The 110,581-nt window shown below is 47.2% G+C and overlaps 2 protein-coding genes across 2 annotated transcripts; both read right to left on the bottom strand.

The window, feature by feature from the left end:
• Positions 1-36,629: 36,629 nt before the first annotated feature.
• Positions 36,630-65,997, bottom strand: LOC147092777 (NACHT, LRR and PYD domains-containing protein 3-like). The gene is made up of 5 exons (XM_085975682.1): positions 65,819-65,997; positions 45,269-45,355; positions 37,766-37,936; positions 37,457-37,624; positions 36,630-37,284 (listed from the first exon to the last, which is right to left on the bottom strand). Exons 1-5 carry the CDS (start codon positions 65,995-65,997, stop codon positions 37,197-37,199), a joined length of 693 nt encoding a protein of 230 aa, XP_085831808.1. The 3' UTR covers positions 36,630-37,196.
• LOC147092776 (uncharacterized) lies at positions 61,176-102,521 on the bottom strand. Its single transcript, XM_085976024.1, has 6 exons — positions 102,422-102,521; positions 101,672-101,899; positions 75,338-75,433; positions 68,186-68,357; positions 68,017-68,082; positions 61,176-66,787 (listed from the first exon to the last, which is right to left on the bottom strand). The coding sequence occupies exons 4-6, from the start codon at positions 68,289-68,291 to the stop codon at positions 66,564-66,566; spliced, it is 396 nt and encodes a 131-aa protein (XP_085832150.1). The 5' UTR covers positions 68,292-68,357; positions 75,338-75,433; positions 101,672-101,899; positions 102,422-102,521; the 3' UTR covers positions 61,176-66,563.
• Between the last annotated feature and the right edge of the window lie 8,060 nt (positions 102,522-110,581).

Below are 110,581 nucleotides of genomic sequence, written 5' to 3'. Positions count from 1 at the left end.
CGTTCAGGGGCCATGCGCAGGGCACATTACCTCTGGGATTACTTTCGTACAATTTCCCCACTGGCAGCCAGGGCGCACTGAAGCGGAAAATTTCCCCTTGTTTGTTACGTGACTGTAACTAACGCCAATTATTACGTAACATGTTTTTTTCTGACGGGGCACCGATTGTTCTATAAATGAGGAGTATTTACTGATCTCAGAAACATTCCAGCCCGAACCTTGAAGCTGGGCAGATTTCGCACAGCTTGTTTAAATGTAACTGACAACAATTGTAGAGATAAAGCACATTTACTACCCTATTCTCGCAACCCTTGGGACTCCCGGTCAGTCAATGTATCCTGTTGCATAATAACTGTTGACTATCTCAGTGTTAATGTAACTGATTCCGGGAATGTCCCCATTTCAGAGTCATTGATCCACCAGGATCAGTCGGTGAATATCAGCGAGAAACTCATAAGTCCGCGCGGCCGCTGAGGCGCTGTTCCGGTCGCTCGATCGTGGCGACCGGATGATCAACCTTCCTCCCTATACTGAGGGAGGGCTAGGCTGATCCCCGGCCCCTCCAATAGTACAGAGATCACTAAAGAATGTGTTGCTTAGTGCCCATGGTAATCATTTCTTCTGTACCATTGTTCCCTGTCTACATTAAATTGATAATTCCTTGTACCGCAGCCACCTCCTCCCATCTGAGGACTGTGAAAGATATTTGAAGCAATAACTTCCGCTCAGGGAGCTGCTCCCCCCCCCCCCCCGCCCCCTCGGCTGCCAAGAACCTTCACGGCTCCAGCAGCTCCCGCTCTGTTACCTAGCAGCTCCCTCGGGGCCCTTAGAAATAGAAAAAGCGCAGAGTTTCGACCTACATCGAATGTTTGTGTCTCAGCTGAATGCATTATTTGAATTCATATCTTTCCCGTAATTGTGTTAAAATATTTTGAATAGAGCTGACATCTGATGCCGCTCCCGAGATCCCCCTCGCCAATTAAACCGATGAGATTAAATGTAAAATTCCATCGATTGTTCCCTGGGGCCGCTGTAGTAACCCATCAAATTAGCTCGGTGCATCACATGGTCCCAGCCTCATGGCGGGATGCTTTCAGCGCTCCACTCTGCAATGGAATGTGTGTTTGGATGTATGTAAGGCAATCCGATTTTTTATTGACTGTGAAAATTAACAAATTATAGAACCATCCAAGGTTTCCCTTTGAGGGACTTTAATCTGTTACTGTACCGTCCCTGCGGGGTACTGCGGCTTGACTTGGACCGCACCGTTAAAGTGTGAAAGGAGCCTCAATGGATTTCTAACGAAAGGCATCAACATGAAACGTTAACTTTGTTTCCCTCTCCATAGATAATGCTTGTCCTGCTGAGTATTTCCAGTATTGCACAGTGAGAACTGCGGCCGCGGTTATAACAACGGTCTCTGTCCTGGTTTATTGAGAGAACATCCCCCATTTGTTTGCCTTTGAACACAAACGAATAATCAACAATGTTCCCTGGGGTTTCCGCCCCAGTGCGGCCTTTTATTCATCGCCTGCAGGTGAAGTCTACTTCTGCTTAGAAAGTGTTTTAATTACATATCTTCCTTTTGTTTTGATATTACTTTTTAATTGTTTGACAGTCCGGCGTATTTTAGTGGCCAGTAGAGCCCGCAGGGGACTCCGGGGTCACAGCAGTGAGAATCAGAGCGATCCAGAGATGGAGAGTCGAAGGAAATGCATCATTTTACTGTTCATTGTATCGGCCAGTTTTATATTGATGCGGCTGACATCTGCCGTGTGTTCTGCAGTTAACCGGAATCAGTTACATTAACACTGAGATAGTCAACAGTTATTAGGCAACAGGATACATTGACTGACCGGGAGTCCCAAAGGTTGCGAGAATAGGGTAGTAAATGTGCTTTATCTCTACAATTGTTGTCAGTTACATTTAAACAAGCTGTGCGAAATCTGCCCAGCTTCAAGGTTCGTGATGCCGTGCATCACCGACCCGATTATACATCTCCTGCATACATCGCCACTGAAACTGGATATCTGCTCATGTATTTGAGTTCCTGTACAAACACATGTATTTATGCAGCTACACAAACTAAATTCAGGGAAGAGCTGAAGAATGTGATGAGATCTCCTTGGACATTGATAATGATATTGGTTAAAGAAATGTAACAATAAACTAAAGCTTTCTTTAACAAGAGTAAAATTACAGCCCGTGTTCCATTTTAGAATGGCTGTCTTACAGTTAGGACGAAAGCCGATTGTTGCTGTGAAAATGAACAGGTATCAGAAAACCTTTCTTCCCTTTTGTGCCGTGTGTTTTGTGTCTGCTGCTTTCCCTGAGTCAGCCGTGCCTCAGCTGGTAGCAACCTCGTGAGAAGTTTGTGGCTTCAAGTCCCACTGCAGAGACTCAATAATCCACCATAATCTAGGCTGACACTCCAGTGCAGTGCTGAGGGAGTGCTGCACTGTCGGAGGTGCCCTCTTTCGAATTAGACGTTAAACTAAGGCTCCGTCTGCCCTCTCAGGTGGACGTAAAAGATCGTTTGCACTATTTCGAAGAAGAGCAGGCAGATATCCAGGGTGCCCCAGCCAATATGTATCCCTCAATTAACATCATTAAAAACAAATGTTCTGGTCATTATTGCATTGCTGTTTGTGGGAGCTTGCTGTGCGCAAATTGGCTGCCGAGTTTCCTATATTAGAACAGTCATTACACCTCAATAAGTTTTTCATTTGCTAAAGGGCCGATGGTCGCTGCAGGAGCTATATAAATATATAATCTTTCCTTTTCTTTCTTTTACCCTAAGTGAATATAATCATTTCCCGCTGTTCAGAATATTCTAACGTCTCCTAATGTGATACTGTATTGGTTTGTCTTTCTATTGTAGCAATGTTAACCTTTAACCTTTCCCTGTTAAGCAGGGAAGTACAAGTCTGTTTAAAGTACCACTGGGCTGTGTTGGGCCAGAGCTGACCCTGCAACAATGGGCAGTTTCATGATGAAGCAATAAACGATTTAATTAAACTCATGATATTGCAAACAGATTCATCAATTTCAGGGAACTTTAATAATTTGGTAACAGTTTGGGAAGAGAGTTAGTTCTGCAAAGGAAAACATCTGGACATCCATCATCAGTTTCAATTAGTACAATAGATACAGAAACTGTCCAGTCTCACTGTTAAAGGTTCAATTGGTACAATTGCAATTATATGGACCAAGAGTGAAACTATCCATCAGATAAATCAATTAAAATATATTTACGTGGAGTTTTATTTTAACTTTGATATAATTATGTAATGCAGAATTGTGAGGATTGTCGAATACAGGGAGTGAGAACAATGTATAAAAATCTATTCGGTTTGTAAAGGCCTAAGATACTGAGCTCAGGACTGTGACATGTTTGGGTCGCCACACCAAACGTCATTAGGTGTGGTTCTAATTTCTACCTTTTAATTTTGTGTTTAAGGACTATTGCATGTATTATGTGCTTAATAAATCTATGACACCTCACTCCAATGTTCAAGAACATTATTGAAAAGCGTATGCTGACAATAGCCTTTGTATTTTAATTGTGAATGGGCTTCAGTTACTAACTGTGATGAAGAGCCCGCTTTACCCGTCACGCTTTAACATTCCACTTGACTCAGACTTTCTCCAAAACCACAATCCTCTTGGTTGCAGGGCCCCGTGGAGCCCGGGCTCTGCCAATCCGGCTTCCAGCTTCTGGGGGAAGTGGTGAACAGTTGCGGGAGGTTTTGTGTAAGAGCCACATTCTCATTTACCTGGATGTGGACAACCAGCAGTATTTAAGGCCCGAGTCAGGCAGCCGGCAGAGGTTTTAGTTCCAGCAGTCAGCGATGTTCTGCACCCAGCTACAATCCCGAGAAGGCGGCCTGCGATTAACCACATCATCCAAACTCCACAGGTAAAATAGAAAGGAAAGGCATTAATAATTAACCGTTACATTACCGGGTCAAATTCAATGTGACGTGGTTGTGATTCCCCGTCCCCTGTTTCAAATTAACCAATTGTTGTATTCCCTTGTGTGTCTCTATTCCTAATTAAACAGTTACTGTGTGTCCCTGACATTCCCGTCTCCTCTATTCCTAAATAAACAGTTACTGCCTCCCCAGTTCCCCACTTTTAAATGAACAGTTATTTACTGTGTTGCCCCATGTTTCCTTTTATTCTATTTCTAATTAGACAGTTAGTTCACTGCCCTGAATTTCCTTGTGCTCTGTTTCTAATTGAACAGTTGCTGTCTTCCCCTGTCCCCTACTTCTAAATGAAATGTTATTGTGTTCCGCTGGTCCCTATTTCTAATATCAATTGCCATATTCCACTGACCTCTATGTCTAATAAAGCCATTACTGTGTTCCCCTATATTCCCTTTATTGTATTTCTAATGAACAGTTCATTGTTTCCACTTATGTTTCCTGTACTCCATTTCTAATTAAACGTTTACTGAGTTCCCCTAAATTCCCCTTCATTCTGTTTCTAATTTTGCTTCTCGTGCTCTGCTGAAATCCCCTGTCCTCTAATTTTAATTCTAAAGATTAGGAGCAATTCTGTTCCATAGATAGACCTTCGCTCATTGAAATAACGGTTCCAGAAATTACTTTTGAATTTACCCCCACCAATCTCAGGCCGTGTCCTCTGGTTTTATAGTTCTGGACCTGTTGAAACAGCTCGTCATGGTGTACATTACCTAGTGGACAAGGTGCAGTGTCTCGCATATATTCAGGTCCCGGATATTCCTGTGCATTTTTTATTTTTGTAATAGGATTGTTAACATGAAAAGGATAATGGAATTTCTGGTGCTGAGGCCAGCTACAATTCAACAGTTTCAGTGGTTTACATGGGGCCATATTTTGCGGAACTACGGGTGCGTCCGACGTGTGCACGAGCCCGAATGGGCTGCGCAAGTTCCGGGTATAGGCATACGAAGCCCATGCACTAAATAATTGGAAATTGCGATCTGGCGCAGATTTGCGCTAATTGTCCAACTACTGGCCAGCAGTTACGGAAGAAACTGCAACGAAAGAAAAAAAAGCAGGTGTACAGCCTGCATTCTATCTAAAGAAACAGCAGGAAGAAGTGGAAACCGGACTGCTTTAGCTTTTAAAGTTATCAAAGTTCTTGGTACAAAGCCTAATTTAAGTTTTTAACAACTTTAATTTGTTAAATATTTCATTGGTTTTAGATCTAGTTCTGAGAAGTGTCGGTGATTAGAAGAGAAACTTTCGCTGTGGACAAGGAAAGTATTCAATTCAAATAGACTTCTTACTTGTAAATTTGAAAATGACTGTTTAAAAGTGATTTTGTTCACATTTACTCATGTTTAAAATAATGCAAAATATATGAATGTTTTAAATGTTAACTTTTTATGCTGTTTACAAATTCATGTACGACTTTGTCAAATGTTTTAAAAGTCTTAGAAATTGGTCTGGGACGGTGATATTGATCAGGCGGGTATGCCAGGCGGCCGATCCAATACCGCCCGCCGTGAATTTCTACCCACTCACTTTATTAACATAACTTTTACACTCTTTCCATTTCTTCCCTACAGTTACTGCATCTATTTAAAGAGGAAGCCTGTGAGGGAGAATCATGCCTCATGAGGAGTTTGCTCCAATATTTTGTGTGATTCTGTCATATAGAATCGAAAACGCCAGGGAACAACAAAGAAGATTGAGGAACTATGACAGCCGCCTGATCAGGGGGAACTACTGCCCACCCAGAGAGTGTACAGGGAGAGGCTGACTTTTGAGATGATGTTGGAGGAGTTGAGTGTGAGGAGGCTGTGCTTTAGTGAGGAGGCAATTGGCCGACTATGTGACATGTTAAAGAATGGCCTTCAAACACGCTCGAAGACCCGCACTGCTTTACCAGTGTCCATGAAGGTAACCACGGAACTGAACTTCTTTGCATGCGGGTCATTTCAGACAGGCACCGGAGACATTTCAAACATCACCCAGAGTGCTGCGAGGGTATGCATTCACCAGGTAACAGATGCCATATTCCGTAGGGCTTCTGAGTTCATAGACTTTGACTTGTCCACTTGGCAGCAAAAGGAGAGGCCCTTGTATTTTATAGGGTTGCTAGCTTCCCCAAAGTGATTGGGGCCATCGATGGAATCCATGTTGCATTGAAGGCACCAATTGATGCACCTGTGACATACATCAACAGGAATGGGTTTCATTCATTAAATGTAATGATCATCTGTGATGCGCAACTCAGGATCCTAAACATGAATGCAGATCACCGGGGAAGTGCTCATGACTCCTTCATCCTTCGTCACTTGGACATACAGAGCGCCTGCAGCACATTGCCTCCAGGATCTGCATGGATATTGGGCGACAAGGGCTACCCACTAAAATCGTGGCAGATGACACCATACCGCAAGTCCAATAATGAGGCTCAGGAAAGATACAACCGGGCACACGTGTCCACACAGCAAGTGGTGGAGAGGACAATCGGGCTTCTGAAATCACGTTTCTGGTGCCTGGACAGGTCAGAGGGGACCTTGGAGCATTCTCCTCTGAAAGCGGCAAGGATTATGGTAGCCTGTTGTGCTTTGCAAACCTTTGCCCTGTGGGAAGGACTGACCCTTAACCCTGCAGAGGAGCTCCCTGCTGAAACGGAGGACATGGTGAATGTCAATGTGCCTGTGGCCAGGTCTGATGGGGGGGATTCAAGTGTTGCCGAAAGCAAGGCTGCTCGGGAACTGCTAGTAGCCAACACCTTCACGAGGTGATGATAGTGTCACCTCCGACCTCCCCCTCCCCCAGCAAGGCAGAGAAAAGAACAGACACAATTTAAAGTGAAACAGTGAACGTTTATTGCAGCATCAAAGATTTTTGATGTACTGTTTTGATGTTCTTCGTGTTTACCTACAAATTGTTCTACTTTGTATACATCTGCAAAGAAAAATTGTTTGATAAAAATGTGAACAGTTTAATGTGACTTTTTGGGTTTCTTAGTGTAATAAAGACTTTTCTTTCAAGATGAAAACCAGCTGTTTTCTAATTTTTTAAACAGTTGTAATGTTCAATTGGTTGTTAAAAAAAAGTTGAAAAAAGAAACAAAGTGACTGGAGGCTTTACATATAAAACGAAATGGTTAAATAAATTATGAATCACAAATATAAATTCAAGAAATAGCACAACGCCAGCATTTAATTAATAGAAAACATTAAAGAATTGACAGATATCCCCCTCGCATCTGTGCCTGAGGGTCAAAAGAGGAGAATTGAGTAAAAGGTGGCAGCTTCTGCTTCCTCCGATTTCCCCTTCCCAGTGACAAGAGCCTCTCAGGCCAAGTAAAAGGCCCCTGTGTACAATATCTGGCCCTTCAGCAGTTGGCCCATGACAGGGTTACTGCTGCTGCTGCTGCTGCTGAAAGGCAACATATACATGGAGAGGAAAACTATCCCAACACTGTCCATCAAACTTTTCCAGCTCAGTTACAGCATTGGGTACATACAGAGTAAAACTACCCCGAAACCGGCCCATCAAAAACTCCCAGGTCAGGTACAGTATGGGGCACATACAGAGTAAAACTACATCTACACCGGCCCACCAAACACTCCCAGCTCATGTGCAGAATGGGGTACATACAGAGAAAAACTACGCCAACACGGCCCATCAAACACTCTCAGCTCAGGTACAGCACAGGGTACATACAAAGTAAAACTACCCCTACACCGGCCCATCAAAAACTCCCAGGTCAGGTACAGCATGGGGTACATACAGAGTAAAACTACCTCTACACCGGCCCATCAAACACTCCCAGCTCATGTGCAGCATGGGGTACATACAGTGTAAACTACCTCTACACCAGCACATCAAACACTAACATCTCAGGTAGAGCATGGGGTACATACAGAGTAAAATTACCTCTACACCGGCCCATCAAACACTACCAGCTCAGGTACAGCATGTGGTACATACAGTGTAAAACTAGCCCTACATCGGCCCACCAAGCAATCTCAGCTCAGGTACAGCATGGGGTACATACAGAGTAAAACTACCCCTACAACGGCCAATCAAGCACTCTCAGCTCAGAAACTGCATGGGGTACATACAGAGTGAAACTACCCCTACATCGGCCCATCAAACACTCCCAGGTCAGGTGCAGCATGGGTTACATACAGTGAAAAACTACCCCTACACCGGCCCATCAAATTCTCCCAGCTCAGGTACAGCATGCGGTACATACAGAGTAAAACTACCCCTACACCGACCCATCAAACACTCCCAGGTTAGGTACAGGAGGGGGTACGTACAAAGTAAAACTACCCCTACACCGGCCCAACAAACACTCCCACCTCACGTACAGCATGGGGTACATACAGAGTAAAACTACCTCTACAATGACCCATCAAACACTCCCAGTTCAGGTACAGCATGGGCTATATTCAGAGTAAAACTACCCCTGCACCGGCCGATGAAACATTCCCAGCTCAGGTACAGCGTGGGTTACATATAGATTATTACTACCACACCGGCCAATCAAACACGTCCAGGTCAGTTACAGCATGGGATACATACAGAGTAAAACTACCCCTACACCGGCCCATCAAACACGCCAAGCTGAGGTACAGCTTTGGGTACATACAGAGTAAATCTACCTCTACACCGGCCCATGAAACACTACCATCTCAGGTACAGCATGGGATACATACAGAGTAATACTACCCCTACACCGGCCTATCAAACACTTGCAGCTCAGGTACAGCAAGGAGTTCATACAGAATAAAACTACCCCTACACCGGCCCATCAGAAACTCCCAGGTCAGGTACAGCATGGGGTACATACAGAGTAAAACTACCCCTACACCGGCACATCAAACGCTCCCAGCTCAGGTACAGCATGGGGTAAATACAGTGTAAAACTACCCCAACACCGGACCATTAAACGCTCCCAGCTCAGGTACAGCATGGGGTAAATACAGTGTAAAACTACCCTTAAACCGGCCCATCAAACACTTCCAGTTCAGGTACAGCATGGGGTACATACAGAGCAAAACTACCTCTATACCGGCCCATCAAACACTCCTAGCTCAGGTACGGCATGGGCTTCATGCAGAGTAAAACTACTCCTACACCGGCCCATCAAACACTCCCAGGTCAGCTACAGCATGGGCTACATACAGAGTAAAACTACCTCTACACCGAGCCATCAAACATTCCCAAGTCAGGTACAGCATGGGTTACATACAGTGTAAAGCATATTTAAACTGCCGACAGGTCCAGCACGGGGTAGATGTAAAGTAAAGCTCCCTCCACACTATCCCATCAAAGACTCCTACGACAGGTTCAGCACGGGGTTGATATAGAGTAAAGCTCCCTCCCACTATCCCAGCAAAGACTCCCTGGTCAGGAATAGCATGGGTTACATACAAAGTAAAGCCCCCTCGACACTATCCCATCAAAGACTCCAAGGTGAGGTACAGCACGGATCGCATACTGAGTGAAGCCACTCGACACTGTTCCATCAAACACTGACAGGGCAGGTAGACAGGAGTTGGATACATTGTAAATCTCACTGTATTATCGTTCATCAAGCACAGTGAACTCAGATACAGCACGTGGTCAAAGTAGCGTACAGCTGCTCTTACACTACCCAATGAGGCACATCTTCTCACGTACAGCATGGTATGAATAGAGGACAGACATTCCTGTACATATAAGCATCACGCATTCAGAGATGAGGTATGGGCGAGCTTTACATACCAGTGAATCCACAGTCAAAATATCGCATCAAATACCGAGCTTTTTGCCAAAAATTAAACGGCGCCCAATAGCTTGTTAGAATCGCACCTTGAAAAAATCCTGTACTGATGGGTTTCTCAGCCTTTCCATTTATTGATGAAGCTTCCTATTATATGCCGTCTTGTCCAATGTGAGTGTTGGTCACACCAGGTCTGTGTGATACCAGAGAACTTTCTCTAGTCCCAGTTACTTCATAAAATGAGCGTCAGTTCTTTATATTATCGGCCTTCACCACATAAAATACTCCTGCGCCCACAAAAGTGCACGAAATCCCCCTTAGAGAGACCGCAATGGGACGGGTGTGGGGATTAAATCCATGTTGTACTGGGAGTCACTCTGAGCCTGTTGCTGAGGTCCATGTGCTGCCTTTGGCCGATACTACAATGGGGCTGGTGTGGGGAATGAAACCATGTTGTACTGGGAGTCTCTCTGAGTCTGTTGCTGAGGCCCATGTGCTGCCTATTTGGCCGATCCTACAATGGGTCTGGTGAGGGGAATGAAACCATGTTGTACTGGGAGTCTCTCTGAGTCTGTTGCTGAAGCCCATGTGCTGCCTTTGGCCGATACTGCAATGGGTCTGGTCTGGGGATTGAAACCATGTTGTACTGGGATTCTCTCTGAGTCTGTTGCTGAGGCCCATGTGCTGCCTTTGGCCGATACTACAATGGGGCTGGTGTGGGGAATGAAACCATGTTGTACTGGGCGTCTCTCTGAGTCTGTTGCTGAAGCCCATGTGCTGCCTTTGGCCGATACTGCAATGGGTCTGGTCTGGGGATTGAAACCATGTTGTACTGGGCGTCTCTCTGAGTCTGTTGCTGAAGCCCCTGTGCTGCCTTTAGCCGATACTACAATGCCGTCCCAGCACAGTGTTCCAGTTTGAAAATGACACCCCGGGAGATGCTGGGTAGATTCAGATTATTGCAGAATGACTGGAACCAAGTGAGCTCAGAAAGTCCACCAGTGGGTGAAAGCTCTTTGATCTGGGCTGTAAAAGCCAACATTCCCCTGTCGGAATCACTGGCCATGGCGGGAGCGGCTCGGCTTTGCTCAGAGTGGCCGGAGATCAGTGAATTCGGCGAAGAGGGTTGGAGAACCATTGATGCTGGGGTGAATTTCCATCAATCGACACTGGTCCTCAAGGTCCCATTCAGTTGTGGACAGACTCCAGGAGCTTGCCATTGTGTGAGGGATTTCTGGGACTATTCCTTTGTGTCAGGAATGGTCTGTGCGGAATGTTTCCTCTCTTTAGTGAGCCTTGAAAGAATCCTTCAATACCTTGCACTCCCTCCATAGCCTGTGGGGTCTACAGCCCGATCCGCTGCTGGGATCCAGTACGTCGTCTCACGGGTGCAGTCACAAGCATCAAGGCCTTACTCACAGTTTTACTCCTGAGCCCTTAGCCCCATAGGTTTAACTCTGTGAAGAGTAAGTTCTGGAAACGAATCCTTTTTAATCAGTAGTATTTCTCTATTTGGAGTTCCAGCTCCTACTCACTCACCTAGTTTACCAGGAGTTCACTGATCAGGTGTCCCCGTATTTCTTTACGATGGTTGTTATTTTTACCTTCCTGTGATCCCCTGGTCTGCAGCAGCGGTCTCGGCATGTGGTTATAATGCTTTGTGTTTCAGCTGAAAGTAATTCATATCTTTCCATTAATTGTTTGTAAATTCTATTGAATAGAGCTGACATCTGATGCCGCTCCCGAGATCCCCCTCGCCAATTAAACCGATGAAATTAAATGTAAAATTCCACCGATTGCTCTCTGGGGCCGCTGTAGTAACTCATCAAATTGGCTCGGTGCATCACATGTTCCCAGACCATGGTGGGATGGTTTCAGCGCTCCACACTGCAATGGATTGTGTGTTTGGATGTATGTAAGGCAATCCGCTTCTTTATTGTCTCTCGAATATGAGCAAGTTACAGAACCATCCAAGGTTTCGCTTTAAGGGTCTGTTATCTGTAACTGCACCGTCCCTGCGAGGTACTCCGGCGTGGCCTGGACTGCACAGTTAGAGTGTGAATGCAGGCTCAGTCTAGTGTCAGGGGCGATAGTGATTGAAATGACAATCAGGAGAGATGTATGTCGCCGGTTTTACATTATCGCACAAAGTTAATATCCTCCTATATCAGTGCCTGGGTGTCTGTGGTGGTGGGGATCGCTCTCCGTGTCCATTCCCGATACTGAATCCGAGCGAGTCTCCTCCCCCCGCCGCCTTGACAACGACTGACTGAGGTATGCTGGAAGGATGGTCATTCTCAGTCCCTAGATAGTGATTGTAGAATGATGCATTTCTTTTAAACAAAATGTCGACAACGCTCACCTATATATAAAATAATAGGAACACATCACAACATTTCCCCACAATAAGCTGTGAGATTTATCTGAGTGTGCCCGCTACTGACCTCTTGTCGATCTTTCATACAGCGAACCCACTGACAATGGTGATTCTCTCCAGAGGAAACTGCGGCCTTTCCAAAAGTATCTCTGTCTACATGGTGACCATGGCAACAGCAGATCCACTGGTCATGATCCTCAATGTGTATCATATTTGTACAAATCACTTTCCACAATCCTTCCTGTCCTACACTGCCGTTTGTAAGATCATTTTTACATCAATTCTACCAGCCTGGATATGTCGGTGTGGTTTACAATCTTGTTCACATTTGATCGATTTCTAGCCTTATGTTGTCAGAGGTTCAAAACAAGTTATTGCAGAGTGAAACTGCGGCTGTGGCCATAACAACGGTCTCTGTCCTGATCTATTTACAAAGCATTCCAGATTTAATTGCCTATCGAAAAATTAACAATGTTCAGTGGGGTTGTTACAGCGGACTGGGCTATTTTCCATCGCCTGCAGGTGTCGTGTTCTCCTGGTTACAAGGTATTTTAACGATTTGGATTCCTTTAGTTTTGATATAACTCTTTAATTGTTTGAGAATCAGACGTATTTTACTGGCCAGTAGAGACCGCAGAGGCCTCAAGAGTCGCAGCAGTGAGAATCAGAGGGCTCCAGAGATGGAGAGCCGGAGCAAATCCATCATTTTACTGTTCAGTGTATCGGGCAGTTTAATATTGTTGTGGCTGACATCTGCCGGAAGTTTTTTACTGACAAACCCCGCTCATCAGCCACCCGATTATACATCTCCTGCATACATCGCCACAGAAAGCGGGTTTATGCTCATGTATTTGAGTTCTTGTACAAACACGTGTATTTATGCAGCTACAGAAACTAAATTCAGGGAAGAGCTGAAGAAGATGGCGAAATCACCTTGAACATTGATTTTGATTTTGGTTAAATTAATGTAACATTAAAGCATAGCTTCCTGTCCTAACTAGAGTTAAATTACAGCCCGTGTTCCATTTTGGAATGACAGTCTTTCTGTTAGGACCCAAGCCAATTTTTATTGTGAAAATGAGCAGGAATCAGAAAACATTTCTTCCACTTTGTGCCGGGTGTTTGATGTCTGCTGCTTTCCCCGGGTGAACATAATCGATTCCCACTAAAACAGCGCACTTCCCGCTCAAGATTCAAAACGATTTCATATAAATCCAAGTTGTTGTTGTAATCTAATTGATAAGAGATTGTTTGATGAGCTCAGTCAATAGCTCCATTATCAACAATAACAAGACTCACAAATGATACAGGTTAATAAGCCTATAAAAGCAAACCAAGCACTAGCGGTTATTTCTAGAGGAATAGGGTTGCAAAGCAGTTACATTATGTTAAACTTGTATTGAACCTTCGTTAAACCACACTTGGAGAACTGCGCACATTCCTGGTCTCCATTTTATTAACAAGAATATAAAGACAATGGAGACGGTATAAATAAAGACTTACTGGGATGATACGAGAACTGAGAGTGTATACCCATCAGGAAAGATTGGACAGGTTGGCGCTCTTTTCCCTAGACAAGAAAAAGCTGAGGGGAGACCTAATAGAGGTCTGTTAGATTATGAAGGGTTTCATTGGCAGACGTAGGGAGGCAATTTTTAAGAGCCGAAGATACTGAGCTCAGAACCGAATACTTTTGACTCGATAATCAAAACCATCAACAGGTGTGGCTGTAATTTGTGCCTTTTATGTGTGTGTTTAAGTACTATTGCATATACTGCGTGCTGAATAAACCAATGACACCCCACTTCCCCCCCCTTGTGTTAAACCAATAAAAATACATTAAAAAAATACACTAACAAAAAACCCAGAAACAAGACTTAACCCATTAAATTAAAGTTTGGTTGTTTAAACCAATTATGCACTCCAGTCCCCGTGGCACCCACCGGTCACGAAAGAGCTCGAGCTCGCCGGCGGACACCGCGTGCTCCATCTCCAGGGCCACCCGGCCGCGAACGTGGCCGCGGAAGAGAGGGAGGCAATCCGGCCGGACGACCCCCTCGACCGCCCGCTGCCTGGACCAATTAATGGCTTTCTTGGCCAGGCCCAGGAGCAGACCCACGAGGAGGTCCTCCGACCTGCCCGCTCCCCTCCGCACCGGGTGACCGTAGATCAAGAGCGTGGGACTGAAGTGCAACCAAAATTTGAGGAGCAGCCCCTTCAAATAATGGAAGAGGGGCTGCAACCTCCCACACCCGACATAAACATGGAACACGGACTCCTCCAGACCGCAGAACAAACAAGCGGCCCGGGAGTCCGTGAACCTACTTAGAAACTTGTTGCGTGGGACTGCTCTGTGCAACACCCTCCAGGCCAAGTCCCCAATAGAACAAGGGAAGACTCCCGCATAGAGAGCCCCCCATTGGGGACCTCCGCCTCTGCCGGAAGGTAAAACGTCACGCCACGGCGTGTCCGGACGGCAGGCGAAGATGGCAAACTGGAAGGTGTGCAAGAGCAGCCCGTACAGGAAACCCCTCCGCGCAGAATGGAAAAGCACGGAGGGCATCTCCTCGAGACGGCTCAAGTTGTGAGGCACCAAACCCCTAGGGGAGCTTTGGGGCAGGGCGCCGATAAGGAATTCCGTCCGAACGGGAGTAAGCCCGGGCGGGATCGCCCCACGTGCTTGAGCCGCCTCGATACACCTCGTGGCGCCGGGGCGCAACTTTGCCTTCACCGCCTCGATGGCATTGACCGCGAGCCGGACGTCGTCCCACGACATGCGCCGCGCCAACTCCTCCGGCGCCATCCAGCCCGCTCCTCCGCCATCGAGTAGGTCCCCGACTCTAGTCACCCTGCCAGGCACAGCCCTCTGCTCTGCCAGCCACCCGAACTCATGGATGCGGAGGTGCGGATTCCTGAACAGCGGCTCTCGAAGGACAGCCGCCATTCCTGACGGGGGAGAGCTCCGCCTGGAGGCGACGGAGTTCCAAACCCATAGCAGTTCCTGGTAAAAGACAGGCAGCTCCTGCAGGCTTGCACGCCTGCTGCCCACTTCCAGAAACAGGAGCTGCATGTCGTAATTGAGGCCGTGCAGCTGGCGGAAGAAATGCGTCGCCAGCGCACACCATCTGGGAGGATTCTCAACGTACAGGTATCTCTGCAGCGTCCGAAGATGGAAAGTCGCAGCCTGGGTGCGAAGGCACACCAGCGCCTGACCGCCCTCCCTAAGCGGGAGACTCAGAACCGCGGCAGCGACCCAGTGTATCCTGTTGTTCCAGAAGAAGTCGACGAGCTTCTTCTGTATCTTGGCGACAAACGCAGGGGGGGGGATCAGAGTAGCCAACCGGTACCACAACATGGCGGCCACCAGTTGGTTTATGACCAACGCCCGACCCCTGTAGGACAACACTCGGAGCAATCCTGTCCAGCGTCCTAAGCGAGCGGTGACTTTGGCCTCCAGCTCGTGCCAATTCACAGGCCAGGCGTCCTCGGCCGGGCTGAGGTAGACCCCCAAGTAGAGGAGGTGTGTGGTACTCCAGGCGAAGGGCCTGAACTCCTCCGGCAGAGAGTCCACCTGCCACTGACCCACCAGGAGTCCAGAACATTTCCCCCAGTTGATCCTGGCGGAGGATGCGTCCGAGTAAATCTGCTGGCATTCCCGCATCCTCCGCAAGTCAACGGGATCCGTGACCACGAGGAGCACGTCATCGGCGTAAGCCGAGAGGACCACCTCCACGCCCGGCCCTTGCAGAGCCAATCCCGCCAACCTCTTCCGCAAGAGGCGCAGGAAAGGCTCCACGCAAATGGCATATAACTGGCCGGACATGGGGCATCCCTGACGCACCCCCCTCCCGAAGCGAAGGGGCGCCGTCAAGGACCCGTTAACTTTAATCAGACACTCCGCGGCAGCGTACAGAAGTCGGATCCGGGCGACAAAATGCGTCCCGAACCCGAAAGCGCGCAGAGTCCCGAAAAGATACTCGTGATCCACCCTGTCGAACGCCTTCTCCTGATCCAGGGAAAGGAAGGCGACCGACAGACCAGCCCTCTGGGAATGGTGGACCAGGTCCCAGACCAGATGGATGTTATCATGAATGGTCCGGCCCGGGACCGTGTAGGACTGGTCGGGATGGATCATGCGGGCCAGCACGGCGCCAAGGCGAACAGACATGGCCCTGGCAAAGATTTTGTAATCCGTGCTGAGGAGGGAGACCGGGCGCCAGTTCTTGAGGAGGCGGAGATCACCCCTCTTAGGCAGCAGGACGATCACCGCCCTGCGCCACGAGAGGGGCATCTCCCCGGTCGCCAGACATTCCCCCAGGACCCGCACGTAGTCACCCCCCAGGACGCCCCAGAACGCCCTGTGGAACTCCACGGTCAGCCCGTCCAGCCCCGGGGACTTCCCCCTAGAGAGCTGGCGGAGGGCGCCGGACAGCTCCTCCAAACTCAGAGGAGCGTCCAGACCCCACTTCAAAGTTCAAGACCTTATTGAAAGCCTCATTCTAACAATAGCCTCAATACTTTAAATATGAATGGGCTTCATTTATTAATTGTGTTTAAGTGTCCCCTTTACTCGTCACGTTCTAATGTCCCGCGTCATCCTGAGGTTCTCCAAATGCCAAACGTCACATGGTTTCATTTCCCCGTGGACCCCAAGCTCTACTAATCAGCTGGCATCCAACTTCTGTGGGAAGTGGTGGTGAGTTCTGGGCTATTCTGTGTAATAGGCACATTCTCATTTAATTGGATTGAGCTGACCAACATTATTTAAGGGAGGAGTCAGAGAGCAGGCCGGGATTTCAATTCTATCAGGCAAGGATACATCTGAACCCAGCTCCCATCGTGAGAAGGCGTTGTGTAATTAACCACATCATCTAATGACAACTTGTAAAATAGGTATGAACAAGTTAACCATTGGTGTCCAGGAAAGACAGGGAAAGAAAGAAAGGAGGTGGGGTGGCAGTATTGATAAAGGAGAATATTAAAATACTGGAGAGCGGATGTCCTGGAAGGGTCAGGTCAGAATCTACTTGGTTATAGTTAAGAAACCATAGAGGTGCCATTACATTACTAGGCGTGTTCTATAGGCCACCAACTAATGGGAAGGATATAGAGGAGCAAATTTGCAGGTAAATTACAGAGTGGTGCAAGAACTATAGATTATTGACAATGGAGACTTCAATTATACTAATATAGACTGAGATAGTAATAGTTTAAAGGGCAGAGAGGGGGAAGAATTTCTGAAGTGTGTTCTTTCTTGATCAGCATGCTTCTGGCTCAACAATGAAGGAGTAATTGCTTCATCTGGTTCTGGGGAATGAGATGGTCAAGTGGAGCAATTGTCATTAGGGGCATATTTAGGGAACAGTGGTCATAGTATCATAAGGTTTAGATTAGATATGGAAAAGGACAGGAAGCAATCTAGAGTGAAAATACTTAATTGGCGGAAGACCAATTTCAGTGGGATGGGAATGGATCTGGCCCGAGTAAATTGGAATCAAATATTGGCAGGCAAAACTGAAATTAAACAATGGATCTTTAAAGAGGAGATGGTTCGGGTATAGACGAGGTACATTCCCACGAGGGGGGGGGGGGAAGTTTAGTAACTACAATCAGAGGTCCATGGATGATGAAACAGATAGAGAGTAAGATGAAGCAGAAAAAGAGTGCATATGGCAGATGTTAGGCTGAGAATACATCTAATAATCAGGCTGAATATACAAAGTTCATAGGGAAAGTGAAAAGGAAATACGAGGGTCAAAGAGAGAGTGTGATAAATAATGGCAGCTAAAATTAAAGGGAATCAAAAGGTCTCCTATAGGCATATAAATAGTAAACGGGTAGTAAGTGGAGCGGTGGGGCGATTAGAGACCAAAAAGGAAACCTACGCATGGAGGCAGCGGGCTATGCTGAAGTACAAAATGAGTACTTTGCATCTGTCTTTACCAAGGAAGAAAATGCTGTCAAAGTCGCAGCAAAAGAGGAGGTAGTTGAGATATTGGATGGGATTTTAAAAATTGATAAAGTGGAGGTGCTAGAAAGGCTGGCTGTACTTAAAGTGGATACGGCACCATGTCTGGATGGGATGCATCCTAGAAGGCTGAGGGAGGTAATTGTGGAAATTGCAGAGGTACTGGCCATAATCTTCCAATCCTCTTTAGATACAGGGGTGATGCCAGATGAAAGGAGAATTGCAAATGTTACACCCTTGTTCAAAAAAAGGCTGTAAGGATAAACCCAGCAACTACAGAGCAGCCAGTTTAACCCCGATAGTGGGGACGCATTTAGAAACGATAGTCCGGGACATAAGTAACAGTCACTTGGACAAGTGTGGATTAACTAAGGAAAGCCAGCACGGATTTGTCAAAGGCAAATCATGTTTAACTAACTTGATTAGTTTTTTGATGAGGTAACAGAGAGGGTTGATGAGGGCAATGCGGTTGATGTGGTGTACATGGACTTCCAAAAAGCCTTTGATAATAGGATTGCCAGAAAAGTTGAAGTTCATGGAATAAAAGGGACAGTGGCAGCATGGATACGAAATTGGCTAAGTGACAGTACACAGAGAGTAGTGGTGAAAGGTTGTTATTCGGACTGGAGGAAAGTATGCATTGGTGTTCCCCAGGGGCCGGTACCAGGACCACTGCTTTATTATTTGATATATAGTAATGACTTGGATTTGGGTATACATGGCACAATTTCAAAATTTGCAGATGACACAAAGCTTGGAAGTATCGTGAACAGTGAAGAGGATAGTAATAGACTGCAAGAGGTCATAGACAGCCTGAGGGAATCGGTGGAAACCTGGCAGATGAAATTTAACGCAGAAACGTGCGAATGATACATTTTGGTAGGAAGAATGAAAAGTGGCAATAAAAACTAAAGGGTACAATTCTAAAGGTGGTGCATGAACAGAGCGACCCTGGGGTATATGTGCACAAATCGTTGAAGGTGTCAGGATAGGTTGAGAAATCAGGATGCTGGGCTTCTTAAATAGAGGCATAGAGTAGAAAAGCATGGAAGTTATGGTGAACCTTTACAAAACATTATTTCGGTCTCAACTGCAGCATTGTGTCCAATTCATGGCACTGCACATTAGGAAGGATGTGAAAGCCTTAGTGATGATGCAGAAAATACTTTACAAGAATGGTTCCAGGTATGAGGGACTTCAGTTACATGGATAGACTGGAGAAGCTGGGGTTGTTCTCCTTAGAGCAGTGAAATTTGCGAGGAGATTAGGTAGAGGTGTTCAAAATCATGAGGTGTATAGTCAGAGTGGATAGAGGAAAACTGTTCCCATTGGCGGAAGGGTCGACAACCAGGGGACACAGATTTCAGGTGATTGGCAGAAGAACCAAAGACGAGATGAGGAAAAAATTGTTATGCAATGAGTGGTTATGATCTGGAATGCCCTGCCTGAAAGGGTGGTGGAGGCATATTCAATTGTGACTTTCAAAAGAGGATTGGATAAGTACGTGAAGGAAAAAATATCAGGGCTATGGGAACAGGGAAGGGGAGTGGGTCTACTTGAAGTTCTCTTGCAGAGAGCTGGCATGGGCTCGACGGGCCGAATGGCCTCCTTCAATGCGATAAATTTCTATGATTTTATTATTGTCCTTTGCAATGGAATAGCACTTTACAATGGAACAGAACTTTGCAATATAATAGTACTTTGCAATGGAACAGAACTTTGCAATATAATAGTCCTTTGCAATGGAATAGCACCTTGCAATGGGATAGTCCTTTGCAATGGAATAGCACATTGCAATATCATTGCGCTTTGCGGGGGACTGTGATTTTAAATGGGCGCCACTTGTGTTGCAGGATGTGGTGCCGCCCCGTTGCTTTCTGACATTGTCTGGAGCCGCTCACAGGCTGTGCTGCTGCTCACACAGAATCACAGAAACCCCACAGTGCAGATAGAGGCCATTTCGGCCCATCGAGCCTGCACCGACACATATCCCACCCGATCCCCGTAACCCCTACACCAACACATATCCCACCCTATCCCCGTAACCCCACGTATTTAATCCCCCTAACACTAAGGGTCAATTTATCATAGCCAATCAACCTAACTCGCACATATGGTGCAGGAAGGAAGGAACGAATGGCGGCTGCAGCTCGCCAGCTCGGCACCTGTGAGTACTTTACTTCTGTAAACAAAATGTCTATCTGTCTGTGATTTGAGTGGAGTGGAATGAAATGATCCCACAGCAGCATTTGCTCTGCAAACACTCCACAAACATTCCTCAGTAAAGCCCAGTCCAAAGTAACATCAAATGGATTATTCAGAAAATAATAATTAAATAAATATAATAAACATTGTTTTTACAAAAGACTTGTCTTGTCTTGGTTGGGTTGGGAATTAAAGAGAGAGTAAGGTCCCACAGCAGGATATGCTCTGACACTTCCCACAAACATTCCCCGATAAAGTCCAGTCCAGAAAAAACTCAAATGGATTGTTGTCTATATGTAGCTTTGATTTTTACAAGTCTTGAAAGAAAGGCAAAGTAAGATCACACAGCAGTGCGGTCAGGAATGAAATCAGTATGATCTAATGGTGTATACTTCCTGTTTTTTCAGAGGTGAGATGCAATACCAATGCACATGGCAGGTAACTTTAACACAGGCAAGCCCTGCATACACAATAGAATTTGCTGTTGCTCTCTCTCTCTCTCTCTCTCTCTCTCACACATACACAGGCCACACTGCAAAATTGGCACACAACACTGTCAGCAATGAAAGAAAGTTGATTTCTCTCATTGATCTTCTGTGTTTGGCAGTTTAAAAGCAAAAAAAACACTTTTCAGTATCTTATCGTTTCATTTTGCAGCCTACAGAATTAGGCTCTCTATTCTGCATCCAAAGCAAAATACTGCGTATGCTGGAAATCTGAAATTAAAACAGAAAATGCTGGAAATACTCAGCAGGTCAAGCAGCATCTGTGGAGACAGAGAGAAACAGAGTTAATGTTTCAGCTCGATGATCTTTCGTGAGTTTATGGCAAGGTTCTGACGACAGGTCATCGACCTGAAATGTTAACTATGTTTCTCTCTCCCTCCACAGATGCTGCCTGACCTGCTGAGTATTTCCAGCTTTTTCTGTTTTTATTTCTATTCTGCCTGTTGTCTTAATTTCATGTGTCTCTCTCATTGCCTACCTGTCTTGTCTTGTTTTGAGTGGAGTGGAATAAAAAGAATGCAAAGATCCCAGAGCAGCTTTAACAATCAGACAGTCCACAAAGACATGTTTCAGTATCTCACTGACTGACTGTCTGTCTGTCTTGAAGTGAAGTGAAGTGAAATAAAGTGCAATAAAGTAATACACAGCAGCATTACATGTGGACCAGGCCAGAATGAAATCAATAGTGTGTGGCATACCGACCACAGAAAGGACACAATCCGCTTTTCGGTCCGTAGACTATAAATCAGGCGTCATGCCTTTAAGAAGGATCACACCTTTAAGAAATTCGATCTGCAACATAGTTAAGCCCAGAGCGGGGGAGGGGCAGTCGAAGCTGTGGACTGATGAAAGGCAGTCAGACTTGGTGTAGGCTCTGACGCCATTTTGTGTTCAACATGCAGTCTCAAGAATTAAACCTTTTCTGTTGAACCTCTCCGAGTTCAGTATTTTTTGCTAGGAGTAGGTAGACTCCTACATTGGTGACCCCGATGCTCAAGACGACTCCTAAGCGTAACCATGGCTGACACAAACGCAGTTTCTGTGAAGCTGCCGGAGTTCTGGGAGAACCTAGCCACCGCCTGGTTCCTTCAAGCCGAATCGCAATTCCGACTCCGCGGCATCACCGCCGACGCAACGATGTATGACTACCTCCTCGCCTCCCTGGGCAACTCGACAATCACGAAAGTCTGGACAACACTACAAAACCCTTCGGAGGAAGGCAAGTACGCACATCTCAAGGCCGCGCTCTTTAAAAAATTCACAGCCTCCCAATTTTTGCGCAACTGCCACCTCCTCGACCTCCCGGGCCTCGGTGACTCCACGCTGTCAGACTTGCTCTCACACATGCTTGCTCTGACCAACGAGAAACCGCCCGGCTCCCTCTTCCGCACGCTCTTTATCCGCCAACTACCTCCAAGCATCTGCCCGGCGATCGTGGCGTCCAGCCTCACAGACCTCGAGGTCCTGGCCGACGAAGCCGATAAGCTCCTGTCCGCCGGCTCCAACCACGCCGTCACCCCCGAGCTGGCCTCTGCAGCATCGGCGCATGCTCCACCCTCTATCGCGCGGCCACACAGCTCGGCCACGAGGCCCCCCAGGTCCCCACGTCCCCCAAGCCCTCCGACCCAGGGCTACTGCTACTTCCATACCCGGATCGGCGCGCGGGCACGCCGCTGCAGCCATCCCTGCACGTTTCCAACCGCCCCCACACCGGCCTACACGATGGCCGTGGGGCAAGCAGGCGCGCTGCTGTATGTTACAGACAGTGCCTCCGGACGCCGTTTCCTAGGCGACACGGACGCGCAGCGCAGCATCATCCCCGCGTCCACCCTCGAGATCCAGTGAGGCGGCCGCGGCCCTGCGCTGGCTGCCACCAACGGCACCGACATCCGGACGTACGGCACCCGCACCATCACCATCGACCTCGCAGGCCGCCGCTACCACTGGGAGTTTATCACTGCCAAGGTGCTCTCCCCGCTCCTCGGTGTGGATTTCCTGTGCGCCCACGGCCTGTTGGTCGACATGCCTCGGCGCCGCCTCGTGGACATGAACACCATGTCACCTATCCCGGGCGCCATGGCCCCCCCCAACCCGCCAAAATGGCGTGGCAGTGCTGCGCCCGCTCAACGGACGACTACTCAGCACTCCTGGCTGAGTTCTCAGCCCTCACCAACCCGACCTTCTCCGCAAAAGTTGCTAAGCATGGGGTAGAAAACTTCATCCCCACCACAGGCCCACCGGTGTATGCCCACGCCCGCAGGCTGGACCCGGCCAAGCTGGAGATCGCGCGGGCCGAGTTCACCACAATGGAACAGCTCAGCATCATCCACTGCTCCAAAAGCCCCTGGGCCACCCCACTCCACATTGTCAACAAACCCCTGACATTCGCGATGGCAAAATCTGCGGACCCGTGGTCAGCCAGGCAACAACGCCAGCTCGCCGCGGTGTCCGAATTCACCACGGACATCCAGCATGTCTCCGGTTGAGACAATGTGGTGGCCGACTGCCTATCCCGCCCCGCCATCCACGGCGCCCACCTGGCAGTGGACTGTGCTCAACTGGCAGCGGAGCAACGCACCGACCCCGATCTGCTCTCCGCGTCCACAACCCTCCCAGGGCTGCGACTGACCGACGTCGCCTCCGGCCCATCCGCCGTCATAGTCAAATGCGACACCTCCTTGGCGCAACTCCGCCCTGTAGTCCCGGCGTCCTGGCGAAAACGGGTGTTCGACATCGTCCATGGCCTCTCACACCCCGGCACCCGTGCATCCATTAGACTGGTGGCCAACCGATTTGTCTGGCGCGGCCTGCGCAAAGATGTGCACGTCTGGTCCAGATTCTGCATAGCTTGCCAGCGTGCCAAAATCCACCAGCACGTCAAAGCCCCACTCGAGGAGTTCACTGTGCCAGAAAGAAGGTTTGACCACGTGCACATCGACCTCGTTGGCCCCCTGCCACCATCACAAGGTCAGACGCACCTGCTGACAATCGTGGACCGTACCACCCGCTGGCCTGAGGCCATTTCATTGACGTCCACCACCACCACCGACATCGCGAGGGCGTTCATCGGTACCTGGGTCGCTCGGTTCAGCGTCCCCTCCGACATGACGTCAGATAGAGGCCCGCAGTTCACCTCTGATCTGTGGGCCACCATCGCCCGAAACCTCGGGGTGGCCGTTCACCGCACCACGGCTTACCACCCCCAAGCCAACGGACTGTGCGAGTGATTCCACAGGTCCATGAAGGTGTCCCTCCGCGCCAGTCTCGTGGATGAGGCTTGGATCGACCGCCTCCCGTGGGTGCTACTTGGCCTACGCTCCGCGGTCAAGGAAGACCTGCAAGCCTCGGCAGCGGAACTCGTGTACGGCCAGCCGCTGCACGTACCCGGAGAGTTCCTGCCCACCGCCACGACCTCCTGGTCAGATGACCAGCAACGCCGAGCTTTCGCCAACCGAGCACAACAGTTCACTCCGGTACCCACCGGCCGGCACGGCGAACCAGCAACCCACGTACCACCTAGCCTGCACATGGCCAAATTTGTTTTCGTGCGCCATGACGCCCACCGAGGACCTCTACGGACCCCATACGATGGACCCTACAAGGTACTCCAGACGGGTAACAAGTTCTTCCTCCTCGAAGTGGGCGGCAGAACTGACAAGGTGTCGGTCGACCGGCTCAAGCTGGCACACCTAGAGCCCGATGAACCCGTTCAAGTGGGCCAACCCCCACTGCGGGGCAGACCGCCTTAGAGCCCGACGCGTCCGACCGCCCCGCTCCCGACACCAATCTCCAAGAGCCGTTCTGGCCGTGCCATCAAGCCGCCATGCCGGTTCGTACACTCCATACTAGCGGATTCTGGGCGGAGCTGTGTGGCGTACCGACCACAGAAAGGACACAATCCGCTTTTCGGTCCGTAGACTATAAATCAGGCGTCATGCCTTTAAGAAGGATCACACCTTTAAGAAACTCGATCTGCAACATAGTTAAGCCCAGAGCGGGGGAGGGGCAGTCGAAGCTGTGGACTGATGAAAGGCAGTCAGACTTGGTGCAGGCTCTGACGCCATTTTGTGTTCAACATGCAGTCTCAAGAATTAAACCTTTTCTGTTGAACCTCTCCGAGTTCAGTATTCTTTGCTAGGAGTACATAGACTCCTACAAGGGTTTAATACAACAGCAGATAATAAGACAGTAGACCACATCTCACACAAGCACCAGCTTTTGCTCTCTCCCTCTCTCTCTCTCTGTCACACACACACACACACCCTGGCCAGCCTGCAGAGGGGTGACTGCCGTGTTGGAAAATTAAAACCAAAAATACTTTTCTGTATCTTATCTTTTCACTTTGTGGCCGACAGAAACAGGCTTTCTATTCTGCGTCTTAACTTTTGATTTCATGTCTCTCTCTCACTGGCTGTCTGTCTGCCTGTCTCTCACTCACACACTCTCACACAGACCCTGCAATTAACAGACACACAGACACCCACGCACATACAGACACACTCACAGAGACCCTGCAATTTGAAGACACACAGACACCCATGCACATACAGACACACTCACACAGACTTTGCAATTTGCAGACACACAGACACCCTCGCACATACAGACACATTCACACAGGCTCTGTCATTTGCAGAAACACACACACACACATATCCATTTTGAAAGTGGTGCAGCCTGGGAGTGTCAATTTTTGATGATGTCCCTTCCTGGCTGTGCAGCCATGTTTGATGAGGGCAATCCAACAGGAAGAAGTGAAGCCGAGGCCCCAGAAATCCGAGTCCCCGAGAGGAAATGAAAGCGCGGAGGGTGAAAAGAAGTAAATGCAATCAGGAATAAATATTAATATATATATTTTACTTTTGTTAACTAAATGTCTGCATGTCTGTGGTTTGCCTGGAGTGTAATAAAATGAATGGAAAGATCGCACAGCAGCTTTTGCTCTGAAAACATCCCAAGAACATTCCCCAATAAAGCCCAGTCTAGAAAAAATCAAACGGATTATTCTGAGAATAATTAAAAAACTAAAATATGCTTGTTTTTTTACAAAGGTCTTGTCTTTTTTGGGTTGGGCTGAAGGTGGGAGTAAGGTCCCACAGCAGCACAGTGTGGAATGAAATCAGTATGATCTAATGGTGTATACTTTCTGTTTTTTCAGACATGAGATGCAGTACCAATGCACACAGCAGATAACTTGAACACAGACAAGCCCTGCATAGCCACCAGCTTTTGCTGTCTGTCTGTCTCTCTCACACACACACACACAGGCCAGCCAGCAAAATTACCAAAAAACACTGTCAGCAATGAAAGAAAGTTGATTTCTATCATTCCTCTGCTGTGTTCGGCAATTTAAAAGCAAACAGACCCTTTTCTGTATTTTATCTTTTCATTTTGCGGCCTATGGAAACAGGCTTTCTATTCTGCATTAAAAGAAAATGCTGTGGATGTGGGAAATCTGAAAGAACACCAGAAAATGCTGGACATACTCAGCAGGTAAAGCAGCATCTGTGGAGAGAGAGAGAAAAAGAGTTAATGTTTCAGCTCGATTACCTTTTGTCAGATTCTGGCAAGGTTCTGATGAAAGGTCATCGAGCTGAATCATTTACTCTGTTTCTCTGTATCTCCACTGATACTGCCTAACCGACTGAGTATTTCCAGCATTATCTGTTCTTATTTCTATTCTGCAGGTTGTCTTGATTTCATGTGTCTCTCTCACTGCCTGCCTGCCTTGTCATGATTTGTGTAGAGAGGAATAAAAAGAATGCAAAAGATCCCAAGGTAGCTTTCGTCACAGTCCACAAAGACACTTTTCAGTCTCTCACTGACAGACTGTCTGTCTTAGAAACATAGAAGCCAATTACTGCTGTAAGGAGGGATGATATATTAGCGGGTTCCTCTAATGAGGCCATATGGGTAGAACTTAAAAACAAAAAGGGGGCAAGCACTTTGCTGGGAGTGTACTATAGGCCCCCAAACAGTCAGGGGGAGATAGAGGAACAGATATGTAGGCAAATCTCAGAAAAGTGCGAAAATAATAGGGTAATAATAGTGGGGGATTTCAACTTCCCCAATATAAATTGGGATAGTCAGAGTGTGAAAGGCTTAGAGGGTGCAGAATTCTTAAAGTGCATCCAGGAGAGCTTTTTGAGCCAACATGTAGAAAGTCCTACAAGAGAGGGGGCGGTACTGGGCCTAATTCTGGGGAATGTAGCCGGGCAAGTGGTGGAAGTGTCAGTAGGAGAGCATTTTGGCGACAGTGACCACAATTCGGTGAGATTTAAGGTGGTCATGGAAAAAGACAAAGACAGCCCGGAAATAAGGGTTCTAAATTGGGGGAAGGCCGATTTTAATATGATAAGGCAGGATCTGGCAAAATTGGACTGGGAGCAGCTACTTATAGGAAAATCCGCATCAAAACAGTGGGAGACTTTCAGAAGGGAAATAGAGAGAGTACAACGCCAACATGTTCCTGTAAAGGTCAAGGGTGGGACCAACAAGCAAAGGGAACCTTGGATGACAAGGGATATACAAAAATGCATTAGAAATAAAAGGGGGGCTTTTGGCAGTTACAAAAGACTAAAGACGGAAGAAGCCCTAGAGGAGTATAAAAAATGCAGGGGCATATTTAAAAAGAAATTAGGAGGGCGAGGAGGGGCCATGAAATAACACTGGCGAGCAAAATAAAGGAAAATCCTAAGATGTTTTATAAGTATATTAAGGGCAAGAGGATAACCAGGGAAAGGGTAGGGCCCATTAGGGACCAAAGTGGCAATCTGTGTGTAGAGCCAGATCACAGAATCACAGAATCACAGAAACCCCACAGTGCAGATAGAGGCCATTTCGGCCCATCGAGCCTGCACCGACACATATTCCACCTGATCCCCGTAACCCCTACACCAACACATATCCCACCCTATCCCTGTAACCCCACGTATTTAATCCCCCTAACACTAAGGGTCAATTTATCATAGCCAATCAACTTAACCCGCACATCTTTGGATGATGTAAGCGGGGTTTTAAATGAATTTTTTGCATCTGTGTTCACTATGGAGAAAGACGATGCAGACATAAAAATCGGGCAAGGGGGCTGTGACATACTTGAACATATTAGCATCGAGAGGGAGGAGGTGCTAGCGGTTTTAGCAGGCCAAAAAGTGGATAAATCCCCAGGCCCGGACGAGATGTATCCCAGGCTGCTGTGGGAGGCAAAGGAGGAGATTGCAGGGGCTCTGACACAAATTTTCAGAACCTCTCTGGCCACAGGGGATGTACCAGAGGACTGGAGAACAGCTAACGTAGTACCATTATTCAAGAAGGGTAGCAGGGATAAACCAGGGAATTACAGGCCAGTGAGCCTAACATCTGTGGTAGGGAAATTATTGGAAAAAATTCTGAGGGACAAAATTAGTCTCCACTTGGAGAGGCAAGGATTAATCGGGGATAGTCAGCATGGCTTTGTCAAGGGTAAATCATGTCTGACAAATCTGATTGAATTTTTCGAGGGGGTGAATGAGGGAAATGCTGTGGATGTGGTTTACATGGACTTCAGTAAAGCTTTTGACAAAGTCCCGCATAGGAGACTGGTCAAGAAGGTAAGAGCCCATGGGATCCAGGGTGCCTTGGCGCGTTGGATCCTAAACTGGCTGAGTGGCAGGAGGCAGAGGGTGATGGTCAAAGGTTGCTTTTGTGACTGGAAGCCTGTGTCCAGTGGGGTACCTCAGGGATCGGTGCTGGGTCCCTTGTTGTTTGTGATCTACATAAATGATTTGGATGAGAATGTAAAAGGTATGATCAGTAAGTTCGCAGATGACACGAAAATTGGTGGGGTGGTAAGTTGTGAGGAGGAAAGCCTCAGGCTACAGGACGATATAAACGGGTTGGTCAGATGGGCGGAAAAGTGGCAAATGGAATTTAACCCTGAAAAGTGTGAGGTGATGCATTTTGGACGGACAAATAAGGCAAGGGAATACACAATGAGTGGTAGGACCCTAGGAAGTACAGAGGGTCAGAGGGACCTTGGTGTACTTGTACATAGATCCATGAAGACAGCGGAACAGGTAGATAAGGTGGTTAAAAAGGCATATGGGATACTTGCCTTCATTAGCCGAGGCATAGAATATAAGAGCAGGGAGGTTATGATGGAGCTGTACAAAATGCTGGTGAGGCCACAGCTGGAGTACTGTGTGCAGTTCTGGTCGCCTCACTATAGGAAGGATGTGATTGCTTTGGAGAGGGTGCAGAGAAGATTCACCAGGATGTTACCTGGGATGGAGCGCCTCAGCTATGAAGAGAGGCTGGACAGGCTGGGGTTGTTTTCCTTGGAGCAAAGAAGGCTGAGGGGGGACCTGATTGAGGTGTACAAAATGATGAGGGGCATAGATAGGGTAGATAAAGAGGAACTTTTCCCCTTAGTAGGGGGGTCAATAACAAGGGGGCATAGATTCAGGGTAAGGGGCAGGAGATTTAGAGGGGATTTGAGGAGGAACTTTTTCACCCAGAGGGTGGTTGGAATGTGGAACTCAATGCCTGAAAGGGTGGTAGAGGCAGGAACCCTCACAACATTCAAGAAGCATTTGGATGAGCACTTGAAATGCCATTGCATACAAGGCTATGGACCAAATGCTGGAAAATGGGATTAGACTGGACAGGGATGGATGGGCGGCGCAGACATGATGGGCCGAAGGGCCTCTTTCTGTGCTGTAAAACTCTATGACTCTATGACTCTAAGATAGGAGCAGGAGTAGGCCATTTGGCCCCTCGAGCCTGCTCCGCCATTCAATGAGATAATGGCTGATCATCCAAATTCAGTACCCTGTCCCTGCCTTCTCCCCATATCCCTCGATCCCTTTAGCCTAAGAAATATATCCAACTCCTTGAATATGCTTAATGAATTCGCCTCCACTGCCTTCTGTGGTAGAGAATTCCACAGGTTCACCACTCTCTGGGTGAAGAAAATCCTCATCTCTGTCCTAAATGGCTTACTCCTTATCCTGCGACTGTGACCCCTGGTTCTGGACTCCCCCGCCATCGGTAACATCATTCCAGCATCCAGTCTGTCCAGTCCTGTTAGAATTTTATAAGTTTCAATTAGATCCCCTCTCATTCTTCTAAATTCCAGCGAGTATAAGCCCAATCAACCCAATCTCTCCTCATACATCATTCCTGCCATCCCAGGTATCAGTCTGGTGAATCTTCACTGCACTCCCTCCATGGCAAGAACATCCTTCCTCAGATAAGGTGACCAAAACTGCACACAATACTCAAGGTGTGGACTGACCAAGGCCCTGTACAACTGCAGCAAGGCATCCTTGTTCTTGTACTCGAACCCTCTCGCTACGAAGGCCAACATACCATTTGCCTTCTTAAACGCCTGCTGCACTTGCATGCTTACCTTCAGTGACTGGTGCACAAGGACACCCAGGTCTCGTTGCACTTCCCCCTTCTCCCAATCTATTGCAGTTCAGATAATAATCTGCCTTCCTGTTTTTGCCAGCAAAGTGGATAACCTCGCATATATCCACATTATACTGCATCTGCCATGATTCTGCCCAATCACCCAACCTGCCCAAATCATACTGGAGTTTCTCGGCATCCTCCTCACAGCACACACGCCCACCCAGCTTTGTGTCGTCTGCAAACTTGGAGCTATTACATCTAGTTCCTGCGTCTGGATCATTTATATATATATTGTGAATAGCTGGGGTCCTAGGACCGATCCCTGCGGTACCCCATGAGTCACTGCCTGCCATTCGGAAAAAGAGCCGTTTATTCCAACTCTTTGCTTCCTTTCTGTCAACCAGTTCTTTATCCAAGTCAGTACCTTGCCTCCAATCGCATGTGCCTTAACTTTACACGCTAATCTCTTATGCGGGACCTTATCGAAAGCCTTCTGAAAGACTAAACACAACGCCACATCCACTGGCTCTCCTTTATCTATTCTACCAGTTACATCCTCAAAAAATTCCAGTAGATTAGTCAAGCACGATTTACCTTTTGTAAATCCATGTTGCCTTTGTCCGATCCTGTCACTGTTTTCCAAGGACTCTGCTATTACATCTTTTATAATGGACTCTGACATTTTCCCCACTACCGATGTCAGGCTTACCGGTCTTTAATTCCCCGTTTTCTCTCTACCACCTTTTTTGAACAGTGGGGTAACATTAGCTACCTTCCAATCCATGGGAACTGTTCCAGAGTCTATCGAATTTTGGAAGATGACCAGCAATGCATCTACTATTTCTAGGGCCACTTCCTTAAGTACCCTAGGATGTAGATTATCAGGCCCTGGGGATTTATCGGCCTTCAATCCCGTCAATTTCAAAAACACCATTTCCCTACAAATACTGATTTCTTTCCGTTTCTCCTTCGCATTAGACCCTATGTTCCCCGACATCTCTGGGAGGTTATTTGTGTCCTCCTTCGTGAAGACAGAACCAAAGTATGTATTTAATTGGTCTGCCATTTCTTTGTTCCCCATTATAAATTCCCCTGATTCTGACTGCAAGGGACCTACGCTTGACTTCACCAATCTTTTTCTCATCACATATCAATAAAAGCTTTTACAGTCAGTTTTTATGTTCCCTGCAAGCTTAGTCTCATACTCTATTTTCCCCCTTAATGAATCCCTTTGTCCTCTTTTGCTGAATCCTAAACTGCTCCCAATCCTCAGGTTTACTGCTTTTTCTGGCCAATTTATATGTCTTCTCTTTGGATCTTATGCTATTCCTAATTTCCCGTGTTAGCCACGGTTGAGTCACCTTTTTTGTTTTATTTTTATGCCAAACAGGGATGAACAAATTCTTTGAATGCGATTGATGTAAGAAAAAGGAGTCTCACACATTAAGTAACATTAATGTAAGCTTTAAGCAACTTATAATCACACTATATACAGGAGAGGTCTTCACCATGTCTCTGGTAGAAGCCCCTTACAATACTGAGCAGTTCAGTATTTATACCAGTCCAACAGGAAGTGATGTATGACAGGAAGTGATGTATGTGCAAAGTTCACAGTTCATAGTTTCACAGTTCACAGTTCACAGGAAGTGACACATAACTTCCCGGAAGTTATCATTATTATCACAGCGATCATTGAATGCTTGCCATTGCCTATCCACCATCAACCCTTTGAGTAACATTCCCCAATCAATCCTACCCAACTCGCGCCTCATACCATCGTACTTTCCTATTTAAATTCAGGACCCTAGTCTCTGAGTCAACTGCTTCACTCTCCATCTTAATGAAGAATTCTATCATATTATGATCGCTCCGACCCAAGGGGCCTCACACAAGATTGCTAATTAATCCTTTCTCATTGCATAATACCCAGTCTAAGATGGCCTGATCTCTAGTTGTTTCCTCGACATATTGGTCCAGGAAACCATCTCGTATACACTCCACGAACTCCTCCTCCACAGCACTGTTACTAATTTGGTTAGCCCAATCTATAGGTAGATTAAAGTCACCCAAGATAACTGCTGTGCCCTTATTGCACGCGTCTCTAATTTCCCGTTTAATGCCATCCCCAACCTTTGCATTACTGTTTGGAGGTCTGTATACCACTCCCACTAACGATTTCTGCCCCTTGGTATGTCTCAATTCTACCCATACAGATTCCACATCATCAGAGCTAATATCCTTCCATTCAATTGTGTTAATCCCCTCTTTAACCAGCAGTGCTACCCCACCTCCTTTTCCTGTTTGCCTATCTTTCCTGAATATTGAATACCCCTAGATGTTGAGTTCCCAGCCTTGGTCACCCTGGAGCCATGTTTCCGTGATCCGAATCATATCATATCCGAAGTCTTGAAGTGAAGTGAAATGAAATAAAGTGCAGTGAAATGAAATAAAGTGCAATTAAGTGATACACAACAGCATTACATGTGGACCAGGCCAGAATGCAATCAATAGGGTTTAATACAACAACGGCAGGTAATAAGACAGCGGACCACATCTCACACAAACACCAGCTTTTGCCCTCTCTCTCTCACACACTCACACCCTGGCCAGCCTGCAGAGGGATGATTGCCATGTTGGAAGATTAAAACCAAAAAGACACTTTTCGGCTTCTTGGCCTAGAAATTCGGTGGGGTTAGTGCCCAATTAGAGGCGTTAGAGGGTCTTGCGCCGGAATTATAGCTGGTAAGGAAATTGCGTTGGGCCCTACCATCGGCGTTAGCCGGTAGCGCTGCGCCGGCACCGATGACGTCATCGGTGCGCGCAGCGTCCCGGTTGCCGTGGTAACCCGGCCCCAAGCCCAAATTCAGTTGCGGCCACCTCGCCCGTGGCAGCCGCAACCAACGAATGTTCAACGGGATGTTACACTCCTTTGTGCCGGCGCATAAAGGTGGAGCGGCGGCCGGCCGCTTTCCCGGCGGCCGCCTGCCCGCACCTCCCTCCCCGGACTCCTCCACCACCCCCCCGCAGCACTGATGCGTGTGGCCCGCGAGCCCGGCTCTTCCCCGAGGTGCCGGGCTCATTTGTCGGGCGAATCGACTGGCCAGCAGTCGGCTGCAGGCAGCTTCTCCTTAACAGAAGGAGGAGGCCTGCAGTACCCCAGCCTGCCGCACCGCCTCGGGTGCCGCAGCGGGGGATTAGCGCCTCAAAACTGCACTGAACGCCCATAGTGAGGCGCTAAAACCCTCCATTAGCGCCCGCCGCCGTCTGGGCCCGGGGCAACCGAATTTTCATCGGGCGCAGCGGCATTAACGCCGGCGCAAAATTTCGGGCGCTAAAGCCCTAGCGGACCCACAACCGAATTTCTAGGCCCTTATCTTTTCACTTTGTGGCCTACAGAAAAAGGCTTTCTATTCTGCAACTTGCCTTTTGATTTCATGGCTCTTTCACTCTCATTGTCTGCCACTCACATAGTCTCCCTTCCAACCACATTGAACTAAAATTTACACTAACATGAAACACTCACAGGCTCCGCAATTTGCAGAAACACAAGACACCCACACACATACATACACACTCAGACTCTGCAATTTGCAGAAACTCACACTCACATACACACATCCATTTTGAAAGGGGTGCAACCTGGGAGTGTCTATTTTTGATGATGTCCCTTTCTGGCTCTTTGTCCATGTTTGATGAGGACAATCCAACAGGAAGAAGTGAAGCCAAGGCCGCAGAAATCCGGTCCCCCATGAGAAAATGAAAGACCGGCAGGGTGAAAACAAGGAAATACGATCAGGGATAAATAATAACATATCTACTTTACTTTTGTTAACTAAATTTCTGCTTGTCTGTGATTTGTGTGGAATAGAATATAATGAATGAAATGATCCCACAGCAGCTTTTGCTCTGAAAACACCCCAAGCACATTCCACAATAAAGCCCAGTCCTGAAAAACATCAAATGGATTATTCTGAAAACATTTTTTTTAAATATATACTTTGTTTTTACAAAAGTCTTGTCTGTTTGGGATTGGCTTAAAGGGAGAGTAAGATCCCACAGCAGGATATGCTCTGAAACACCCCACAAACATTCCCCCAGAATGGCTAGTCCAGATATATCAATTGTCTTGATGTATATATGTAGCCTGACTTTTTACAAAAGTCTTGAAAGAAAGGCAAAGTAGGATCCCACAGCATTGCAGTCTGGGATTAAATCAGTATGGTCGAATGGTGTATACTTTGTTTTTTTCAGACATGAGATGCAATACCAATGCACACAGCAGGTAACTTGAACACAGAAAAGCTCTGCATACACACACACTTACACACTTACTCACTTACACACACACACACGCCAGCCAGCAAAATTGCCACACAACACTGTCAGCAGTGAAATAAATCATTTCTCTCATTGCTCTGCAGCGTTTGGCAGTTTAAAAGCAAAAAGACACTTTTCAGTATCTTATCTTTTCATTTTGCAGCCTACAGATGCAGGTTTTCGATTCTGCATCAAAAGCAAAATACTGCTGATGCTGGAAATGGGAAATAAAAACAGAAAATGCTGTAAATACTCAGCAGGTCAGGCAGCATCTGTGGAGAGGGAAACAGAGTTAACGTTTCATCTCGATGTCCTTTCTTCAGATTCTGTCAATGTTCCGACGACAGTTAATGACCTAAAATGTTAACTCTGTTTCTCGCTCTCCATAGATGCTGCCTGACCTGCTGAGTATTTACAGCATTTTCTGTTTTGATTTTTCTGCATGATGTCTTGATATCACATGTCTCTCTCATACTGATTTAATTCCAGCCTGCAATGCTGTGGGATCTTACTGCCTGCCAACCTATCTTGTCTTGATTTGAGTGCAGTGAATTTAGAAGAATGCAAACATCCCACAGCAGCTTTTACTGTCAGACCTCCTCCCAGGGGACTGACCAAGACCTCGTCCAGAGACCGACCGAGGCCTCCTCCAGAGTGGGAGTTTCTACTTTAGAGAAACCTTTATTTAATATATTACAACAATGAAGCCAGTTATTGAAAATGTCGAGGCGACCAGGTGCGAGCTGAAGTAAGTGGTGGAGTTTTATTAACACAACACAGGGATAACAACAATAGCTTGCATTTATATAGCAGTTTTAATGTAATGAAATGACACAAGGCAGTTAGCAGACAGAATTTGACACTGAGCCAGATAAAGAGATTTTAGGAGAGGTGGCCCAAAGCTCGGTGAAATTGGTAGGTTTTAACAAGCGTTAAAAGGAGGAGGAGAGGTAGAGCTGCAAAGAGGTTCAGGGCGGGAATTCCAGAGTTTAGGGCCTTGGCAGCTGAAGTCATGGCTCCAATGTGGCGCAACGAAAATCGAGGATGTGCAACAAGTCAGAGGAGTGCAGAGATCTTGAAGGGTTGTTGGGACACTTGTTACAGAATCCGACTCCTCACTGGGAGAGACACACACTGTACACAGGAACACTTGTTACAGAGTCCGACTCCTCACTGGGAGAGACACACACTGTACACAGGAACACTTGTTACAGAGTCCGACTCCTCACTGGGAGAGACACACACTGTACACAGGAACACTTGTTACAGAGTCCGACTCCTCACTGGGAGAGACACACACTGTACACAGGAACACTTGTTACAGAGTCCGACTCCTCACTGGGAGAGACACACACAGTACACAGGGACACTTGTTACAGAGTCTGACTCCACACTGGGGGAGACACACACTGTACACAGGGACACTTGTTACAGTGTCTGACTCCTCACTGGGAGAGACACACACTGTACACAGGGACACTTGTTACAGAGTCTGACTCCTCACTGGGAGAGACACACACTGTACACAGGGACACTTGTTACAGAGTCTGACTCCTCACTGGGAGAGACACACACTGTACACAGGGACACTTGTTACAGTGTCTGACTCCTCACTGGGAGAGACACACACTGTACACAGGGACACTTGTTACAGAGTCTGACTCCTCACTGGGAGAGACACACACTGTACACAGGGACACTTGTTACAGAGTCTGACTCCTCACTGGGAGAGACACACACTGTACACAGGGACACTTGTTACAGTGCCTGACTCCTCACTGGGAGAGACACACACTGTACACAGGGACACTTGTTACAGTGTCTGACTCCTCACTGGGAGAAACACACACTGTACACAGGGACACTTGTTACAGAGTCTGACTCCTCACTGGGAGAGACACACACTGTACACAGGGACACTTGTTACAGAGTCTGACTCCTCACTGGGAGAGACACACACTGTACACAGGGGCACTTGTTACAGAGTCTGACTCCTCACTGGGAGAGACACACACTGTACACAGGGACACTTGTTACCGGGTCTGACTCCTCACTGGGAGAGACACACACTGTACACAGGAACACTTGTTACAGATTCTGACTTCTCACTGGGAGAGACACACACTGTACACAGGGACACTTGTTACAGTGTCTGACTCCTCACTGGGAGAGACACACACTGTACACAGGGACACTTGTTACAGAGTCTGACTCCTCACTGGGAGAGACACACACTGTACACAGGGACACTTGTTACAGGGTCTGACTCCTCACTGGGAGAGGCACACACTGTACACAGGAACACTTGTTACAGAGTCTGACTTCTCACTGGGAGAGACACACACTATACACAGGGACACTTATTACAGAGCCCGACTCCACACTGAGACACCCAGTAATACTGAGTGCAATTGTCAGTATCCCACTGCAGCCCAGTCTGAGCCCCACCCTGGGCCCTTCCTGTCTGTCCATTTCCCCAGTGCCCCACTGGGGAACATTCAGCCCTGGATATCCTGCAGAAGCAGCGCTGTGGGGCCGGGCGGCTGAGTGTCGTGGCCCTGTGGCTGGGCCTCTGACCTTACATTGGGAGATGACACTAGCTCAGCTCGAGCTGTAAACCGTTAAATTAAATTAAAATCAAATCAACGGCCAAAAATGGTTAAATAAATGAGAACAGTGACATCCTCAATTGAAATATTCACACATCCACACTCAGTCTGCATCTTGTTCCCTGAAGTGTCTTCAGCTGATTCTTTCTGGTTGAACTGAACTGATTTCCCCTCAGCCTGAAACAGATTAAAGATTAAACAGGAAATAAACATATTGAACAACAGTGTAAATAACAGGGAAACTGGGGTTAATATTTCAATCATAATTACAGACAAATATTACCCATAAAAGTGACTGAATCCCATTTATATTTTATTTATTACATTAAACATTAACATAAACACTCACTTGATCCGCTCCAGACTCCTGAAGGTCAGTATGAGGCGGCAGAGAGCGGGGACAGATCGATCTGTGAAGAAGTTTGATCGCAGGGACAGAACCATCAGTGAGCGGTTTATACTGAGAGCGGAGGTGAGAACCTCGGTACAAGAATCTGTGAGACCAAAATCATCCAGACTGGGGATCAGAGAGAGAAATATCAGGAATCAGAGTAAATCCCCGGTGTTTATTAATAACACTATTACTGATACTAATAATAATGTACAGTGTCAAACATCCTGTTATTATAAAAACAATCTCACACAGTCTGGTACTTACCACAGTTCCTGTATTTTACAGTCTGGGTTCCTCAGAGCCGCAGACAGTAGTTTCACTCCTGAATCTCCCAGTTTATTATAGCTCAGGTCCAGATTCGTCAGTGATCGGTTTGTACCGAGAGCGGAGGCGAGATCCTCGGCACAAGAATCTGTGAGTCCGACAGCACGCAGCCTGGGGATCATAAGAACATAATAAATAGGAGCAGGAGTAAGCCATTTGGCCCTTCGAGCCTTCTCCGCCATTCAATGAGATCATGGCTGATCATCGACCTCAACTCCATTCACCGGCCCTATCGCCATATCCCTTGATGCCCTTACTAGTCAGAAATTTATTGACTTCTGTTTTGAATATACCCAATGACTGAGCCTCCACAGCCCTCTGGGGTAGAGAATTCCAAAGATTCACCACCCTCTGTGTGAAGAAATTTCTTCTCATCTCAGTCCTGAATGGCCTATCCTTTATCCTGAGGCCCCTGGTTCTAGACTCCCCAGCTAAAGGAAACATTCTCCCAGCATCCATCCTATCATGCCCTGTAATAATTTTGTATGCTTCAATGAGATCCTTTCTCATTCTTCTGGATTCAAGAGAATACAGGCCTAGTTTATTCAATCTCCTCTCATACGACAGTCCTGCCATCCCAGGAATCAATCTCGTGAACCTTTGTTGCACTCCCTCTATGGCAAGTATATCCTTCCTTAGGTAAGGAGACCAAAATTGTACACAGCACTCGAGGTGTGGTCTCACCAAGGCCCTATATAATTGGAGTAAGACTTCTTTACTCCTGTACTCAAATCCCCTTGTAATGAAGGCCAGCATACCATTTGCCTTCCTAATGGCTTGCTGCACCTGCACATTCACTTTCAGTGACTCATGTACAAGGTCACCCAGGTCCCTTTGAGCATCTGCATTCCCTAATCTTTCACCATTTAGGAAATACTCTGCCTTTCTGTTTTTTCTACCAAAGTGGATAACTTCACATTTATCCACATTATATTCTATCTGCCATGTTCTCGCTCCCTCACTGAGCCTGTTGAGATCTCCTTGAAGCCGCTTCACATCCTCTTCCCAACTGCCACTGCCACCTAGCTTTGTATCATCAGCAAATTTGGAAATGTTACATTTAGTCCCCTCATCCAAATCATTGATATAGATTGTGAATAGCTGGGGTCCAAGCACCGATTCTTGTGGTACCCCATTAGTCACAACCTGCCATCCTGAAAAAGACCCGTTCATCCCTACTCTTTGTTTTCTGTCTGGTAATCAATTCTCAATCCATGCTAGTGTATTACCCTCGATTCCCTTGTGCCCTAATTTTGTTCAACAATCACTTGTGTGGACCGGACCTTATCGAAGGCCTTCTGAAAATCCAAATACACCACATCTACCGGTTCCCCTTTCTCTACTCCATTAGTTACATCATCAAAGAACTCCAATATGTTTGTCAAACAGGATTTCCCTTTCATAAATCCATGTTGACTCTGCCCAATCTTACTATTAGTTCCTAAGTGCCCAGTTATTGCATCCTTTATAATAGATTCCAGCATTTTCCCAACTACTGATGTGAGGCTAACAGGTCTGTAGTTCCCCGTTTTCTCGTTCCTTCCTTTCCTAAATAGCAGGGTTACATTTGCTATCCTCCGATCTGCAGGAACCATTTCAGAATCTATAGAATTTTGGAAGATGACAACCAATGCGTCCACTATTCCAATGGCCACCTCTTTCAAAACCCTAGGATGTAGGTCATCCGGTCTTTGGGATTTATCGAATTTTAGTCCCATTAATTTTGCTAGTATTGTTTTTATACTAATAATTTCTTTCAGTTCTTCATTCTCGGCACACCTTTGGTTTTCTCGTATTTCTGGGAGGTTTTTGTGGCTTCCTCCGTGAAGACAGAAACAAAGTATTTAATTTCTCTGCCATTTCCTCATTCCACACTGTAAATGGGACGCTTCTGCTGCTCAGAAAGGGAGGAAAAAGAGTGGGAGAGCAATAGTGGTAGGGGATTCTATCGTAAGGGGAACAGATAGGCGTTTCTGTGGCCGCAAACGTGACTCCAGGATGGTTTGTTGCCTCCCTGGGGCCAGGGTCATGGATGTCACTGAGCGGCTACAGGGCATTCTTAAGGGGGAGGGGGAGCAGGCAGAGGTCGTGGTCCACATTGGGACCAACGACATAGGTAGGAAGGGGGATGAGGTCCTGCATCAAGAATTTAGGGAGCTAGGTAGCAGATTAAAAAACAGGATCTCAAAGGTTGTAATCTCTGGATTACTCTCAGTGCCACGTGCTAGTGAGTATAGGAATAGGAGGATAGAACAGATGAATGTGTGGCTAAAGAGTTGGTGCAGGAGGGAGGGCTTTAGTTTCCTGGATTACTGGGCCTGCTTCTGGGAAAGGTGGGACTTGTACAAGTCGGACGGGTTGCACCTGAACCAGAGCGGGACAAATATCCTTGCGGGGAGGTTTGCTAGCACTGTTGGGGGGGGGTTAAATTAACTTGGCAGGGGGATGGGATACAGAGGGGAGCTGAAATAGGGGGTGATGTGCTGCCAAATATAGAGAAAAGAACAAGTCAGCTTGGTAGACAGGGCAAATATACAAGGGCAAGGCTGGATGGCATCTACTTTAATGCAAGGAGTCTTGCAAATAAGGTGGATGAACTGAAGGTGTTGATAAACACATGGGAGTATGATATTGTTGCTATCACGGAGGCATGGTTGAGGGAGGGGCAAGACTGGCAGCTCAATATTCCGGGGTACAGAATCTTCAGGCGAGACAGAGGGGGAGGTATAAGAGGAGGGGGTGTCGCAAATTAATTAAGGAGTCAATTACTGCAGTAAGGAGGGATGACATATTAGCAGGTTCCTCTAATGAGGCCATATGGGTGGAGCTTAAAAACAAAAAGGGGGCAAGCACTTTGCTGGGCGTGTACTATAGGCCTCCAAACAGTCAGGGGGAGATAGAGGAACAGATATGTAGGCAAATCTCAGAGAAATGTGCAAATAATAGGGTAATAATAATGGGGGATTTCAACTTCCCCAATATTAACTGGGATAGTCAGAGTGTGAAAGGCACAGAGGGTGTAGAATTCTTAAAGTGCATCCAGGAGAGCTTTTTGAGCCAGCATGTAGAAGGTCCTACAAGAGAGGGGGCGGTACTGGACCTAATTCTAGGGAATGTGGCCGGCCAAGTGGAAGAAGTGCTAGTAGGTGAGCACTTTGGTGACAGTGACCATAATATGGTGAGATTTAAGGTGGTCATGGAAAAGGACAGGGATGGGCCGGAAATAAAGGTTCTAAATTGGGGGAAGGCTGATTTTAATAGGATAAGGCAGCATCTGGCCAAAATGGACTGGGATCAGCTACTTGTAGGAAAATCCGCATCGGAGCAATGGGAGGCTTTCAGAAGGGAGATTGAGATCATACAATGGCAACATGTTCCCGTAAAGGTCAAGGGTGGTTCCAAAAACCACAGGGAACCTTGGATGTCAGGGGATATACGAGAATGGATTAGGAAAAAAAGGAGGGCTTTTGGCAGATACAAAAGGCTAAAGACGGAGGAAGCCCTAGAGGAGTATAAAAAGTGCAGGGGGATACTTAAAAAAGAAATTAGGAGATCAAGGAGGGGCCATGAAATAACACTGGTGAGCAAAATAAAGGAAAATCCTAAGATGTTTTATAAGTATATTAAGGGTAAGAGGATAACTAGGGAAAAAATAGGGCCCATTAGGGACAAAAGTGGCAATCTGTGTGTGGAGCCGGAAGATGTAGGAGGGGTTCTAAATGAATTTTTTGCATCTGTTTTCACTATGGAGAGGGACGATGTAGACATAGAAATAGGGCGGGGGGGCTGTGATATGCTCGAACATATTAACATCGAGAGGGAGGAGGTATTGGCGGTTTTAGCAGGCCTAAAAATGGATAAATCCCCAGGCCTGGACGAAATGTATCCCAGGCTGCTGTGTGAGGCAAAGGAAGAGATTGCGGGGGCTCTAACACATATATTCAGAACCTCTCTGGCCACAGGGGATGTGCCAGATGACTGGAGAACTGCTAATGTAGTACCATTATTCAAGAAGGGGAGTAGGGAAAAACCGGGGAACTACAGGCCAGTGAGCCTAACATCAGTGGTAGGAAAATTATTGGAAAAAATTCTGAGGGACAAAATTAGTCTCCACTTGGAGAGGCAAGGATTAATCAGGGATAGTCAACATGGCTTTGTTAAGGGAAGATCATGTCTGACTAATTTGATTGAATTTTTTGAGGGGGTGACTAGGTGTGTGGATGAGGGTAACGCAGTGGATGTGGTATACATGGATTTCAGTAAGGCCTTCGATAAAGTCCCGCACAGGAGGCTGGTCAAGAAGGTAAGAGCCCATGGAATCCAGGGTGCCTTGGCACATTGGATACAAAACTGGCTTAGTGGCAGAAGGCAGAGGGTGATGGTCGAAGGTTGTTTTTGTGACTGGAAGCCTGTGGCCAGTGGGGTACCACAGGGATCGGTGCTGGGTCCCTTGCTGTTTGTGGTCTACATTAATGACTTGGATATGAATGTAAAAGGTATGATCAGTAAGTTCGCGGATGATACAAAAATTGGTAGGGTGGTAAATAGCGAGGAGGGTAGTCTCAGTCTGCAGGACGATATAGATGGGTTGGTCAGATGGGCGGAACAGTGGCAAATGGAATTTAACCCGGCAAAGTGCGAGGTGATGCACTTTGGGGGGACTAACAAGGCAAGGGAATACAAAATGAATGGTAAGACCCTAGGCAAGATGGAGGGTCAGAGGGATCTGGGTGTGCAAGTACACAGATCCCTGAAGGCGGCGGAACAGGTGGATAAGGTGGTAAAGAAGGCATATGGGATACTTGCCTTCATTAGCTGAGGCATAGAATATAAGAGCAAGGAGGTTGTGATGGAGCTGTATAAAACACTGGTTAGGCCACAGCTGGAATACTGTGTGCAGTTCTGGTCGCCACACTACAGGAAGGATGTGATAGCTTTGGAGAGGGTGCAGAGGAGATTCACCAGGATGTTACCACGGCTGGAGCGCTTCAGCTATGAAGAGAGACTGGGCAGATTGGGTTTGTTTTCCTTGGAGCAGAGGAGGCTGAGGGGGGACATGATTGAGGTGTACAAAATTATGAGGGGCATAGATAGGATGGATACTAAGGAGCTTTTCCCCTTAGTAGAAGGGTCAATAACTAGGGGGCATAGATTCAAGGTAAAGGGCAGGAGGTATAGAGGGGATTTGAGAAAGAACTTTTTCACCCAGAGGGTGGTTGGAGTCTGGAACTCACTGCCTGAAAGGGTTGTGGAGGCTGGAACCCTCACAACATTCAAGAAGCATTTGGATGAGCACTTGAAATGCCATAGCATACAAGGCTACGGACCAAATGCTGGAATATGGGATTAGATTAGACAGGGCTTGATGGCCGGCGTGGACACGATGGGCCGAAGGGCCTCTATCCGTGCTGTAAAACTGTATGACTCTATGAGCTACATTTGCCTTCGCCAGTCTTTTCCTTTCCACATACCTATAGAAGCTTTTACAATCCATTTTTATATTTTTCGCACGTTTGTGCTCATATTCCATTTTCGCTTTCTTTATCAATTTCTTGGTTCCCCTTTGCGGATTTCTAAAAAGATCCCAATCCTCAGGCTGACTGCATTTTTTGGCAACTTTATAAGCTTCCTCCTTTGACTTAGTACAAGCTTTAATTTATTTTGTTAGCCATGATTGGATCACTTTTCCTTTTGGGCTTTTATGCCCTCGAGGAATATATGTTTGTCGCAAATTATGCATTATTTCCTTGAATGTTAGCCATTGTATGTCCACCTTCATACCTTTTAATGTAGTATCCCAATCTACCATGGCCAACTTGTCCCTCATACCCTTGTAGTTTCTTCTGTTTAGATTGAAGACCTTAGTTTCAGATTGGACTATATCACTCTCAAACTTAATGTAAAATTCAACATCATGGTCACTTGTCCCTAAAGGCCCCTTTACCACAAGATTATTGATTAGCCCTTCCTCATTACGCAGCATCAGATCCAGAATAGCCTGTTCCCTGGTTGGTTGCTCCACATACTGATCCAGGAAACCATCTCGCATGCATTCCAAGAATTTGTCCTCCACACCATAAGTGGTAATTTGATTTGCCCAGTCAATATGTAGATTGAAGTCCCCCATGATTACCGTATTGCCCTTGTTACATGCACTTCTAATCTCTTGATTGATACTGTGCCCTACATTACCACTGCTGTTTGGTGACCTATATACAACGCCCACCAATGTTTTCCGCCCTTTGCTGTTTCTTAGCTCCACCCAAACTGATTCCAGTTCTACATCACGATCTGCCAAGCCAAGATCTTTTATCTCTACCATACCGATCTCATCCATTATTAACAGCACTACGCCACCTCATTTTCCTTTTTGTCTGTCCTTCCTAAATGTTGAGTATCCTGGAACATTCAGTTCCCAGCTTTGGTTACCCTGCAACCAGGTCTCTGTAATGGCAATTACATCAGACCCATTTACTTCTATTAGTGCCATTAATTCATCCACCTTTTTGCGAATGCTACGTGCATTTCGATAAAGTGCCTTCAACTTGGCCTGGTAAATATTTTTCTGCACTTTGACCCTCTTTACTGTTGGCCTTTTTTTCTGCTCCCTCCTAGTTTTGCTGTCTACTTTTCTAACTTGCACTTCCAGCTTTGTTTCTCTCTGTTCTGGGCCCACAGTTAGATGCCCAGCCCCCTGACAAACTAGTTTAAATCCTTCCCAACAGCACTAGCAAACCCCACTGCGAGGATATTGGTCCCGGTTCTGCCGAGGTTTAACCTGTCCAGCTTGTACAGCTCCCACCTTCCCCAGAATCGGTCCCAATGCCTCAGGAATTTAAACTCCTCCCTCCTACACCATCTCTCCAGCCACGGATTCATCTGGTCTATTCTCCTATTTCTGCTCTCGCTAGCACGTGGCACTGGGAGCAATCCTGAGATTACTACCTTTGAGGTCCTGCTTTTTAATTTTTACTAGCTCCCTATATTCTGCTTGCAGGACCTCGTCCCTCTTCCTACCTATGACGTTGGTACCGATATGGACCATGACCTCTGGCTGTTTACCCTCCTTCAGAATGAACTACTGCCGCTCAGTGACATCCTTGAGCCTGGCACCAGGGAGGCAACATACCATCCTGGAGTCACGTCTGTGGCCACAGAAACGTCTATCTGTTCCCCTTACGATAGAATCCCCTATCACTATTGCTCTCCCACTCGTTTTCCTCCCCTCCTGTGCAGCTGAGCCACTCGTAGTGCCACAGACTTGGCTCTTGCTGCATTCCCCTGAGAAACCATCTCCCCCCAGCAGTATCCAAAACAGAGAGAGAAATAACAGGATGAGGGTAAACCCCAGTGTTTATTAAGAACACTATTACTGATAATAATAATGTACAGTGTCAGACATCCAGTTATTATAAACACAATCTCACACGGTCTGGTATTTACCGCAGTTCCTGCATTTTACAGTCTGGGTTCCTCAGAGCCACAGACAGTAGTTTCACTCCTGAATATCCAAGATTATTGTGATTCAGGCTAAACACAAACAGAGAGAGAAACAGACTGAATCAAATCCTGGCTCTGATATATTTTTCTCTCTTCCATATTACAGAAATCACTGAAAGTACTTCAGAACATTAATTACCCGGTTTCCCCCCACAATTTCCCTCCCGGGGCAGGTCGGGTGGGGCCGGGGCTGGTGGCAGGTCAGGTGAAGCCATGGTCGGTGGCGGGTCGGGTGAAGCCAGGGTCGGTGGCAGGTCGGGTGCGGCCAGGGTCGGTGGCGGGTCGGGTGGGGCCGGGGTCTGTGGCGGGTTGGGTGGGGCCATGGTCGGTGGTGGTTCGGGTGTGGCCGGGGTCGGTGGAGGGTCGGGCAGGGCCAGGGTTGGTAGTGGGTCAGGGGGGGCCAGGGTCAGTGGCGGGTCGGCTGCAGCCGAGGTTGGGTGCAGCCAGGGTCGGGTGCGGCCGGGGTCGGTGGCGGGTCGGGTGCGGCCGGGGTCGGTGGCGGGCCGGGTGGTGCTAGGGTCGGTGTCGGGTCGGGTGGGGCTGAGGTCAGTGTCGGGTCGGGTGGGGCTGGGGTCGGGTGCGGTCACGGCCTCACTCTGGAGAATTGGAGGAAGCGGGTTAATGACATCATTTGATGACACGCACATTGAGTTTGACCATTGTGATGTCAGTGTTCTACAGTATTGAGGTGCTGCAAGCACTGACAACCTCTGCACAGAGGAGCACGGCTGCACCCAGGCTCGTCCATAACTCCCTGCATATGCTTATGGAGGGAGCCACAGCACACAGGGAGGTTCTCTGCACTTCCAATGGGCGGAAGAGACCAACACAGCCTGCTTGCACATTGCACAGTGGGGCTCAAGCAGGGATGTTGTCAGGAGGACCAGGCTGCAGTGCCGCAAACCGTTCAATGATCTCAGTAGATCACGAAACGTTACAGCAAAGCCAAACTCAACCGCATCCTGCTGTTCCACTCATCACATCCCCATCACTCTGCCTTCACTACCCTACTCCTGCACATCCTTACTCACACCAACTTACCTTGCACCTCCACCCATTCCTCTCTATCAATATTATCACTTCCCCATCTCACTAGCCACCCCTCAAACTCACCCTCATCCTAGTCCAATCATACCAACTAACAGCACACAAGGGTAGGCAATTGTGCGTTTTAGCCAATGTTCATGAGAAGCTTCTGTTAATGTGGTGTCAAACATCGATATCTTTATTTTCAACACTTTCCATTCTTCAACAGATTTGTGTGCACCTTTGGAAGTGGCTTAGTGAGTTGCAGTGAACGGTGAGAAATATTGATACCCCCCGCAATGCTGATGAGTGTGACAGGAATGGTTTGAGCATTGTTGGGATGATTTATGTTGTTGGTGTGGTCTGGTACCAACTTGGCGCATCATGTGACATCCATGGCATGCAGCGCCAAGTGAAGTAAATCTGGCCATGGTGAGGCCATCCCTGGCATCCCAGTCAGCAATGTGGACTGGTGTTGATGCCCGCTGTGCTGTGCAGCATCAGGAGTTGAGGAACAGGTTGGTGTTGTTGTTGGTGCTGCTGGTGTGCCTGCTGCTGCAGGTGTTGGGGCTGAACATGGTGGGACTCTGAGGCCCAAGGTGAGACAGTATAAACCATACACATGCTGATGTAATAGATGGCAGATGAACTTGAGATGACAGAAGCGATTGGTCAATGGTGAGAGAGGTTGCTCCAATGCGGTGACACTGGATAGAGAGTTTGCTCCAATCACTTGCAACCTGCATAAAGCTCAATCTGTCTTTCAAATGCAGTAAGCAACAGCTTCTGTGCTTGGAAAGTGAACAGCTGTGAGATGGGAGCTTTTATACCACATTTCCAGCTGTCAAGTAATGAGATGATTCCATGGCCATTCAACTCCCGACCTGCTTACCTGACGTGATCCCCAAGCAATGTGGACGACCTGGTAAACTCTGAAGGTGAGCTGAAAATAGTTGCTAATCCTTTGTTAACAAAGGTCATAATGACCCGATATTTGAGAAAGGTGCTTGGCGAGGGGTTGACAGCGGGGTCCCGACCCGCTGGGGAAAAATCCAGTTTCGCACCCAACCCACTGAACCACCACATAATTATCCCCTTCCCGTCACTGGGAATGAATCTCATTCTGTCCAACTCCCCATATATTCAGGGACTGTCAGTAAATGTATTTATTAAATATAGTGCTGTCTGTGTGAAGCCTTTAAAATGTCCCTCAGTCCAGTCTCACTCCCTAAAGATCAGAATTACCCTTCTGGAGCTGAGTGACCCACCGGAGAAATGTTTGGGAAAATTGTCTCATTTCTGCTGCTCATTAAATCCCGTATTTTACGGGAATGGGGTGATTTTCCCCGAATTAAATGATAAAGCGTGATTCCCTGTACTTTATACTCTGTGCATTATATTACAGGAAACTCTCTTTTTACCGGCACCTAAAATCTCTCTTAACCAGCAAAAGGCAGGAGTAGGTTCAGGTAAGTTTTACGTCATATTAGTGGCCGTGTAACCGGGGTTCCTGGATCTGTGGCCGTGTAACCGGGGTTCCTGGATCTGTGGCCGTGTAACCGGGGTTCCTGGATCTGTGGCCGTGTAACCGGGGTTCCTGGATCTGTGGCCGTGTAACCGGGGTTCCTGGATCTGTGGCCGTGTAACCGGGGTTCCTGGATCTGTGGCCGTGTAACCGGGGTTCCTGGATCTGTGGCTGTGTAACCGGGGTTCCTGGATCTGTGGCCGTGTAACCGGGGTTCCTGGATCTGTGGCCGTGTAACCGGGGTTCCTGGATCTGTGGCCGTGTAACCGGGGTTCCTGGATCTGTGGCCGTGTAACCGGGGTTCCTGGATCTGTGGCCGTGTAACCGGGGTTCCTGGATCTGTGGCTGTGTAACCGGGGTTCCTGGATCTGTGGCCGTGTAACCGGGGTTCCTGGATCTGTGGCCGTGTAACCGGGGTTCCTGGATCTGTGGCCGTGTAACCGGGGTTCCTGGATCTGTGGCCGTGTAACCGGGGTTCCTGGATCTGTGGCCATGTAACCGGGGTTCCTGCACCTGTGGCCGTGTAACCGGGGTTCCTGGATCTGTGGCCGTGTAACCGGGGTTCCTGGATCTGTGGCCGTGTAACCGGGGTTCCTGCACCTGTGGCCGTGTAACCGGGGTTCCTGCACCTGTTGCCATGCAACAGGGACACCTGGATCTGTGGCCGTGTACGGGGCTCTCGTGCCTTAGTAAGTATACCTCTCTGTAATCTGGGCTTCTTGATCAACCGGCACCACGCCGGTGCCGGATAAAAAAAGTTTCCTGTAATTTGCATAATATCTCGGGGTGTGTTATATTGTGAAACGTTAACTGCTGCTGTAAAATCCGTCCCCCAGCATTTTATAGAAATACACAGCAGGTCAGGAAGCATCTATAGAGAGAGAAACAGAGTTAATGTTTCAGGTCGAGGACCCTTCGTCAGGACTGGAAAAATTTACAGATGTAACAGATTTTCAAGTGTAGGGGCACGAAAGTGGTTGGGGGGGTGCGGAGGAAAGCACAAAAGGGAACATCTGTGATAGGGTGGAAGATAGGAGAGATTAAAAGACAAAAGGGATGATGGTGCAAGGCAAAAGGAGATGGTAATGGGACAAGTTAAGAATCAAAAGATGAAACTAGATGAAGTGCAAATGACAATGGCAGAATCATCAACAGCTGTCATGCGAGAGAAAAAAAAGGGAAAAGGAAAAAAATTAAAATAGGGGCCGAGTTTATAGTCTGAAATTGTTGAAATCGATCTTGAGTCCAGAAGGCTGTAAAGTACCTAATTGCAAGGTGAGGTGCTGTTCCTCGATCGCATGTTGTCCTTTGTTGGAAGAGCATTACAGGCCGAGAACGGAGAGATCAGAGTGGGAGTGGAGCAGAGAATTAAAGTGATAGGCGACCAGAAGCTCGCGGTCACACTTATTGACTGAGTGGACGTTTTCCACACAGCAGTCACCCAATCTGCATTTGGTCTCTCCAATGTAGAGGTGAACGCATAGTGAGCAGCGAATACAGTATACTAAATTGCAAGAAGTTCAAGTAAATCGCTGTTTCACCTGGAAGGAGTGTTTGGGGCCCTGGACAGTGGAAAGGGAAGAGGTAAAAGGGCAGGTGTTGCATCTCCTGCGCTTGCATGGGAAGGTGCCGTGGGAAGGGGAAGGGGTATTGGGGGTGATTTAGGAGTGGACCAGGGTGTCGTGGAGTGAGCGGTCCCTTCAGAATGCTGAAAGGGGAGGCGAGAGGAAGATGTGTCTGGTAGTGGGATCACGCTGAATGTGGCGGAAATGGCGGATGATTGTGGGGTGAAAGGTGGGGAACCCTATCGTGGTTCTGGGAGAAAGGGGAAGGGGTGAGAGCAGAAGTGCAGGAGATAGAATGGACACGGTCAAGAGCCGTGTCAACCACGATAGAGGGGAATCCTCGGTTGAGGAAAAAGGAAGACATGTCGGAAGCACTAGTATGGAACGTGGCATTGTCAGAGCAGATGCGGGAGAGACATAAAAACTGGGAGAACGGACCAGCATCCTCACAGGAAGTGAGGTGTAAGGAAGTGTATTCCAGATAGCTGTGGGAGTCAGGGGGTGTAAAGTCTGTGGGTTGTTTAGTTAATTAATACACAGGCTCCAAGAGTAACTTAAAACTGGACTTTACTATTCGAAGGTCAGGGCGAATCTGCCCAATAAATCCTGACACAACACTTATATACTGGTGTGGTCACCGTCAGTATTACAGTATACAGAAGCCAAACAAAGTAGTGCCACACCTAAAATAGTTCTCTTAAAGGTGAACGGTTACATACAATAGTTCTCTTAAAGGTAGACGGGTACATACACTACAATCCTCCCTTTTTAGCTTACAACATACTTATTCCCCATTAAACATAACATATAATCAACTTCATGTAAAACAATTCACAGATATAGTCTCTGCGGGAACAGTTCACAGATTCAGTCTCTGGTCTTGACTCGGTCCGAGCAACATCTCTGTGGTATAGCCGGTTCACATTTCTAGCGTGACTCATCCAATAGTCTTTCCCTTGGCTTAACAGCTTGAACTTCCGTCCTGCTGAACCAGCAGTGCTGACTTTTACAAACAGCTGGACTGCCTTGGTAATTTTTCCTACTTTCCAACTGATTTGGCCCCCTTCGTAGGGCCCACGTGCATGATCTGATAGAAGTGATAATGATTTAGATGGTTATCGTCTTCTGCTTCGTCTTTTTCTTTTCTGCTTCTTGGAGACTCTCGGGGCTCCCTTATCCGCTGCCAGCTGTAGCGCCACCATCTCCCTATGTTCCTTAGACTTTTAGTGCTTCATCCTGATTTCTGCACTTTGGGAGTTTTCATCACAAGCTGGGCAGACCAAGTCATCGTAATATTCCGTGTCACTCAACAGGTCATGGTAATATTCGGTGTCGTCCTGAGCTAGTCTAGCGAGAGGGCCTGCTACTTCTTCCTTACCCAACTGGACATTAGCCGACTGTTGTTCCCTCCCTAGACATCTTTCCTGAAGAGACTTCTTCATGCGTTCATATTCATCCCGCTCTTCCTGGGTTTCCTGCCAATCCTTCACTAATGACCTCATTTGTGATTCCAACACTTCCCCTTCCATCGGGGATTGATTGATCGGGCTATTCAATCCTTCTACTGGAGCAGCTGTTTCAACATTCTGTAGTTCACATTGACGTGATTCAGCGTACTTTCGGCAGCCCCGTAAAATCTGTGTTGCAACCTCAACTATTCCCCAAACTTTTGAGAGCTCCGAACCCCTTCCCTTTGAAGATTGAAGCTCGTGTTCAAATGGTTCCCATTGCAGAGTCTTGTCTCTCAGCATATGAAGGAGTTGGCTGACCGTTAACTCTTCCACGGGGACCCTGTGGATCAGAGTCTTCTCCATTTCATCCACCTTTTCCTCCAATGCTTTCACCTTTTTTTCCTCTTGTACTTTGGCTTGAAGCGCTCGGAGAAGTTGCGCCTTGATGCTCTCTAGCTCATGTTCAGGGGCCATTCTTACAGTCTGTGTTTCTTACAGTTGCCTTTTCTTTCACTGAAAGAATTCCCAGCTAAATCTGTTCTTCAAGTTGTTAAACCTCGGTCATTGCCGCCTCATATTTGTCTTGGGTTTCCTTCAATATTTTTATGAGTTCTTGGACATCTTGACTTTCATGTTCTGCCATGTCTTCCACCTCTAATTTCTCATCTATGGATGGAACTTCTACCGATGAGTCTGTCTTGGCCTTGAGCTCATCAAGAATTTCCTGCAGCCTTTGGACTTCTTGCTCATGTTCAACCTTTAGTTGCTCATATGCTTCCACTGAAACTAGCTTTTCGGAGGTTGCTGAGTTAACCCCCTCCAGGATTGTAGCCTGGGCCTGTTCATACTGTTCCTTCAACTTCTCAAACTCTGCTTGTAAGGAGTCGTAGAGAAGAACTGGAATAAAATCCTGGCTTCCTGAAGATTCCTCTTCATTTGCTTCTTTCTGCAAATATTCTAACTCCTGAACATCATAAGGGAGATGTGATCGGTGATTGGTCACGATGGCTCTATGGTCGCTCTGTGCTTGAGCTAGCTGCTTCTGTTGTCTTTCCAGATTCTCCCATTCGGTGTCATAGAACTTTGTCATTGTTTTCATCTCTTGTATGAGACGGTAACTCAATTGTTCTAATTGTTGTCGTAATTTGAAATAAAGTTGAGTCCGAGCTCGGTGTTCTTCCGTCATGGATATGTCCTTAAACTGAACAGACTCAGAATTCTCTGTCAAACTATGTTGTCGTTGTTCGGTGGAGATCTGTTCTGAAACTTTGTTCTTCTCTGGAGCATAAGCCTTTCTGCATGCCTTCGTTTTTCCAACCTTAGTCGGCAAGTCCATTTTAGCCTTGTCTTTCACATTTGGGTTGGTCTTATCGTCATCCGATTCAGAATCTGAGCTGATTGTCTGCACCGAGTCCTCACTCGTTATGGCTTTTAGATAGTGCCATTCCATGTCTATTTTCTTGATCCACTCCCGTCCTAGAAGTGGTGGTTCTCCCTCAGGTAGTACGTATAAGTTCATTCTTGGGTGTTCTTTACCCCATCTCTCAGCTTGACTCTTCTCTTTCCCATGGGGTATACTTTATGCCCCGTGTATGTCTGCAATACGAACTTGGTATCTCTTAAGGGTATATGTGAGAATAGCTGGTGGTAATCCCTTCGATTTATGACAGAGAGCTGATCCAGTGTCCAACTCCATTTTCACTTGGACTCCAGCTATTTTTAGCATGACCCAGATAGTTTGTAGGTCAGCTTCCTTACTCACATTGTGAATTCTCAGACTACCCAGCTCCTGGCCGTTTGGGTCTGAGTCCGAATTCTGTTCGTCTGAACTCTTCTCAGCCACCTTGTGTACCTTGTTGTACTTTTCCTGTGATGGCTTCCTTTGGTTGTTGGTCCTTTGGTTGTTGGTCTTCTTCCCTGACCGGCATACCTTAGCTATGTGACCCAGTTTGCCACATTTCCTACATTCCTGGTTCTTAAACCAGCATTGGTTCTGGTCGTGTGTTGTCTTCCCACAACGATAGCATTTTGTTGTTGTCGAGGTAATTTGATCCACACTGAGTGCCGCTGTCTTTAGCTGCATTTCCGCAGTTCCCTTCGCTGCGGCTTCGTGCGATGCTGCAATAAGGACAGCCCTGTCAAGTGTAAGGTCGTTCTCTTCGAGTAGTCGCTTTTGCGTTCCTTCCTTTGCCAATCCGCACACGAACTTGTCTCGCAATGCCTCTGTCAGATTCCCTCCAAACTGGCAGTATTTCGCTAGTCTACACAGTTCGACCAAATATTCTGCGTTGCTTTCATCTTTCCGTTGCGTTCTCGCATAGAATTTGAATCGTTCCGCCAACATCAACGGTGTGGTGTTCAAGTGATCCTTCAGAACAGCCACAATATCATCGAAAGTCTGATCCGTCGGTTTAGCCGGTGATAGTAGATGCTTCAAGAGCCCGTATGTCTTCGCGCCCATCGAGTTTAGCAAGGTTATAGCTTTGTCATCTTCTTCTATTTTATTGGCCTCACAATAGATCTCAATGCGTTCCACGTACGTGGCCCAGTCTTCTACCTCGGAATTAAAATCGTTGATGTTACCACGCTTAGGCATCTTCCTCTCTTCCTGATAAACACCACGAATTATTTCTTTAAAAATTTTTTTTTTTTTTCCAAGATGGCGTTTCCCGCGAAAATGGCGGTTTCCCGCACTTATGTTCTCTCCCCGCCCACTTCAATGGCGGTTTCCCGCTTCTGTCTTCTTCCCCGCCTAATGGCGGCTTCCCGCGTTTCTTCCCTGGCGGGAGGGGTACACTTTCCCCACGGGCGACGGCCGCTGGCTTTCAGGTTCACAGCCTGCGCGTCGGCTTCAGTGCTTTCCCTTTTCTCGGCAGGGCAACCGGCGCTGGGTACACCCCATTGACGGTGAACAGTTTCAGCCGCTGGGCTGGCTCTCGCTCAGTTCCCCTTGCTCGGGCTCTGTCTCTCTCCCGCTCGCTCGGCTCTACCGGCGCTGGGTACACCCCGTTGACGGAGAACAGTTTCAGCCGCTGGACTGGCTCTCGCTCAGTCTCCCTTGCTCGGGCTCTGTCTCTCTCCCGCTCGCTCGGCTCTACCGGCGCTGGGTACACCCCATTGACGGAGAACAGTTTCAGCCGCTGGACTGGCTCTCGCTCAGTCTCCCTTGGTCGGCTCTGCCTCTCCCGCTCGCTCGGCTCCCAATCACGCCTCCCAGCCCTCTCGCAGTCCGGTGCTTCCCTCCCCGGCTGCGGCTGAGTTTATCTCTTCCCGCGCCGACGTTCCCGGTCGCAGCGCTTTGTGGCTTCGGTCGCTGCCCGGCCTTTTTCGCCGGTCGCGGTCTAGCTGTCTCACGACGCCGTTGTGTCCCCCAGCCTGTCTGTACCGCGGCTTCCTTGCTCCACGCTGCCCCAGTCTCAGCGCCTCTGGACCCGACTTCTGTCTGGCTCCTTTCCCCCTCGACCGTGGTCGAGTGCACCGCCCTTATCCTCCGGTTATTCTTTTTACTTTCCCTTACTCACAGTCACCGTGGCCGCCTTGCTTCTCGTGCTGATCGGCTCACTCCTCACCGTGGCAGAAGGGACAGTCAGTGCCTGTTGCTGATGGAAGTCTTTGTCTCTAAATTCTTCCTCCTTTCTAGTTCTGCAGCCTCGAGATTTCTCCCAGCAGAACGACGAGGGCGGTTGCCTCTTCTCGACGCTCGTTAACTGCTTCGGAAGTATTGTTGCCGCAGGGTACGATCGGACTCGTCGCCACTGTAAAGTCTGTGAGTTGTTTAGTTAATTAATACACAGACTCCAAGAGTAACTTAAAACAGGACTTTACTATTCGAAGGTCAGGGCGAATCTGCCCAATAAATCCTGACACAACACTTATATACTGGTGTGGTCAGTATTACAGTATACAGAAGCCAAACAAAGTAGTGCCACACCTAAAATAGTTCTCTTAAAGGTGAACGGTTACATACAATAGTTCTCTTAAAGGTAGACGGGTACATACACTACAGAGGGCTTATAGTGTATGTTTGTCATTAGCAGCAATAGAGTTTATTCTGTCCCGTTACAAGTTTTAAATTTCCTTGCACACCTAGTTTATAGGGGAGTGGAGTCTCTCACTTTATTCCCATTAAACTGGCTCTACATTTATTTCAGGTGTAACTGGCCCGACAGTTTTTGGGGAATTTTCGGAAGTTCCCTCCCCGAGTGGGGCCTCACACACAGAGGGTGGATTATGGGGAATTCCCGGGTACACTGCACCGGGTTTATCCTAGAGCCGCTTGCTGTGTGCAAGGCCCCACCGCTGGCCTGTACGCCAGGGCAAATACCCCACAACACGTTAGATTGGAACCTTTTTATACCGGCAGATTTAAGATCCTGAATATCAATCTTTACTCAATGATTAGGACTGTGTATAGCTGTAAACTTTCACAGCTGAAAGAATTCCTGATTCCCCATTATTCCCAATCCAGGCAACTTCCCCCTCGAGAAGACACACCCTGCACGGTATTTGAGTAAAAATCGAACTGTTAGTGATTTACACTCGGGTTTCTCTCCTGTTTCCAGTTGAAATGGAGGATATGTAAAATATTTTAAATTAATTTTATCTTCATATTTTATCTTTACCTTCAGCTATCCAGCCTTATTAAATATAATTTATTGTAAATAAATTATCAGGCTCTCAGTGACCTGTATTTGCTGATCTGATAAAGACAGTAAAATCCCTACTTGTTCACAAGGATCCATTTTAGATTCTCCAGTCCTTAGGGAATTATTAACCGATCCTCTTATTATTGGTCATATTTGTGTTGAATCTGCTTCTCTCTGATTTAACTGAACTGTTTGCTTCCCTTCATTACGAAGCAACAACACAATCCGTGACTGTTCTACAATTCGCCCAACAGTTAGAGACAATAAACAGTTACCTCAACACCCGGCATTTGTGCAGTACGGGTCCCAGCCACTGGAGTCCTTCAAAATGTATGGAGCAGAATGCCAGATCGAGATGTTTTATTGTATTACAGAGTCCAATGATGTGAGACTGGACCACACAGTCAATCAGGGTCAATGTCAATCTAGTAAATTAAAATGATTCCACAGATCCCACTGTGGCCCGAGCCAGTGCTTTATTCTGAGACTCAAACAGGTAGTGGCATGTGTTCAGGAGGTTCCTTTTATCAGTTTCAATCTCTGTGTTTCCAATCTGTCCTTCAAGCTTCTCCTTCACCCAGTCAATTGCTCGGCAGGTGGTTTGATGAAGAAAAAGACCCAAAAACTCCTCCAGAGGCCGAGCTGACTGTGGGGCGGAGAGACCAGCAACAAAACGGAGAAACATCTCAAATCGCCCATCTTCCTTGCTGTGGGCTTCACTGAGAAGTTTCAGGATGTCCCCGGGATCTGGAGTCAGGAATTGTGCGAGTGCGGCTTGATGCGCTATCAATTACTCATAAAAGACTGAGAGTTAAGAGAGTAACTAAAGGCTTTTATTAGCAAAGAACAGAGCATGCCTCTCATGGTTGACTGTGTTCCAAGAAGGCAGGGGGCTGCAGGTCAATCACCTTTATACCTGGGCCTGTGGGTGGAGCCAGCCGAGACATGTTGAGGCATGCATAGGTACAACAGTGTGTAACAACAACAACAATAACAGTGGTTTACCACATTCACCCCTTGTTTAAAATTGAGTCCGGCGGGGTGAAGTGTACTAAAGGTTCGTGTAAGTAAGTCTATCAGGTGGCCTTGTATGCCGTCCTGATCGTCGTGGTGGCGGCGGTGATGGTGCAGCATCCAACGTTGAATCTGGCGTCTCATTGAGTGGTTGGGTGGTCAATGACGGGTCCTGGGGCTGCGGCATGCCGTCTAGCGGGGTTGGGTTGTGGGTAGTGGTGGATGGCAATGGTAGTGTTTCAGGGGCACCCAAAGGTGCTAGATCTCGTGTGGGGGCTGTGTCCTCCCGCCCGTCCGGGTACGCTATGTAAGCGTACTGGAGGTAGGCGTGGGTAGTGGTGGGTGGCGAGGGAGGTGTTTCGGGAGCACCCGAAGGTGCGAGGTCTCGTATGGAGACTGTGTCCTCCCGCCCGTCCGGGTACACCATGTAAGCATACTGAGGGTTGGCATGGAGGAGGCTCACCCTCTCGACCAGGGGGTCCGTCTTATGGGACCTCATGTGCTTCCGCAGTAGGACGGGTCCTGGAGAAGTCAGCCATGTCGGTAACGAGATCCCCGATGAGGACTTCCTGGGGAAGGAGAACATTCTCTCATGAGGGGTAGCATTGGTGGCTTTACAGAGCAGTGACTGAATGGAATGGAGCGCCGCAGGGAGGACTTCCTGCCAGCGAGAGGTCGGAAGGCCCTTAGATTTCAAGTTTAAAAGGACTGCCTTCCAGACCGTCGCATTCTCCCTTTCCACCTGGCCATTCCTCCGGGGGTTGTAGCTGGTGGTCCTGCTTGTAGCGATACCTCCCGAGAGCAGGTACTGCCGGAGTTCGTCGCTCATAAAGGATGAGCCCCTGTCGCTATGAATATAGCTAGGGAAACCGAACAAGGCGAAGAGGTCATTCAGACATTTAATGACCGTGGTACTGGTCATGTCTGAGCAAGGGATGGCAAACGGGAAACGGGAGTACTCATCAATTATGTTGAGGAAGTACACATTGCGGTCGGAGGAGGGGAGGGGCCCTTTAAAATCGACGCTCAGCCGTTCAAAGGGGCGCGTGGCTTTGATCAGGCTTGCTCTGTCTGGCCTATAAAAATGCGGTTTGCACTCGGCACAGATTTGGCAGTTCCTGCTCATGGTCCTGACCTCCTCGATGGAGTAGGGCAGGTTACGGGATTTGATGAAGTGAAAAAACCTGGTGACCCCCGGGTGGCAGAGGTCATTGTGGAGGGTCTTCAGTCTATCGACCTGCGCGTTGGCGCATGTACCACGTGATTGGGCATCTGGGGGCTCATTGAGTTTCCCAGGCCGGTACAAGATATCGTAATTGTAGGTGGAGAGTTCGATTCTCCACCTCAAGATCTTGTCGTTCTTGATTTTGCGCCTCTGCTTATTATTAAACATAAAAGCTACTGAACGCTGGTCAGTGAGCAGGGTAAATCGTTTTCCGGCCAGGTAATGCCTCCAATGTCGCACAGCTTCCACAATGGCCTGGGCCTCCTTTTCGACAGAGGAGTGTCGAATCTCGGGGCCCTGGGGGGTCCTTGAGAAAAAGGCCACGGGTCTCCCCGCCTGGTTAAGGGTTGCAGCTAGGGCAAAGTCGGATGCGTCGCTCTCCACTTGGAAAGGGATGGACTCATCCACTGCGTGCATTGTGGCCTTCGCAATATCTCCTTTTATGAGAGTGAAGGCTGCACAGGCCTCTGCTGTCAGGGGGAAGGAGGTGGACTTGATGAGGGATCTGGCTTTGTCCGCATAGTTGGGCACCCACTGAGCATAGTACGAGAAAAACCCTAGGCATCTCTTCAGTGCTTTTTGGCAGTGGGGGAGGGGGAGCTCCATAAGGGGGCGCATCCTGTCGGGGTCGGGGCCGATGACTCCGTTCTCCACTACACAGCCAAGAATGGCAAGGCGCTTGGTACGAAACATACATTTGTCCTTGTTGTATGTTAGGTTCAGCCGCTGGGCCGTACGGAGGAATTTCTCTAGATTAACATCATGGTCCTGCTGGTCGCGGCTGCAGATGGTGACGTTGTCTAGATAGGGGAAAGTGGCCTGGAGCGCGTTCTGATCGACCATCCGGTCCATCTCCCGTTGGAAGACTGAAACCCCATTGGTGACGCCGAAGGGAACTCTGAGGAAGTGGTAGAGACGACCGTCAGCTTCAAAAGCTGTGTACTGGCAGTCCTCAGCCCTGATGGGGAGCTGGTGGTATGCCGACTTCAGATCAATCGTCGAGAACACCCGGTATTGTGCTATCTGATTGACCATGTCAGATATGCGGGGGAGTGGGTATGCATCTAGCTGGGTGTAGCGATTGATCGTCTGGCTGTAGTCAATAACTAGGCGCTATTTTTCGCCAGTCTTCACTACCACCACTTGTGCTCGCCATGGGCTGGTGCTACTTTCAATAATCCCTTCCTTCAGGAGTCTTGCTACCTCGGATTTAATGAAGCTCCAATCCCCGGCACTGTAACGCCTGCTTTTGGTAGCGATGGGCTTACAGTCGCGGGTGAGATTAGCGAACAAGGAGGGGGGGGGACTTTAAGGGTGGAGAGGCTGCAAATGGTGCGCGGCGGGCGGTTTAAAAGCTGCTGGCTGCAGACTGTGAGTGGGGGGAGGGGTCCGTCGTACGCTAATGTGACACTCTTAAGGTTGCACTGAAAATCCAACCCCAGTAGAACGGCAGCGCAAAGATGGGGCAGGACCAGGAGTTTAAAATTTTTGTATTCTGTGCCCCTTACTGAAAGGGTCACTACACAGTAGCCACCGACGTCCGCTGACTGGGCTTTGGAAGCCAAAGAGATCCGATGTCGCGTCGGCAGTACCGGGAGAGAGTAACTGCGCACCGTGTCGGGGTGGATAAAGCTTTCCGTGCTCCCGCTGTCAAAAAGGCAGGTAGTGGCGCGGCCGTTTACCTTAATGTCCATCATGGACCTGGACAGTTGATGAGGGAGAGATTGGTCCAGCGTCACGGAGGCCAGCGTATGGTCGAGCGAGTCGATGTGGTCGTCAGATGAGGCGGTGGTTGAGTCCGGGTCCCCCGTGGTTGAAGTTGGAGTCGTCCGAGATGGCGGACAAAATGGCGGCGCCCATGGTCCCGATCCCCACGCGGCTGGGGGAGCCCAAGATGGCGGACAAGATGGCTGCCCCCACGGTTCGCACGCGGCGCTGCTGGCATTAGCGGTTTTACCTTTGCAGGCACTGACATAGTGTCCTTTCTTCCCGCAGCCGGAGCAGGTAGCGTTTCTCACCGGGCAGCGTGCTCTGGGGTGTTTAGCCTGTCCACAAAAATAACATTTCTGTGCCTTGGACGTCGCAGCAGCAGTTGAAGGTGGCGGTCCCATGACCCAAGGTTGTGGCGTCCATGTTGCGGAGCGGTCAGGGGAGAAGGCGTCCATATTCCTGTGAGCCGCGTCGAGCGAGAGCGCGAGGGACACTGCCTTTCTCAGGTCCATTTCTCCCTTTTCCAACAGTCTCTGCCGGGAGTAGTCGGACCTTAGACCCGCAACGAAAGCATCTCGGATCAGTCCCTCCGTGTGTGCTGCGGCTGATGCTTCTTTGCAAACGCAGTCTCGGCCGAGTATCCGTAGTGCCCGTAGGAAGGCCTCCACTGATTCCCCGGGCTGCTGTCTGCGGGATCTTAAGAGGTGCCGGGCATAGACCGTATTTACCGGGCGTGCGTATTGCCCTTTTAGCAGACCGATAGCCGCCGCATAGGTCGTCGCGTCCTGGATTATTGTATAAACTTGGTGGCTCACCTTTGAGGCCAGGATTTCCAACTTGTTTTTGTCCAGGATCACAGTTGAGGCTTACAGGTAGGCCTCGAAGCAACGCAGCCAATGCGCGAATTTGGTAGCCGAACCCGCTTCTTGGGGGTCTAGGTCCAGGCATGTTGGTCTGAGGGCTCGCAGCAGCTCCTGTTGCTCAGCGTTTGGTGCAGCAGCCTGCTGTTCAGCGTTTGGTGCAGCAGCCTGCTGTTCAGCAAATGTCGACATTTTGTTTTTGCTAATAAAATTGATGCGCTATCAATTACTCATAAAAGACTGAGAGTTAAGAGAGTAACTAAAGGCTTTTATTAGCAAAGAACAGAGCATGCCTCTCGTGGTTGACTGTGTTCCAAGAAGGCAGGGGGCTGCAGGTCAATCACCTTTATACCTGGGCCTGTGGGTGGAGCCAGCCGAGACATGTTGAGGCATGCATAGGTACAACAGTGTGTACCAACAACAACAACAACAATAACAGTGGCTTACCACACGGCTATAAACTCTTGAATGGTGAGATGCGGGAATGTGTACACCACGCTCTGGACAGAATCATCTCTCTCCAAAAGTTCCATCATGAACCCAGACAGGAACTGGGAAGATTGCAGATTGTACTTGATCAAACCTCCATTTCTAAACACAATCTTCTTCATGGAGACTCCTGTGAAGGCCATCTCACCGATCTTCAGTAACACATTGTAAGGATTTCGGGGGCTTCGTTTAAACTGGTTTAAGGTAATCTACCTGGCCAGCAGTCTTTTTGCTGCTGCACTCTAAACCAATTTACAAACAGCGGTTTCTAATCGCTACCCCTCCTTTAGTTCTGAGTGGAGGAACTTATAATTAATGATATTAAAACAGAACACGTGGTTTGGATGAGAGAAAATTATCAAGCTTTATTAACTAAAAGAAACTACAATCACAATATCAAACTATCCCACACGAACACAGTAAAATTGTAAAACTATATATTAAGGGGGTACACACGGCAAAAACGAGGGGTACAATGTCTACAATGTTATTTAAACAATCTTAGCAATTCCCTTAAATCACCATCCCCCCTTAACTCCTGCTAGGTTGCCTTGTTGAGAGTCAGAAAATCTCTGCTCACATGGTCCAGCGAAGAGAGAGAGAGAGAGAGAGGAAGTCAAGAGAAAGAGCTGGCTTCAGCATCTATCTTTATACCTGCCGTTCTGCCTTGCAAGGGCTGTGTGCAAAATTAACCCCAAAGCTGTGATAGGCTAACTCAAAGTGGTTAGATTGAGTTAATGTGATTTTCAGAGCTCCCTTTGCTGAAACAAAAGGGAGATACATCTGCTCCATTGTCCAGTACTGGGTGTCTTAAAAATCCTTTCAAATGTTAACGCTTCCCATTTAAGATACAAAAAGTCACTTCTGCAGTTTAGATGTCCTTTGGATCCACTCGACATACAAACAAATGCTAATAGCATTCAATTGCTTTGTAAACAAAGCATTGTCCTTTGTCTTCATTGAACCTTGCTTCCAGACACAGAAAGCTGCATTCCAAACCTCTTTTGTCCTTCGGCCATGTGGTGTGACAGCCATTTTATCTTTGGAAACTTAAAAGCACCTCGCTCAGAGATCCTTTAATCAAAAAAATGAATCTTCATAACTGTAAATTATTGCGAATTCTTACAGTCCGCCCTTGGATACTTCCAGTTTGCTTGTAGTATCCTCTTGAAGAAATGAGCAATAATTTCTGACCCCCCACAAACAACCATCCCCTGTATTTACCTAATAGCTATCTGCCACTGATCCCCGTCCTGTCTATTCCCCTTAAATTCAAGAAAAAATCCATGGTACGGTAGGCATCTTACAGATACTTCAGTTTTCACTAAGGGGTCTCATACCCCTACACGCTTGTAAAATTATACAGTGTAAACCAAATTTACAATCACCTTTTTTTTTACATCATAAGTTATTACAAAATGTTGCAATCTTAGCTACACAATGTACTCAAATTATCGCAAGCACGGAGAGGGTCCTACACCTCTGCTCAACTTGAAGTTGTCACAAACTGGTCCCAAGCACGGAGAGGATCCGGCGCCTCTGCTCAACTTGGGGCTGCAACACAAAATACAAAAAATCATTAAACAACATGCTTAAATGAACCCCGATCATCACGTGCCGATGATGGGTCACGAAATTCGAGTGGGTATTGCTCCTCCCACTCGGGCAGTAAAAGTACCTTCCACCCCCCTTTGATCAGCTTAAACTTTAAAACAGGCAGAATGGATTTAGCGACCAGGCTGCTCCGACAGCCCTGAGCCGTTCCCTTGTCCTTTTGTGGAGGCGGGGTACCCCTCACGTTTAAAATTACCTTCCACAGACCGAGACCGGGGAGTATGGGCTCTCATGACTCCCAGTCCCTCCCCCTCCCGTCTTCCCTCGACTGGCTGCAGAAAATGATGGGTGCCTGTGTGGCGGCACTCCCTGGCCCCACACTGATCCGGCCACCCACTCATCCTTCCCAGCCACAACTTATCTTCTTTGCCCGTGGGCCCCCGGGTGAGTTCCTCCCTCCCCCGACCGCACCCACGCGGCTCTTGGGTCTCCCCCTCCTCTATACAATCATTCCCGGGCCATCACCACCCACCCCCGGGGAACGCGTCCCTATGACCAGGCGCCCGCGCTTCCCCATCGTGACTCCTCAACAGCGAGGTCTCCTGCACGTGAACTTCAGTCAGGATAGTGCTGGGTTGGGGGCCATGCCCCACCCAGCTGGGGCCATCTCCTCCCCGTAGGAGGAGTAGGCAAGTTCCTCCGGACGCTGTCCGGTTTTTCCCGAAGATCGCTGTGGGGTCTCCTGGATTCGTCCAGTGGCGAGGTGATCCCCAACATTCCGCATCTTCATTCGATGTCCAGCTCGGGCTGGGCGAACATGGCTGCTTCATTTTCCCATCTCCTGCGAAAACATAAAAGGGACATGCAGCCAGGTCTCACTGACCTGCTGCCTTAGGTGGAGACATGGCTGGGTCCCTCGACCTCGGACCAAAATACAAACATTTGGCACACATGTAAACTTAAACTCTTTGAACTTTCTTAACAAACTAGTTAAATCAACAAAACTTAAAATACACCTTGGAGGCAAGCTAATACACACACATAGCTATAATACAAATGCCGCCCATCTCCGGACGGCCCGTCTAATCTCTGGCACTGTCGCAGATTGCTGCTGGCTGCAGCGAAGCTGGACTGCCTCCTGTCTCTGGTTCCCCACAGCTTATGGCTGTTGAGTGGGGGCCTCTGTTCTCTGGCTTCTCTCTGGCTCGGGAAACCCACTACTCCACTGTAAAGTGGGTGACCATGCTTTCTTAGGCTGGGGCACCCGCTGAGACCTTCTGAGGGGTGTCTCTATGGGGGAAACTTTGGCTGGCGGACCCTGAGCTTGGGTCACAGCCCCAGCTGGCTGGGAACCTTCTCCCCCATTCCCAACTAGCCTGCACTGTACCTGGCAGCCTGCCGGTGCAAATCTCTCTCTGGGTTTGTCTGCTTTTCCCTGGAAATAAGTCACAGTTCCTGTTTTTGTAGGCTGTGAACTTGAACTTGCATGGACAGCAAACTCATGTTCCCTCACCCAGGTGGCTTTAACTGGGGAATTTTGGACCTGCCTTTTTCCTGAGGCCAAAACTATCCCCTGCGTGCCTCCCTTGTCCTGGATTTCTGCTACTGGGCCTGCACTACAGGGGTCCGAGAACTCTCCTCTCCTGTTCCCTGGCTTGAACAGGTTATCCTGAATATGAATGGCTTCTCCCCCCCACACAAGCCACAGTGCTTGCCTGTGAACTCGAACTTGCTGTGGGCTGAGGATTCCTATTCTCAGGCTCACTCCTCACGGGCGGACCGTACCTCCGTTGTTGGAGGGGGTACACTGGTCCTGGTCCCCGCCTGCCTAGCGGGACCTGCTGGTGTTCTCCTACCACCCCATTGTCCACCTCTCCTCGCTGCCAGAGCTCCTCAAGACCCGTAGCTGTGGGCTGCTGTCTTGGGATCTCTGATTCCCTAGCCAGCCTTTCCCTGGCTGTTGCCTGTGGGGCGGTTTGATTTGGGCTGCTCGTAAAATCCAGCTGACCTGCCTTCGGGCTGATCAGACAAATCATCCCCCTTGATGCATTTAAAGCCATGTTAAGGCTTTCTATCTCTGCACTACAGGGGCCATGATCTGCTTCCTCATACCTTAGGGCACAGGCCAGCTTATAAGCTGCCTTTGCTTCCCTAAACCTTTCCTCCTGCTCTCTCTTCACAACCTTCCTAACCCAGCCACCTATACCCCGATAGGTCAGCCTACACGCTGCTGCTAACATCCGCAGGGCTACCCACATACTGAAAACAACGAGAGAAACAAGAGCTGATGCTTTCACCAGATCCAGACCACTTATTAAATCAAAAACTGCCTCCAGTCCTACCTGGCTCGCCATTGTAAGGATTTCAGGGGCTTCGTTTAAACTGGTTTAAGGTAATCTACCTGGCCAGCAGTCTTTTTGCTGCTGCACTCTAAACCAATTTACAAACAGCGGTTTCTAATCGCTACCCCTCCTTTAGTCCTGAGTGGAGGAACTTATAATTAATGATACTAAAACGGAACACGTGGTTTGGATGAGAGAAAATTATCAAGCTTTATTAACTAAAAGAAACTACAATCACAATATCAAACTATCCCACACGAACACAGTAAAATTGTAAAACTATATATTAAGGGGGTACACACGGCAAAAACGAGGGGTACAATGTCTACAATGTTATTTAAACAATCTTAGCAATTCCCTTAAATCACCATCCCCCCTTAACTCCTGCTAGGTTGCCTTGTTGCGAGTCAGAAAATCTCTGCTCACATGGTCCAGCGAAGAGAGAGAGAGAGCGAGAGAGAGAGAGAGAGAGAGCTCACCTTATCGTCCCAGGAAGTCAAGAGAAAGAGCTGGCTTCAGCATCTATCTTTATACCTGGTGAGCCCCCCTGCCGTTCTGCCTTGCAAGGGCTGTGTGCAAAATTAACCCCAAAGCTGTGATAGGCTAACTCAAAGTGGTTAGATTGAGTTAATGTGATTTTCAGAGCTCCCTTTGCTGAAACAAAAGGGAGGTACATCTGCTCCATTGTCCAGTACTGGGTGTCTTAAAAATCCTTTCAAATGTTAACGCTTCCCATTTAAGATACAAAAAGTCACTTCTGCAGTTTAGATGTCCTTTGGATCCACTCGACATACAAACAAATGCTAATAGCATTCAATTGCTTTGTAAACAAAGCATTGTCCTTTGTCTTCATTGAACCTTACTTCCAGACACAGAAAGCTGCGTTCCAAACCTCTTTTGTCCTTCGGCCATGTGGTGTGACAGCCATTTTATCTTTGGCAACTTAAAAGCACCTCGCTCAGGGATCCTTTAATCAAAAAAATGAATCTTCATAACTGTAAATTATTGCGAATTCTTACAACATCACGGGGGTTTTCAATCTCTCGGCCATGGTTTTTCAGAATGTTGTAAATATAGGAGGAATACAGTTGGGTGATGGTCTTGGGAACTCGCTGCTGATTCCTGTCACTTGGTGTAAAGGAGGGACCCAGTGACAGCCTGAGGATCCAACAGTAGGAAGGGTTGTAGCACATGGTGTACAGGATCTCGTTCTCCTCCACATGTTTGAAAACAACTGCTGCCACCCTCTGATCTTCAAAAAACATGTTAAAATATTCCTTCCGTTCTTCACCAACAAATCCCAGGATTTTAGCCTAGACACTGATCTCAGCCTTTTCCAATAAACGTACTGTAATGCAGTGGGGCGGCTGGTCACTAGCACTGAACATCCTGGGAGCAGCTTGTGCTGTATTAAACTGTACACAATGTCAGACACTTCAAACCAGCATTCGGGATCAGTGCACATGTACTGAGGTTCTGTATTTCTCCGATTGTCAGCAAAATTGATGCTGTCCTTGAATTCATCCAAACCATTCAATATAAACAGCAATTCCTCTGGGTTCTTCCAGAGCTCTCCCAGAATATTCCCAAAGTAAGGATACAGATCCAGTATCAGATTCCTTAGGTTTATTCTACAGTAAATAGCGTTCAAATCCCGGAATTTAAAGCTGAAAACAAATTGAAAGTGTGGGTATATTTTCCCAGTGGCCCAGTAATGAACAATCTTTTGTACCATTGTTGTTTTTCCAATCCCCCGGAATCCGCTCACTGCTGCTGAACTCCCAGAATAGGATTTTCTCCGGGAAAAACTGCTCTGGATCAATTGATCAGTTCAGATTTTTTCCAGTTCTCTCCAGAGATGTTTCTCTCTCCGGTCTTCATGATCTCGGCCTCTTGCCAGCAGTTCATGTTCTACAAGTGTCCGATCTCGGACCGTTAGCTCAGCGTATCGATCAACCAGCTGGAAAACCTTAACCTTCTCCTGTATTAGGATAGTGTTCACTCTCAGTGTGTCAGTTTGTACCCGGAGTGTTTCCTTGTGTTTCTGTTGAACATCTTCAATCAGAAAGTGGTTCTCAATGTTAGTTGTATTGACAAAAAAACAACTTCTCCATACTATTTAATGTTCAGTAAAATATTGCAAGATTTAATTCACAGCTTCAATAGAGGTGTGAGTAGAAATTAAATTCAGTTAATGGAAACCTCATTTGAAAGTGAACAATGGCTGAGAAAAGTTTCAAATCCTCACTTGATTCTAATATTCACTGAACATGGAGATTTCTATGAAAGTGATATTTGCTCTATAATGGCCATTACTATCCGGCCTGCCCTGTACTCTCGGCAGCTATTATAAATCCACACATCATCCTGTTTATACGGCAGTAGAGGTTCTAGTGGATCAATCTCTGAAACCGTCAGTGGTGCTTCCCTTCTGCCACAGTGGAAAACGGGATTGGTTGCTCACAGAGAGAGACAATGTGCAGATGATCCAGTGTTACTGTATCAGACCTTGAGCATATTATCTGGGTTAGTGTTGGGTACTGGGAGGGGGAGAGACTGTGAATGTACAGAAGTTCCACCGTTAGTGTGTCAGGTCCTGGGCAGGTTATCTGGGGTAGTGTGTACAGTAGGAGAGGGACAGACTGTGAATGGACAGAAGTTCCACTGTTAGTGTGTCAGAACTTCACCGTTTCCTATTTCTCAACGATTTTTCCGAAAGTTTATGCTGAAATAGAAGCACAGGGGCAGAGTAACTTCCACACCATGCTCAAGGTTCTTTCATTCAGTGTATCAGGATCCTGCCAGGTGTGTATGGAGTTACACAGTGTATCGGGATCCTGCCAGGTGTGTATGGGGTTTCACAGTGTATCAGGAACCTGCTAGGTTTGTATGGGATTTCACAGTGTATCAGGGTCCTGCCAGGTGTGTATGGGGATTCAGTGTATCAGGATCCTGCCAGGTGTGTATGGGGTTTCACAGTGTATCAGGATCCTGCCAGGTGTTTGGAAGACTTCACAAGTGATAGATATCAGCAGCTGAATTTAGTGAAATAATGTCACAACCGCATATTTACAGGAAACGTCAGAAATGGCCTGAATTGTAACTTGAACCTAAACAGAATAGATTTGGATTGTTGACAAATCTAAATGATGTCCAATCTCATTTTTCCAGGTTTGAATTTCTGATTCCCAGATTCTGACAACCTCTAAACAATTGGCCACTGTCAAACATTCTGATTCTCAGATGTGAAATAAAAGTTTTTAAATCTTCATTTCCTCACTTACCTTTCAGGTGCCTGGGTATTTCGGATAAACCTCGTGCGATGTTCATGTAATCAAATGGATCAGAACCTGTTTAAATCAATTAACTTTCAGGAAATCTGATCTGTGTAATAGTATAATAAAGTCTTCAGTTTTTAAATTAATATTTGAATTTTGTGTGTTTTTACCATACCAAGTTCCTGTATTTCTTTCAGTATTTTGTTCAACTTTGGTGCCCCATGGCACATTTTCACAAAGGATTCCCACATCACCCTCCGGGCCCGAGAGCCTTTCTCCATCACCAGATTTAGGAGAAGTTTGGAACTGTCCGCCCGGTTTCCCTTCTCCACGAGATCAGTGACTTTCTGTAAAGTATAATAATGAAAATCTTGAGGAGCGAAGCGAAAGATAAACACTGAGAATGAGAAGGAAATGATCTGCACAGTGATGGGATCTCCCAGTTGTTTTGAGCTGAGAAAGCAATCACTGGGCCGGGTACTGACCCATTCTGAACATGGGCTGAATATTCTGTAAACATCTTGATTCACCATTAACGGGAAATAAATGTGATGAATTATAGTTCTTGGAGACTGAGGAATCACTGAGAATCTGCAGCTGTTTTAATGTGATTAGTTTTCTCTCTCCATTCGTGTCCAACATGATATCAGCTTACTGATTGACGATATGATACACTCGTTTCTCACATGTTTTCCTGCTGCCCCACTTTGTGATTTAATTAGAAATAAAGCTGCAGCGAGACTGAACCCCAGTTACAGGGAAGGGACGAATCTTAAGTGAGAGAAGCAGATAGAAAACTGCCTGAGAAATTATCGCTGACTAATTGAAACAATCACTGTTGATGTATAGGGCCGGAGAATCGACCAATTAAAATAAAGATGAAAAATCGAATCATTTGTTCCCTCGGTAATTGAAAAGTTTGACACCCATTATTTGACACATCCGCTGCCAGTATGAACCCTCGGTAACTGGGAACAGATATCCAGCAATGGGGTCGGTGTAGTCAGGACTTTCTTCATCAAAGCTTACATTTATATAACACCTTTAAAGCAGAAATGAAAACGTCAAACGGCACTTCAAAGAGGTGCAAACAGACAATGGACACAGAGACGGCGAGGGGTGGAGAACGAGAGCGTGTTGGTTATATTACTGGACCAGTAACGATATAGAGACGGTGAGGTGTGGAGAACGAGAGCGTGCTGGTTATATTACTGGACCAGTAACGATATAGAGACGGCGAGGCGTGGAGAATGAGAGTGTGTTGGTTATATTACTGGACCAGTAACGATATAGAGACAGCGAGGGGAGAATGAGAGTGTGTTGGTTGTATTACTGGACCAGTAACGATATAGAGACGGCGAGGGGAGAACGAGAGTGTGTTGGTTATATTACTGGACCAGTAACGATAAAGAGACGGCGAGGTGTCGAGAACGAGAGTGTGTTGGTTGTATTACTGGACCAGTAACGATATAGAGACAGCGAGGGGAGAACGAGAGCGTGTTGGTTATATTACTGGACCAGTAATGATATAGAGACGGCGAGGGGAGATCGAGAGCGTGTTGGTTATATTACTGGACCAGTAACGATATAGAGGCGGCGAGGGGAGATCGAGAGCGTGTTGGTTATATTACTGGACCAGTAACGATAGAGATGGCGAGGGGAGAACGAGAGCGCGTTGGTTATATTGCTGGACCAGTAACAATAGAGATGGCAAGGGGAGAACGAGAGCGTGTTGGTTATATTACTGGACCAGTAACGATATAGAGATGGCGAGGTGTGGAGAACGAGAGCGTGTTGGTTATATTACTGGACCAGTAACGATATAGAGATGGCGAGGTGTGGAGAACGAGAGCGCGTTGGTTATATTATTGGACCAGTAACGATATAGAGACGGCGAGGGAGAACGAGAGCGTGTTGGTTATATTACTGGACCAGTAACGATATGCAGATGGCGAGGGGAGAACGACAGCATGTTGGTTATATTACTGGACCAGTAACGATATAGAGACGGCGAGGTGTGGAGAACGAGAGCGTGTTGGTTATATTACTGGACCAGTAACGATATAGAGACAGCGAGGTGTGGAGAACGAGAGCGTGTTGATTATATTACTGGACCAGTAACGATAGAGATGGCGAGGGGAGAACGAGAGCGTGTTGGTTATATTACTGGACCAGTAACGATAGAGATGGCGAGGGGAGAACGAGAGCGTGTTGGTTATATTACTGGGCCAGTAATCCAGAGACAATGGTTCAAATCACATCATGGATGTTTCATGAATTTGAATTTATATTTGAACTTGAAATATTTCAAAATAAATAGCCGATATTAGTAAAGATTGTCGGAAAATCTAATGCCCTTCTACGTCTGGTCTACACGTGACTCCAGTCCTTCACCAATGTGGTGGCCTCTCAAGTGGTGGAGAAAGCCTCTGGAAAGAAAGATATAGAAGAATAAAACCGGGCGGACCGCTCGGCTTCGGCATTGGATTCGGACACGGCGAAGGAACACCCAGCCCAGTCAATCCTGCAAAGCCCTCCTCACTAACACCTGGGGACTGGTGCCAAAGTAGGGAGAAGTGGACCACACATTAGTCAAAGAACAGTGTGATGTAGTGATACTTATAAAATCATAGTTATTAGCCAACGTTTCAGGCTCCTTCATCATCAATCATCGGTATTTCATGTCCCACCGGCAGGACAGACCCACCAGTGGTGGGCCACAGTGATATACCCTCAGATGCAAGTGCCCTGGAAATCATTAACATTGACTCCGGAGCCAATGAAATCTCATGACTTCGGGTCAAACATGTGCAAGGAAACCTCCTGCTGATTACCACCTACCACCCTCCCTCAGCCGATTAATCAGTACTCCTCAATTTTGAACACAACTTGGAGGAAGCATTAAAGCTGACATAAGGTCCAGAATGTACAGCAGGTGGGAGATTTAATGCCTAGTTCCCCCGCATTTTGTTTGTACAGCTCCAACAATAATTAAAATCTGAAGGAATGAGACTCCACACTTGTAAAAGCTAATTTTCTGTGCCAGAGAGGTTGTTTGTCAGTAATTAAGACTGATCACGCCGTTAAACAAATAAATACACTGGAATAGGCAAGACCTGACTTTTCCTGGCAAGTATCTCTTAGTTAAGTACAGCAATGTTAAGCCATTCCATGCATTTCAATGTCGAGTCTCTCTCTGAGATACCGTTCTCGCGCAGCTTTGGGAGCAGCAAGGCAACTCGGACAGGACCTTCCCGATTTTAGTGTTTAACTCCGCATGTGCGGTCGCTGGAAGTTACTGTCCAATTTATACTTTAATAACAGTGAGCACTGTTAGCCCCACCATTATTTCTACCGCAAAATCTAGCCTATTACAAGAATATGAAACTGCCACTATGTCATCCCCCAGTCACTCACTCCGTGAACAAAATGGTACAGAAACCAAACCATTAAAGTGAGTGGATGGAAAATGACAGGCTGAGAAATGTCAATTTCCTCATGTTCCCCCCTAGGGAGTGACGTTCCACACCAAGTGCACAGGGGCAGGTAATTTACCCAGTTGTGTACAGGTTTGGACACTCCATTTATTGGATGTAAAAGAATGGAAAAACTGGCATGCAATTGCACTGGGATGTTAGCATGGATGTGGAGTTACTGGTAGAGAGTGGGATTTGAGAACATTGGGCTCATTCCACTAGAGGTGAGCAGATTAAGTGAGGAGTTGCTGCAATCTTCAGATTCTGAAGAGTTATGATCAAATAAATAGTTACTGATAGTTTCCACTGATTGCCCAGAGGGCACATATTTAGGCTAATTTGAAGAATGGGGTGAACGATGATAAATTTATTTACACACGAGATGGTTAGAAAGCAGAATTCAATCGCACAAACTATTGTAGAAGCAAGTCGACATTTTTTGATAAAATCTATTTCTATTGCTGCGTGGATAGAAAGGAATGCTGGAATATGGGGAGTGAACAGAAGATTACACCTGGACTAATTGGGATACTGACCATAATGTGGTCAGCAGGTTGGGATTAGACTGGGTGGGATATTAACGGTAATGGGTAGTGAGCAGGAGATTGGGATTCGACTAAGTGGGATAGTAACGGTAATGGGTAGTGGACAGGAGGTTGGGATTAGACTAGGTGGGATATTAACGGTAATGGGCAGCGAGCTGGAGGTTGGGATTAGACTAGGTGGGATATTAACGGTAATGAGTAGTCAACAGGAGGTTGAGATTAGATTGATAGGATATTAATGGTGATGGGTAGTGAGCAGGATGTTCGGATCACACTAGTTGAGATATTAACGTAATGGGTAGTGAGCAGGAGATTGGGATTCGACTAGGTGGGATATTAACGGTAATAAGTGGTGAGCAGGAAGTTGGGATTAGACTAGGTGGGATATTAACGTTAATGGGTAGTGAGCAGGCGGTTTGAATTAGACTAGGTGGGATATTAACAGTAACTGGTAGTGAGCAGGATGTTGGAATGAAAGTAAGTTTCCTAGATTATCAACTTGAAAAGTTGGCAGCAGTTCGACCGTCCATTACACACCCTGCCTGATTATCATTTCCATTTAGTTCTATTCCATTAACGGTAACTGACCGTTGGGGGTGCATTCATAGGGTAATTGGGTATAAGACGACCTATTTTGTTCTAGTACAAGACCTTGGTAAAGGTCTCACTTGGAATACTGTGTCCAGTTTTGGTCTCCTCACATGGTGGGTGAAATTGAGGCTTTGAAACTGTTGCAGAGGAGGGACATTAGACTAAATCCCAGTATAAAGCAACTTAGTTATCAAGATAGGCTAACAGTTTGGACTCTACACTTTCGAGAAGCAAAGGCTTAGCGGTGATCTGATTGAGGTTTATAAGATGATGAAGGGAATCGATTGTGTTCCAGCTGACAGTTTGTTAGGGTTAGGTTAGGGAGGGTCAGGGGTCAGAATTTTAAGTCGTGCAAGGCCAGATTTAAGTTTCATGTCAGGAGGTGGTTCTTTTCCCAGAGAATAGTCGACCTCTGGAACAGGATACGTTCTCTTGCAGTGGACGCTGACTCTGTGAATTCCTTCAGGCGAGAGCTGGACCTGTTCCTGTTTGGGGCGGACATCACCTCTTACAACAGGTAGGCACTTCCGGGAATTCGGTGTAAGATTGATCTGCTGGACTAATTTCAATCGCTTAGATGGGTCGGAGAGGAATTTCCCGTATTTTAATCCCCCAAATTGACCTGTTTTTACCTGATTAATTTCACCTCACTCAGGAGAGCACATGGTTTTGTTTGGGATAGGGCGACAAAGTATCGCAATTGCGTGGGAAAGTCTGGATGGACAAAAGGGTCTTTACCTGTCCGTCATTGTTCGTACAATTGTAATATACGACTTTTCTACAGCTAGTCCATTCCAGCCTCCCCTCATCATCCTCTTTGTCACTAAATGCGTGCTAATTCGACCTGGATTTATAGATTTGAGGAGTTTCTACACAATGGTCTCTGGTAACCAGGTTGATCCTCTCTCCACATTATAACAAACATTGTTTGGGCTCCTTCAGTCCAGCTTTATATTTTTGATGTTAAATGTGGGTTGAAATGCTGTGGTCAGTCTCTCCCATCTCCTCTCTGACTTCCTTTAACAGTCTGGGTGCATTATTTCTGAGCCCAGTGACTTCTCCACCTCGGCTATTTTACTCAGATCCAAATCCTTCTCTACAGTGATCTCCAACTATGGACCCACATCCTCCTCTAGTACATCAAAACTTCACTTCCACTTAGAAAGTTAAGGAAATATTTTGTATCTCCCCAAAATTGCATCCTCCACAACTAGTTCCCCAGTCCCACCTCTATCTCACCTCAACTGCTTGCTGGCCTGCAAAACCCACTGAGAATTGTTATATCTCCCTTCCTATTGCTGAACTGTGTACATATGGATTCCATCTTAGCATAGCTCCCTGGAACACCCTTACGTTCTAAACCTCTCCACCCCTCTCTCTCTCTCTCTCTCTGCTCCTTTCAGACGTTCCTTAAACTTTACCTGTCCTAATATCTCCTTATGTGACTCGGTGTCAAATTTTGATTGATAGCACTCCTGTGAAGCACCTCGAGACGTTTTTCAACTTTAAGGCCGCTATATAAACGCCAGTTTGCACTTGCTGCTGTTCTTGTGCTGTCATAGAACACTTTATTAATACTGGCGTCCACAAATGTTTTGCTCTTCCCTGAAAATGTTATCACCAGAAACATCTCCCTCAGTCCTGTGAAAACCCAGGCCCTGTCTTATAGATACTAGATCACATCTCTCATGCTTCTGAATGTTTGGAATGATTTGTGCACTCACATACACTACACTCAATCCTCGCTCCAACTTTTGAAATGTTGACTTGTTCCCGTTTCTTCTTTTTAAAAACACAACTTTTTCTCTCACTACTTCAAATCCTCTTTCGATTTTCTTGCCAATAAGTTTTCACTATATCTTAAATCTTCTATTTCAACGCCAGCATTTTTATTAATTACGCTCTCTCATCTCAGATCCGAATATTTCCCAATCTCCAGTCACATCCCTGGATACGCTCCCACTGCTCCATTCATCTTTTCTGTGAAACCATTATTGTTGGTCGGTCGAGATGGTGACCGTCCCTTCCCTTCCAACTGAACTCACTCTAGCGGCCCAAGAACATGAACGCTTCCCTCCTGCTTCGGCCCTGCCGCCGCAAATTGACCACCTTAAGCAGCCCAGTGCAAAACAATCCAGAGCTCAACAGCTTGAGGTTAGTGCCAAAGTCTTAATAGTCCCTCTATAAACATATTTCTATCCGTGTTACTGGTTCCGAACATGGCTATTTTCTGCTCTCCTTTGCTTCCCAGAGGTGGTCCCACCCGTTCAAAGATGTTATTCCCAATGGCACCAGGGAGGCAACTAACCATTTGGGACATGCTCAGGGATACAGAAGAGGTTGTTTATTCCCCTGACTATACAATCTGCCACCAGTATCGCCCCCCTATTCCTGTGCCCCACCTGCCTCTCACTCTCGTCCCGCTGGGTGGCCACCTGCTCCCTGGAGCCACACTGTTGCTCAGGAAGACCCTCCACTGAGTCACTGCCTCTAACCACCTTACACTCTCCAATACCAGGTATCTGCTGGACAGTTCCAGTACTCAGGGGCTCCCTCCACCTGTGACTGTGGTGTCCCTCTAGATGGTCACTCACTTCCCTCTTTGTACTCAGCCCCTGTCCTGTTCACTCTTCCTTTGTGAGCTGCAGGTTCTTGTACTAGTTCTGGACCTTTTGTCGGGACAGAAATTGTATTTAAAGCACTTTGTGAACCTACCTGTGTCCATTCTCATTCTTTTTGAAGATGTTGGATCTTCTCCCCTGTTTGGACCTTCAGCCATGGTGGTGACAGGCGTTCCCAGGCTCTGATTCTCTGTAACAAATATAATACAAATGGCAGGGTTCGAGGGAAATATTAAAATGAGAAGGAGAACGATGCCTTGTTAAATATGATATCAAATCGCTCCTCCCCCATCAATACAACAGGTGTTAGCTCTGGGATCTCAGAAAACACCATGAATATAAAAGTGGTAGATTTGACTGCTGCTTTACAATCATTATTTCCCATTTGTGTGTGCGTCCACTAAAACTATTAATAAGCGTCCTTTCCTTTCCCCACTGTGGAAATGTAAAAGCGATTCAGTTAATTTATAAACAGTTTGAGAGTTTGTAAAATTCAGCACTTTGCTGTTTCACTAACGCTGCCACTAGTGCAATGAACACACAACAGCAACAACAGAGGGGCAAGGAGAATGTATGAGAAATGATTAGCGGTAACATAATAGGGAACACTAACGCCTTTTATAAACATATAAATCGTGAAAGAATAGTCCAAGGAAAGGTGGGGTTGATTAACGACCAAAATGGCAATCATCTTGTGGAAGCAGAGGACATGGCTGAGGTACTAAATTAACACATTGCATCCGTATTCACTAAAGGAGAGGATGCTTCCAATTGTACAGTAAAGGAGGAGGTGGTAGAGAAATTGGAGAAGATATAAATAGATTAGGACGATGTAGTAAAACGGTTGGCAGGGCTCAAAGTGGAAAAGTCACCCTCTCTGCCACAACCTCCAATCCTTGGATATGGGAAAGGTGCCAGAGGACTGGAGGGTTGCAAATGTTACTTCACTGATCAAAAAAGTGGAGAGTGATGAACCAAATAACTACAGGCGACTCAGCTAAACATTGATTATGAGGAAACTTCTAGGGAGAAAAATCCAAATCAATATTCACTGTCACTTGGAAGAACATGGGTTAATACAAAAGGAAGATGGTTGTTGTGATTGAAGGGCAATCATCACAGCCCAGGACATCGCTGCAGGAGTTCCTCGGGGCAATGTCCTCGGCCCAACCATCTTCAGCTGCTTCATCAATTACCTTCCCTCCAACATAAGGTCAGACATGGGAATGTTCGCTGATGACTGGACAGTGTTCAGTGCCATTCAAAACTCCTCAGATAATGAAGCACTTCATACCCGCATGCAACAAGACCTGGGCGACGTTCAGGCTTGGGCTGATACGGGGCAGATAAAATTAGCGCCACAGAAGTGTCAGGCAATGACTACCTCCAACAAGTGAGAGTCTAACCATCGCCAAATCCCCCTTCATCAACATCCTGGGGGGTCACCATTGACCAGAAACTTAACTGGACATAAATACCCTGGCAACAAGAGCAAGTCACACGCTAGGTATTCTGCGGCAAGTGTCTCACCTCCTGATTCCCCAAAGCCTTTCCACCATCTACAAGGCACAAGTAAGGCGTGTGATGGAATACTCGCCACTTGCCTGGATGAGTGCAGCTCCAACAACACTCAAGAAGCTTGACACCATCCAGGACAATGCAGTCCACTTGATTGGCACCCCATCTAGCACCCCATCTTCACTCCCTCTAACACTGGCGTACCGTGGCTGCAATATGTACCATCTACAAGATGCACTGCAGCAACCCGCCAAGGCTTCTTCGGCAGCACCTCCCAAACATGCAACCTCCACCACCGAGAAGGACAAGGGCAGTAGGTGCATGGGAACACCACCACCTCCACGTTCCCCTCCAAGTAACACACCATCCTGACTTAGAAGCAGATTGCCGATTCTTCATCGTCACTGGGTCAAAATCCTGGAACTCCCCACCTGCTAGCACTGTGGGAGTACCTTCACCACACGGACTGCAGCGGTTCAAGAAGGTGCCTCACCACCACCTTCTCAAGGGCAATTAGGGATGGGCAATAAATGCTGGCGTTGCCAGCGACGCCCACGTCCAATAACCGAATAAAAATAATAGCGACAGCCAAAATGGATTTTTTTCCATGTCAAATCAAATCTGGCTGACTTGAATGAGTTAATCGATGAAATAGGACAGGGTTGATGAATGTAGTGTAGTTGATGTTCTGTATATGGACTTTCAGAAGGCGTTTGATAAATTGCCTCATAATAGACGGGTTACCAAAATTGGAACCAATGACGTTAAAGGAGCAGTGGCAGCGTGGATACTAAATTGGCGAAGGGACAGAAAACAGACAGTAGTTGTGAACCGACATTTTCACACTGGAGGGAAGTATACAGTGGTGTCCCCAGGGGTCGGTATTAGGACCACTGCTCTTTTTGATATATTTTAGTGTCCTGGACCTGGGCATACAGAGCATAATTTAAAAGTTTGTAGATGACTCGAATCTCGGAAAAGTCGTAAACCGTGAGGAGGATAGCAGAAGTTTTCAGGAGGAAATAGACCATCTGGTGAAGTGGACAGATACATGGCAGGTGTAATTTAATGTAGAGAAGTGTGAAGTGATGCATTTTGGAAGGAAGAATGAGGCGATGTAATTTAAAACAACTGGTACAATTTAAAGGGGTTGCAGGAACAGGAAAAGTTGAGGGTATAGATACAGAAATCTTTGACGGTGGCAGGACAGGACAATAAGGTTTTTAGAAAAGTATATGGGAGCATTGGCTTTACAGGAACATAGGAACTTAGGATCATGAGTAGGCCACTCATTCGCTCATACTTGTTCCTCCATTAAATCGATCATGGCTGAGCTGTATCTTAACTCCATCTCCCCGCCTTGGCTCCATAAGCCTAAATACCATTGCCTAAAAACGTCTATCAGTCACAGTTTTGTAATTTTCAATTGACTGAGCCTCAACAGCATTTTGAGGGCGAGTGTTCCAGATTTTCACTACACTGTGTCTGAAGAAGTGCTTTCTAACATCACCCCTCAATGGCCGAGCTCTACAGTTACAGTTATGCCCCCTTTTTCTGGACTGCTCCACCAAAGGAAATAGTTCAACTCTTTCTATCCCAGCAATTCCTTTGATCATCTTAAACACCTCAATTAAATCACCCCTTAATTTTGTATAATCAAGGGAATAAAAGCTTTTTCTATTTAATCTATCCTTTTAATTTAAAGCTTTTAGCCCTGGTACTGGTCTGGTGAATCTGAGCTGCACCACCTCCAAAGCCAAGATATTGTTGCCGAGGTGCGGTGCCCAGAACTAAACCCAGTTCTCTAAATGGGTCTAACCAGAGCTCTGAACAGCTGGAACAGAACTTCTACCCCTTTGTATTCCAGCCCTCGAGATAATGGCCAACATTCCATTAGACTTTTACTTATTTTTGGTACCTATCATCTAGCTTCTAGTGATTTCTGTAATTGAACCCCTAGTTCTCTCTGCTCATCCACACTTCCTAATTCTAACCATTTAGAAAATTCTCTGATCTACCCTTTTTAGGTCCAACGTGAATGAGCTCTTTTTCTGAAGTGAGGGGAGTGCGACAAACTCGCTCAATTCATTCCAGCAGGATTGGATCTCCAGCGTTCTGAATGTTATTTAATATTGGTGTCGCTAGTCTAATGCCCTCGAACGTATCTGTGGATAGGGTGTCAAGATGTAATTAGAGTGGGAGGAGGTTCCCCTGGAATATAGCCACAGCATAGACCACTTGAGCCGAATGGACTATTTCTCTGCTGCAGTTTCTATGTAACTCTAATCTGCCCTGAACAGTCACAAACTACAATCTCCGTGTCTGTGACCATGGCGTGTAACCCTTCCTTGTCCATCATTCACCTTCCCACAACATTGGATATGGTCTCATCTGTCATCTTTTTCCATGTCATGGCCTCCATTGTCCATCCCATAAAACTGATTCTCGTGTGTTTACTATCCTAGCTCTCCGACCGCAGATAGCAAATCTCCAGCAATGGGTTAACTTTCATCCTTCTATCCACACCTATATTGTAGGCCAATATTGAACCGATGATGCTGCTTCTGATGCATAGTAACCGATTACTGTAGCGCCAGAGGCAGATTTGATTGTTTTAATATCCACTTCTTGGGATTTGCCGGTGGATTAAAATCTCTGTGCTGAGATCGCTTCATCATGCACCTTCATTGACTAGGAGAGGCTGCAGCATAGAATCATAGTATGATACAGCTCAGAAGGAGGTCATTCGGCTCGTCGTGCCTGTGTTGACTGTTTGGAAGAGCTATCCCATTATTACTACTGTCCCTCTCTTTCCCTCATAGCCCTGTAAATGTTTTCCCTTCAAGTATTTATCCAATTCTCTTTTCAATGTTACAACAGAATCTGCTTCCACCACCCTTTCGGGCAACGCATTCCAGATCACACCAACTCGCTGTGTAACAGAATGTTTCCTCACAGTGCCTGTGGCTCTTCTTCCACTCACTTTAAATCTGCGTCGTCTGGTTACCGACCCTTCTGCCACAGGAAAGGTTCTCCTCATTTACTGATCAAAAGCATTCATGATTTTGAACAAAATCTTCGTTTAACCATCTCTGCTCTAAAGAGAACAAACCAGTCTCTCCCCATAACTGAAGTCCCTCATCCTTGGTACAATTCTCTCAAATCTCTTCTGCACCACCACCAAGGCCTTAATATCCTTCCTAAAGTGAGGTGCCCAGAATTGAAACCAATGCTCCAGCTGAGGCCTAACCAGTCTTTATAACTGTTTAACATAACTTCCTTGTTTTTATTCTCTATTCCTCTAGTAATAAAGCCGAGGACATCCCTCATGGTGTCAGCACTTGATTAATGAGCACTGTAGGAGGTGAGGGCATTCACCACTGCTCCACTAATATTAAACTAATGTGCAATGTGAGCAGTTGTGTAACTTTAAACAGATTGGTGATGCCCAACTTTTTTGTTTGGAATATCATTACAGATCTTACAATCTGCAGAAATGCCTTAAATACATAACTGGTTTGATCTGACTGCTGTTTTACAATTAAAATTCTCCACTTGTCCGCGTGTCTCGCTGTGTGGGCCCTCGCACGTTCATCCAATCAAACTCAGTCAGCGTCCTTTCCTTTCCCCACTGGGGAAATGTAAAAGTGATTCAGTCTCAGATCAGTAATTTCTACAAACTTTAGTTGATGTTATTCGCCGGCATTAAATTATAGCCAAGTTTGAAACCTTGTAAAATTCAGTTTTCTGCTGTTTCACACTCGCAGACACTGGAATAATAAACACACGACAGCAACAAAAGCACAGTAGGGAATCAAGCTGTATACAGAGAGCAGCGAGGAGAAATCAGAAAGGAACTAAGAGGGGCACAGACAAAATGAGAAAAGATTAGTGGCAATATAATAGGGAACATTAAAATCTTTCTTAAACGTATAAAGCCTAAAAGGACAGTCAATGGAAAGGTGCGACGATTAAGGACCAAAAGGGCAATCATCTTGTGGATGCAGTGGGCATGGCTGAGGTACTAAATGACTACCTTGCCTCTGTGCTCACTGAAGAAGAGGATGCTGCCAATGTTACAGTAAAGGAGAAGGTGGTAGAGAAATTGGACAGGATATAAATAGACCAAGAGGATGTACTAAAACAGTTGACAGTGCTCAAAGTGAAAAAGTCACTGGTCTGGCTGGGATGCATCCTGGGTTACAGAGAAGTAAGGCTCTGGCCACAATCTTTGAATCCTCCTTGGATAAGGGAGTGGTGCCACAGGACTGGAGATTTGCAAATGTTACCCCCTTGTTTAAAAGTGGGGCGTGTGGTAAACCAATTAACTACAGGCGAATCAGTCCAGCGCCGGTGTTCAGGAAACTTCTGGAGATAAATCATTGAGACAGTAGCCAGAGACAGAACTACTTGTCACTTGGAAGAACATGGGTTAAGAAACGACATCCAGAACAGATTGGTTAAAAGCAAATCGAGTCTGACTTGTTTCATTTCTTCGATGAAATGAGGGAGCGGACAGTTGAAGGTTGTACAGTTGATGTAGTGTATATGGAACTATAGAAGACTTTTGACAAAGTACCTCATAATAGACTTGTTGGCAAAATTGAAGCCAATGACATTAAAGATGCAATGTCAGCGTGGATACTAAATTAGGGAAGGGACAGAAAGCAGAAGGTTGTGGTGAAGCGAGGTTTTCAGACTGGAGAGAAGTTATACTGGTATCCCCAGGGGTCAGTATTATGAGCATTGCTCTTTAATATATATTAATGACCTGGACTTGGGTGTACAAGGCATCATTTCATAGTTTGCAGATGACACAAAACTCGGAAAAGTCGTAAACCCTGAGGAGGATAATAGAAGTCGTCAGGAGGACATAAACTGTCTGGTGAAATGGACCGACATATGGCAGGTGAAATTTAATGCAGTGAAGTGTGAAGAAAGAATGAGGAGATGCAATATAAAATAAATAGTACAAGAGTAAAGGGGGTGCAAGAACAGACAAACATGGGGGCATGCATACAGAAATCTTTTACAGTGGCAGGACAAGTTCATAAAGCTTTTAGAAAAGCATATGGGATCACTGGCTTTATAAATAGAGACATAGGAATATAGGAACGTAGGAACAGTAGACTATTCATTGGCTCGAGCCTGTTCTGCCATTCAATTCGATCATGGCTGATCTTTACCTTAACTCCATTTACCCGCCTTGGTTCCATAAGCCTAAATACCATTGCCTAACAAAAATCTATCAATCACAGTTTTGAAAGTTTCAATTGACCCCCAGCCTCAACAGCTGTTGAGGGCGAGTGTTCCAGATTTCCACTACCCGTTGTGTGAAGAAACGCTTTCTAACATCACCACTGAACGGCCCAGCTCTGCTTTTAAGGTTATGCCCCCTTGTACTGGCCTCCTCCATCAGAAGAATCAGGTTATATCTTTTTATCTTATTAATTCCTTTGATCATCTTAAATACCTCAATTAGATCACCCCTTAACACTTTATATTCAAGAGATTACAAGCTTCGTCTATGCAATCAGTCCTCATAATATCTGTTACATCTCCAGCTTTTTCCAGTTCTGATGAAGGGTCCCAGACCTGAAACGTTAACTCTGTTTCTCTCTCTCCACGGATGCTGCCTGGCCTGCTGAGTATTTCCAGCATTTTCTGTTGTTATTTCTCATAATTTAACTCTTTTAACTCTGAGCTGCATCACCACCAAATCCAAGATATCTTTCCTGAGGTGCGGTGCCCAGAATGTAACACAGAACTCTAAATCGGTTCTAACCAGAGCTCTGTACAGCTGTACCATAACTTTTGTATTCCAGCCCTCTGAGATAAAGCCTAACATTCCATTAACCTTTTAACTTATTCCACTAGTTTCTAGTACTGTGTATACATGGACCTCTAATTCTCTCTGCTCCTGTACTGTTCCTAGCTTCTCACTATTTAGAAAATACTCTGATCTCTCTTTTTTAGGTCCAAAGTGAATGACCTCACACTTTCCCACGTTGAACTCTATCTGCCACAGTTTAGCCCATACAGTACAAACGCAATGATATTATGCTCAGCCATTATCACACACTGGTTAGGCCTCAGCTGGAGCATTGTGTCCAATTCTGGGCACCGCACTTTAGGAAGGCTTTCAAGGCCTTGGAGAGGGTGGAGAGGAGATTTACTAGAACGGCAACAGAGATGAGGGACTTCAGCTACATGGAAACACTAGGGGAGCTGGAATTGTTCTACTTGGAGCAGAAAATGTTAATGTGAGATTTAATAGAGGTGTTAAAAATCATGCAGGTTTTACAATAGAGTAAATAAGGAGCAACTGTATCCACTGACAGAAGGGTCAGAAAGCAGAGGACACAGATTTAGTTTAATTGACAAAAGAGCCAGAGGTCAGATGCGGAGATTGTTTTTAGGTATCGAGTTATTGGCCCAGAAATTCAGGTCTCCACGGGTGAGTACGCACGGGGTACTCGCCCGTAGGCCCAATGGAAGTGCCAGTTTCGTGCATGCACTGCGCATGTGCGGGGAACCGAAACTTCCGTTCCCTTAAAGGAAAGGGTTCAGAGGTCGAACGCGTGCACCGGAGAGGCAGCGCATGCGCATGGAACTTACGTTTCTTTTGCAGGTTTCTCCGGGAGGGTAAGTCTCCAGGAGTTACACATGTAAAAAGCAGCCGCAAGGCCTGCTTTTAACAAGGTAAGTGGAGTGGGCCTTTGGTGTAGCGGTAGCATCCCCGCCGCTGGGCCAAAAGGTGTAGGGTTTCGAACCCCGCTCCAGACAGTCCCGGCAAGTGGAGTCAGAACTCCGGCTCTGAATTCTGGGTTGACATCCAGCGGGATACTTGCGTCCGTGGGTGTGGGTGGCCCCCCCCTCATATGGGTTGTGGGAGCCCATAAAACCCTCCCGCCATAGGACTAACCACCCTAATGGCTGGTATGAAGAGGGATACGGTCACGGAAGGAGCGTTTAACACGGCCAGAAATCCTTCCACTACTTCATACTGTTCCCCAAAGGGAACAGTGTGTAGACACGAGAAGAAGAACAAGGTGAATTAATTTAAACTAAAACATTTTTTCCACTGGTTTATTATTTTTAAATACTTTAAACAAATGTAAGTTTATTTTTAGCCCTGTTGGAAAATGTAATTAATTTTTCCAAAAATTTAAATTATTGTTTAAAATAGTTATTTTATGTAATTTATAGTTATTTTAAAAATGTGATTTTTTTTTAATGTATTTGAAGTTTTAGTGATGTTTTGGGGCTTACAGTATTTATAGTTTTGACAGCTCTTCCTGTCAATTTTATGAATGGGCATTTCCCTGCTACCATTGGCTCTCCATGGCCCACGTGATCCCAGGGGATGCATCGAACTAACTGCGCCCCTGGGATATGCAAGCACTGCGCGCCGGCAGTTGGAGGAGGCCCAGGATCGGAATCCCACGTGGGCCCACAGCTCAACGGCCAGCGCGCTAGGTAAGTGCAGGTCGGAGGCTTGCCCGACCTGAATTTCTGGGCCATTATGATCTGGAATGCACTGTCTGAAAGAGTGGTGGGAGCAGAGGCAATAGTAACTTTTAAAACTGAATTAGTTAAATACACGAAGGGGAGAATATTAGCAGTGCTCTGGGGAGAGAGCAGGGGAGTGGGACACATTGGATTGCTCTTTCAGAGAGCGGGTACAGGCACGTTGTGCCGAATGGCCTCATTCTGAGCTGTATGATTCCAAGTTTCTGATGGTATCGACCTCCAACGTTTTGTTCCTAAGCGTGTAATAAACGATAAATGTACTTGAATGCTATTTACAGAAGCAGACCTGTAGCGTCTGAAATTGCATTTGGAAGTTTTATTCTGTTAACCAGCAAAGGATGGCCAAAAATTGTTAAAAAGGGAGAATACAGAATGTGAGTATTCTAGCAAGAAACATAAAAAAACTGCAGGAGCTTCTAAAAGTATCTAAACATGAAGAGAGTAACAAAAGTAAGCATTGGTCCCCTAGAGGCCGAGACAGGAGGAATTATAATGGGAAATAAGGAAATGGCAGAGACTTCAAACAAATATTTTGCATCTGTGTTCACAGTAGAAGACACAAATAGCATACCAAAAATAGCAGGGAACCAAGGGGCTGATGAGAGTCAGGAACTTAAAGTAATTAATATCAGTAGAGAGAAAAAGTACTTGAGAAACTAATGGAACTAAAAGCCGACAAATCCCCTGGGCCTGATGGCCTACATCCTAGGGGTCTAAAAGAGGTGGCTGCAGAGATAGTGGATGCATTGGTTGTGATCGTCCAAAATTCCCTAGATTCTGGAAGAGTCCCAGCAGATTGGAAGGTAGAAAATGTAATCACACTATTCAAGAAAGGGGGAAGAGAGAAAGCAGGGAACTACAGGCCAGTGAGCCTCAGGTCAGGAAAATGCTGGAATCCATTATTAAGGGAGGGGTAAGAGGGCACTTAGAAAATCATAATATGATCAGGCAGAGTCAACATGGTTTTATGAAAGGGAGATCATGCTTAAACAACTTTAGTGTTTTTTGAGGATGCAACTCGTTGGGTAGATAAAGGGGATGTAATATATTTGGATTTCAAAAGGCATTTGATAAGGTGCCACATATAAGTTTGCTACGCAAGATAAGGGCTCATGGGGTTGAGGATAATATATTAGCTACAAGGACAGGTTGGAGAAGCTGGATTTGTTTTCATTCAAGCAAAGGAGGTTGAGGGGTGAAGTGATAGAGGTGTACAAGATTATGACGGGTTTGGATAGGCTAGACGGGGAAAGGCTGTTCCCACTAATGGATGGTACAAGGACAAGGGGACACAGATTTAAGGTTTTGGGCAAGAGATACAAAAATTCGCGGAAATAGTAGAGAACCAAGGGTCTAGCGAGAATGAGGAACTGAAAGAAATTAGTATAAGTAAAAAAATTGTACTGGAGAAATTAATCGGACTGGAAGCCGATAAATCCCCTGGACCTGATGGTCTACATCCTAGGGTTATGAAAGAGGTGTCTATAGAGATAGTAGATGCACTGGTTGTCATTTTCTAAAGTTCCAGATTCTAGAACAATTCCCGTGGATTGGAAGGTAGCAAATGTAACCCCACTATTTAGGAAAGGAGGGAGAGAGAAAACGGGGAATTACAGACCAGTTAACCTGACATCAGAAGCAGGGAAAATGCTAGAATCTATTATTAAGGACATGGTAACAGAGCATTTAGAAAATAATAGGATTGGGCAGAGTCAACACGGATTTCTGAAACGGAATTCGTGTTTTACAAATCTGTTAGTGTTTTGAGGTTGTAACTAACAATAGATAAGGGGGAACCAGTGGATGTGGGGTATTTGGATTTTCAGCAGGCATTCACTAAGGTTCCACACAAGAGGTTATTAAACAAAATTAGGGCTCTGGGGAATGGGGTTAATATACCAGCATGGATTGAGGATTGGTTAACTGACAGAAAACAGAGAGTAGGAATACACGGGACATTTTCTGGTTGGCAGGCTGTAACTAGTGGGGTACTGCAAGGATCAGTGCTTGGGCCTCAGCTATTCACAATCTACATCAATGATTTGGATGAGTCGAACAAAAGTAATATATCCAAATTTGCCGATGATACAAAGCTGGGTGGGAATGTAAGTTGCGAGGAGGATGCAAGGAGGCTTCAAGGTGAAATAGGCAGGTTAAGTGAGTGGGCAAGAACTTGGCAAATGGAATATAACGGGGAGAAATGAAACGTTATCCACTTTGGTAGGAAAAATAGAAAAGCAAAGTTTTTTTAAATGGTGAGAGATTGAGAAATGTTGGTGTTCAGAGGGACCTGGGTGTCTTTGTACACGAATCACTGAAAGTTAACATGTAGGTACAGCAAGCAATTAGGAAGGCAAATGGTATGTTGGCCTTTATCACAAGAGGATTTGATTATAAGAGTAAAGACGTCTTATTACAATTATATAGGGCCCTGGTGAGACTACACCGGGAGTATTGTGTACAGTTTGGGTCTCCTTACCCAAGGAAGGATATACTTGCCACAGAATCATAGAGATTTACAGCACAGAAGGAGGCCATTCGGCCCATCTTGTCCGTGCCGGCCGACAAAGAGCTATCCTCCCTAATCCCACTTTCCAGCACTTGGTCCGTAGTCTTGTAGGTTACGGCACTTCAAATGCATATCCAAGTAATGTTTAAATGTGATGAGGGTCTCTGCCTCTACCACCCTTTCAGGCAGTGAGTTCCAGGCCCCCATCACCCTCTCCTCAAATCCCCTCTAAACTTATGACCAATTACTTTAAATCTATGCCCCCTGATTAATGACCCTTCTGCTAAGGGAAATAGTTCCTTTCTATCCACTCTATCTAGGCCCCTCAAAGAAAACAACCCATACCTCGCCAATCTTTCCACATAGCTAAAATTCTCCAGTCCAGGAAACATCCTCATAAATCTCCTCTGTACCCTCGCTAGCGCAATCACATCTTTCCTGTAATCTGGTGACCAGAACTGCACGCAGTACTCGAGCTGAGGCCTAACTAGCATTTTATACAGATCAAGCATCACCTCCCTGCTCTTATATTCTATGCCTTGGCTAATAAAGGCATATGCTTTCTCAACCACCTTATCTACCTGTCCTGCTACCTTTAGGGATCTGTGGACATGCACTCCAAGGTCCCTCTTTTCCCCTGCACTTATCAGTGTCCTACCATTTATTGTGTATTCTCTTGCCTTGTTAGCCCTCCCCAAATGCATTACCTCGCACTTCTCCAGAATTCCATTTGCCACTGTTCTGCCCACCTGACCAGTCCATTGATATCTTCCTGCAGTCTGCAGCTTTCTTCTTCATTATCCACCGCACTGCCAATTTTTGTACCAGCTGCAAAACTTCTTAATCATACCCTCTATATTCAAGTCTGAATCATTGATATATATCACAAAAAGCAAGGGACCTAGTACGGAGCCCTGCAGAACCCCACTGGAAACAGCATTCCAGTCACAAAAACACCCATCGGCCAGAACCCTTTGCTTCCTACTTCTGAGCCAATTTTGGGTCCAACTTGCCACTTTGCCTTGGATCCCATGGGCTTTTACTTCGTGTCCAGTCTGCCAGGTGGGACCTTATCAAAAGCCTTGCTAAAATCCATATACATTACATCAAACGCATAAATCTTATCAACCCTCCTTGTTACCTCCTCAAAAAATTCAATCAAGTTAGTCAGACACGACCTCCCCTTAACAAATCCATGCCGACAGCCCTTTAGTAATCTGTGTCTTTCTAAATGAAGATTTATCCTGTTCCTCAGAACATTTTCCAATCATTTTCCCACTGCTGAGGTTAGGCTGACTGGCCTAAAATTACACAGTCTATCTCTTTTTAAACAACGGTTCCACATAATAGTTCTCCACTCCTCTGGCACCACACCTGTGGCCACAGAGGATTAGAAAATGGTTGTCAGAGCCTCTGCATTTTCCTCCCTTAAAGGGAGTGGAACGAAGGTTCACCAGACTGGTTCATGAGATGGGGGAAATTGTCGAATCAGGAGAGATTGAGTAGACTAGGCCTATATTCTCTAGAGTTTAGAAGAATGAGAGGTGATCTCATTGAAACCTACACAATTCTTACAGGGCTTGACTGGGTCAATGCAGGGAGAATGTTTCCCCTGGCTGGGGAGAATAGAACCAGGGGTCACAGACTCAGAATAAGGGGTCAGCCATTTAGGACTGAGATGAGGAGACATTTCTTCACAGAGGGTGGAGGAGGCTGTGTCGTTGAGTTTATTCAAGACAGAGATCGAAAGATTTTTGATTATTAAGCAAATCAAGGGATATGGGGATAGTGTAGGAAAATGGAGATGAGGTAATAGAACAGCCATGATCTTATTGAATGACAGAGCAGGCTCCAAGGGCCAAATGGCCTCCTCCTGCTCTTATTTCTTATGCTCTTAAAGAAGTGAGTTTTAGGCTGCTCTCACAGGCAGAGAGGGGGGCAGAGAGGTTTAGGTACGGAATTTCAGAGCTGGGACAGCTAACATCAGGATGAGGAGAGGTTGAAATTCACAAGAGACCAGAATCGGAGGAACAGAGAGATCTTGTAGGTGGGGGAGTGTGGGACTGGAGGAGGTTACAGAGACTGGAAGGGACAAGACCGTGAAGGGATTTAAACGAGGATGAGATTTTAATTTGGAGGTGCTGGGGGACCAGAAGTCAATGTAGGTTCACAAGGACGGGGGTGATCGCTGAGCAGGGTTTTTGATGCATTTAAATTTACGGAGGGTGAAAGGATCAAAGCAGACCCGGAGAGCACTGGAAAATTCAAGTCTCCAGGTGATAAAATTATGGATGAGGGTTTCAGCAGCAGATTGGTTGAAGCAGGGACGAAGATGGCTGATGTTACGGAGGTGGAAGTTGGCGGTCTTTGAGCTGGAGAGAATATCGGGTCGGAAGCTCAGCTTGGCGTCAGATAGAACGCTGCAGTTGCGAACAGTATGTTTAAATCTGAGACAATGATTGGGACGGGGAGGGAATCATTGGCGAGGGAACAGAATTCCTGGCAGCTGCCGAAGACCATGTCTTTGGTCTTCCCAATGTTTAATTGGAGGAATGTGTAGCTCATCTCAGATGGATGTCGTTCAAGCAGCGTGAGAAAGCAGAGGCAGTGGAGGGTTCGAGAGAGGTGGAGGAGAGGCAGAGCAGAATGTTGTCAGGATACATGTGAAAGCTGACCACTTGTCTTCAGATGTCTCCAATTGGCAGCATGTAGATGAGAAATAGGAGGGGGCGAGGGGAGATCAATGGGGGACTCCAGAACTAAGTGCAGGAGAGGGAAGAGAAGCTGTTGATGGAGATTCTCTGGGTACGATTGGATGGGTAAAAGTGGAACCAAGTGAGGACAGTCCCACTGAGCTGGACAATGGAGTCGAAGCGTTGGAGGATGTTGTGCTCAACCGTGTCAAAGACTGCAGAGGTCGAGAAGAATGAGGAGAGATAGTTTACGATGGTCACAGTCTTAGAAATTGTCGATTGGGACTTTGGTTATTGCCATTTCAGGGCTGTGGCAGGAGCGGAAACACAATTGGAGAGATTCAAACATGAAGCTGTGAAAAAGATGGTAGAGATTTGAGAGGTGACAAAACATTGAGGAAAGGGAGGCTGGAAATGGAGATGCACATGTCTAACTCTTCACCCACATGTCAAACTGGGCGAATCTCTGATCAAACCCTCTCCTCTGAAATAGACAAGTCTCATTGAATGTTAAAGGAACAGTTAAACTCATTTCACTTTAACAGAATATTCCACGCGCTCTGGCTGGGCGACTGGAATCTCCCAGTTCCACCGGAGGGGTTTGCTTGTTGCAGGGTACAGAATAAGACCAAAGCTCGCTTTGTACCAAACTGTCTCAGAAAATGTGGTATTGTCACTTCCTGTTTTACATAGAATTAACAGCAGAGAAACAGGCTATTCAGCCTAAGTGGTCTGTGCCGGTGTTTATGGTCCACACGAGCCTGCTGCCACCGCTCTTATTCAACATTTGGACAAAGAAGTAGGTTTTAAGGAGCGTCTTAAAAGGAGCAGAGAGAGGTAGAGACGTTTAAAGAGGGAATTCCAGAGCTTAGGGCCTCTGCAGCTAAAGGCACGACCGCCAATGGTGGAGAGAAGGAAATCGGAGATGTGCCACAGGTCAGAATTGGAGGAGGGCAGGGATTACGGAGGGATGTAGGACTTGGAGATCACAAAGATAGGGAGGGGCAAGGCCATGGAGAGGTTTGAAAACAAGGATGAGAATTATAAAATCAATATAATGCCAGACCCGGAGCCAATACAGGTCAGCGAGCACAGGGATGATGGGTGAACGGGACTTGTTGAGAGTTAGAATACACGGAGCAGATTTTTGGACGAGTTCAAGTTTATGGAGAGTGGAAGGAGGAGGCCGGTCAGGAGAGCCTTGGAACAGTCAAGTCTAGAGGTAACAAAGGAATGGATGAGGGTATCAGCAACAGATGAACTGAGGCAGGATCAGAGACCGGCGCTGTTACAGAGCTGGAAGTAGACGGTGCTGGCTATGGAGTGGATATGTGGTCAGAAGCTCATTGTACGGTCAAATACGACAGCAAGGTTGCGGATGCTCTGATTCAGCCTCAGACAGTGGGCAGGGAGAGAGATTGAGTCGATGACTAGGGAACACAGCTCGAGGCGAGGACCGAAGGCAATGGCTAATGTTACCTTTCTACCTGTCCCACAGCTGCTGCTCACCCATGAGAATCCCTCCCACAGACACATCTGGTTGATGCTTTTCATGTATCTCCACACATCAGCAGGGTGAACGGTCTAGGAAACACTTACAATGGAAAGCCTGGTCACTCTCACAGCCTGAGGGGTTGGGTGTCCAGCGGGCACAGGGGTTACGTCAGTGCGGCGTAGGCAGAGGAAGAGGAAAGAGAGGGGGAGGCAGGGGCAGAGTGGGGACAGGAATTTATTGCACTCTGGACAGTCTTGCCCTGAATATAACAGACATTGTACAAGGGAGGAAACACACATTTCTTCTAATATCAAAATCAACTTCTAATATTACTAACAGCAAAATACTGCAGATGCAGGAAATATAACATAAAATCTGAAAATGATGGGAACACTCAGCAGGTCAGGCAGTGTCTGTGGGGAGGGGACGGTGGGTTAACGGTTCAGGTCAATGACCTTTCCTGAGAACAGGTTCAGGGTCTGAAACATTAACCCCACCTTCCTCTCCCCACAGACACTGCCTGACCCGCTGAGTGTTTCCAGCATTTTCTGCTTTATTTCTAATATTTTTACTCATCCCCATTTCAGACTATATTCTGTGTTTCACTTGGTTTGCGTTCTTACCATTTCAGAATACACTGGGAATCTGAGGCTAGCTGTGTATCTGATGTTGATTTTGGAAGCACATTCCCTGCTTGCTTTGACCGGTGTTGTTCTACTTCTGTATTGCGTGTGTCTGTGACCAATGAAACAGGAGGCAAACACTCACCCAGCATTTAATGTCTTTCACCGTCCCCAGTATTAAACACTGGGGATGTCTAAAGTTAATGAAGATGTACTCAGCAATCACTATCTGACAATACTGTGTACCTGCTGGTCACATGCCCTGCTGATATTTGAGGTTTGTCTCCGAATTGAGTATAATTAGTTTCTCTGTTCAATCTTTCCCCTTGATTAGTCACCAGATCTGAGCTACTTTAACACTGAGGTCTGATTGTGTCGGTGTGAGTTCAGCCCCGCCTAATAAACAGACACGTGTCCATCTGCTGGACTCTGCCCCAGACTGGGGCCACCTCAGATCAAATTCCTTTACTCTAAAATACATAGAAGATTCACTGTGACTGTGTGTTTAGAGAAAGAAACTGACCTCGCTTCACATCCCAGTGCACAGCCTCATGCTGGATAATTGTGCTCAGTGTTCAGACTCTCCCAGTCTCATTCTCACCATTTCCTGCCTTACCTTATAACCATTGTGTACTGTCTACAGGACCAGTGTGTATCTGAGTCAATGGTGTTATGTCTGACATTGGTGATAGGTACTCGATTGCCTTGGCCTGAGCACATGGAGTTTGATAGTGCTGTTATCATTGTATTGTGTATAGGTATTCGATTGCTTGTGCCTGGGAGTGTGTGTGTGTGGCAGCCATTATAAAAGCAGCATGAACTGAACTCTGCGTACAGTCTCTGGATTATCTTTGCAAACGCAACATTTGGCGATGAGGATGGCTGAAATCGCTCTTCCACCACCTCCTCCCTTCCTTGCACTACCAGGTGAGCCCCCGATCCCATGGGTTCGCTGGTTACAGTCCTGTGAAACTTACCTCATTGCTCTTGGACTAGAAACTGTGAGTACGGCTCAGAAAAAGGCACTGTTATCCCATTGCTTGGGAGCGGAGGGCCAGCGTGTTCTTGGGACATTATGCACAGCAGACTCAATTCAAACGTATGATGTGGCTGTGGCTCTGTTAAGCACATACTTCTCTGCCCCACAAAGTGCCCTCCTGCGGCGATTCATTTTTAGACAGCGTCACCAACTCCTCGGCGAGTCGGTGCATCAATACGTGGCTAATTTGAGGGGGTTAGCTAGCTCGTGCAAGTTCGGTGCGCTACAAGATGAGATGGTGCGTGATCAACTAATAGAGCACACCAACAACGTGAGAGTGCGTGAAAGACTGTTACTCGAGTCCGACGATCTGTCGTTGTCACAGGCAGTCAACATTGCCTTTCAAGTGGAGTCTGCAGCCGAATGTGCAGCAAAACTAGCACACACACCCAGTGACAGTGCCCTCGGCCCCAACAGCTCTGACACGGTAATGCTCGCGCGACGGCAGCAACGCGCGCTACCGCGGCAACAGTGTGGAAACTGTGGATCTCATTCACATGCTACCAGAGCGCAGAATTGCCCCGCGCGCGGCCAAGCCTGTCGCAATTGTGGAAAATAAAATCACTTTGCCAAGGTCTGCCACTCTGCCCCTGTTGCTACAGATAAACACTCTCAGTCCTCAAGCAGTTGGCCTATAATTCACAACGTGAGCTCTGGGCCAGTAGTGGCTTTCAAGTCATGCATAATTAACCTGAATGATGTGTGCATCCCGCTGTTATTGGATACCGGTGCCAGCGTCTCACTGCTGAATGTGGACACATTCAAATGCTTTTTCAGCTCCCTGCCACTCTCTGCACCCTCCACTGCCCTTTGCGGGTATGGTAATTCGAAAATTGGACTAGTGGGCTCAGTCAACCTCACTGTACGCTATGGAAGAAAAGTTTTGCCAGATTTTTGTTTTCATGTGGCACGCCAAGGAGCTAACCTGATGGGACTGGATCTTTTCACTGACCTGGGTTTTTCTCTCTTGGACACCGGCGGGTCTGCGATTCTGCACGTCACCTCACCGTGGCGCCAAACATGGCCAGCACTCTTCGAGGGTCTGGGCTGCCTGACTGCCTTCACCCACCAGCCCATGGTTGACTCCACCGTTACCCCTGTCATTCAGCCACTGCGCCGCCTCCCGCTTGCTCTCCGTGACGGGGTCACAGCTGAACTAAAGCAGCTACTGGAAGCTGGCATCATCGAACCAGTTGATGCCTCCCCATGGGTCTCCAACCTGGTGGTCGCAATGAAAAAGTCAGGTGGTCTACGCGTCTGTGTCGATCTTCAAGCAGTGAATAAGGCCGTAATCCCTGAGAAATATCCACTGCCCACGTCAGAGAAACTCACAGCGCAGTTCTATGGTTCCATCCTGTTCTCGAAACTGGACCTTCGACAGGGCTATCTACAGGTTCCCCTCCACCCCAGCAGCAGGGACCTCACTGCTTTTGTGACACATGCTGGCATCTTTTGGTACACCAGGATGCCATTTGGACTTAGCTCTGCACCCAGCTGCTTCCAAAAGGTGATGTCCTCTGTGCTCGCGGGCATTCCTGGGGTGGCCATCTACCTGGATGACATCGTCGTGCATGGGCCCTCGACCTCCACTCACGACGAACGCCTTCGCAGAGTTTTCACGGCTCTAGCAAAACACAAGCTCACACTGAATGGCGAAAAGTGTGTCTTTGCTGTTTCAGAGATCGAATTTGTGGGGTTTCGGTTGTCGGCTGATGGTATATCCCCACTCCAGTCAAACGTGGATGCCATTCACAGTATCCCAGAACCCAGCTCTGCAGCACAGGTTGCCTCCTTCCTTGGCATGACTGGGTACTACCTGAAGTTTTTGCCCCAGTACTAAGCCACCACAGCCCCACAGCGCCAGCTCCTGCGAAAGGATGAGCCCTGGGTGTGGTCACAAGCCTGTACGGAAGCTGTTCGCCTCCTCAAATCGCAGCTCACGTCGCCTCCAGTGTTGGCTCACTTTGACGTCGCCAGCCCCACCCTCGTCACCTGCGACACGTCCGCTGCAGCTGTGGGGGTGGTGTTATTGCAGATACAGAATGGAGTGGAGAAACCAATCGTCTTTGCCTCCCGAGCCCTCAGCCCCACCGAACAGAAGTACTCAGTAGGCGAGCGTGAGGCGCTGGCGTGCGTCTGGGCATGTGAGCGGTGGCACCTGTACATGTATGGCCGTGCCTTCACCCTGCAAACCGATCACCAGGCTCTCACTGCCCTGATGTCGACATCCGGCATGGGCCACAGACCACTGCGTCTACACCGCTGGTCTGACCGCCTCCGCCAATACAATTTCAGTCTCCAGTTCAAACCAGGACGTGACAATGTTGTTGCAGATCTGCTCTCCCGCACTGTCTCTGCCCCAGGCCCACTCGTCGGGTCTGACCATGTGGAACAGGATATCGTCCAGATGCTGCACATGTCTCTCCAAACCACAGTCTCTCTCCAGGAGCTCAAAGAGGCCTCTGAACAGGATCCGGCCCTCTCCCAGCTGTGCACCTTCATCAGAGATGGCTGGCCTCGCAAGGTGCCTGAGGAACTGTCTGCCTACTCCAGAGTTAAAGAGGAGCTCTCCTGCTGGAATGACTCCTGTGTTGCACATGGGCTCTGCACTGTGGTCCCAAGTGCCCTTCATGCGCGTGTTTTATCCATGGCGCATGAGGGCCACTTGGGCATAGTGAAGCTCAAACAACGATGCCGAGACCTAGTGTGGTGGCCGGGTATCGACAGGGAAATCGAGGCCCTGGTCAAGGACTGTGCAGCCTGCCTTGTAAGTGGCAAGACTGGCCACCAAGCTCCTCCACCCCTGCAACCCCTTGGCTGGCCCTCTCAGCCCTGGGAGCACCTGCAGCTGGACGTCTGTGGGGAGATCCACGGTGTCCCCCACCATCAACGGTTCCTAGTGGTGACCTATGACCTGCACTCAAAATGGCCAGAGGTCACTGCCGTGGGCTCCGTCACCTCTCGGGTCATCATTGATATCCTTGAGTCCCTCTTCTCCCGCTGGGGGCATCCAAAGGCCATCACCACAGACAATGGCCCCCAAATGGTCTCTTCGGAACTCTCCTCTTACCTTGAGAGCAAGGGCATCCGTCACATACCACCCCGAGTCAAATGGGGGGGGGTGGAGCGTTTTAACCAGACACTAAAAAATGGCCTCAGAGCACACCTATCCCATGGGTGTGCGTTTGACAAGGCCCTCCTCCACACACTGCTGCACTACAGAGCCTCCCAGCATTCCACTACAGGGGTCTCACCTGCACCCCTCATGCTAGGCCGTGAGCTCATGCTGCCCCTTGGCAGGCTCTGCCCCTCGCTAGCTCACAGCCCTGTTCCACCGGCTCAAGCCACAGTCGCTAGACAGCAGGAGAAGATGAAACTCCGCTTCGACCAGTCAAAGAGGGCCAAGGCGCCCAACATCTCAGTCTCCGATTGGGTCAGAGTCCGCAGGCCTCACCGCAACAATAAGATGGCGTCATTCTGGTCCTCCCCTCTCCAAATCAGCCGCCAACTGGGACCAGCCACTTTCTGCCTCACTGACGGCTCTCGGTGGCATGCCAGCCGCCTTCGGAAGGTGCCAGCACCCCCTGATGCGGGATTATACGGACCTAATCCCCAAGCCTTACCCCCAGAGTGGCGGGATGCACATGTGGCTCAGCCAGCCAACCCCCAAGCAGATGTCGTGCCTCAGCCTGCTCCTCACCAGTCCCCACTTCAGCCTGCTCTTCACCAGTCCGCACCTCGGCCTGTTCGTACACGTTCTCGCCCTGGCCACCTACAGGACTTTGTCACTACATTTTATGTTTGAAATTCTGTGAGGGGAGAGGAAATGTTGTTGTGTATGTGCCTTTAAGAGAAGAACTGATTCTGTACTGCAGTACCGGCAGTGACCACCCCTGTATATAAAGCCATAACAGGCTTCTGTATTTCAGTCTTAAGTTACCCTCTGTTCAAGTAAATACCTGTTTTATTGTTCTCCTGCAGTCCGTGTATTATTTATACTCGGACATTACACTGGCGACGGGCAGGTTCGAACTCACCTGCAGTACTGCATCACCTCACGGGGATCTTTTCCCTGAAGAGAAGCTTCTTGGAGGTCGAAGTCAGAACGGCGGGCGTCGACCGCGGGCAACCGCCCAGGGATCCATCGGAGAGTTGCAGGGGAGGCTGTGGAGAGCTGGGCCTGGCTCCCCAGTCGAGGTGTTCCAGCAAGTCGTGCTGGTAGCAGGTAGTGTGCTGACCCTTCCGGACTGTGGCGGGCTTGGGCTCGATCGAGCAGCTCTGCAAAGGGGCCGTGCAGCGTTGTCGGGAGGAAGAGAGAGAGGGTGGAGCGCACAGGGCGCGGTCGGTGCTCAAGAACAGGGCAGCGTGGAGCGGATAGAACGCGTGGAAGGAAAAGTGATACGCGCCGAAGCCGCGGGTCGTCGCCATTACCCTGTAGAATGCTAGGAGCAGCGTGGCAGCAAGGGGAAGAAGGAAAAGCGTGGGATGCGCCATTTATTACATTGGGGCAGAAGGAAAAGCGCGGGAGGCGCCATTTTATTCCATTGGGGAAGAAGAAAAAGCGCGGGAGGCGCCATTTTAAATCACTCAAGATGCCGAAGAGTGGCAGTATCACTGCTTTCGACAACGAGGTAGAAGACTGGACCACGTATGTGGAAAGAATTGAAGTGTACTGCAAGGCAAATGAGGTGGCCGATGGAAAGAAGGCGTCGGTATTATTAAATTTGATGGGCGCGAGAACGTACAGCCTATTGCGGAATTTAATTACCCCAGCTAAACCAATGGAGAAAAGTTTTGAAGAGATTGTTAATACAGGAACATCTAAACCCTACACCGCTGCTGATAGCAGAAAGATTCAAGTTCCATAAAAGAAACCAGCACAAAGATGAGAGGAATGCTAACTATCTTACGGAACTACGCAAGTTATCGAAGCACTGCCAGTTCGGAGCAGGACTGGCAGACACCTTGTGGGATAAGTTTGTCTGCGGGCTCCAGAGTGAAGGAACCCAGAAACGACTACTTTCGGAAAAGGACCTGACACTAGAACAGGCTTTCAGCGTGGCAGTATCCTACGAAGCAGCAGCACGGGGAGCTACAGGAATACAGCGCTAATGAAATGGCGTATGGAGCAGAAAAGTGCTATCGCTGCGGCAGAACAACCCATGATCAGAAGGGCTGCTGGGTTAAGGACAAAGTATGCAGGCAATGTGGGAAAATGGGACACATAGCAAGAGTCTGCAGGTCGGGAAAGAAAACCAACACTACAAGAACTACTAAGGAAAAGAACAAGAAAGTAAATAAATTGACAGACAGTAGTTCGGAAGATCAGAAGAGTGATAAGGACTCCGGGAGCAGGAGACTAAGTTGTCTAAAGTTACACAACATGATCGCAAAGGAGGATCACCGAACCATTTGGGTCACCCTCATGATAGCAGGGTTCCCAGTAAAGATGGAATTGGACACAGGATCAGCCCTAACTGTCATGAATCGACGAGACTATGAGCGGCTATTCTCACACATACCCTTGAAGGACACGTCCATTGTATTGAAGACATACACGGGGCAAAAAGTCTACCCCAGGGGAAAAATAAGGGTGCCAGTTGAATACAACGGCAAGGAAACACAGAAACTGTATCTATATATACTACCAGATGGAGGACCACCATTATTGGGATGTGAATGGATCCAAAAAATACAATTGGATTGGCATTCCATTCAGGCGCTAACTGTGACTGATAAAAAGGATGATGACATCACACCTGGACGACTGTCAAAAATTCTAACTGATGCGAAAGAGGTGTTCCAACAAGGACTTGGGACTCTAAAAGGAGTAACGGCAACGATAAAAATCGAAGATAATGCAAACCCAAAATGTTTTAAGGCCAGACCTTACGCGATCCGCCCAGCCGTTGAAGCAGAGCTGGAGAGTCTGGAGCGTTCGGGTGTGCTGTCCAAGGTGGACTGGAGCGAGTGGGCCACACCCATCGTTCCTGTAATGAAGAAATCATTGAGCAGCACGCCTGGGGAACCGAAGAAGGTTCGCATCTGTGGGGACTTCAAGGTAACTGTGAACCCAGTCCTGCACACAGTACAATATCCACTTCCACGGATAGAAGATATTTTCGCCTCACTATCTGGAGGGAAACGCTTTAAAAAGATTGATCTGGCCCAAGCGTATCTACAAATGGAGGTGGAAGAAGCGTCTAGGAAATACCTCACGATAAACACTCACAAAGGCCTTTACCAGTACAATCGACTGGTATTAGGGGTAGCATCAGCCCCGGCTATTTGGCAGAGGGCGATGGAACAAGTCCTGCAAGGGATCCCGGGGACCCAGTGTTATTTGGACGACATCCTGGTTACGGGCGAAAATGACAGTGAACACCTTGCCAACCTGGAGCAGGTGCTCACGAGATTACAGGAATATGGGCTACGAGCCAACCGCCCCAAATGCGAGTACTTCAGGAGACAAATCTCATATTGTGGCCACATGATTGATGAGGAAGGGTTGCATAAGTCGCCGGACAAGATTGAGGCTGTAGTCAAGGCTCCAGCACCGGAAAATGTGTCGCAACTGAGGTCGTTCCTCGGGTTGGTGAACTACTACCATAAGTTCTTGCCGAATTTATCCACAATTCTGCACCCACTGAACGCCCTACTGCAAACTGGAGTAACATGGAAATGGAGTGATGAGTGTAAGCATGCCTTTCAGAAATGTAAATGCCTAATCACTTCAAAAGAAGTATTGGCCCACTACAATCCAACACTACCGATTCGGTTAACATGTGCTATGTCTCCCTACGGCATCGGAGCGGTGCTGTCACACAAATTCCCTGACGGTTCAGAGAGGCCAATAGCCTTTGCGTCGCGTTCGTTAACCTCAGCCGAGCGTAACTACACCCAGATTGACAGGGAGGCCCTCAGCCTGGTGTGGGGGGGGGGGGGGTGAAGAAGTTCAATCACTATCTGCACGGGCAGAAATTCACCCTACTGACTGATCATCAGCCCCTGGTCTCCATTTTTAACACAAAGAAGGGCGTTCCGGTGATGACGGTGCAACGGCTGCAAAGATGGTCACTTTTTCTAGGGGCACATCAGTACGACATAGAGTACAAGGGTACGAAACAGCATGGAAACGCTGATGGGCTGTCGCGCCTACCGTTGCCTACGTTAGAGGAAGCACCTGCAGTGGACCCTGTTGAGATATTCCATGCGACCATAGTCGAACGTCTACCTGTTACAAACTCAAGTATAGAGAAGGAAACCCGAAATGACCCGACACTCTCTCGGGTCTATGATTTGACGGTGAAGGGATGACCAGCACATGGCGACTCACTGTTGCCAGCATTCTCGCCAAGGAGAGAACAGCTGTCAGTGTGCCGGGGGACCTTGATGTGTGGATCCCGAGTGGTAATTCCACCCAAGTTAAGAGATAGAGTGCTCAATGAGCTTCATGAGGGTCATCTGGGAGGGGTAAGAATGAAGAGCCTAGCCAGGGCGTTTGTGTGGTGGCCGGGAATCGATAAAGCAATCGAGGATATGACCAAGAGATGCACAGGATGCCAGAAGGTCCAAAACGCTCCACCACAGGCCCTGCTACATCCATGGGAGTGGCCCTCATCTCCATGGCAACGGGTACACATTGATTTTGCTGGTCCATTTATGGACTCAATGTTCCTAATCGCTGTGGACGCCCATTCGAAATGGCCAGAGGTCATCAAAATGTCCTCCACCACCACGGAGAAAACTATTGCAGTCCTACGGACCATCTTCGCCAGGAATGGCTTGCCAGAACAGATTTGCTCCGACAATGGGCCACAGTTTGTGTCAGAGGATTTCCGCAGGTTTCTGAGGAATAATGGGGTGAAGCATTACACATCTGCCCCATATCATCCAGCCACAAATGGATTGGCTCAGAGGTTTGTTCAGACCTTTAAAAAGGCCATAAAGGCAATGCATAATGACGACATACCACTACAACACAAGGTGGATAATTTCTTGTTTGCTTACCGGAATGCGACACATGCAGTCACCAACAAAGCTCCAGCCATAATGTTCTTCAACCGAAGGCTAAGAGGTCGCCTGGATTTGCTCAAACCAAACATAAGACGAGATGTTGAGGATAAGCAATTCCAGCACATAAATGAGAAGCCAACCAGGAGCTTCCAGATAGGGCAACCAGTCTTGGCCTGCGACTACCGAACAGAAAAATGGCAGCCAGGAATGATATGCACACAGCAGGGACTACTAATGTACACAGTGGACGTTGGAGAGAGCATCGTGAGACGCCATGCTGACCAGATTCTGGAGTCACAGGAACAAGCCAAACCCATACCACGAGCAGGTGCACCTGGTAATCAACCTGAAGTACAGATTGCGCCTACCTCAGAAGCAGTGGTATTGGAAGCTGACGAACCAACCAATGACAATGAGCCAGAATCAACTCCGCCACAAGAACAGGATACTCGAGAAAGGCGCTATCCAGTCAGGATCAGGAAGCCTCTTCAAAGACTGAACTTATAAATGATTATTTCAGTTGATGTATATAGTACAGAGAAAATTGTAATTGTAATTAGTTATTATTTAGTTGTTAAATGAATGTTATGTACTGTTTATCTAAAAGGGGAGGAATTGTTGTGTATGTGCCTTTAAGAGAAGAACTGATTCTATACTGCAGTACCGGCAGTGACCACCCCTGTATATAAAGCCATAGCAGGCTTCTGTATTTCAGTCTTAAGTTACCCTCTGTTCAAGTAAATACCTGTTTTATTGTTCTCCTGCAGTCCGTGTATTATTTATACTCGGACATTACAAATGTTATGTCTGACATTGGTAATAGGTACTTGATTGCCTTGGCCTGAGCACATGGAGTTTGATAGTGCTGTTATCACATTGTATTGTGTATAGGTATTCGATTGCTTGTGTGTGTGGCAGCCATTATAAAAGCAGCATGAACTTAACTCTGCTTACGGTCTCTGGATTATCTTTGCAAACGCAACAAATGGGAATCTCTCTGACCTTTCTCCCCAGTCCATCTCCAGGACCAGTGCGTATCTGAGTCAATGGGACTCTCTCTGGCCTTTCTCCCCAGTCATTCTCTGGAAGCTCCTTGAATTGGAAGCGTTCTCTCTGGTTGGTGTTCTCACAATCTGGTGCTGGTTCACCTGCTGTTGTTCCTCAGTCTACAATCCCTGTTTACTTCAAGCTGTGGACCTTCCTCAATCACTCTATCATTCACCGGGTGATCTAATTGTGGCAGAGCAGAAAATGAGAACAATATTGAAAGTTTGAAATAATGTAATGTAGACATTTTATCTGCTTACTAAAAAATACATTTCAAGGCTGAGTATTTGTTTGATTTTGTCCCTTTCCTGAGATTCTCAGTTCCGGAGCTGTGTGTTTAGTTTGGAGATTTTCCTCACAGTAAATTCCGGCCACCTGAGACTCCCCCAGTTTCACTGCTCTAGGCGGAAATGCGCCATTTTGTGTCCAAACTGCCTGAAACCACCGCGCCCTCCACCCCTGGACCAGCCCCTGTATTGTGAGCCGGTTCAGCACATTCCCCGGAAGCTGATGCTGACAGGAATCTCCCCTCCGTTTCTCTGCGGAGTTACAAGCCAGTGCTGTGACTCTGTGAAGCCCCTCCCTCGCTGTGATCTGAACTCTGGGCTGAGCAGCCGCGCTGTCAGGCCGTGTGCTGAATGGAGCCGAGTTCCCTCAGTCACAGAGCGCGGCCCCTGTAACCCGGGCAACCATCCTGTTTCTTACCGTCACTCACACCGGCCCGCGCCGCCCGGTCCGGCACACAGCAAACCCCGCCCACTGCACATCCCCGGATCAGCAAGGAAGCGGCACTGCGCCTGCGCGGGAGAGCAAAGGGAGCAGTACTGCGCCTGCGTGGAAGTGCAAGGGGGCGGTACTGCACCTGCGCGGGAGAGCATAGGAACAGCACTGCGCTTGCTCGGGAGAGCAAGGGAGCGAGACTGTATCACTGCAGCGCCACCAGTGGCGGGAGGAATACACAGCAACAAAACAACAGGAGGCGGCCATTCAGCCTGTTCCACCATTCAATTGGACGATGGCTGATCTGTGTCTTAACCCAATGGACCTGTCTTGGTTCCGTAACCCTTAATGCCCATCAAACATCTATTAATCTCAGTTTTGACATTTTCAATTCACCCCCAGCCTCAACAGCTTGTTGGGGGGAACAGAGTTCCAGATTTTCACCACCCTTTCTGTGAAGAAATGCTTTCCACCATCAAAAGGGAACTACATAACTACCTGAAGGAAAAATATTGCAGGGCTACGGGGAAAGGGCCGGGGATTGAGCTGAAGTGCTCTTGGAGAGAGCTGGCACGGGCTCGACAGGTCAAATGGCCTCCTACTGTGCCATAACAATGATTCTATTGTAGGAACGGAGGTTCCTATCTGAATAAGGTATTCAACTCGATGAATCAAATCAACAGGTTTTAATGAACAACGAAGTTAACAGGGAAACTACAGGAGAAACGGTACACAGGTCTAATCAGCTTGCTGGGCACTCGACGACTGCTGGAAGATTCTGGAAGCTGACGTCATCGCGTTCTTCGTGCCACTGGTGGTCACGTGATCGGCGTCATGACGTCATCACGTGGAGTGTAAGGAAAACACAATACAGTACAGTTAACAGGCAGTTTAAAGGTGCAGTCCGCGGCTGCACTACACTGTAGTTAAAGGGATTATTACTAATTGTTCTGAGACCCTTGGTGGCTCCGCCACAGATGCCCCCCCAGAATCCACTTTAACGGTCATTGTGAACTGAGTAGGAGGTTTAATGATCCTGGCCGAATGGCGACGAAACTCAGGCAGCGGAAACGGGGTGTTAGTAGATGAACCAGTGCCGGGTTGCAGCAGAAGCGGCGTCTCGGGCGATGCAGAAACGGTAGTCAGAGGTGCAGGCGCGTCTGAGGCCGAATCGGGCTGTTCGACGGTGGGCTGGCGGCCAACGGCGGTCGGCCGCGACTGTTAAGTCTGTGTGTTATAGTGAGAATTACTACACAGACCACAAGAGTAAATTCAACAGGTCTTTACTGGTTGGAGGTCGGACTATACTGAATACAATATTATTACACTGTGCTTATATACCGGTGTGGTCACCACCGGTATTACGTATACAGCAGCCAAAGAAAGTAGTACCTTTCTTAAGGTGGACCAGGCTTAAGTTCTCTTAAGGTGGAACAGGTTACATACACCACAATCCTCCCTTTTTAGCTTAACAGTCATATCCCCAAATAAACATAACATATATACATATATAACTTCAGGTATATCAGTTCAAAGGTTCAGTCTCAGGAGGCTTTCTGATTCGGCTTGGATAACGCCTTTCAGTGGTCTCTGATTCTTGTTGTTGAGGTGCCTCCTCTAGTTGGTTGCCAATGTATTGGGTGTCATCATCATCAAATACATTCTCGGCCGAGGTAGATGCTTCAGGTTCATGAACGTCTTCCACAGCTGTCTGTCACAACCATGGGTTCGACCCTTGCTCTCAACTCTACCAGTTGATCCGCATGACGCCTTATCACATTATGACCAATATCTACGGTGTACATCAGAGGTCCTTGTCTGGCCCGGATTGTTCCGGATTGCCATTTGTCGTTTCCATAGCCCCTTGCCATCACTGGTTGTCCTACATCGAAATGTTCGAGTGGTCTTGCTGTTAATATGCCGAAACTGTTTGTTTTCCACTTCCCTCCGCACATTTGGTTTTAACAAGTCCAACTTGGACCGCAACCTCCTGTTATAAAACATCATAGCAGGACTTTGGTTAGTCACGGCATGATCGGCATTTCTATATGACATCAGGAACTTATCGACCTTGTGTTGCAGTGGAATCTGATCATCATTCATGGCCTTAATAGCCTTTTTGAATGTCTGGACAAATCTTTCAGCCAACCCGTTTGTCGCCGGATGATATGGGGCAGAGGTATAATGTTTAACTCCATTCTTCTTTAAGAATTGTTGGAATTCTTCCGATACAAACTGTGGTCCGTTGTCCGAACAGATCTGTTCTGGCAATCCGTTCCTTGCGAATATTGTTCTTAACACCGCAATTGTCTTTTCTGAAGTAGTGGTATTCATCTTGATGACTTCTGGCCATTTGGAATGTGCGTCCACCGCGATTAGGAACATGGAGTCCATGAATGGACCAGCAAAGTCAATGTGTACGCGTTGCCATGGGGCTGAAGGCCATTCCCATGGGTGTAGCGGTGCTATCGGAGGTGCATTTTGCACTTTTTGACACCCAGCGCAGCTTTTCGTTAACTCCTCAATCTGTTGGTCAATACCCGGCCACCATACGTAAGCCCTAGCAAGACTTTTCATTTTAACTCCCCCCAGATGACCTTCATGTAGTTCTTTTAAAACTCTTTCCCTTAACTTGGGAGGAATAATCACTCTTGTCCCGTACATCAAAGTACCATGGCAGACGGACAGCTGGTCTCGCCTTGCCGAGAATGCCGGTAACAGAGGATCACCCCGTGTTGGCCATCCTTTCACTGTCACCTCGTAGACTCTGGACAGTGTCGGGTCGTTCCTGGTTTCTCTTTCAATACCTGCGTTGGTGACAGGTAAACACTCGATAATGGTCAAATGAAATAACTCAACAGGGTCAACTTCCGTCGTGTCTTCATCTTCAGGTAGTGGCAGGCGCGACAGGCCATCAGCATTGCCATGCTGTTTCGTACCTTTGAATTCTATCTGATATTGATGTGCCCCTAAGAAAAGAGACCATCTCTGGAGACGCTGTGCTGTCATCACCGAAACACCCTTCTTAGGGTTAAAAATGGACACCAACGGTTGATGGTCCGTCAGAAGTGTGAATTTTTGGCCCTGTAGGTAATGATTAAACTTCTTCACTCCCCATACAAGGCTAAGAGCCTCCCTATCGATCTGCGCATAGTTGCGCTCAGCGGAGGTCAATGATCTGGATGCAAATGCGACTGGCCTTTCCGTGCCATTTGGCAATTTATGTGAGCGTACTGCCCCAATACCATATGGAGAAGCATCACAAGCCAACCGAATAGGCAGTGTCGGGTTGAAGTGAGCCAACACTTCCTCTGAGGTGATCAATTCTTTGCTTTTGCGAAATGCCTTCTTACAGTTTTCGCCCCAGTCCCATGGTACCCCTTTCTGTAAAAGAGCGTTCAACGGATGCAGCACCGTGGATAGATTTGGCAGAAATTTATGGTAGTAGTTAATTAATCCTAGAAACGACCTCAACTGAGAGACATTCTCCGGAGCGGGAGCCTTTACAACTGCCGCTATCTTGTCAGGAGACTTATGACGCCCCTCCCGGTCAATGACATGACCACAGTACAAGATCCGCTTCTGGAAGAACTCACATTTCTGCCGATTTACCCTAAGTCCATACTCTTTCAGTCTGTTGAGCACCAGTTCCAAGTTAGCGAGATGCTGTTCATCACTGTGGTGTATGTGCCTTTAAGAGCAATTATGGTGTATGTGCCTTTAAGAGCCCCAGGTGTGCGTAATGCCGGTAATTGCCACTTGGGCTATATAAGCCTGTGTATTGTGTATATCCTTTAGAAACCCCCCCCCCCCCAGGCTTGCTTAGTAAATACCTATGAACCAACTCCTGTCTTCAGTGTCTTTATCTACACACGGACACTACAGTGGCGACGAAGTGGAAATGGACTTACCTGCAATTCGGCAGCACCTCAAGGACATCGATTGCTCCAGCGTCCAGAAGACTCAAGGAAGTAAGAGAAACTGTGGTTTCACCAGCTGGCCAAGCTGGTGACAGGTACTGCGCTAATCCTTCCTGGGCGTCAGGCTGGAGCTCCAGCGGCGGGCTCTACAGCTGAGACAGGCAGCGAAATCGGAGGCAAGCAATAACGGACTGGGAGGGTGCACTCGAGAGACGGCCGGCGCGGCAAGCAGTTCAGCGTTTAAACCTCCGTCGGGAACGAGTCTCCAACAGTGAATAAACGGAAACCGCAGTAAAACAGCGTTGTTATCGGTAGCAGCGGCGGGAAAGCACGGGAAGCGCCATATCGTTGCTACAGAGAGAAAAGAAAAGCGCGGGAAGCGCCATATCTTTTTTGAAATGCCTAAATCTGGTAATATTGAGGCTTTTGATGGCGAAATAGAAGATTGGACCACATACGTGGAAAGAGTAGAGGTTTATTGCACTGCAAATGGAATAACAGATTGAAAAAAAAGCTTCAGTACTTCGGAACTTAATGGGCGCGAAGACATATGGGCTGTTACGAAATTTAATCACTCCAGCCAAACCAAAGGACAAGACTTTTAAAGAAATTGTTGATACCCTGCAGGAGCATTTAAACCCAACACCGCTGCTGATAGCGGAATGATTCAAGTTCTTCAAGAGAAATCAACACAAGGATGAAAGTAACGCTGATTACCTAGCCAAATTAAGAAAGCTATCAAAGTACTGCCAATTCGGAGCAGGACTATCGGATTATCTTCGAGACAAATTTGTTTGCGGTCTCTTAAGTGAAGGAACACAAAAAAGACTGCTTTCTGAAAAAGATTTAACATTATACAAAGCTTTCAGTATGGCTGTATCATACGAAGCAGCAGCAAAAGGAACTGCAGAGATACAACAAGAGACACAGGACTTCGGCACCCATGAAATGACACAGGAGTTCGGAAGATGTTATCGCTGCGGCAGATCCACCCATAACCAGAGGGACTGCTGGTTCAAGGGCAAAGCATGCAGGCAATGTGGTAAGATTGGACACATTGCACGGGTATGCCAATCTGGACAAAATAAATCCACTGACAGAAAACCAAAAATCAATAAAGAAAAGTACAGGAAGGTACAAATGATGGCGGACAGTAGCTCCGAAGACCAGAATAGCGATAGCGACTCCGGAAACAAGAGACTAAGCTGTCTCAAATTACATAATGTACTTGCCAAAGAGGATTACCAAACCATTTGGGTTACCCTCACAATAGCAGGGTCCCCAGTTAAAATGGAGCTAGATACAGGATCAGCTCTAACCGTAATAAATCGACGAGATTACGAGAGACTATTTTCGCATATACCTCTAAAAGACACATCCATTATCTTAAAAACATATACGGGGCAGAAAGTCTACCACAAAGGAAAAATAAGGGTGCCTGTGGTATACAACGGCAAAGAAATACAAAAGTTGTATTTATACATTCTACAAGATGGTGGTCCACCGTTGTTGGGACGTGAATGGATAAGGAAGATACGTTTAGACTGGCACTCCATTCAGGCACTGACGGTGACCAGTAAGGAAAAAAACAATGATGACATCATACCTGAACGATTAAAAGACATCTTGGCCAACGCCAAAGAAGTGTTTCAAGAGAAACTAGGAACCTTGAAAGGCATCACCGCCTCAATAAAAGTGGAAGATACAGCAATTCCAAAATTTTTTAAGGCAAGACCGGTGCCATACGCAATACGTCCGGCAGTCGAGGCAGAGCTGAAGAATTTGGAAAAGGCAGGCGTATTATCCAAAATAGATTGGAGCGAATGGGCAACACCCATCGTTCCAGTCATGAAAAAAACATTGAAAAATAACTCTGAGGAACAGAAAAAAATTCGCATCTGTGGGGACTTTAAGGTGACTGTAAACCCGGTCCTTCACACGGTACAGTATCCTCTTCCGAGGATAGAAGATATTTTCGCCTCACTATCCGGAGGGAAACGTTTCACAAAAATTGACTTGGCACAGGCATATCTACAGATGGAGGTTGAGGAGACCTCTAAAAAGTATCTCACAATAAACACACACAAAGGCCTGTACCAGTACAATCGACTGGTTTTTGGAATAGCATCAGCTCCAGCTATCTGGCAAAGAGCTATGGAGCAAGTCCTGCAAGGGATTCCGGGGACTCAATGCTACCTAGACGACATCCTTATAACAGGAGAAAACGACAACGAGCACCTTGCCAATTTGGAGCAGGTGCTCACTAGGCTGAAAGAACGGGGCCTACGAGCAAATCGCCCCAAGTGCGAATTTTTGCAAAATCAGATATCATATTGTGGCCACATAATTAATAAGGAAGGGTTGCATAAGTCACCTGAAAAAATTGAAGCAGTTATAAAAGCCCCAGCACCTGAAAATGTTTCACAATTAAAGGTCATTCCTGGGATTAATAAATTACTATCATAAATTTTTACCGAACTTATCAACTATTCTACACCCTCTTAATGATCTTCTACAGACAGGAATTATTTGGAAATGGAACGAAGACTGTAAACGTGTCTTCCATAAATGTAAAGACTTAATCACATCCGAGAAAATTTTGGCTCATTACAACCGATCACTACCAATCATACTGGCGTGCGATGCATCCCCTTACGGCTTAGGAGCGGTATTGTCCCATAGATTCCCTGATGGCTCGGAACGGCCGATAGCTTTTGCGTCACACTCATTGAACTCAGCTGAACGTAACTATGCCCAGATAGACAGGGAAGCACTCAGCCTGGTATGGGGAGTGAAGAAATTCAACCATTACCTACACGGACAAAAATTTACCTTGCTGACTGACCATCAACCCCTCATCTCCATATTCAACCCTAAAAAAGGTGTCCCCATTATGACAGCACAAAGACTACAGAGGTGGTCCCTTTTTCTAGGAGCACACCAATACAACATTGAATACAAAGGGTCAAAACAGCATGGGAATGCTGACGGTTTATCATGCCTACCGTTGCCAACGATAGAAGAGGCACCTACAGTAGACCCAGTAGAGATATTCCACTCTACCATAGTGGAATGTCTACCGGTGACAAATTCTGCCATTGAAAGGGAGACAAGAAATGACCCTACTCTCTCACGGGTCTACGATTTAACAGTGAAGGGATGGCCAGCACATGGCGAACCACTGTTGCCAGCATTCTCACAAAGAAGAGAACAGCTGTCAGTGGGCCGAGGAACCTTAATGTGTGGATCCAGAGTGGTGATTCCACCCAAACTCCAGGATAAAGTGCTAAAGGAGCTTCACGAGGGGCATCTGGGTGGAGTGAAAATGAAGAACCTAGCTAGGGCGTTTGTATGGTGGCCAGGTATCGATGGAGACATTGAAGACATGACCAAGAGCTGCCTAGGATGCCAGAAGGTCCAAAATGCTCCTCCACAGGCCCCTTTACATCCATGGGAGTGGCCCTCATCTCCCTGGCAAAGGGTGCACATCAACTTTGCTGGTCCATTTATGGACTCAATGTTCTTAATCGCAGTTGATGCACACTCCAAGTGGCCGGAGGTAATAAAGATGTCCTCCACCACCACGGAAAAAACCATCACAGTATTAAGGACCATGTTTGCCAGGAATGGGCTGCCGGAGCAGATATGTTCTGATAATAGACCGCAATTTGTGTCTGAAGAATTCAGAAAGTTCTTAAAGAACAATGGGGTAAAGCACTACACGTCCGCCCCATACCATCCCGCCACCAATGGATTGGCTGAAAGATTTGTCCAGACCTTCAAGAAGGCCATCAAGGCCATGGGTAATGAAGACATAAAACTTCAGCACAAGGTGGATAACTTCTTATTTGCATATAGGAATGCAACGCATATGGTTACTAGCCAAACTCCCGCCATGATGTTCTGCAATAGAAACCTAAGATGCCGGCTGGATTTGGTCAAGCCCAACATCCGAAGGGACGTTGAGAACTGGCAGTTTCAGGGCATGAATGAAAGGCCAACTAGGGTCTTACAGATAGGCCAACCGGTTTTGGCCCGGGACTACCGTACCGAGAAATGGCAGCCTGGAACTATCTGCACACGATTAGGACCACTGATGTATACCGTGGACATCGGAGACAGCATAATAAGACACCATGCTGACCAAATCATCAAGTCATCCGAAAAGGGACAACTTACACCACCACTCTATACATCTAACGATGAAGTAGAGATAACCATATCT

The sequence above is a fragment of the Somniosus microcephalus genome, unplaced genomic scaffold (genome assembly GCF_052327205.1).
Source record: "Somniosus microcephalus isolate GS21.2 unplaced genomic scaffold, FLI_Smic_1.0 unresolved_chr2, whole genome shotgun sequence".
Classification (NCBI taxonomy): domain Eukaryota; kingdom Metazoa; phylum Chordata; class Chondrichthyes; order Squaliformes; family Somniosidae; genus Somniosus; species Somniosus microcephalus.
This window is presented reverse-complemented; position numbering and strand designations above follow the sequence as displayed.

Coding starts and splice junctions, on each gene's coding strand:
- LOC147092776 (XM_085976024.1), bottom strand. CDS start 68,291: ATGGAGAAAGGCTCTCGGGCCCGGAGGGTGATGTGGGAATCCTTTGTG. Junction 68,083..68,185: donor GAAAGAAATACAGGAACTTG/GTATGGTAAAAA, acceptor TGATTTAAACAG/GTTCTGATCCATTTGATTAC. Junction 66,788..68,016: donor AATACCCAGGCACCTGAAAG/GTAAGTGAGGAA, acceptor TTCTGATTGAAG/ATGTTCAACAGAAACACAAG.
- LOC147092777 (XM_085975682.1), bottom strand. CDS start 65,997: ATGTTTTTTGAAGATCAGAGGGTGGCAGCAGTTGTTTTCAAACATGTG. Junction 45,356..65,818: donor CCCAAGACCATCACCCAACT/GTATTCCTCCTA, acceptor GTTTGTGTTTAG/CCTGAATCACAATAATCTTG. Junction 37,285..37,456: donor AGGAGTCTGGAGCGGATCAA/GTGAGTGTTTAT, acceptor AATCTGTTTCAG/GCTGAGGGGAAATCAGTTCA.